The sequence below is a fragment of the Ascaphus truei genome, chromosome 4 (assembly GCF_040206685.1).
Source record: "Ascaphus truei isolate aAscTru1 chromosome 4, aAscTru1.hap1, whole genome shotgun sequence".
NCBI classification, from domain to species: Eukaryota; Metazoa; Chordata; class Amphibia; order Anura; family Ascaphidae; genus Ascaphus; species Ascaphus truei.
The window spans coordinates 7,119,676-7,227,458 of NC_134486.1; the positions used below are offsets into that span (position 1 = coordinate 7,119,676).

The 107,783-nt window shown below is 43.3% G+C and overlaps 1 protein-coding gene and 2 non-coding genes across 3 annotated transcripts; 2 read left to right on the forward strand and 1 right to left on the reverse strand.

Moving 5' to 3' along the window:
- The first annotated feature begins 25,800 nt into the window (after positions 1-25,800).
- Positions 25,801-98,312, forward strand: LOC142491877 (uncharacterized). The gene is made up of 8 exons (XM_075594697.1): positions 25,801-25,915; positions 73,252-73,425; positions 75,358-75,507; positions 91,990-92,130; positions 92,605-92,754; positions 93,202-93,345; positions 95,880-96,019; positions 97,922-98,312. Exons 1-8 carry the CDS (start codon positions 25,831-25,833, stop codon positions 97,931-97,933), a joined length of 996 nt encoding a protein of 331 aa, XP_075450812.1. The 5' UTR covers positions 25,801-25,830; the 3' UTR covers positions 97,934-98,312.
- TRNAL-UAA (transfer RNA leucine (anticodon UAA)) lies at positions 53,556-53,639 on the forward strand. Its single transcript has one exon. It is a non-coding gene; the product is annotated as a tRNA-Leu (tRNA).
- Positions 64,876-64,959, reverse strand: TRNAL-CAA (transfer RNA leucine (anticodon CAA)). Its single transcript has one exon. It is a non-coding gene; the product is annotated as a tRNA-Leu (tRNA).
- Positions 98,313-107,783: the final 9,471 nt, after the last annotated feature.

Consider the following 107,783-nt stretch of genomic DNA (forward strand, 5'->3'; position numbering starts at 1 on the left):
AGGATTTCACCCTACCCTGCTAAGGCTTGCCAGAGATGGAGGCGCTGTACCACTAAGAGATGAAGGCATGTACCCCAGAAACCTGTCCCTGTTGTCCCCCATACCATCGCGGGAGACTCAGGCCCTCCTGTTCCACACAGGTATGCACCACCTAGACACATGTAGCCAGACCTTAGCACACCCTAGTGGGTCCGATCTGCGACCGGGGGGGGGGGGGAGGTATGAGGGTTACACATGAAAAAGTAGCCTATCTTGTCCAAGTATGGAAAGTTGGTAGGTCAGTATACATGGACCGAGTGGAGTATAACCCAAAGAGGGTATTCTATGTAACTGTTACCGATGAGTCAGGAGAATTTGTGCAGAAGCCTGACCCTGAACATTATTATTGAAAGTAAGGTTCTCCCTGTTGGAGGAACTTATGTTTCAGTACAGCAGTTATTGAAATGTGTATTCAATAAAAAAGCAAATGTGTATATTATTGCCATTGTATATGTATTTGGTAATCATATATGATCTGTGCTGTATTCCATGAAACTGTATATCATGAATATTAATGTAATATTCATGTAAAATTTTATTTTGTTCAGGTTACATCAAATAATGTTGCTCGTGTAGAGTTAATAAAAGAATAATAGCTACAGTATATCTCCTCTTATGACCGATTAGTGCTAATATGGAGCTTGTTCGTTAACCTCTGTTTCCTAAGATGAACATTATGGGGACTATGCACTAAGCTCAATGGCTTTGCGATCTGATTTGGCCAAAAAGCAGGTTCGTTAAAAAGTGAAGCCGGGGACGCGATGCACTAAGGCCTTGAGCCCATTTTTTAACGTACGTGCTCAAAATAGCTCAAAACAGCCACAGCGTACGTGTTGCTTTTTTCCCCCTGCTAGCGTTCTGAAACTTCCCGTTCGCTAGCTGATAGAAAAAAAACATTTGCTATCTCCATGCAAGACTGTTACAGGCGATCGTACACTAAATAAATACATTTTAATAATAGTGTACATGAGCAGGGGGTCTCCGGAGCTGAACCGCATTGGTTTCAGGTCCGAGGACCCCCTACTTCAGGAGATACAGGCCCCGTTATGGGGTGCCGGTATCCTCTGCAGTTTATAACTCCCGCGTCACGTGACCGGGTTATTTACATTCTGCAGGGGATACCGGCACCCCATAAAGGGGCCTGTATCTCCTGAAGTAGGTGGTCCTCGGACCTGAAACCAATGCGGTTCAGCTCAGGAGACCCCCTGCACATCTACACTAGTATTAAAACCCACATAACAATAAACAATAATTAATTACCGTAGCGGCTATCCGCTATGGCAATGAAGCTGCTTTAATGTATTTTTATTAATATTGTGCGGGAGCAGGGGGTCCCCTGAGCTGAATCGCATTGATTTCTGCCTCAGAGACCCCCTGCTTCCCGAGTTACAGGCCCCGGTATGGGTCATCGGGTGCATGTGCCGCCGTCATCTTTATAGCGTCCAAGACGCGACGTGGGCTCTATAAAGATAGCGTCCGCATTGGCACCGATGCCCCAAACCGGGGCCTGTAACTCGGGAAGCAGGGGGTATCTGAGGCAGAAATCAATGCGGTTCAGCTCAGGGGACCTCCTGCTCCTGCACACTATTAATAAAAATACATTAATGCAGCTTCATTACCTTAGCGGATAGCCGCTAAGGCAATGAAGGGGTTAAGTCACATTAGCATGTTTATTGGGGACAATTGCCCCCAATAAACAACACACACCCCCCCCGCCCCCTATCACATATAGTACTGTAATGGGCAAAATTACTATTAATTCTGGTTAGATAGTAGCGCACAGTATTTTCTCTGGTTTTTACTTTATTCTTGAGTAGTCTTGTCCTGATATTGCTGTGGAGCCGTTTCTTTTATACCTTGGATCTTATGAAGGAAGTCTGATTGCTGTGTCAGTATCCTGCTATATCGGAGGACACGTACTCTCGCGGGATCTCCATTCAGGGGGAGAACGGGTGCGTGCGCATTCTCCTGGCATCCACGACGGGAGTGCGTTGGACTCCACACGCAGCAAAGTCCACGGAGGCTCGATCAGGTGACTGAAAAGACTTTACTCAATGCTTTTAACCATTTTGCACATTGTAAGTGTCCATGATTCACTTGCATGTTCATTTTAAATATTAAATTACAATATTATGCTATGGGAGCCGCGCTGTCTTCATTTTGTTTTATATATATATATATATATATATGTGTAGCGGTCATGTAAAATGCCTACAGTCATCTCTCCTGCTGGCAGTAAGGCCTGGTAAGTGTGGGCATGCCAGCAGTAATCATGGAGGTTTTCCCTCACACCCTGGTGGGGTGCTCTGTGTATGGCTGGGACTGGTCACATGCTCTGACTCCATGGTTAGTGATGTCAGAGATGTGTCAGCCTCAGAAGCTTACATAAGGCACAGCACTGTGTTCTAAAGTTGGTTGCTAGTTGTTCTGCTGAGAAAGGAGTTCCAGCTCTTGTCAGAGCTGAGGAAGGAGTTCAAGTTCTATCAGAGTGTCAGTTATGTTATAGTAACTCCATGGGAGGCTGTGTCCAGGGACCTGGCACAGGACAGTGATTCCTGCGGGAATAGTGAATTCCTGATCTAGGTGATATACCTATCAAAAGGGAGCACTGGCGAGATGAGCGGCTGAAGATACTCCTTGTGGAGGGCAGTTGCCCTGCCGTGTCAATAAAGATGAGTTCAGCCAGAAACCCTCTCGTGTATCTATCTGGAATGAGTGTACAGAGAGGAGCACCACGGAGGAGTTCCTCGCCAGGATCATCCCCTTGCGGACGCGGGGACCCTGGTGAGGTGGAGGCGCTGCACTGGAACTAGGTGAGACTCAGCACACTACCTCAGCTGCCTGTCTGACGGGTTCTCCCCACACACCATCATGCGGGAGACTCAGGAGTCCTGTAGCCAGCAGGTGCACCATCAGGCATATTCACACTGTAATGGGGTCCGGTTAGACCACAGGGGCCAATGTGAGATTGGGTGGGTCAGGCCGGGCCAGAAAAACCGTTACATATGTATATAGTGTATCTGGAAAGCTCGCACAAATAAAAGCATTTCGTTAGCCACAGAACGGTATCATCTATTTATTTTTTGATTATTGAAGCTCGGCTAACACGGTACTGATACCTCTACATATATATATATATATATAAAACAAGTGATAGTGGCGCCTATCGGTCCCCTAGTTACTAATAAATTGTAATTACTGTGGGGTCCAGATGGTATGTAGGTGCCGTAGGTGCTCCTCCATTTCCCCGCTTCCTGTGAGGTCCCAGCAGCGTGGCAGATGTTTAACCGGGGGCTCCACCATGTATTGCAGGAGCCGGTGCCTGGGCAGATGAACTCCGTGTACTGAGTGCATAATGCATTCCCCCACTCACGTGTCTCTGCTCTCCAGGATCTCACATGAATTGCAGTATCACAAGGAAGTCCCTGAATGGACCGTTACTGCCACCCAGTGGTGGTTCGATGAATAATTTCGGCAAAATTTTTTCAATTCTGTGCTAATGCTAAAAATCTGTGTGATTGATCGTGTAAAAATAAAATATGTTATAATCAGGGGTACTAGCACATGTACTCCAAAAACACACCCTATGCGTTTCATCCTTAAGACTTTGTCAGGGGAGCCCTTGACAAACTCTTAAGGACGAAATGCGTATGGTGTGTTTTTGGAGTACATGTGCTATTACCCCTGATTATTACATATGTTATCCGGTACATGGAAGCTATTCAAGCAGGTACCGGTCCCTATAACATCTGGTGAAGCCCTTGGAGGAGCACCTACATACCATCCGGACCCCACAGTCATCCTGGTTGGCTATTAAGCTGAGACTCATACATGCTTATAATTCTGTGATGTTTGTGAGTGCGCAATTTATATATTTTGACCAGTCCACATACATTTTTGATACATACTACACTAGGAGTGCACCTGTTTTTTTTCCCCATATATATATATACTTTTTGCTTCAAAACCATTTAAAACATGGTTCCCTATAGGCTTAAGCTTGTTGCATGGTCACAGCTTTAAGCACAGCCAGGGTTAAGATGCATAGCCAGTAAACCCACCCACAGACAGCTGTTTCGACCTTAATGGGTCTAATCGGTGTGGGGTGTGTTACACTGGCTATGCAAAGCTGAAGCAATGAGGATGGGGCTTACCATACTTAGTTAAGTTATGGTGAGTAAAAAAAGTGACAAAAACCCTCCACAGCAAAGCATATAGCAAATGGAAATATAACTGTATGCTCATTTGCATGTCTTAGGCAGGTTTGCAACCCCGCCTTTCACCATTATCACCCAGCACACAGCACTTCCACTGCAGCAAGGGATTCTGGGAAATGACATGCAAATGAGCACACAGTCATTTCCCAGAATCCCTTGCTGCAGTGGAAGTGCTGTGTGCTGGGTAATAATTGTGAAAGGCGGGATTGCAGACCTGCCTAAGAAATGCAAATGAGCATTCAGTTATATTTACATTTGCTGTATATATATACCTATTAAATATAACCATTTAATAAAATATACTGGGTCCTGTCTTCTTTGTGCTAAAATGTATGTATATATATATTAATAACCTGTAAATGAACCTTGGGATTTGCAAATCCTGGATTCCAAGAGACCAGATGGCTACCAAGCATGGTGCCTCTGAGTCTGTGCAGAGTCTGGACTTGAAAGCCTCAGAGATGCCAAGGTGTTAGAACAGGAGGGGTACTGCAGTTCTGCTTGAGTACCCGCATCCTGGGCTAACACAGGGCTATCCGGCCGCCATTTGCCAGAACCAAGACTCTGTGGAGCCTGGGCAGCGGGTGGGCTCAGTATGCAAAGAGGCAGAGGTGCCAGGTTGGCGCATGCCCTTTTACAGACTGAAAATGTGCCCTCCCGGCTTTACAATCCCTGTAAATTGGTGATTAGCTGGCAGGAGAATTCCCACGCTCTGATAGGCTGTAAATGTTTGGATGGAAGAATGGAAGTCAGAAACCAATAAGAAAGCTTGCAGCCAATGAGAGAGGAGATTCCAAGCGCCAAACAAACAGCGGAAATTCAAAGATGCTCTGTACTGAATAGACGCGAGCCGGCTTCAAGGATTTTGAACTCAGAAAAGTTTCGAAGTCCCGCTTTTGAGAACGTAGCGGTCGTGTATTTCATTGCATGCCGAAATCAGTTCAAGGACTTTTGTGAGTAACTTCCGGTCAGTGGAAAGTGCTCCTACAGAGAGGTCATCTTGGTGAATTTCGTTCCAATAATGGATTTATTCATTAGGCCCGTTCCCAGTAAGTGTGTTAACTATGCAAATTGTGTTACATTGTGTGTACGTCTTTTCCTGAAATAAATTACAATTTATTTTACTTCCTTGTTTGGCTCAATCATATGATCCCGGTATAAAAAAAGGTGTTTAAAAACCTGGTCTCCCGTGACATTCCATCCTTGTGGCTACTACCCCCTTCACCCAATCCCTCTACCCAATATAATCAAAAATACACAACAACCCTACTACCCACCTCCTCTACCCCAACAACCCCACCCCAACACATACAGTACAGTAATGGGCCCAATTAGTATTATCCAGATATGGATAATCGCTCATTTGCCCATTCATTCAAAACAAAACATTAGCCAGCCATCATAAATAAAGTAAATAAAACATTCTACTTTCCCCTGCCATCGTGAAGGGCATCCTCATCAGCCTACTGCAGGTCCGTGTCCTCCGGTGCCAGCAAAAGTTCATGAAAAAATACAATGTAATGGCCCCTAACCCCTTAACCACCTTAGCGATTAATAAACGCTGTAATTTAGGGGTTAACCATCCCTCCCTTGGTACCCACACAGGAGGCCTAACCACCGACCCCGGACCCAATATACCTACCCTCTACACATTGATTGGCACAGTGGTATATCATACCACTGAAAAACAGAAGAAGGAGAGAGCGCAAAACACATTGTGTACCCAATACCAAATGGTTAAAAACACTTACAGACATCCGCCATAAGTAGACAAGAATAAGTGCGCAACCCAAAATCCACCTTAAACAGTATTTTACACAGTTTTGTGTTATAGTGCAATTAATATTAATTGTGCATATAAAGTGGTATTGGTGTAATAGTTAACAAACCATACATAGGAAGGCGTATGCTGCTATAACTCAAAGAGTGGCTCGGCACTCAAAGCACTAAGAGAAAACAAAAAGAAAAGCGCAAAACGCAAATAGTGATGTATATAAGTACAAAATTGTATTGGTGTAAAATGGTGAGTATTCAGCGTACATTTAAGCAGATAAATTACAGCATGTCTGTGCAAACATCAGCACAATGTTACCAACAGGGACCCTCTGGGTGGGATGGTATAGCCCTCTGGTGCAGCAGCTCTCCTCTGGGAAGTCTCAGTGATGTCTCTCACTTGTCCTGGACCTCTGTTGAAAGGCAGCTGCAGCCCTTGAGCTGATTCAAAGTCCCCCACTGCCTGTGGCATCTGCTGGGCTCATGATGTTATTGCAAAGGTGGAAAGTCTCTGTCCTGTCTTTCTTGAAAGGAGCACTTTAAAACCTTAGAAACACTGCTATTAGAGGAGAATAGGTTATGGCTAGAGAAAAGAACTATTCAAGGTTATATGGAGTCCTGAAAAAACCTACCTTTGGCAAAGATAATCCACACTTTTTACAGGAGTGGAACCGCATCCTAGATGCCTGTTCAATGGACTTAATGAGACTTATTATTTATGAGAGGGGTAGAACTATTGAGAAACTAGAAGAGGTTATATTAGAGGTTATTGTTAAACTTGAGCCTCTTGTCATTGAGAATGACTGTTCAGAATTAGAATATGACCTCAAATGCAAACTAGAGAGTGAAGAAGAAGAACTCTTAAAAGTTAAACATGAAAAGTTTATACGTGATAAAGGGGACTATATCAATAATAAACAAAGAGACTGGGCTAAAAAAGAGGACCGAGGAAGAGTGGTAGGTCAGACTTATGTTCCTAAAAGAGATACAGTAAGTCTAGTACTTCCCACTCGAGACAGAGAGAAGCCCATGATCAGCCCCAGAGACAATATGATCAGTCACGTGGAAACTTTCAGACAAATAGTGGGAATTATAATGGTATGAATGAGTCTGTACAGTATCAGTCTGGGAATCATATCCGCAATCCTAATTATAGGGGTAAAAATGATATCTGGGACTATAAACCACACTTTAGGTCTCAACCCCATCAGTATCACCAACAACAAAAAGGATATAAGGAGTATGTACCCAATAGAACTGAACCAGTTATACATTCACCAAAGGTTATCCCTAAAAATAATATTTATTCCCGTCCATCTAACCGTGCATCCCCATCTTTTTTAGAAATGGTAAAGACACGATTGGCACCGCCTCTATCGAAAGAGAAGAAGGGAATAGAGAGCCCTTTAGATCTTCCCTCGAACAATCAGAAAAAAAGATCTCTGTCAGACGAGGGACCAGAGGTGGTGCCAACATCCAAAAGAAAAGAGAGTCATCCAGAAAGGTCCCCGAATTAGAGAAGGGTATCTTTAATCTAACCAACACAATTTTAACCCAGGATCAAGTTAAAGTTCTAAGTAAGGGTTTGACTTTCGCGCGAACTTGTGGACCTAATTCTTTTCAGTTGTTTAAAGATCTCCACAAGTTCACGCGAAACTTAACCCTGAAAAGACATTTTTTAAAACAAGAGTTAGAGTCTGCACCAATAGAGATACCTAATATTCCTAATATCCCTATTTTACCCGATCCAATTCCTACAATAAGATACACGGCTTTTAAAAACCAATCCAAGTTTTATCCTGCCCAATCAAAGGGACATCACATAGATGCATTTTTTAACACTGTAAATAATGAAATCAGCACTTTAGTAAATAATTTTAAAATATGTGACATTAAACAGAATTTAAACAAAAAGGAAAATCTAGCGCTAAAAATGTTGAGAGACAACCAGGAATTAATTATCAGACAAGCCGATAAGGGAGGAGGGGTGGTTCTACAGAGCCGAGCAGATTATGAGAAAGAGGCGTTCAGGCTCTTGAACGATATGGCCTCATACAAGAAATTAAAAAAGGACCCAACTCCAGAGTTTCAAAGTTTGCTAAAAACCCTCCTAGAAGATGCTTTGTCTCAATCAGTTATCTCTGAAATAGAATTTTCTTTTCTATATCAAAGTCATCCCAGACTACCAATATTTTATCACCTGCCCAAGGTCCACAAGTGCAAGAAAACCCCCCCCTGGAAGACCTATTGTCTCAGGGATCCAATCACTAACCGCGAACATGTCCCAATACGTAGACTTTTTCCTACAGCCCTATGTAGTTACGTTACCGTCTCATATCAAGGACTCTACGGCAGTATTAAATCTGTTTAAGGAATTTGAGTGGAAAAGTAGCTACAAGTGGTTGACGTGCGACATCAAAGCCCTCTATACTAATATTCCCCATACGAAAGGCCTCCATACTATTGAACAATGCCTGAAACAGGACAATCAATTACATTCCTCTAATAGAGTGTTTATATTGAAATTCATAGAATTCATATTACACCACAACTATTTTATGTTCCTCGCGGACTTCTACATACAGGTTTGCGGCACAGCTATGGGCACACGATGTGCCCCTCACAGCTATGGGCACACGATTTGCCCCTAGTTTCGCAAACCTGTATGTGGGACACTGGGAGGAGCATTCTATATGGACAAACAACCCCTTCACGAAGAATATAATTATATGGAAACGTTATATAGATGACGTCCTGGTGGTATGGGACGGGGATGATTCATCAATACAGGAGTTTGTGTCTTTTATTAATATCAATGAGTATAATCTGGAGTTCACGCACCAAACAGACGATACTTCCATTAATTATCTAGATCTTAAATTGACATCTAATCATGGAAGGGTGCACACAGAAACTTACTTTAAAGAGGTGGACACAAACAACCTTTTAATGGCGACAAGTAACCACAAGGACACTTGGATCAAAAATATCCCCGTGGGCCAGTTCATGAGGCTAAAAAGAAACTGTAGCAAAAATGAGACTTTTCTAAAACAAGCGGATATGATGCGTGACAGGTTCATAGAAAGAGGTTTTAACTCTAATCACTTAGATAAAGAATTAGCAAGAGTGAGAGGTATGGACAGAGAGAGTATGTTGTCACAGAAAGTTAAAAAACTGGCGCCTAAAGCTGACAAGAAAATAGATGTGGCCTTTGTGACAAATTATAACTCTGCACATAGACAAATTGAGAGGGTGATTGCAAAACACTGGTGTATCCTGAATAGCGATCCAGTGCTGGGCGACTATTTATCAGAAAAACCCAAATTTATTTATAGAAAGGCCACTAACCTGAAAAATATTTTAGCACCAAGTGATATTGGGAAAAATATGTTTTTAGTCCCTAAAACAAATTGGTTGGGCCACAAACCTGTAGGAAATTTTAGCTGCACCAAATGTTCCGTGTGTAAATACATGAATACCAACAATAAGACTTTTAGTTCAAAAAAGACACAGGAAGTTTTTAAGGTAGAGGATTTTATTACGTGCAATTCAGTGTATATAGTTTATTTATTAGAATGTTCCTGTAAACTACAGTATGTTGGTAGAACTAAACGTAATTTAAAAGTAAGGATACAGGAACATATTCGGAATATTAGGAACGGATTAGAGAAGCACAGTGTCTCCAGACATTTTTTAACCCATCATAATAAGGACCCCTCTAGTTTAACTTTCCTGGGCATAAAACATGTAGTAAGCGATAGGAGAGGAGGTGACAGACTCAAGGCCCTCTCGGCCCAGGAGTCTCTCTGGATACATAAATTAGACTGCATGGTTCCAAAGGGACTGAATGAAGACTTAGATGTTTGGGCTTTTTACTGATTAATCAAGAGAGGATATATATATATAACCATAAATCCTAACAGTAATTTAACAATTAACCACTAGATGTCGCTAGACTCTGAGTCTATTGAACAGTGTACTAGCTATATGCTTAATTTTAAATAATTCAAGTACAAATATTGTTGTAGGTTGTTATTATTATGCCTATATTATTATCTAATTGTGTTTTTTCTTGTTTTATTCCATTTTCCCTTTTTACAGATAAGCCGTTTTTTTAACTAAGTGTTATAATAAAAAGATTTTATTTTTTGCCAAATTTGTTATGCTAAATCCCTTGTCCCTCCCCCACCTCCGAATTGAAGTGCCTGATTGGCCCAGTGCCCAATTGGTTGACCAATAGTGGCAACCGTATGCATATTTATAGATGGAGGTGGGTGCAATGAATTACCCCTGATGAAGAGGCTTTTCTATAGCTTCGAAACGCGTTGGATAGAGATTGGCAAGGTGTAGTTCCCCATCCTAGCCTTTATAACCTATTTTAAGTATTTTCTACATTGCGGTTTTGCACTTGGAGCTGCTCCTTTAATTTCGGCACCTGTGACGTCACGGGAGTGCGCGAGCGCCGGTACTACACACCACGTGAGCTGTGTGGTGTTCCGTGTGCTGAGAGAGACTTCAGGCACATTTGTGCTGCAAGAAAGACAGGACAGAGACTTTCCACCTTTGCAATAACATCGTGAGCCCAGCAGATGCCACAGGCAGTGGGGGACTTTGAATCAGCTCAAGGGCTGCAGCTGCCTTTCAACAGAGGTCCAGGACAAGTGAGAGACATCACTGAGACTTCCCAGAGGAGAGCTGCTGCACCAGAGGGCTATACCATCCCACCCAGAGGGTCCCTGTTGGTAACATTGTGCTGATGTTTGCACAGACATGCTGTAATTTATCTGCTTAAATGTACGCTGAATACTCACCATTTTACACCAATACAATTTTGTACTTATATACTTCACTATCCGCCATAAGTGCACACGATAAAATAAATAAAGTTGTCTGTGTAGTCCCACTCCAGCAAATGCCACAGTCGTGATTCTTTGTCCCGGTCTGCACTGACAGCTCCAATGCTCCTCTCTCCACGGCCGGATCAATCCCACTTCCGCGTCCACGTCACATGGGTAGTGACGTCAGGCCGTTGTGCGTCAGATCACGTCGCTTCGGGATTGGCTAGGAGCTCTGCAATGCTCCTGTCGGCTGAATACGATTGGCAACGAGTGTTGTTGCGAGGGGTAGCAGACTCAATGCCACTAGAGACACTGCTCAGCCCTACGCATTTCCAGGAGTCTTCTCCTCTTCATCAGGGGCCGCGGAAGTGGGATCGATCCGGCCGTGGAGAGAGGAGCCTTGGAGTTGTCAGTGCAGGACGGGAGAAAGACTTTTCTCGGTTGTGCTCCACGATTTTTCCTGCTGCTGCTGGAAGAGCTCACATACTTCTGTATGTTGGATTGCACACCGGTAGCTGCTGCACACGGAGGGGAGTCCCGCGGGTCACGTGACCGCCTCGCATCACACGGCTGACACGCCAGAGGTAGCGGTTCATCACAGAGACCAGAGACCAACAGCCCTGCAGAGCAACGGAGCTTACCGGTCCTCCTCCACTGACACCAGAGAAAAACACCGCCGGTCGCGCGACCGCCCCACGTGACGCCAGTCATGATAGGGTTGGCGGTGCAACTACACGGCGACTGAGGACCTCATTAAACCATCATTACTCCCCAAACCGTGAGTGCTTGCAACACTTGGTGCCCTAAGCAGGGCCAGTTGCTTTTTCTTATGGCTTAAGACTATATACATATCCATTACCTGCAGCAGCTACTATAAAGAGACTCTGATGCACCTGATAGGATAAATCATATTATCCAACTCTACAGGACGGGAGAAAGTATCACAACTGCGGCGTTTGCTGGAGTGGGAATACACAGACAACTTTATTTCTGTTATCGTGCGCACTTATGGCGGATGTCTGTAAGTGTTTTTAACCGTTTGGTATTGTGTCATTAGATTACAGGGTACACTATGTGTTTTGCGCTCTCTCCTTCTTCTGTTTTTCTGTAGTTTTGTTCGGGACACAAGGGTTGGATCCAGTGAAGGGAGCAGCAACACTTACCTGCATTTGGTGATTGACATTGGACTGTTTTTTTAATATTTTTATTTATTGGATATTTCTAATAAGGACTCCTTTTTGATGCAGTATATACAGTATATATATATCTATAAATATATATATATATACACAGTATATGCATTGTTACTACTAGGTATCTGAGCGCTAGCTATTTCACTGTATCTGCATAGGATTATTTATTCTTCTGCAGGTATTTCACTATAGCCATTTTTTGTTGAGATTTTTTCATATCATACCACTATAATATGGGCATGATAAGACACAATAGCACTCAATGGTCAACCTAATACAAATAATTAAAGCACAAAATACATAATAATAAAAGAAATACACAAGCACCTAAACACCCCAACAATAAAAGAATTAAAAAGCCTAATAGTAAACATGAATAAAAATGATCTATCACCAAAACAGCAAAAGAATAAAAATGATGTTATTCCAAAACACAAGAATACAATTAAATAAATCCTATCCAACCAATTCAAGAAAAAAAGGACCAACAACAAATCAATTAAATAAAAGCACTAGCCAACAAATCAATTAAATATATAAAACACCTAGCCAACAAATCAATTACATATATAAAACCACTAGCCAACAAAACTATTATTTAATTTAAACCCCTAACCAACCCTAAAATGTACTAAAAGCAAGTCATCCAAATTCCAAACAATTTAATCCAAGCAATAAACAGAAATATAAATAATTACAATCAATTCAAAACAAGCATTTGCCAAAAAATTCATTGCCAGTCACTGTATTTATCTGCACCCTAAAGGGGCACAGATTAAAACATTAGCAGTCAATAGGCAAAGAAAAACGAACACATAAATAAATATAATCAAAAAACTTGAAAAAAGACATTTAGATACATTCAATATTTGTTTTACCTTTAGAAGTCTTCACCCTCCGAATCTCGGCGTATCTGCAATCTCTCGACCTGCGACGTCATCACCCACAATCCGATTCCATCCTCCTTGATCTTCTTTCTTTGATCTCCTTTCGCCATCTTCTATCTTCATCTGTCATTATTTTCTTCTTTTCTTTAATCTTCTTTCTTCTTTTTTTTCAATCCAAAGTACCCCATGTTAAATCCACAACTGATGTTGTCCCGTCATCTTCTTGAGCTAAAATGAGATGGAATAGGCCTTACATAGAGCCTGTTACGTGATATTTTAGGGTCCATCTAATTACCCACCTCTTTTTTTTTTAAGGATGTGACTGTCACTGGAGACCATGCAGTTTACACCTTTATATCGGGATCATATCACTGAGCAAAACCAAGAAGTAAAACAAATTGCGATTTATTCCTTTGAAACAGACATACACACAATGGATTGCAATTATGCAGAAGAAAAAACACTCACTGGGGATCTGGGGGAAAAAATAGACTTTCCTAGCCCTTTACAGTCATTAAAACAGAGTTTACAGTTGACCGGGACTTGTCCCGAAATGTCCTGAAACTCAAATGGGCATGAACACGCCACTGCTATATAAGCTCCGGACCACTGCTATAAGCTCCGGAGCGTTGAAAAAGTTTGACCCCGAGTAAGTCCCAAACCTCCTGGAACTCAAATAGGCATATAGTTCTAGCCACCACTGCTACGTTCGATTTTTAGAACTTGTCCCCAGAAGTCGTGACTTAGAAAATATTTCAGCTCAATATTCTTGAAGCCGGCTCGCTGCTATTTCTCACAGAGCATCTTTTGGTGATTTCGAATTTGCCGCTGCTGTCTTGGCACTTAGAATCTCCCGAGCTGATTGGCTGCTAGGTTACTTATAGGTTTTCAATCCCATTCACAAAATACCCCAACCAATCAGAACGTGGGAATATTTCCACCAGCCTATCAGCGATTTGCCGGTACCCTGAAGCTGGGCGGGCATATATTTCAATTCTGCAAAGGGGCATGCACCAACCTGGCACTTCTGCCACATATTGAACCCCCCCCTCCCCCCCGCTGGGCCAGGCTCCTCAGAGTCTGTGGTCGGGCAAATGATCGCCTGACCTTATTAATGCCAGGACGTGGGTACTCAAGCCTAACTCCGGTAATCCGCCCACCCTAACACTTTGGCATCTCTGTGGCTTTCAAGTCCAAGACCCGAGCAGATTCAGTGGCACCAAGTCTGGTGGCCATCTTGTCTCTCGGAACCAGGGACTTAGAAATTCCCCAGCTCATATACAGTACATAGAACATATATACCTTTATTTACCATGTTAATAAAAATATCACACAATTCTTCTAAGTCCCTCGTCCCCTAGGATCTACTAAAAGGCTGCACATGTTATTTTAAGAGCTCTAAGACCTTCCTATAAGAAGTTTGCTAAAAGTTGCTTCAAATAATGCTTAGGTTAAGTTTCAGAGTTGCTTCTAATGCACCGAATCGGACTCAGAAATAATTTCACTCTCACAACCTCATGGATGGTTGGAGACACTCCGAACCCCGGGTCTGGGGTTCAGGGCATGTACTGGGGGGGACTCCAACTAAACTGGGACCCCTGACTATATCGGGTATACGCGTATCCCTATGCCCCCTTTTGCCTTTCTTGTCTGTGCTGAAGCAGGGCATCCTGGCGGTGAGCCGAGTAACTGCTTTCCAGGGAGGACTTTGTCCAGAGGTCTGTGTCAACATGTGTCCGGGAATCTGACTCGGTTCCCGGATACATTTTTGGGGTGGCCAGCAACTCTGTTCCCCAACTATCTAGACAAAATCCGACTTTTACCGCAAAGTCCCCCCTGAAACTCATAGCCTGAGAATTTCCACTGGTTAGCACTCCCGGAAAGGTAAAGACACATAAATCTATATTGTCGCATATTTCACAAACAATGCATGGCAGTACATATGCAACAGTCAGGCCCAAGAGCTGACACTCTAGGACCACAAAACATGGATCGGGGCAACCAAGTGGTCTTGACCTTTATTAGTGAACCTGGTTACCCCCTCACCGTCACAGTGACGTCATCTCCAATGGAGGTACGTCACATTCTTAAAACCACATGTATCATATCATATGGTATTACAGCCAATGGGATTGAAGACAATCCCATTGGTACATGTACCATGTTATATGTTACATTAGTTAAAAAGGATGTGACATCACTTTAAGGGACAATGTCACATCCTTCTCGCAGGTGGAGGTCCATTTGTCTCCTAACGGTGTTTGCAGGGTTGCGGCTTTTTGACGAGGCTCCTCTGGGTAGATCTTCAACAGCTTATTGAGGACTTGGGCCTTGCTAGAGTAACCTTCTACGAACCTTAGCTAGTATCTGCAAAACCGCAGAAAGGATCGTATTTCCATCATGTAATCTGGTCTGGGCCAGTTCACTACGGCTTTGACCTTAGCGGGGTTTGTAGCCACTCCTTCTGCGGACACTATGAAGCCCACATAGGTAACCGAAGTGTGGCAGAAGCAACATTTGTCCAGGGATAACTTCAGGCCTCCTTTTCCCAGTTGATCCTGGAATTTCAGAAGGCGTTCTTCACGCTCTTCTAACGTTCTTCCGAACACGATGATATTGTCCAGATAGACATGGGGATTCCCGGGGATTCATATCACCAATGGTCTTTTCTATCAATCTCTGGAACGTTGCAGGTACACAATAAATGCCTTGGGGCATCCAGGTGAATTGGTAAAAGCTGAGGGGGCAGACAAATGCTGTCTTCTCCTGGTCTTCGGGGCTCATGCGTACCTGGTAATATCCAGACCTCGGGTCCAGTATGCTGGACCACTTACTGCCTGAGAATACGTTGAGGATCTCTTCAATTCATGGCAAGGTATATTGGTCGGGGACCGTGCAGCGGTTCAGGGTGCGGTAGTCCATGCATAGGCAAACAGATCCGTTATTTTTCCACACTACCACGATAGGAGAGGCATAAGGGCTATGAGACTCCGTTACTATGCCCACCGTCTACATCTCCTTCAGACTCCCTTAAGTCCTCCACATCTCTGGGAGCTATGTGTCTGGAACACTCCCAAAATAGTGTGGCATCATTCAACCGGATCGTGTGTTGAGCACTCTTGCTGCAGCCCACATCCATATCACTGGTGGAGAACACCTCTTGGCGTTCTGCCAGCTTGTCGCTTAGTTGTTTCTTCCACTCCGCAGGCAAGGTCCATTCAAAGTCAAACTGCAATCCTGTAGGGGATGTTCATACAGTAGCTGTTTACGTGAGCCAAGGTTTCTATCTGAGAAACTGGGTATATCCGAACAAGGGCTTGCCCGATGTCAAATCGTATAGGATGGGGTGAGGTGTTCTGAATGGTCACCTTGAATCTCTGAGGAAGTGAAGACTTCCAGTCCTTCATCTCTGGCACCACCTTGAACCCTCTCTTGGCATCCTCTTCAGCGTGGTCTCGAGGGAGAAGTACCAGTCGGCAACGTCACAGCCTGGTTAGTTATGTACAGCGGCCATGTGCCTCACTCCCCTGGTGGCATTTCTGTCAACCCCTTCTCCAGGTGGAAGAATTGTCCAAATCCTTCTTGGGCCGAGATTCTATGGCATTCATCCTTGAATACTGGGTGAATCTTCAGAGAGGATAGAGGTAATTCGCCGGCTTCATGCAGATAGGCCCGGATCAGGGATCGCAACACATCCCCATTGGTCCCCAATATGATGAGAGAGCTTGGATGTTCCCAGGGCTCAGAACATTTCAAGGCTTCCACTTCCATGGGGTGGGTTTTGTTGGTATTGAGCTGTGGTATATCCAACTGCAGTAGAATCATGCCACCGATGAGGTAGTCTTCAATACTAAGGCCCCATCTTTTCATCTTTTCGGCCGACTGCATAGGCAGATGCTTCAAATGCAGGTCGTAGAATGGCCAGTAAATGATGGTCACTTGTGACCCAGAGTCCAGCAATGCAGAAGAGTTGATCCACTAGTAATTTACTATGGCCGAGGGTCCTACTCGGTTATAGGCATCTGGGTGGGCCTCCTCTTCGGCACAAGGCGCAGAAGGCACTATCCGAGAATGTGAACGGCTGTTCTGCCGAATGCATGGTGGTGGAAGGGTCTGCCTTCGGGCAGTCCCGGGCAAAGTAAACTTCTTGGTAACAGTTAAAGCAACAGTTGCTTCCTGTTGCATTGAAGATAGAGATAGGAGCCAATCTCCTAGCCATCAAGGGAGTCTGTCTTGAAGGACCTTGGGGTCTATTTGTCACGGTAGGCCAGGCCAAATACACCTTTATATTTAAGGGATCAGTCACAAGGCAAAACAGGCAGTAAAATAAATTGTGGTTTATTCGGATAAGACCTCGGAAACACACAGAAATACATGAAACAGAGAATATACACACTTACTGGGGTCTAGGGAAGGAGATCTACCCTTTCCTAGTTGCAAGGCACCTGCTTCAGCAAAGGATTACCTTGATAGGACCCTGGTTCTGGGCTCCTGGACTGAAATCCAGCCTGCTGGCTAGGCCTCCCCATGCTTCCCTGTGTGAATAGCTCTTTCACAGAAGCACCTTTGAGAGCCCCGCCAGCAGCTGCATGTATTCAGACCTCCAACAGGAAAAAGAGAGAGCTGCTTTTACTGCACGCTCTCACATAGGCTTGATTCATATCCAAATAATTGAGGAATCTAATAGCCAATTACAGCAAGGATTGAAATTACACATTCACTGATAGGAGAGATAAATTCAAAACTTGCCAATGGAAAACATGCTCATGAGTTTTGACATACAGGGCCGTGTTTCCCTGGCTCCGCTGTGTCTAGTAAAACAAAGACTTTCTAATCTAAATATTCTGCTCACCAAATGGTTTTCCCACCTCTGGGAATCCTCTCCTCTTTGAACTATGGATTCTATGCAAACTAGCTAGCATCTTAACCACATGCCTGTGCTTTCTGTATACAATCTTCTAGAAAACATTAAAACACGATATAAACTACACTTCCTTACAGAATATACTTTGGGGGATTGAAATGCTAATTCACATGTAATTCACATGCTAATTCACACTGCCTTTTGTCACCAACCTGGGTTTAAATCACAGGATAAACACAATGCCTTGCAGTTTTAAAACACTGAAAACCCATATTTAGACACAAGAGCTTGCACTCCACCATTTGCACCTATCATGTGGGGTTCTAAAACCTTCTCTTCTCTAAGACACCAGCTAAAAATACCTTGTTGACAGGCAATACAGGTTAAACTACCCCCCCTTTTTCCTCATGTGCCAGAAGTCTCTGCCCTGCAGCTATTTCTCATAAGAGGCCACCCATACAAGGCAACCCACTTATAAGCTTGCACAGGCAGATACGGGCCCATGAGGCAAAGGGAATACACAGAGAATGCATAAAATAGCCCACTGGGCTTACACAGTTAACCCCACATACACAGTTCCTAGCTTATACCCCAATAGGGGGACAGTATAAAAGGGGAACAAAATTACAGGCAACACAGTAAGGTACAATATTAGACCCAAGAGCTGACACTCTCAGCCCTTGCCATACGGTTTCAGGGGCAGCCAGCCGGGCTCCACCTTTATTAATGAAGGCCAGCTACCCCGTACCGCCACAATATTGTCCTCAGAATTCTCCTTCGCACTAGGCTTCTTAGATGGAGTGGCTTTTCTCTCCCCTTTGGATGACTCCTGGGCCATCTTGGGATTCTGAAACTGCAAGATGACCTCTTGCTCTTGTATTTAGTCCATTCGGTCCTCAAAGTTAGGAGGATTCTCTGTAGAGAGAGTACAGCAGATCCTGGCCACGAGGGTGTGTGTGAGCGATGCTCCCCGCAGGTACAGTATCGCTTGGATCTATAATCATCCAGCTCAGCCCCGCGGATGACCCTCTTGTTGATCGGGGTCCACAGTGCTAGCTGCAGCCATCACAGAAATTCAGATAGTTCTTCCCCCTCTTTGCTTGAGGGCATGAAACTGGGTCAGCAACGCAACAAGGTTGTCTTTAGTGCCAAAGACTTTGGTTAAGGCCCAAAAAAGATCTTTGGCATTGGCCTCTTAATGGCACTCACGATATAATCATACTATGTTGCTGCAGGGGGCCGCAGACTTTCCACGATTCTCTGTCTCTTGATAGCGTCCTTGCAAGTCCATTCTGGCAGTACTTGCACCGCAAGTTCTCTCCATTCTGCAAACTCTCTTCTCCCAGAGGCTTGCGCCACACGCCAAAGAAGGATTTCAGCTTGTGATAGTGATGACCCTGGGAAGACTGCCCAAATTTGTCTGCTAGTCCCTGTAATATGTCCTCGAAGTTCATGCATCCGGAAAAGCGTTGACTCTGGCAATCCGACCGTCCACTGCAGGCTAGATCTGGATTAACTTCGTTCTGCCTTGGGCTATTCTCAGGGGATTGCTGTGCAGGCCCCACTGTTGCTTGTTGGGGACTGAAATCTTCCATCTGTAAGGGTAGATCGGGGTATATGAGGGGGTAACCCATGGGTAGGGCTTCTGGGAAATGTAGGGCTCGGGGGCACTCATCTTCACTCAACTCGCTGGCGGAAACCCTAGCTGTGCGCCGCGCAAGGGTTTTCACGGAGAGATATTGCCAGGACAATGTGCCTATATGTATCCGGGGATCAAGCTTGATTCCCGGGTACTTTTTTGGGGTATCCAGCAACTCTGGAACCCGTCTACCTAGACACATTCTGACAACACTTTCTCTGCAACCCCCCCCCCCCCCCCTTGAATGTCATACACTAGCACTCCTGGAAAGGCAAAAAACACAAATAATCTTTATTGTTGCACAATTAAAGGTTATGCATACAACATTTAGGCTCAGGAGCTGACATTCTAGAACCCCAATACATTGATCAGAGGTAACCAAGCGGGCTTAGCCTTTATTAGAGAGCCTTGTTAGCCCTTCACCATCACAGTAAGCTCCAGTTGGAGTGTCTCACCTTAATGTCTATGTGGCCTGTGGCCTGGTTCCAGGCCACAGAGCACCGCATGGCTATCTGGTCACCAGTGCAACAGTACTACTACATACTAAAGGGAAAGCGTCTCTAACACTCAGCTTGGGTGACTCAGGGCCTAGCTGTGGCCTAAGGGGCAAGCCTAGGTCTAGTCCAGGAGGCACTGCTCCCTGGGCACTATCTGCTCTCTTGCCGCCCTCCACCTGACTGGCGCGTGTGCTCCCTGCACGCTGAGGATATCCTGTTTCTCCCTGCTGCTCGAGTCCTATTGGCTGGGACTCTCCATGTTGTGTATCCTATCCCCAGAGGATCCTGTTCGTGTAGTCCCACACTGCGTCTTGCAAAGTCAAAGCTAAAAAGACCGCCGCACTCCTGACTGCGCATGCGCGCCTCCCGCTCTGCTCATGCGCGATACCCAAAATGGCCGCCCCCACCTCCGATTGCCCACTGCTCCGGCCAACTAACCGCCAGCTCCCCCACACCGGAGTCAGGGAAGGGAGTACTGTGCTACACACACACACACACACACATATATATATATATATATATGTGTGTGTGTGTAGCAGAGTACTCCCTTGATTTTAGTACTCAGTTGATTTTAACTGGATATGCACAAGAGGCTATGGAATATATATATATATATATATATATATATATATATATATATATATATATATATATATATATATTGTGACAAACGCCCCTCTTTTGTAGTGCTGACGTCTGTCTGGGTTCTTCCCGACACAGTCTTCTAGGGTTATTTAATACAAAAACAGGATCATGCAAAGTATTAAGCTGCTTAACTCAGGCTTCTGCCTGCTTTATTTTCATCCAAGTAAGGTACTGCAGCTTTAACATGTGTAGGTTAGAGTTACTCAGATACTTTCATTCAGCAGTTCACTCATTTCATTGTTACAGTATTTCCCACACTGTTATTTCAAGTAAAAAGAAACCAAATTATATAAACAAAATCCTATCCCTTTCAGGGATCTAACTACACATAGAATCAGTCTCTCTAACAGCTGCTGGCCAACTAACCTGGTTCCCCAGCTTAAAACAATGCTCTCTCATTTAGGGTCACTTAGATACAGCACAGTCTTTTAGCAACAGCAGTAAACATTTGTTTGGTCTTATCTGTTCGTGGTGGGAACTCGGTCCCGTGTCCAGGCAAATCCTCTGGTACTGTGATACTTGGAGGGGCCGTCAACCCCGAAACTGGAAACAGGGGAGCAGCGATACCCCCAGCCTCCAGGCTCTAAGGAGAGAGAGTCAAATGCAAAACCTCTCTGCTCTAAATACCTGTGCATGTGATTAGAAGAGCAGGTGAGGGAGAACTAGAGCCATTGTAATCTGTGGTCTGGATTTTCCATCCAGCTGCCTGAGGTAATGGGAAGCTGTGGAACGGATCATTTTTAGCTATTCCTGCACTTTCTGCTCTAAAATGGGGCAGAAAGCTGCCTAACATCTTTGGACTATGTCACATATCCCCCTCCCCAGCTCACACCTACTGGGGTGAGCGGCCATGGACCTCACTGGGGTGAGCGTCCTACCTGAAATACTTGAGCTAACTGCTCAGTACAACATTAAGTATTTACATGACACGAATATGAACTTCATTATAAATTTACCAACCGAAAAGGGCATTTTTTTTCCCATATTGTAAGCTACCAATATTTTTTCTCTTATACTACAGCCTTGTAATCTTAAGGGCCATCAACCCTGTATATTAATTTGTAGTTTAGCTACATTTTCAACACAGAGAACCAATATAACATTGTAATATTGACAAAATGCTTATTTGCATAGTTAAGTGTCCGTGACATAGTCCACACGTGTAATAAAAAAAATAAATCGGTCAGTTCCCCCAAACATTTTTTTTTTTTTTTTTTTGACTTCCAGTCTATTGCATCCTTTGACTTTATTTCATAGCCCGCTGCAACCTGCAAATGACTGGACTGTTTCTTTAGCTTCTGATGAGACCCTTGGACCAGATTCTCCTTGGCTCCACAGTGTGGTCCAGATTGGTGAGATATGGAACTATTCAGGCGCCGTGTTAACCTTCGTTGTTTTTTCTTTTCAATCTTTGATTTCCCTTTTGTGGCCATTACCACGCCTTTGGGTTTTGGAGACCTAGTTGCCTCTGTACAAACGTAGTCCATATTAACCATGTCATCAGGATCTGTCAACGAGTTTGTTTTTTCAGGAACTGCCACCCACTTGGCTAAAACATCTTCTGTGTTGTCCTGGGTGTGTCCACTAGTTTGATAATCTTCTGGACAACGGAAATGAAATTGAGGATCTGGATTTTTGAATTCCAGATCAGGGAGTATATTCTCAGGAGGGTGCCTATCTGTTTCTGGAATAACAGCAGCACAATCAAAGTCAATTCTTTCTCCTTCCTCTTTGTCATCAGTGAGGGCATTGAGTTTACTTTCCCTGGTCTCCTTTTGTGACCGTGTCTCTTTTAGCCTTGGAATCTCTTTCTCCAACTTCATCTTTATAGCAAATCGTAATATTGCAACAGCATTGAAGATACACGTATAGGAACGTACAGCTTGCTTGGTTAGGAGGTAGGATTGATAGCCCGACTGAACCACTTTAGCCGCTTCTCCCATGTCCGTCATCTGTTTCAGAGCGAGGTTTAACTCTGTTTCATTTTCTCTATTCTTGACCTGCAGCTGCAGGTGCTCCTTCCGGGTCTTGTCCAGCTCCAGCTGCAGCCGGGCCCCCTCATTTGCCGTGTGGTCCAGCTGCTTGTAGATATCGGCCATCTCGCTTTTATAGCGCAGTGTCAGGCAAACCACCTGACGGACGGACACCTCCTCTCTCTTGGCGCAGTGTATCTCGCGCTCAGCCATCTGCTTCTGCAGCTCTTCAACCTGATCGTGCCAGACCTCCGTCAGGGTCTTCACCTCTTTCTGGTGCTTGCTCTGGGTTTGCATCAGCGCCTCCATTTTTTGGAGCTCTGCAGTTTGTGTCGCCTGGATCGCCGCTGATTCTGTATTCTGCAGTGCTTCCTGCATTTCTAACTTTTCCTGGATCAATTGCTTCTCCACTTTTTCTGCTTGGTGAAGCTTCTCATCACCTTCACTGATCTGGTCAGTCAAGTCTGAATTTTTCTGTGTCAGACTTACATTCTCTCTTTTTACAGTCTCTAAATTACTCAGGGTATTCTCATAGGTTTTCTTCAATGTACACAGCTCTGTGCTGCGAGCGTAGACCTCATGGCGTGAGAGTTCCAGCTCTGCTTTAAGCGCGCTAGCCTCTTGCCGAGAAACCCCCAACTCTGTGATGAAGTTTTGCACATCTTTCTGGGACATCTCATAGCATAGTTTCCAGTCAGTTCTTGTTTTCTTTGATTCGCTTGGCTCTCTGCCTATGATGGTAGCAGTAGCCTTTGTCATCTCTAGGCGTGTCGTCATTCCTGGGACGATTGCGCCAGGCCCTATGGGCTGTTGCTCATCTCGGCGCCTTTCTGACGCATGTCCTGACAGTGCAGGTTCAAGTGGCTCGGTCACTTCCCCTGTGACTTGAGGAACAGTTTTCTTTCTTTTTTCTTTATTAGCTCCAGAGATATCAGTGGTCCTGGGCACACACTCACTGTTATCAGCTTCCACATCTTGCTTGCACTCACAGGGCGTTGCTTGCTTTTGCAGCTGTTTGTCTTTGAAAATTTTGGGGCACACATCTTCCATGTGACCTACTTCACGACAGGCCCAGCATACTAAATTCATCTGTGGGTACGGCTCTCCTCCAGGGTCGTGATCATAGTATGGCCTGAAGGGACACTGTTTTGTATGGTTACGTACATTACACAACAAACATTTCACGTCGGCCATTTTAGAAACCCGGCAGGGACAATTTGCTAGCTGCAATTTCACTTACTTCAGCAGCTTACATACAGCACTTGCTAGCTGCAAATTCACTCACTTCAGCAAAAGGCATTAGCTTTACAAACAGCACTTGCTAGATGCAAATTTTTTTTTTTTTTTCCTTCAGCAAAACATTTTGGTTTTCTGTTTGGGTTCAGGGTGCTATTGCATCCACACTTCGCACATTCTCTGTGTATGCTAGAAGCACAACTGATATACACAGTGGGACAGACTTCACTCATAGCATCTGTACTTTAGTTCAGCTGGGCGGCCATTTTAACCCCCCGCATTTATTTGCAAACCCACAGACTTTTTAGTGTCTGCCCGCATTCTCCACCATATGTGACAAACGCCCCTCTTTTGTAGTGCTGACGTCTGTCTGGGTTCTTCCCGACACAGTCTTCTAGGGTTATTTAATACAAAAACAGGATCATGCAAAGTATTAAGCTGCTTAACTCAGGCTTCTGCCTGCTTTATTTTCATCCAAGTAAGGTACTGCAGCTTTAACATGTGTAGGTTAGAGTTACTCAGATACTTTCATTCAGCAGTTCACTCATTTCATTGTTACAGTATTTCCCACACTGTTATTTCAAGTAAAAAGAAACCAAATTATATAAACAAAATCCTATCCCTTTCAGGGATCTAACTACACATAGAATCAGTCTCTCTAACAGCTGCTGGCCAACTAACCTGGTTCCCCAGCTTAAAACAATGCTCTCTCATTTAGGGTCACTTAGATACAGCACAGTCTTTTAGCAACAGCAGTAAACATTTGTTTGGTCTTATCTGTTCGTGGTGGGAACTCGGTCCCGTGTCCAGGCAAATCCTCTGGTACTGTGATACTTGGAGGGGCCGTCAACCCCGAAACTGGAAACAGGGGAGCAGCGATACCCCCAGCCTCCAGGCTCTAAGGAGAGAGAGTCAAATGCAAAACCTCTCTGCTCTAAATACCTGTGCATGTGATTAGAAGAGCAGGTGAGGGAGAACTAGAGCCATTGTAATCTGTGGTCTGGATTTTCCATCCAGCTGCCTGAGGTAATGGGAAGCTGTGGAACGGATCATTTTTAGCTATTCCTGCACTTTCTGCTCTAAAATGGGGCAGAAAGCTGCCTAACATCTTTGGACTATGTCACAATATATATATATATATATATATATATATATATATATATTCCATAGCCTCTTGTGCATATCCAGTTAAAATCAACTGAGTACTAAAATCAATATCCCATAGCCTCTTGTGCATATCCAGTTAAAATCAACCCCACACTGATGAGACCCATCAAGGTCGAAACAGCTGTCTGTGGGTGGTTTTCTGGGTGTGCACCTTAACCCTGGCTGTGCTCAAAGCTGTGACCATGCAGCAAGCTTAAGCCTATAGGGAACCATGTTAAAAATGGTTTTTGAGGCAAAAAGTGACACTGTGTGCTCATTTGCATGTCATTTCCCAGAATCCCTTGCTGCAGTGGAAGTGCTGTATGCTTGGTGATAATGGGGAAAGGCGGGGTTGCAGACCTGCCTAAGACATGCAGATGAGCATACAGATGTATTTGTATATATATATATATATATATATATATATATATATATATATCTATATGATATTAACAAACATAGGTGTCACCGCCTACAATGTCAGCTGTTTATCACAATCATCAAGCAAAACATCCAAATCGTGGGAGCCCTAATGCACCAATGGGCCCTTCCCTGCACCACCCTGGTATTATGCAGGGATAATACATTACTTAGTGCTGCTCTGCATGTCTCTGGTAATGATACGGTTAATACATTTCTCAGTGGTTCTCAGGATTTAACTTTAATTTCTAAATGATGCTCAGCTCTCAGTGACGTGCTGTAATATGCCTAGGTGTCTCCTCCCTTACCTCTCCCTTGTCCTGTCCCCTCCCTTCCCTCTTCCTTGTCCTGTCCTGTCCCTCCCTTCCCTCTTCCTTGTCCTGTCCCTCCCTTCCCTGAGCTCAGGGTATAAATCCCAGTGTGTGACAGCCCTGGGGACTCAGACACAGCTCCAGCGACTAACATGTCTCCAACCGCTGGCTCCCTCCTTCTGGGGCTCGTTCTGTGCTGTGTGGGCATCTTGGCAGACATTACAACAGTTTCTCCAGGTGAGTATCATGTCAGGGAGATATGAGGGAGGTGCGTAACACAACAGGAAGATACACTGGCGACACACTTTATTCGAGCACGGCTAGTCCCGCGAATTCGGGTATACTCGGGTGTATTCAGGTTTCTGATATTTTTCAGCCAGAGTGCATTGCGTTATTTTCCGGCAGGAATTTAAGCTTTTTATTCCGGCTGGTTACAATACTGCAATGCCGTCAAAATACACATGGTGGCGCTTGCGAGCTATTCTCTGTGAAGCCGTCCCCTATAATGAATTGTAATGCAGTATATATATATATATATATATATATATATATATACAGGTATATACTGTATAACAACAACCCCTGTAAGCCCTAACATACAGTACTGTACTGTACTGTATATGCACATACATAAATGATACTACAGTACTGTATGGGCGGCGGGGGCGAGATGTGTTTGCAGCAGAGAGAGATCCGCTGCTCTCTCTCTGCGCAAACATCCACACATTAAAAATTATTTGAAATACATTTTTATTGATAGTGTAGATGTGCAGGGGGTCTCCGGAGCTGAACCGCGGTGGTTTTAGGTCTGGGGACCCCGTGCCCCCCGAGATACAGGCCCCTTTAGGGGGTGCCGGTATCCAGCTCTGCGTTAAAAGCCCCGATCACGTGACCGCGGCCTGTAAACCAAGCAGAGCAGAGGGATACCGGCACCCCCTAAAGGGGCCTGTATCTCGGGGGGCACGGGGTCCCCAGACCTGAAACCTGTGCGCTTCTGCTCTGGAGACCCCCTGCACATGTACACTATCAATAAAACACATACAATATACAGTATAAATAAACACTCGTTCTTTACCTTAGCGTCTATGCGCTATGGTAAAGAAGCATCATTTCTGTATTTTAATAATATTGTACAGTGAGCAGGGGGTTCCCTGAGCCAGAAATTAATGCTCAGGGAACCCCCCTGCTCCTGATCAATATTATTAAAAATACGGAAAATGCTGCGTCATTACCATAGCGGATAGCCGCTAAGGCAATGAAGGGGTTAACCCACCGTGCCCGCTTTATTGTGTGTAGTGGGGATGGGTGAGGGGGGTATTTGGCCCTTGGTGTGAGTTTAGGACTTGCGGGAGGGGGGGGGGGTTGCGGGTGCACTTAACCCCTTCACGATCGTAGCAGTTAATACCGCTACGGTCATGAAGGGGTTAAGCCCTCCCGCTACCCCACCCCCCCCCCCCCGCAAGCCCTCCCCAACCATCGTTGGGGCGAATACCCCATTCACCCACCCTCCCGCTACCCACAATAAAAAAATACACACACACAGCAGCCGCCAAAAAATAAATAAATAAATGACAATAAATACATTGGAAATACATTTTTATTGATAGTGTAGATGTGCAGGGGGTCTCCGGAGCTGAACCGCGGTGGTTTTAGGTCTGGGGACCCCGTGCCCCCCGAGATACAGGCCCCTTTAGGGGGTGCCGGTAGCCCTCTGCTTGGTTTAAAGGTCCCGATCACGTGATCGCGGCCTGTAAACCAAGCAGAGCAGAGGGATACCGGCACCCCCTAAAGGGGCCTGTATCTCGGGGGGCACGGGGTCCCCAGACCTAAAACCACCGCGGTTCAGCTCCGGAGACCCCCTGCACATGTACACTATCAATAAAAATGTATTTCAAATGTATTTATTGTCATTTATTTATTTATTTATTTATATTTATTTATTAATTGTGCTGCTGCTGCTGCAAGTCGTAAACTCACACCAAGGGCCAAACACCCCCCTCAACCCCAATAAAAAAAATTCACGCACAGCAGCCCCACAATTAATAAATAAATCTAAATAAATAAATAAATAAAATCTATGTAAAACCCCCTCCCCCTATTCTCGCTTTTAAAACGCCCTGCCTTCTCTCTAATCTATGTAAAAAAAACCTCCCCCTATCCCCCTATCCCCCTATTGTGTGTGTGCGTAAAGCTTCCCTGCAAGCTATGTAAAAAAAACCTCCCCCTATTGTGTGTGTGTTTAAATCTGTCTGGCCTGTGTTTCTGAGTGCTGAGTGCTCTGCGTTTAAAGGTCCCGATCACGTGATCGCGGCCTGTAAACCAAGCAGAGCAGAGGGATACCGGCACCCCCTAAAGGGGCCTGTATCTCGGGGGGCACGGGGTCCCCAGACCTGAAACCTGTGCGCTTCAGCTCCGGAGACCCCCTGCACATGTACACTATCAATAAAAATGTATTTCAAATGTATTTATTGTCATTTATTTATTTATTTATTTATATTTATTTATTAATTGTGCTGCTGCTGCTGCAAGTCGTAAACTCACACCAAGGGCCAAACACCCCCCTCACCCCCAATAAAAAAAATTCACGCACAGCAGCCCCACAATTAATAAATAAATCTAAATAAATAAATAAATAAAATCTATGTAAAACCCCCTCCCCCTATTCTCGCTTTTAAAACGCCCTGCCTTCTCTCTAATCTATGTAAAAAAAACCTCCCCCTATCCCCCTATCCCCCTATTGTGTGTGTGCGTTAAGCTTCCCTGCAAGCTATGTAAAAAAAACCTCCCCCTATTGTGTGTGTGTTTAAATCTGTCTGGCCTGTGTTTCTGAGTGCTGAGTGCTCTGCGTTTAACCAAGCAGAGCAGAGGGATACCGGCACCCCCTAAAGGGGCCTGTATCTCGGGGGGCACGGGGTCCCCAGACCTAAAACCACCGCGGTTCAGCTCCGGAGACCCCCTGCACATGTACACTATCAATAAAAATGTATTTCAAATGTATTTATTGTCATTTATTTATTTATTTATTTATATTTATTTATTAATTGTGCTGCTGCTGCTGCAAGTCGTAAACTCACACCAAGGGCCAAACACCCCCCTCACCCCCAATAAAAAAAATTCACGCACAGCAGCCCCACAATTAATAAATAAATCTAAATAAATAAATAAATAAAGACATGAAGAGAAATAAATATATACTGTACAGTATATACACTGTATATATATATATATATATATATATATATATATATATATATATATATATATATATACAGTATACATATATACACTGTGTATATATACTGTATATATATATATATATATATATATATATATATATATATATATATATATACATACTGTATGTGAGTGAAAAGAGAAAAAAGTAACCCGTATGGGAGCACTCAGGTATGCAATTGATATATTTGTTTATTTATTTGACACAGTGCAAAAAGGGATGAATAAACAGTACATGATTTAAAAACACTTAAAAAAGAGGCATGGACCCTTAAACACTAATGAACAGCACTAGGGAACGACACACACTGTCAACCCTAAACATGAAAAGGATAGTGACTCAAAAAACACTAGGGAGAATCAAAGTGAATCACAATACAGTAGGTTACTGGGTTTAAAGGCACCTACAGTATACAACGCTAAGGATAATGCACACTACAATACCAAAAAGTATTTTAACCAAGCAAGTAAACCAAAATCAATATATACTGTAAGTAACAACCAGAAAAGACAATTTAAAACCAAACTAACCCTTACAATACCAAGGATTACATCTATCTAATTGTAAAAAACCTTATACAGTACATTATACACAGCATTGTTTAAAAACCCCTTCCCCCCTAATGTTTGTGTTAAGCAGATTACACTGAAGGGAGAGAGATATAAAGGCCTAAAGCCCCTTCCCCCCCTAATGTTTCTGTTAAGTAGATTACACTGAAGGGAGAGAGATATAAAGGCCTAAAGCCCCTTCCCCCCTAATGTTTGTGTTAAGCAGATTACACTGAAGGGAGAGAGATATAAAGGCCTAAAGCCCCTTCCCCCCCTAATGTTTCTGTTAAGTAGATTACACTGAAGGGAGAGAGATATAAAGGCCTAAAGCCTTACCTGCATTGGTAAACCCTCCCTGCATTGGTAAACCCTCCCTGCATTGATGTCGTGTAGTGTACAGTACAGTATGTAAATGTGGGGAGGAGGGGGGCCCAATGTGCATAATGTACTGTGAGGTCTAACCACCCTCACCCCCTACCCACATACTGTACCGTTACCCCCCCCCCCCCCCCCATCCTGGCCATGGCCCCTCACGCACAGCAGCTCCACAATTAATAAATAAATCTAAATAAATACAGTACATGAAGAGAAATAAATATATACTTTATATATAAATGTGAGTTTATAACTAAAATAAAGAATATTATTTCTAGGGGCCCTAGAACAGAAGTTCCCACGCCAATTTCGCGCTCATTGCTCTTTTTTTTGCTCTTTTTTTACAATGTTGCTGGTCTTGCGGCTTTGCAGTATGCAAGCAAAAAGCGCAGTGTATGAAGTCTGGGTGAGCGCTTTCCACATTTGATGCCTACGGCACCTTCCCATTTCTACACACTTCAATACCTGCACAGTTGGTAGCGCTTTCCATCCCAGCTACCATTCTGGATTTTCACCTCTCACAGGCCATTCTTGCCCGAGTCTGTCCTATCAGACAGGGGCATTAACCTGTATCCACACCACCTGGACAATTTCTCTCTGTCAGAGACTTGTGCTATTTATTTTATATATTTTTGTGTAATTATTCATGCAAATTTATGCTCATTTCATATGTGGTTTTCAACATAAAGTGGCTGCTGGGCCTGATCCTAACTCATACAGTATACAGTAGCGCTTCCCTGTTTGTTAGTTTATTGCAAGCAAAAAGCAGTTTGTAGTACTGAGTGTGAGATAAATTACTGTATTTATCAGTGTTGTTCAAAGAGAGTTGATCAGAAGGATTCCCCTTATATACAGTACGTAGAATTAATAAAATTGTATTATTTTCCGATATCCGCAGTGATTCTGGTCAACCTGACAGATTTTTAGTAATACAGTATACTGTACTGCAAGACCATGTGTTGTCTACCTTTTACTACAGTATACTGTACTGTATGAATGACAATAGAGTGCTGTATACTTTATAAGGGGAATCCTTCTGATCAATTCTCTTTGATCAATACTGATAAATACAGTATCATATTTATACCCCTTTAGCACCTGTCGTTCCATCCTATGCACCCATTTACTGTACAATGGTGATTGCGGTCGTATTCACGTACTTTATGTGAGATAAATTAACCAGTTCTTTTATTGCTGAAGTCGCCACAAAATACTTTTATTTACAAATACAGTACAATACAATGGTGAAACATTTCAAGTTAACAGCAATTCAAAACATCAACACACAATAATACATACTTTACAGTACTGTATACTGTACTAGTATATTTGGGCCTTGTCTTTGGGGGTTTATTAATGCAATTATTAGGGTGACCTGGCGTTGGAAATACTGACACAGTACAATCCTACAGTACAGCTACACCACCCACCCCCTCCCTTAGAGTTTTTAATCCCTCCCTGGCCAAGCATCAATCGTCTGGCTAATCCAATCCAAGCCATTGTTTTGTTAAACTGGCCCTGGGCTGTTCAGAACAGCCACTGCTTCAAAATTACTGAAAATATACAGGATAAATATACAGTGATGTGAAATAATCCTTTCTGTGTGTCTGAGAGTGTTGAAAGTCACCAGGTCCTCATCTCGTAGAGTACATTCTCGAATACCTTTAGAATAAAAATACAGTATATATAAATATACAGTATAAATATTGCACAGTATACTGTAATGTTAAATAACCCATCCTGTTCTTTTTCCCTTCATACTGTAACAGTATCCTCATTGTGTCTGCGGTACAGTAGTTCATTGAGAGAGGAGAGGTTTTGTGTACATCATTACTGCTGTTTATATACTGTACATTTGACTGCACAAGCAGATTTGACGAACACAAGGCCCCCCCTCCCCTCTGGTGCACCCTTTTTCCTGGAACGACAAGAAAACAAAAACTTTGTTCAGTTACTGTACTGTACTGTATGTGCGTACTGTATTATGGTAGACCTACTGTACAGTAGGTGGCTGGTGCAGCTTTCTCTGGAAAGAAAAAATGGAGCAGTTAGTAGGCAGTTACTGTAGTATGTCAAACTAGTCTACTGTACTGTATACTGGAACTACTGTAAACTCTGACTATTGGGAAAGCTAAAATCTGTGCCATACTTACCTGTATCATAGTGTACCTACTGTACAATACTACAGCACTGTACTACTTTCCTGATGCTTGTCCATTGCGCGCGATGACAATGGGCAACACAGTGGCAATATGGTCTATATATTTATTGCATCGTTCCTCGGTGAGTACATCGTTCCAAAAACTCATTATGGCTGTATACAACTCGTCCTTCTTGGAGGGTTTCGCCACTTTACGGATGTGGTCCTTCAGCTGATGCCAGACCATTTCGATCGGATTGAAGTCTGGTGATCTGTGATTGGAAAGAAAGGACAATTAGTTTAAGAGATACAGTACACAGTAAAAACAGTGGGGAACATATAAATGGGACACGGTCTACTACACTTACTCCGCTGGCGTCTTCACCCAGTTGATGCCGCGCTCAAGGATATGCGCCGTCGACGCGGTGTGCTTGGGATCATTGTCCTGGTAAAAGCGATGACCATTGGGAAAGTCTTGTGTGATGTATCGCACTATCACGGGCACAATGTTGTCTTGGAAGAAATCTTTATTCATGATTCCTATAGCAAGAAAAGAAAAGTGCTCAATAGTACAGTACAGTGCATACGGTAAGGCAACACTAGTCAAGTACAGTGCATTAGGCGGCATTATATTTGAGAAATTGTACCTTCAAAGACGACAATGCATCCCGGTCCACGCCTAGAGATGGCACCCCACACATGCAGCTTCACAGGGTGTTTTGGCCGTGGCTTCAAAGTTATGCGGCCTTTTTTGTGGAACGCAAATCTTGCAAATCTCTCCAGCGACACAGTAGACTCATCAGTGAAGATGCAATCCTGGAAAGTCTCACCGCTGTCGATCCATGCCTGGGCCTGGAGCACTCTTTTGATTTTGTTTGCGTCCCGTATCATGGGGTACGCTCTGTAATGACAATGAATAAAAAATGTTAGCGTCACAGCGCAGTACAGTTTGCAAAACAACATTTTTACTTTACAGTACAGTACCTCCTGTACTGTCCACTACTAACCTCACACGTCCATATTTCCATCCAATTCTGCGTCTCATCTTCTTTATGCTGCTCTCGGATACAGTCAGATTGTGGTTTTCCTGAAGAGTGTTTTTAACCCTTAATGCGCTCCTCTCATCATTCTCCTCACTTATTCTGTCCACCAGAAGAGTAGTCTCCCTACAATGCAAAGAAATTATATTGTGTTATTAATATGCAGCAATATAAAATGTATACTGTATACTGTACATGTAATGTTGTAATATACAGTAAATATAAATATACAAAAAATGTATACTGCTGTACTATAAATATAAATAGACAAAATATACAGTATACAGTACTGTTGTAATATAAATATACTATATAAATATTCCGTTGTCAGATGAATTGCAATATACCAAAAGTGTATACTGCTGCACAAAAAATATAAATTGACCACACATACAGTACACTACAGTATATACTGTTGTAATATAATAAATATACTATATAAATACGGTATACTGTTGTTATATCATAATAAATACACATCATATACTGTATATTCCGTTGTCAGATGAATTGCAATATACCAAAAGTGTATACTGCTGCACAAAAAATATAAATTGACCACACATACAGTACACTACAGTATATACTGTTGTAATATAATAAATATACTATATAAATACGGTATACTGTTGTTATATCATAATAAATACACATCATATACTGTATATTCCGTTGTCAGATGAATTGCAATATACCAAAAGTGTATACTGCTGCACAAAAAATATAAATTGACCACACATACAGTACACTACAGTATATACTGTTGTAATATAATAAATATACTATATAAATACGGTATACTGTTGTTATATCATAATAAATACACATCATATACTGTATATTCCGTTGTCAGATGAATTGCAATATACCAAAAGTGTATACTGCTGCACAAAAAATATAAATTGACCACACATACAGTACACTACAGTATATACTGTTGTAATATAATAAATATACTATATAAATACGGTATACTGTTGTTATATCATAATAAATACACATCATATACTGTATATTCCGTTGTCAGATGAATTGCAATATACCAAAAGTGTATACTGCTGCACAAAAAATATAAATTGACCACACATACAGTACACTACAGTATATACTGTTGTAATATAATAAATATACTATATAAATACGGTATACTGTAGATGTACACTACAGTTTTCTATATTTTTTTTGGTTAAGTTTTATAAATACAGTATACTTACGCATTTGTTACCCTTGGTGCCTTTTTGCGGTCTCTGTTTTTTCCTTGTGCATGATAGCACACAGTGCTTGATGGCACAACGAGGCCAGAAGCAGTTAACCAGCGCTGGATATCTGCAATTCGTTGTCCGCTCGTGTACATCTCCTTCATTCTCATGCTGAGATCCTTTGAAATCTTCTTAACAGGCATTGCTGCGAGTACTGTAGAAAGAAATACAAACACAAGAATGTGTATTCGATGTTTAGTCGATGTGTATTCAATGTGCAGTGAATCCACAAAATGGATGGTGTATTTATATGTTAATGACTCACATAACAGACCACCCACTTTCAACACCTGTACCTGGCCACCATGCATAAAAGGTTGTACACGTTGCATAGCCCACCACTTGCTGATCTTTATCTGAGGCATTGTCCAGATACTGCATTGTGTCTCCCGCTTACATGGAGCATCCCCGGTTCTATGGACGAAAGAATCATCTCACCTCTGCTGTGCCTGCCACACTGAAAAAAAGAAAGGCAGTTACCGTTCCCAAGCCAAAGGCAAAGCGACAGGCTAAGGCCAACAAAGAAAACCTTCTGCTGACCCCAAAGGCTAAGGCTTTTAAAACACGTCAGCCTTATTATGTGAAGAAGAAATACGGTACTGTGCTCGGTTCGCAAGACGCATGGCAGCCAACTCACCGAATCCGCAGACCACTTGCTCCCATATGCTTCGACGACTCTGCTGTAGCTGTCCCGGAAATCTTCAGCCCGGCTTCTCCACCCCCATCTTCTCCGGTTCCATCTGAAGATGCTGCTGCCTCTGAAATCAACGGGTCACTGTCTCCTTTGCTCTTGGACGACTCTGCTTCTCTCCCGGAAATCCAGCGGTCACCTTCTCCATCCCTCTTCCACCACGCTGCAGCTTCTCCTGTACCGGGCATCCCCAGGTCACCTCTTCCACTCTCCATCGATGCCGCTTCTCTCCAGGGAACCCCCATCTCATCCTCCGTTGCACCCATCCCCCCAGATCTCCAGATGCCATGCACAAGCAGCTCGTTGGACCGGATCCTGAATGGGCTAAGTGTGGATCTCCCCGGGAATTCTAGTGTGCTGGCAAAGCTAGATCTGCTTCTGGAGTCGGTGCTACATATGGAGCAACGGCTGGATCAACGGATGCTACATATGGAGCAACGGATGGATCAACGGATGGACAAGATAGAGGCAGACATAGCGGGCATACATTATTTGCTCGGTGTTAATGCCCCTGTTTCCCCGACGCTGGAGCAGGGGGGTGACATGGATGTGATGCATGGTACCTTCGACCCCCTTCCATCACCAAGCACACACCCTCCACCAGAAGATACAGTGTACTATGCTATTGAGGAGGACATGACAACCCCATCTAGACCACGCCAGGAGACAACCCGGCGACCACTACCGGAGGAAAGCTTCCTCCCAGACACCCTACCATTGCCCATCGCCTCAAGTACACCCGCTCCCAAAAGACTTCCTACACCCGCTCGCATACAAACAGTGCCCGACATCTCCCTGTGCGATCTGACACCGGTGCTGAGGGAGAAGTATAGGGTGAGGAGTGCTGGTATACCACACAAGTATGCCTTGATCATATTTAAACACCATGTTCCCTACACATTGTACTGCGAGTGGGTGTTCAAAGTGAACTATGATGGGAATCGCCAAAAAAATGCCCTTCCTGCCAATTTAAGGAAAAAGATTGTGGAAGAAATGCAGCGCTATTACCCTGTTACAGATCCTGTAATGAGAGGCGTTAGAGACTGCATTAATGGCGTTTTGCGCCATGCAAGGCATCGGCCATGGCTGGAAAATGGGGAGGACTTTCAGTGAGACCATACTGTAATGTTGTGCTGTACTGTACAGTACATGTTTTACCCTATAGTACCTGCTGTACTTAAACAAAGGATACTGAATGTTGTTGTGTGTTGCACGGTTTTTGTACTGTATTTGTAAATAAAAGTTTTTAGTGGCGACTTCAGCAATAAAAGAACTGGTTACTTTATCTCACACACAGTACTACAAACTGCTTTTTGCTGCCAGACTGCAAACCCGCAAGACCAGCAACATTGTAACAAAAGAGCAATGAGCGCGCAATTGGCGTGGGAACTTCTGTTCTAAGGCCCCTATAAATAATATTCTTTATTTTATTTATAAACTCACATTTATAAACCCCGTCACCCACCCCCGCTAAACACAATAAAAAATAATCACACACAGCAGCCGCCAAAAAATAAATAAATAAATGACAATAAATACATTGGAAATACATTTTTATTGATAGTGTAGATGTGCAGGGGGTCTCTGGAGCTGAACCGCACAGGTTTTAGGTCTGGGGACCCCGTGCCCCCCGAGATACAGGCCCCTTTAGGGGGTGCCGGTAGCCCTCTGCTTGGTTTAAAGGTCCGATCACGTGATCGCGGCCTGTAAACCAAGCAGAGCAGAGGGATACCGGCACCCCCTAAAGGGGCCTGTATCTCGGGGGGCACGGGGTCCCCAGACCTGAAACCTGTGCGCTTCAGCTCCGGAGAACATCTACACTGTGAATAAAACACACACATCATTAAAGAATCATTCTTTAGCTTAGCGGCTATGCGCTATGGTAAAGAAGCAGCATTTCTGTCTTTTTAATAATATTGTAGAGTGAGCAGGGGGTTCCCTGAGACAGAAATCTAATCTCAGGGGACCCCCTGCTCCTGCACAATATTATTAAAAGTTCAGAAACGAGGCTTCATTAGCATAGCGTATAGCCGCTAAGGTAATGAAGGGGTTAACGCATAATAACCAATAAATACATTCAATACACTACCCACTACCCATGGCAACCTCCGCTGCTGTACAGTAAAACAGAGAAAAAAAATAACACTTTCAAAGTAATGTCCCCTAACCCCTTAATCACCATAGCGGTTATTAACCGCTACAGTCATGAAGGGGTTAACCCGCCCTCACCCACCACTTGGGACGCCTACTGTACATACCCTCCCACTCTAACCCCCCACCCCGTGAGGCCTAACCACCCTCAACCCTCACCCACTAACTACCCACAAGGGAGGCCTACCCACATACCGTTGGGGAAACACCCCACCCCCACCCCAGTACCCACAATAAAAACAGTACAATCACCCACAATAAACAGCATTCTATTTATTAAATACATTACCCACCCCCTGTGCCCCCCCCCCCCCCATAAATACAAGATTTATTCTTTTACATTCAGGGTCCATAACGCAGCCCCACGCTAGTCCCCGGTGGGCTGGCAGGGCACCTGGACAGACCTACAGTTTACCAGCAGCATTCCACAGGTTCTGGAGGCCTGCTGGTGGATCCTGCCAGCACCATGGCGCCCAGGTGGTCTCCTTGGGTCACCGTGAGCCTCAATTGGGTCCACACGGTAGGCCCAAGGATGTCTGGGAGCCCCGGGTCAAACCCACAGGTGTCTGCGGGGCCTCGGGTGGTTCCCATGGGGGTCTGGGGAACTCACGGGTGCTCACTACGGGTCCGCGGTGCCCCCACAGAAGTGGGACCACACATCATCATCCCCGCACCTACGGCTCGGAGGTGCCCCCACAGAAGTGGGACCACACATCGTCATGCCCGCAGACTACGGGTCCGCGGTGCCCCCACAGAAGTGGGACCACACATCATCATCCCCGCATGTGTCACCCGTGGAACCACCAGCCTGCTACCCTTTAGGATACCCGAGGATTCCCCGCGGGTGGTCTCCAGAGGTCCCACGCAAAACCACGGAAGTAACCCTGAATGTAAAAAAAATAAACCTGGCCAATACATTCAATACATACAGTACACCCTCCCCCCCAACACCTACAGTACAATAATGTGCAAAATAACTATTATCCAGATATGGATAATAGATTAATTGCCCATTATTAAAAACATTAACTAGCATATACAAATAAATAAAGTACTACTGACCTCATCAATACGAAGTGTCCGATGCCAGCGCCTTCCTTCTCTTGCCCACACAAAACATAGCCAAAACCAAGCCAATACATTGCAATTACATTCAGATATCAATTAACCCCTTAAACACCTTATCGGATAATAACCGCAAAGGTAATTAAGGGGTTAAGCCACACAGGCACGATACCCACCCTTCACCCATGAATTTGTACTGTGGCTTCATCATGCAACTATATATATATATACTGTATATATATACATACAGAGAGACAGAGAGAAAGAGAGAGAGAGAGATATATACAGTATATATATATACACACGTTATATACACACCCATGATAAACCAAATATACAGTACAAATAAATGTAGAAGGGTTATCAAAACCATACTGTTCTACAACCAAACACTTCTCCATACAGATACTACATTAAAATCAATTTCCTTTAAAAATCCTAACTGATCTCACAATCTACTGTACTGTATATGATCACAAACCAATGAAAAAAAAGTCACATTCCAAAATGCATAAAATCTATGCACCATACTGTATACATTCTGCAAATTAATCAAACGTAAACAAAAATCAGTTAGCAATCATTATTTACACCCCTAAACATTTCACACTCAATCAAGAACAATGAGACCATTAACAGATTCACGCCTAGAGCAGAACAATTAAGCCTTTGAAAAAATATAAGTACCGACAAAAATACAACCTTTACAGTACAGTACAACCAAGGCTATCTATCCCTGACCTTCCTCAAACACACAATACAATACCAAGGAATAATACATCTATCTAATTTTAAAATACTTTAAACTCACAAAATAATTAAAAACACATCTAATCCAGCTTTTAAAACATCATCATTTCTTACCCTGAATGTATACTGTACTGTATATCTCTCTAGACATATATATTGTACATACATACATACAGTGGCAAGAAATGATATACCACAAAAAAATAAAAATACACAGGTTAAAAAACCTTTTGAAAAAATTAACAAGTTAAATAAAATACATTTCTTTACTGTAGTTCACTTACCATTACTTGCCCCCACCGACTCCCGTTGCCCAGCTTACTCACGAACCAATCCACGATCAGGAACCCATAAAATAATAAACCATTGAAAATAATAAACATTAAACTAAAAATCCAAACCAATCCACGGGTCTTCTACTTGTAATACACCTTCATCTGTATTCTTCTTTCTTCTATCTCCTTCCGGGCGGGGCAGGGCGTGGTCTTCTTTCCATCATCGGCCACGCCCTTGTCTTTTTCCTTCTCCGGAGGTCCTTCCTCCGCGGCGTCTGGCTGCAAAATGAGACGACATAGGCTTTTAAAGGCCTATGACGTCACATTTTGCGTCATGGTTCCCACGGTCCTGATTGGACCGTGAAAACCATGTGTGTTGGCCGATAATAAAAAAATGATGACGTCACTTAAAGGGAATGAAAGCACAGCCAATCAGAATGGCTTTGCTTCAATTGCCTTTAAGATGACGTCATGAAAAGGCACATGGCCGTGCACACATGGTACTAGAGCCAATCAGAGCGTGGGAACTTTATGCCTACTCTGATTGGCTCTGGTATACCATGTGTCAGGGGCTTGGGGGAGAAAGGATGTGACGTCAATGAAAACCTGTCACGTGGTACGGTAGCCAATCAGAGCGTGGGAACTTTATCCCTACTCTGATTGGCTCTGGTATACCATGTGTCAGGGGCTTGGGGGAGAAAGGATGTGACGTCAATGAAAACCTGTCACGTGGTACGGTAGCCAATCAGAGCGTGGGAACTTTATCCCTACTCTGATTGGCTCTGGTATACCATGTGTCAGGGGCTTGGGGGAGAAAGGATGTGACGTCAATGAAAACCTGTCACGTGGTACGGTAGCCAATCAGAGCGTGGGAACTTTATCCCTACTCTGATTGGCTCTGGTATACCATGTGTCAGGGGCTTGGGGGAGAAAGGATGTGACGTCAATGAAAACCTGTCACGTGGTACGGTAGCCAATCAGAGCGTGGGAACTTTATCCTTATTGACGTCACATCCTTTCTCCCCCAAGCCCCTGACACATGGTATACCAGAGCCAATCAGAGTAGGCATAAAGTTCCCACGCTATGATTGGCTCTAGTACCATGTGTGCACGGCCATGTGCCTTTTCATGACGTCATCTTAAAGGCAATTGAAGCAAAGCCATTCTGATTGGCTGTGCTTTCATTCCCTTTAAGTGACGTCATCATTTTTTTATTATCGGCCAACACACATGGTTTTCACGGTCCAATCAGGACCGTGGGAACCATGACGCAAAATGTGACGTCATAGGCCTTTAAAAGCCTATGTCGTCTCATTTTGCAGCCAGACGCCGCGGAGGAAGGACCTCCGGAGAAGGAAAAAGACAAGGGCGTGGCCGATGATGGAAAGAAGACCACGCCCTGCCCCGCCCGGAAGGAGATAGAAGAAAGAAGAATACAGATGAAGGTGTATTACAAGTAGAAGACCCGTGGATTGGTTTGGATTTTTAGTTTAATGTTTATTATTTTCAATGGTTTATTATTTTATGGGTTCCTGATCGTGGATTGGTTCGTGAGTAAGCTGGGCAACGGGAGTCGGTGGGGGCAAGTAATGGTAAGTGAACTACAGTAAAGAAATGTATTTTATTTAACTTGTTAATTTTTTCAAAAGGTTTTTTAACCTGTGTATTTTTATTTTTTTGTGGTATATCATTTCTTGCCACTGTATGTATGTATGTACAATATATATGTCTAGAGAGATATACAGTACAGTATACATTCAGGGTAAGAAATGATGATGTTTTAAAAGCTGGATTAGATGTGTTTTTAATTATTTTGTGAGTTTAAAGTATTTTAAAATTAGATAGATGTATTATTCCTTGGTATTGTATTGTGTGTTTGAGGAAGGTCAGGGATAGATAGCCTTGGTTGTACTGTACTGTAAAGGTTGTATTTTTGTCGGTACTTATATTTTTTCAAAGGCTTAATTGTTCTGCTCTAGGCGTGAATCTGTTAATGGTCTCATTGTTCTTGATTGAGTGTGAAATGTTTAGGGGTGTAAATAATGATTGCTAACTGATTTTTGTTTACGTTTGATTAATTTGCAGAATGTATACAGTATGGTGCATAGATTTTATGCATTTTGGAATGTGACTTTTTTTTCATTGGTTTGTGATCATATACAGTACAGTAGATTGTGAGATCAGTTAGGATTTTTAAAGGAAATTGATTTTAATGTAGTATCTGTATGGAGAAGTGTTTGGTTGTAGAACAGTATGGTTTTGATAACCCTTCTACATTTATTTGTACTGTATATTTGGTTTATCATGGGTGTGTATATAACGTGTGTATATATATATACTGTATATATCTCTCTCTCTCTCTTTCTCTCTGTCTCTCTGTATGTATATATATACAGTATATATATATATATAGTTGCATGATGAAGCCACAGTACAAATTCATGGGTGAAGGGTGGGTATCGTGCCTGTGTGGCTTAACCCCTTAATTACCTTTGCGGTTATTATCCGATAAGGTGTTTAAGGGGTTAATTGATATCTGAATGTAATTGCAATGTATTGGCTTGGTTTTGGCTATGTTTTGTGTGGGCAAGAGAAGGAAGGCGCTGGCATCGGACACTTCGTATTGATGAGGTCAGTAGTACTTTATTTATTTGTATATGCTAGTTAATGTTTTTAATAATGGGCAATTAATCTATTATCCATATCTGGATAATAGTTATTTTGCACATTATTGTACTGTAGGTGTTGGGGGGGAGGGTGTACTGTATGTATTGAATGTATTGGCCAGGTTTATTTTTTTTACATTCAGGGTTACTTCCGTGGTTTTGCGTGGGACCTCTGGAGACCACCCGCGGGGAATCCTCGGGTATCCTAAAGGGTAGCAGGCTGGTGGTTCCACGGGTGACACATGCGGGGATGATGATGTGTGGTCCCACTTCTGTGGGGGCACCGCGGACCCGTAGTCTGCGGGCATGACGATGTGTGGTCCCACTTCTGTGGGGGCACCTCCGAGCCGTAGGTGCGGGGATGATGATGTGTGGTCCCACTTCTGTGGGGGCACCGCGGACCCGTAGTGAGCACCCGTGAGTTCCCCAGACCCCCATGGGAACCACCCGAGGCCCCGCAGACACCTGTGGGTTTGACCCGGGGCTCCCAGACATCCTTGGGCCTACCGTGTGGACCCAATTGAGGCTCACGGTGACCCAAGGAGACCACCTGGGCGCCATGGTGCTGGCAGGATCCACCAGCAGGCCTCCAGAACCTGTGGAATGCTGCTGGTAAACTGTAGGTCTGTCCAGGTGCCCTGCCAGCCCACCGGGGACTAGCGTGGGGCTGCGTTATGGACCCTGAATGTAAAAGAATAAATCTTGTATTTATGGGGGGGGGGGGGGCACAGGGGGTGGGTAATGTATTTAATAAATAGAATGCTGTTTATTGTGGGTGATTGTACTGTTTTTATTGTGGGTACTGGGGTGGGGGTGGGGTGTTTCCCCAACGGTATGTGGGTAGGCCTCCCTTGTGGGAACTGATTGGGTGGTTAGGCCTCACGGGTGGGGGGGGGGTTAGTGTGGGAGGGTATGTAGGCATCCCGAGTGGTGGGTGGGTGAGGGTGGGTTAACCCCTTCATGACTGTAGCGGTTAATAACCGCTATGGTGATTAAGGGGTTAGGGGACATTACTTTGTATGTTTTAATTTTTGTGTCTGTTTTGCAGAAGCGGAGGGGCCATGGCCAGGATGGGGGGGGGGGTTAACGGTATGTGGGTAGGGGGTGAGGGTGGTTAGCAATGCAGGGAGGGAGATTTACTGGTAACAGAAACATCTCTCTCCCTTCAATGTACTGTAATCTGTTTAAAGCCCCCTCCCCCCTAATGTGTGTTTCTGTAAAATCTCTCTCCCTTCAATGTACTGTAATCTGTTTAACAGAAACATTAGGGGGGAAGGGGCTTTAGGCCTTTATATCTCTCTCCCTTCAGTGTAATCTATTTAACAGAAACATTAGGGGGGGAAGGGGCTTTAGGCCTTTATATCTCTCTCCCTTCAGTGTAATCTGCTTAACACAAACATTAGGGGGGAAGGGGTTTTTAAACAATGCTGTGTATAATGTACTGTATAAGGTTTTTTACAATTAGATAGATGTAATCCTTGGTATTGTAAGGGTTAGTTTGGTTTTAAATTGTCTTTTCTGGTTGTTACTTACAGTATATATTGATTTTGGTTTACTTGCTTGGTTAAAATACTTTTTGGTATTGTAGTGTGCATTATCCTTAGCGTTGTATACTGTAGGTGCCTTTAAACCCAGTAACCTACTGTATTGTGATTCACTTTGATTCTCCCTAGTGTTTTTTGAGTCACTATCCTTTTCATGTTTAGGGTTGACAGTGTGTGTCGTTCCCTAGTGCTGTTCATTAGTGTTTAAGGGTCCATGCCTCTTTTTTAAGTGTTTTTAAATCATGTACTGTTTATTCATCCCTTTTTGCACTGTGTCAAATAAATAAACAAATATATCAATTGCATACCTGAGTGCTCCCATACGGGTTACTTTTTTCTCTTTTCACTCACATACAGTATGTATATATATATATATATATATATATATATATATATATATATATATACAGTATATATACACAGTGTATATATGTATACTGTATATATATATATATATATATATATATATATATATATATATATATACAGTGTATATACTGTACAGTATATATTTATTTCTCTTCATGTCTTTATTTATTTATTTATTTATTTAGATTTATTTATTAATTGTGGGGCTGCTGTGCGTGAATTTTTTTTATTGGGGGTGAGGGGGGTGTTTGGCCCTTGGTGTGAGTTTACGACTTGCAGCAGCAGCAGCACAATTAATAAATAAATATAAATAAATAAATAAATAAATGACAATAAATACATTTGAAATACATTTTTATTGATAGTGTACATGTGCAGGGGGTCTCCGGAGCTGAAGCGCACAGGTTTCAGGTCTGGGGACCCCGTGCCCCCCGAGATACAGGCCCCTTTAGGGGGTGCCGGTATCCCTCTGCTCTGCTTGGTTAAACGCAGAGCACTCAGCACTCAGAAACACAGGCCAGCCAGATTTAAACACACACACAATAGGGGGAGGTTTTTTTTACATAGCTTGCAGGGAAGCTTAACGCACACACACAATAGGGGGATAGGGGGATAGGGGGAGGTTTTTTTTACATAGATTAGAGAGAAGGCAGGGCGTTTTAAAAGCGAGAATAGGGGGAGGGGGTTTTACATAGATTTTATTTATTTATTTATTTAGATTTATTTATTAATTGTGGGGCTGCTGTGCGTGAATTTTTTTTATTGGGGGTGAGGGGGGTGTTTGGCCCTTGGTGTGAGTTTACGACTTGCAGCAGCAGCAGCACAATTAATAAATAAATATAAATAAATAAATAAATAAATGACAATAAATACATTTGAAATACATTTTTATTGATAGTGTACATGTGCAGGGGGTCTCCGGAGCTGAACCGCGGTGGTTTTAGGTCTGGGGACCCCGTGCCCCCCGAGATACAGGCCCCTTTAGGGGGTGCCGGTATCCCTCTGCTCTGCTTGGTTTACAGGCCGCGATCACGTGATCGGGACCTTTAAACCAAGCAGAGGGCTACCGGCACCCCCTAAAGGGGCCTGTATCTCGGGGGGCACGGGGTCCCCAGACCTAAAACCACCGCGGTTCAGCTCCGGAGACCCCCTGCACATCTACACTATCAATAAAAATGTATTTCCAATGTATTTATTGTCATTTATTTATTTATTTTTTGGCGGCTGCTGTGTGTGTGTATTTTTTTATTGTGGGTAGCGGGAGGGTGGGTGAATGGGGTATTCGCCCCAACGATGGTTGGGGAGGGCTTGCGGGGGGGGGGGGGGGGGGGGGGGTAGCGGGAGGGCTTAACCCCTTCATGACCGTAGCGGTATTAACTGCTACGATCGTGAAGGGGTTAAGTGCACCCGCAACCCCCCCCCCCTCCCGCAAGTCCTAAACTCACACCAAGGGCCAAATACCCCCCTCACCCATCCCCACTACACACAATAAAGCGGGCACGGTGGGTTAACCCCTTCATTGCCTTAGCGGCTATCCGCTATGGTAATGACGCAGCATTTTCCGTATTTTTAATAATATTGATCAGGAGCAGGGGGGTTCCCTGAGCATTAATTTCTGGCTCAGGGAACCCCCTGCTCACTGTACAATATTATTAAATCTCTCTCTGCTGCAAACACATCTCGCCCCCAGTATGTGCAGTAATTTACTGAACATGTACTGTAGAATAAATGCATACAGTAGTTTTATTTATTCGGGTTTATTACACAGTATACTGTATGGCCGGAAAACATCAGCATACAGTACAATATAATCCATCGAAATCCCCCCATTAGCCGTTTTCTTTTCTGAGGAAAAACAAAATGAAAAGTTTTAATGTACAGTAATGGTCAGCCCCCTAAAGAAGTTCCCAGCCAGCCCCACCAAAATAATACGGCAAAAATACAGTACTCACCATACTGTACAGTACAGTATTACTAAATTTCCCATTCAGCTTGCGCTGGCGCCGGCCCACTTCCAGTCCAGCTTTCATCATTTTGCAGAGGGACTAGCCCACCTGTAGTCAGCGGGAAATCGCTTAGGTACATGCAAGCTTCATCAAAACTGGCTGCGAAATCCATCTCAGATTTGTCACCGACGGCAGGACCATGATGATAAGCTGGTGCTGCTGCTGGTTCTGGTTCTGGTTCTGGCGCATTGCTTGGCAGGGACTGTCGCTTCTTATTTCGTTTTAACACGACCCTTCGCCTTTTGCCGCCTCCATTATCATAGATACGGGAAAAACCCTGTGACACACACCAATACCCTCCAACAAATTGGGGCTCAATACGGTGAAAACAGGGGTCACTACATAACCTTTTCCTTATTGCATGCTTCCACAAATGAGGAGTTGGCGAAAATCTGTAAAAGTCATAATTTTCGATAAAATACTGATAAATTTGAACAACTGTTGCCATCTTATCCTCTGTTGCATTTATAGCGGCCCATATCAAATAAGCATAACTTCTGTCAGGTTTTTGGAACACGGGCTCCACTTGTTCACTCATGTCTCTGTAGAATAGTGTAAGTGAAAATGATCTTTGTCTTTATTTAATACATTACTGTATGTAAAGCCTAAATTGATACATTTTTTGCAACTATTCCTTCAGTCTCAAGGACAAGTTACACAATAGCATACTGTACTGGGATAAAGTAACTTTTTTTGGAAACGAAACAACTTGCAAAGGCCACACATTACTTAAGTCATGAGTTTATGCCATCTGGTGGACAATCGAAACATCGCAGCCTAGTAAATCATTCTCATTATCATTTAACAAGATCAGGCCCCCGTCAGCCAGGCATGAACCGTGGCTGGGAAGGCAAGCGCAACGAAGCATGCAAGAGGTGAGCAGTGGCGGATTCCAGGTTTCTGCCAGGTACAAACCAGGCATTTGCTCGAATAAAGTGTGTCGGTGCAGTAAAGGTGCAACTGCCTGTTGTGAACCGTTGTCTGAGGCAGGTGTCTGAGGAGTGGGTTCCTGCATCCGTAGAATCGGGGTTGCTCCATGGAAGCAGGTGGCACAATGCAGTATCTGGACAAGGGCAAGTTCAGATAAACATCATCGAGTGGTTGGCTATGCAAAGTGTGTAAACGTTTATGCATGGCAGCGAGGTACAGGTGTTGAAAGTGGGCGTACTCTAATGGGAGGGAGGTGAGTGACCCGACAGGGAGATAAAGGTGCAACTGCCTGTTGTGAACCATTGTCTGAGGAAAATCCATGACCATCTTGCGGACACTCTGCTAGAGAGTCTACAGCAGGCTGTATTGTACAATCGGATTAACACAGCGGGTTCCACTGTTTTAATGGGACTCGCTGTGTGAATCCTATCTGTAAGAGACGTTCAGTGAGAGAGACTGAATCAGTAACTCTACCTGCGTGCCTCTAACAGGTGATCGTGGGACTTTTTAATTTTATTTAAATAACATATTATTGTAGCAGGGTTCTCAGGAGCTGAACCACACTGATACCATGTGTGGGGGTCCTAGAGTATCAGCTCTTGCACACAGATGTCAAAAATGCATTGCTGAGACTGTGTGCCCTTTTGCGACATTAATGATTTATCTGACTTTGCCTTTCCTGGGGTGCTGGGATCAGGAGATTTCTGTGCTGTAAGTTTCAGGGTGGGTTTGTCAGAGAAAGTCTTCACAGAATGTGTCTATGTATCGTGGGTTCCAGAGTTATGGGATACCCCAAAAGTTGTATCCAGGAATTTAGTGTGATTCTCGGATACAGCCAAACACATTACTCCGCCAAACTCTGTCTCTGAAAGCGTTCTTGCAGCTCACCGCCAGGATTCCTGCTGCAGCATCATCCAGACCAGGTAAATGGGTATGAAGAGGTTAAACAATATCTGCAGCTATACACAGAGTCCCTAGTGTAGCAGGGGTTCCCCAGTATAGCAGAGGTACCCAGATACATGCCCAGGTACCCTGAACCTAGTGTAGGGGTTCAGGGGATGCTCCAGCTAAGTTATAAAGCTGAGCAGGTTTGCAGTGTGTTGAATCTTTAAAAGTTATTTTTCTAATGTGTGCCCAGAATGAGACTCGTGACTGTAGGGAATATACACTCTCTCCATCCCTGACACCAGAATAGGAACTTATATATGTGTATCACACAGAAGACAGGACACAGTATATTTTATTAAATGGTTATTTTTTAATAGGTATATATATATATATATATATATATATATATATATATATATATATATATATATATATATATTGATAACCTGTAAATTAACTGTGGGATTTGCAAGTCCAGGAGGTGTACTGCAGTTCTGCTTGAGTGCCCACATCCCGGGCTAACACAGGGCTATCCGGCCACCATTTGCCAGAGCCCTGACTCTGTGGAGCCTGGGCAGCGTTTGGGCACAGTGTGCAAAGAGGCAGAGGTGCCAGGTTGGCGCATGCCCCTTTACAACCTGAGAAAAGGTGCCCTCCCAGCTTTACAATACCGGCAAATCAGTGATTGGCTGGCAGGAGAATTCCCACGCTCTGATAGGCTGCAGAGGTGAATGGGACACTGAAACCCATAAGAAACCTTGCAGCCAATCAGGAGCGCAGATTCCAAGCGCCAAACCAACAGCGGCAAATTTCAAAGATTCAAAGTAAACTCTGACGCGTTTCGTACCTGTTGGTACTTTGTCAAAGAGTGACTGAAGGTAGATGTAGGGGTCCCTTTAGTAGCTGCTTCCTTGTGTAGCCATGTCGTCTTTATGGCTACTAATCTGCCCTGCCTAACACATAAGCCCTGGTACCAGTGCAGGCAGTGTTAGGATTAATCTGAGTTTTCCCCTGCACCAGTGAGAGAGAACAAACCATCACCCCAAAAGCCTGTCCTGTCTTCCCCACTACCAACGGCGGAAACTCAGCGCTTCTGTGAGCCATCAGGTAACCATCACAACACACCCAGTAATAGCGTGATCTCCCAGAGGGTGGGGAAAACCTGTTACACATCAAAAGGTGTGTGTTACTTTAGGTGTATTTCGTGCATGTGTATGGGAGCCTGTACAATAAAGGGGAGAATCACTGCCAGTTACAGCAAGATTACGTGTTATTCAACAACAGACATTGGCTCTTTGCGTCCGTTCCTCTCATTATAAACTTGTCTTTCTCTCCCACATGACACAGTTCTCTCTTTCCCACTCGCCCCATCTCTCTTCTCCCCATATACACTTATACTTACTGCCCCAACAAACGGGGAAACCACAGAATAGCAGCGTGGCTTTTATTCTACCCCAAATATTGTGTCTCTTTTTAGCTATTTTGTTTTGGAGATATCGTAATCATTAATTAAATAAAGAGTCCGATGGGGTTTCACAAACATATCCCTTTCCATGGCGATCTTTAGAAGTATAAAGGGTGAGGCCGCTGGTGTCACGTGTGGTGAACCCCGACTTAACGAGAGAAAACAGTAATGTTCCCATCCTGGGGAAATTATCCTTTATCTCTAATTTACAAAACACCCCCACCCCAATATAATATGCCAGGAAGTTATCTCCCCCTCTGCTTAACCCCAATATAATATGCCAGGAAGTTATCTCCCCCTCTGCTTAACCCCAATATAATATGCCAAGAAGTTATCTCCCCCTTTGCTTGACCCCAATATAATATGCCTGGCAGTTATCTCCCCCTCTGCTTGATCCCAATATAATATGCCTGGAAGTTATCTCCCCCTCTGCTTGACCCCAATATAATATGCCAGGAAGTTATCTCCCCCTCTGCTTAACCCCAATATAATATGCCAAGAAGTTATCTCCCCCTCTGCTTGACCCCAATATAATATGCCTGGCAGTTATCTCCCCCTCTGCTTGACCCCAATATAATATGCCTGGCAGTTATCTCCCCCTCTGCTTGACCCCAATATAATATGCCAGGAAGTTATCTCCCCCTCTGCTTGACCCCAATATAATATGCCTGGCAGTTATCTCCCCCTCTGCTTGACCCCAATATAATATGCCTGGAAGTTATCTCCCCCTCTGCTTGACCCAAATATAATATGCCTGGAATTTGTTGCCCCCTCTGCTTGACCCCAATATAATATGCCTGGAAGTTGTTGCCCCCTCTGCTTGACCCCAATATAATATGCCTGGCAGTTATCTCCCCCTCTGCTTGACCCCAATATAATATGCCTGGAAGTTAACTCCCCCTCTGCTTGACCCCAATATAATATGCCTGTCAGTTATCTCCCCCTCTGCTTGTCCCCAATATAATATGCCTGGCAGTTATCTCCCCCTCTGCTTGTCCCCAATATAATATGCCTGGCAGTTATCTCCCCCTCTGCTTGACCCCAATATAATATGCCTGTCAGTTATCTCCCCCTCTGCTTGTCCCCAATATAATATGCCTGGCAGTTATCTCCCCCTCTGCTTGTCCCCAATATAATATGCCTGGCAGTTATCTCCCCCTCTGCTTGACCCCAATATAATATGCCTGTCAGTTATCTCCCCCTCTGCTTGTCCCCAATATAATATGCCTGGCAGTTATCTCCCCCTCTGCTTGACCCCAATATAATATGCCTGGCAGTTATCTCCCCCTCTGCTTGAATGGAGCATAACAATTGCTCAGAATTGCTCCACTTTTCGCTCGGTATATAAACGCTGACACTTTAACTTGGTGAATAAATTGCCACAAAGGAGCTGATTCTGGGCGTGGACCAGTTTATCTTTTAGGTGCTTATCTGATATGGTCAAAAATTGCCGTTCTGGATATTTTTTTACCACAAACACCCATTGACGTGAAACAAACCCTTACTGTATTTTTCCTTCTGCCCCATGTTACCATTCTGCTTTTTTGCCACTTGCTCTGCAGCGGGAATACCTGCTCTACCAGTTTTAAAGCTTTCCTAAAGGGCTGGGGAAAAGCCACATTCTTAGAAGTTATAAGACATGTGTAAGGTTGGTAATTACAGCATTCGCAGCACAGGTAATTATAGGTGTGACGTCTATAGTTTGTGCAATAATACCTCTCATACAATACACCATTGCACATCCATCCTCTGCCAAACATCAGTAGGAAATTAATGTCTGCACAAATTACACAACAATTACAGATTGTATAGCCCATGGCTGTGAACATGTTGGCATCATATACTGTAACATGACGATGTCTAACCCTTTGTGGGAAATATGGACAAGGGCCCAGATGCCGCTTAGGCACTGAATAGTTTTGGATTTTGAAGGATTAGACGTTGAAAAGCACTGTCACGGGAGAACAGGTCTTTTAAAACATTTATATTTTTGGGATCATTTAATTGGCAAAACAAGGCAGTGAAATAAAATGAGGCTTATTTGGATAAAACTTCTGAAATCCAACAAAACACAAAACAATTTTTTAATAATTAAGGGGCTTATGCAGAGAGGTACGTTAAGGTAAATTTCGCCAGGTTAGAGGCAAAAATGTCCGCATTTAGGCAGTTAGTGGCGAGAACTTGGCGGGCCAATTCAAATTCGCCAGACTTGTGGCGAGAAGCGTGATTTCGCCAATGCTAAAACACGCATGATTCCAGTAGCTCCGATGCGCATGTACGCGCCAATCGGAGCCACTAAATGGCGCATCTAGAGGAAATTTTGCCCGCCAACAAAAGTTGGCTGTATTGTGGGCAAATACCGCGCGCCTCTGAATGGCGAGTTTCACGCCAAGTGAAACTCGGCTAATTAGCAATTTCATGCACACCGCGCTACCGGAGTACCCTGCATAGCACAACATTAAATGCCAATCCTGCGGCGAAATTTAAGCCTTTCTTGTACCGTACCTCTCTGCATAAGCCCCTAAGTGTTTGTTTTCTATAGCCCTGCTAGTTTTACGTAGAGCTTTGCAGAGACTATTTGCGGCACAGGTTCCTGCCCTGTGGAGCTTACGATCTAAGTTTTTGATGCCTGGGGCAGAGGAAGATAAAGTGACTTGCCCAAGGTCACAAGAAGCCGACACCGAGAATTGAATCAGGTTCCCCTGCTTTAAACTCAGTGCCAGTCAGTGTCTTTACTCCCTGAGCCGCTCCTTCTAAATATACACACTTACTGGGGTCGGGGGTACGATATCTAGCCTTTCCTAGGTGAGATTCAGCAGAAACTCCTGACAGCAACTGCTACATTCTAAAATTAGAACTTGGCCCTCACGTCTGACTCAGTCTCTGCCGGGCAGACTTTCCTAGCTTCACAACGAAGCCGGTTTCTCTGCTATTTGGAACAGAGCAACTTTGAAAAACCCGCCCTAGCTCATCGACTCAAGCCACAAAATTGTCTGGTTCTCTTACTGGGGCTTCTCTTTACCCTCCCCTGAGCTATGTTCAGCATGGAGGGAGCGACCAATCAGCATTGGAATTCCTCCCCACCAGCCAATAGAAACAGGGGCTCGCCTCTGGGCTGACGTTAGAGGAGGAGGCGTGCCAAGCCTGCTAACAATACCCAAATGGATCTCCTGCCTAGGGTATAGTAAGGGGGTGGTGATATGAAATAGTGTAAAAATGTAACTTACACGGCCTTGTGCAAGTGCTAGTGCATCAAGGTATCTTTTGCTCCTCCTTCTTCCTTCCGATGTGGATCTCCTTCTGTTCTTCTTGCGGTCGTCCCTCTTTGGTTTAAGTGGTATCTGCGGAGCCTGAGGAAGCCCAACAAAGGGTGAAATGCTTTGCTCGACTTTACAAGATTTTTGGACCATTCAAGCCATTCAAGCAGTTAGACGGCGAAGTTGTAGGACTGCACCCGGACACAGAAGCAGAGAGCAACACACAACGAGTCACTAACAACGGCTTAAGGACAGGCTGCTACCCCTTTTTTTGTTTTTGTTTTTACTGTGTTTTGATGACAGTAGTAGGGAGGCATACATTACTGCTGCGGCACAGTTTATTCGAGCATTTGCCCGTTCTGTGCCGCAGCAGTAGCCTGGCGCGCGCCCGAGAGTGACGGGCGCGCGCCGAAGCAGCGGAAGAGCGCCCTCCGATCGGGGCGCTCTCCCTACCGCTGCCGGGTCCGCCGGGTCCCCCGGAACCCCCTGCCGCTGTCCCGCGATCGCGGGACACCAGGGCTCCCTCGGGGAGCCCCTGGACGCGCGTGCAGGGGGCGCACGCTCCCGAAGACGTGTGACCGCGCGTCTATGACGCGCGGCACGCCGAGGGGCGGCCACTAGCAAGCCGGGAAATCTCCCGGCTTGCGGATCTGGCCGCAGTGTAATAAACTGTGTCGCCAGTGTATGTCAAACTTTTTTTGACAGGTACCACGCCCCCTTTTCCCCCAAGCCACGCCCCTTTTGGCCTTAAACCCGCCCTATGTCCCGCCCCTTCCGTATCCGGTCCCGCCCCATCCGTATCCGGCCCCGCCCCCTGCGCATATTTTTTAGGTTGCCGCCCCCAGCGCCAAAAAACCGCGGTTGACGCCCCCTACGCCAAAAAAACGCAGTTGACGCCCCCTAAGCCAAAAAACCGCGGTTGACATCCCCCTGACTCCATTTTTTATTATGATGTGCATTTTTTATTCTTTTTTGTGATTGGTGCGTACTGTTGACGTAGATTGGAGGGGGCGTATACATACGCGGGGCATGTCCGGGCATGTTTATAGGCGTTTGGGGCATGCCCGAGCATGTTTTTTTCATACTGGGGCATGTCTGGACATGTTTATTCTGAAATAACGCAGTGCGCATGTCAGAAAAGTTCAAAAGACGTTGAAAAGAGGGCGTAGCATTTTTTTAAAATTCAGACAGAATGCGGCTTTAAGAGGATAAACCCCTCAAGGGTCTGGGTGGCCGAGTGGTTTAAGGCGTTGGACTTAAGATCCAATGGACGTATGTCCGCGTGGGTTCGAATCCCACCCCTGACATAATATTTTTATATATTTTTTTATTTGTATATATTTTTTATTTGTATAGAGACGGTACAAGGGTTAGACGCAACAGTCGGGGGTTACATATAAATAAAAAGCACAATTGTATGAGTCAAAAATTGCTTATTTTATTTTTAAAAGATAACACAGTTTTCAACCAGGAAATAATTACAAGACGTATTTACAAGTAAAAAAGTAAAACGGCTGTTAAGGCCTTAATAGACTAAAATCATCTAGAGTCGTTGAGTTAGTACGATACATAGTATAGAGGGACAGCAATACATTGTCTTTAAAAAAAAGTACAAGTGTATAATCAAAATTGATTATTTTATTTTTAAAAGCTACAACAGTTTCAAGCCGGAAACAATTACAATTCGTATTTACAAGTAAAAAAGTAAGTAAGTCATTTCAAAAGTCTTTCAAATGCTTTGAAAAGCGTTTCATAGCAATTGAAGCAATAACCTCATTAGCAGATGGTGTGGGGACATAATGACAAGAAGCTAGACAAACACCATGGTTGTTAATTGAGAGCAGAGGTGTCGTGGGAACAGCCTCATTAACAGCGGTAAATAAGGCATTTCAAAAGACTTGGAAGAGCTTTGAACGGCGGGAGATAGCATTTGAAGTAAAGGATGTATATCCGTTGTGATGCCTTATGTGAGTTTCAACAGGCTATCAGCACAGTTTTAAACAGAGGCTGAAAACACCATAGAAGCATTATATTGATTTATGAAACACTATTAAAGAATGCATAGCCATACAAGCTCAAAAAAAACGGATGCGCAATTACGAAAAATATATTACACGCCGAAAATGCCTGGTTCCTTTGGCGGCATACAGAGTTTAAATAATGCAGCACAAAAATACGGTATTTCAAACGCAACGGTCAAAAATTATCTTTCAGAGCAAGATGTCTATTCGTTATACAAACCGGCGCGAAAAAATTTCAAAAGGAATATGATTTTAGTTTCCAATATCGATTCGCAGTGGCAAGCCGATCTCGTATCAATGATTGATTTTGCCAATTGTAATGACGGAAATCGTTATATTTTGACGGTTATCGATATTTTGTCAAAATACGCCTGGGCAAAATTGTTGCAAAATAAAAAAGGGTTAAGCGTCGCTAATGCGTTACAGGAGATTTTTTTAGAGGGACGGGTGCCTCAAAAGTTACTAACTGACGGGGGTAAAGAATTCTTGAATAAGAATGTTAATTTACTGCTCCAAAAATATGGCGTTAACAGGTTCATCGCCGGCAACGCCGTTAAGGCAGCCATTATTGAGCGCTTTAATAGGACATTAAAAACGAAAATGTGGCGTTTTTTCACAGCACATAATACGCACAGGTACAGCGATGTGTTATCAGACTTAATATACAGCTATAACCACACGCCACATCGCACCATTAAGTGTGCGCCAAAGGATGTAACACAAGCGAATTCTCTCACCGTTTGGAATACTATTTATAGGTCACATGTGTGTTCTAAGAAACTTAAGCCACTTTTAAAAATTGGAGACCACGTTCGGATATCAAAATATAAAGGAGTTTTTACAAAGGGTTATGAACAGTGCTTTACAGACGAAATATTTATTATTGCTGATGTACGCACGAAAGGCGTAAAACCTCTGTATAAGATTACAGATAGCGCTGGTGAGGCCATAGAAGGCTCATTCTACGCTGAAGAGATACAAAAAATACCAAAGAATTTAAATCGCGTTTACAGAATTGAGAAGATATTAAAACAAAAAAGCGTAAGGCGTAAAATCGTCTACTACGTTAAATGGTGTGGATACCCTACAAAATTCAACAGCTGGATAGAAAAAGCACAACTAACTCGTTTGTAAAAAGACGTCACCATGGAGGATATTGCCTTTTATGTAACGCTGCCTAGTAATGCGTCATACGAAACGTTCCCCCAAAATGACATTTCTAATTATACGACAAAACTAGCCAAGCCCATTATTTTAAAAGGTGAATGGGAGGTTGCTTTAACAGAAATACAGTATCCGCATACTTGGAATACATTTGAAAATGTGGACGGTAACGTATCTGTAACACAACTAAGGCCGCCGTTACGGAACGCTGCGCCAGACAGCACATTACATGTATCAACGCTAAACGCCATTAAATCAAACTTCATGGTAAAAGCGGGGTATTATAGTGATATTAATGAATTGGTTAGGTCTATTAACGAGGCGATGGCCATCAGTAAAGTGAAATTGAAATATGACGACTTTGAAAGAACAGTATCTGTTCCGGGTTCACATAGCTTTACAGCCTCAGAGCGTATGATGAACATTCTAGGCATGGATTCTAATAATATCGATAAAATTGAAAAATGTGATAAAATATGTGCAGATATAAAAAACGGCTTTTATACAATATTTGTTTATACCGACATCATTATGCATCAACGCGTAGGTCACAGTTTTGTCCCCCTACTGCGGACTGTTGAAATCACCGGCAATAATAATGATATCATTACGCAGCGCTACATAAAGCCTGATTACATACCCGTCAGTAAATATCACATCGATTGCATTACAATTGAGATAAAGAACGACCAAAATAAGAACGTCTCATTCAAGTACGGGAAGGCCATTGTAAAACTGCACTTTCGGCCGCGCAAAAGCTCTCTGTATTGAGGGGCCGGCAACATGGTGGCTGTTAAAAACTATGGAGAACCACAGGTTTACAGTATGTACTATAGAGCACAAGCGGGAAATGGCTTACAGGGCTTTCATGGGAGCCCTTATATGTACGGCCGTGGATTAGCAGGCGTTTTCCGCAGTCTCTTTAGACGGGCGGTGCCTTTATTCAGGCGTGGCTTTGATATTGTAAAACCTCATGTAAAAACTGCAGCACTAAATATCGCTAGAGACGTTGTGGGTCGTGTTTCAACCGCTGTGACGAATAAAATGGGTGGTGCAGCACAAGACGGATCAGGTCTCGTGTACATCAGTAGAAGCAGTGCTAAAGGCAAACGCAAGCGCAGCGTTGCATTCCCACCCAGCACAACCCGTTATCAAAACAAAAAGAGCAGTCGCAACGTCAGAAAGAAGAAAAAAACCTCGCGACAGAACTTAAACGACATCTTTTGATTCATTTGACAAGACAAAAAAATAAATAAAAGTTATTTCAGCATGGCGTTTATTCACACCAACTCCATAGAACGCGCTAAATCAGAAATGGATATCTTTGAAATACAGCCTACACAGACGAGCATAGAAAAAAGTCTGCATATGGAAATACAACCGTTGGCCGCCCTTTCAGAAAACGCGCCTATGGAGTTTTATAGCGCCGAAAGCGGGGAAGACTATTGCGCCTTCAATAACGCATTGAATTACATTACCTGTAAGATGGCTGCATTGACATTGTAAACCAGCATGTGAAAACGACGGAGCGAAATATCGCTTTCAACCTTAGTGTTGAATAAAATAGGCGGTACAACGCCAACATGCTCCGGACACAGGTACATAAGTAAAGCAATTCTAAAGACAAACGCATACAACGCGTAGCGTTTCAGCCTTGCACAAATCGGTGTCAAAACAAACAGAGCGGACGCAAAAGACAGAAAGAAGAGAAAACCGGTACTTAAAAGCCCGCAGTTGATTCGCTTGACAAGACAAAAAAAGTTATTTCAGCATGGCGTTTATTCACACCAACTCCATAGAATGCGCTAAATCTGAACTGGACATCTTTGAAATACAGCCTACACAGACGAGCATAGAAAAAAGTCTGTATGTGGAAATACAACCGTTGGCCGCCCTTTCAGAAACGGCACCGTTGGAGTTTTATATCGCTGGCAACGGGGAACATTATTTCGACCTCAATAATACTTTGATTTACATTACGTGTAAAATCGTCAAACAGGACAATACACCGATTGCTGATGGAGCACGCGTGAGTCTAATCAATAATCCGATAGCAACGCTTTTCAATCAGTTAGATGTAACTTTGGGGGACAGACTCATATCGCAATCCAATAATCTGTACGCATATCGGGCGTATATTGAAACAATTCTGAACTATAGCGCTGATGCATTATCCACGCAGTTTACCACCGGTTTATTTTACAAGGATACAGCAGGGCAACACCAAACCCGCACAGTGGGTGGTGATAACCAGGGTTTTACAAAGCGTTCCCAAATGACAGAGCGTGGTAAAGCCGTAGAATTACTGGGACATCTACATAGCGATATATTTTTTCAAGAGAGACTTATACTGAACGGTCTGGACTTAAAAATTAAACTCACTAGAAATAAAGATACATTTTGTTTAATGTCTGCTGAGGCTGAGCCGTTTAAGATTCAAATTCTAAACGCGTCGCTGTTTGTCAAAAGGGTGCAAATTGCGCCGGCAGTGCGCATAGGTCATGCGCAGGGGCTTTTAAGCGGCAACGCAAAATACACTATCGACCGTGTGGGGATGAAAATTTATAGCATTGCGGTCGGAAGTCGCGTATGCAATCTAGAAAACCTGTTTTTGGGGCAATTACCCAAACTGGTCATTATAGGATTCGTTGATAATGACGCTTTTTCTGGTGCTTACGATAAAAAACCCCTTTGTTTCAAACACAACCATGTGAATTTTGCAGCGCTGTATTTAGACAGCGAACAAATACCGACAAAACCGTTTCAACCAGACTTTGAGAATGCTAATTCTATTAGAGAATACATGGCCCTGGTACAAATTGCCGGTAAACAAAATGCAGACGCTGGATTTCTCATTAATCGTGAAGAGTATGTTGAGGGGTACACGCTATTTGCGTTTGATTTGTCACCCGATCAGGAACGCGGTGGTCACTTCTCACTAATTCGCAATGGAAACCTGAGGGCTGAAATACGCTTTTCAAGGGCTCTGGATAGAACCGTTAATATTATTGTGTACGGCGTTTTTGATAACGTTATTGAGATAAATCACAGAAGAGAAGTGTTATATGACTTTCTCTGAATAAAAAAAAAAGAATGAATACCGTGCAAATAACACAGTTTTTAAGCGCCGATCGATTCACCCGTGGATTGTTTCAAGGAGTTTACCCCTGCGATTTATTACCTCGTCGTGTGCTGACAAATGCACCCGCAGGTTTCATCATAAATACACATCCTCATAACGGTCCTGGTGAGCACTGGTTGGCGATTTTTTTTTATACAGATGGTTCTGGACATTTTTTCGACTCATACGGATTATCACCAAAAAGTGAACTCTTTCCTAAAGAAATTTTACAGTTTTTAAATACGAACGTGAAACGTATAACGTTTCAGAACGCACAGTTGCAAGATACTTTGTCGTCCAATTACTAACCAATTCATGACCAAATACCACTGATAATACAGCCCCCTAATGATGCGGTGGATCAGTCTGTATTTTTGGAACGTGTAGCGCAGTACCAAAGAGTACGACAAAATTTTAATGCTGTGGAACATTTTGAACATTTTCAATTTGTAAATCTTGATCGTATAACATCCTTTTCAGTGGCATTACAGGCGGTACATGATGCTATACAGTGTACATTGAATAGACTACTGCCCGACATAGGACCCCATGACATGGTGCAATTACGTCTAGACGGTGACACGTTAAATAGAGCTTTATACTCTATTAAACGCTCTAAGGACGCCTTAAGCGCTGAGACGTTTTTGGAACATGTGGCAAACATGTTACAAAGCAACGCGGAGGTTCTTGGTGACGGTACTTTAAGACTATTGGTCATAACTGTTAAGAACAGAGTTGGTGGTGTGTTGCACCGTAGACGCATTAATTCAACGCCTTACAGTCGCATCGTAAACAAAAAAAGACAATTACTCTTTGACTTAAATAACGACAGCCATAACTTGTGTCTAGCAGCCAGTCTTTGTGCCCTGTTAGAAAAGAGAGATACGGCTGACGCGGTGTTACTGGAGAAAGCACGTTTGATACATCGCACCCTGGGTATTCCTGATGATCGTCTAGTCAGTTTTAGCGACATACCCGACTTTGAAAAGCACTTGAATGTAACCATTAAAGTGTTCTACCACAATCGGGGAGAATGGCAGTTTTTTAATACAAGTGAGCCCTGCAAAGAGAGGGTTTTATTTATATACCATGAAGACACACATTACTTTGGCGTAAAAAAAATAAACGCTTTCATCGGTGCCAATTACTTTTGCGATTTTTGTCATACTCCATTCGCTCACAAAAATAACCATTCATGCCGCTATTTTTGCCGATCGTGCCAGAGACGGAATTGTGTTGAGGTCATAGCAGACATGCCTAGGTGTCCTATGTGTCGGGCATTTTGTCGTTCACAGGATTGTTTGAGTGAACACAAGAAACTAGCCCAGGCTGCTAAAATAGATTGTAAACGCAAGAAATACTGCGACCGTTGCGGTCGCTACACAGATGACGATCATGAGGAATGCAGAGGTTTGCAGTGTAGAGTCTGTTATGCTTACATCGCCAGTTTTGACAATCACCTGTGCTACATGCGCCCATACAAACCACCGGTCCTCACTGACAACTACATTTTTTATGACTTTGAGTGCATGCAGGAGACGGGCGTACACATACCAAATTATGTCTACGCCATGCCTTTAAGGGATGATGAAGAAAAAGGTTGTGCCCAGTCTTTAGACGGCACTGTGGGTTGGGAGTTCCAGGGTCCAGAGTGTTTGGCTGATTTTGTAACAAAATTCATAGACAGGCCCTTTAGGGAGTACACTTTCATCGCACATAATGCCGGCCGTTACGATTCCTATTTTGTGGTGCAACAGCTGCTTAAAGAGAAGATAAAAATAGAATTACTAGCACAAGGCGGTAAATTATTATGTGTAACAATACCTGATCTGAATATCAGATTTATCGACTCTTTAAATTTCCTCCCCATGAAGCTCAGTAAGTTGCCACAGGCCCTGGGTTTACAGGCAGTAAAGGATATTTCCCACACTTTTTTAACACTGTACAGAATCAAAATTACAGCGGTTCTATGCCCTCTATAGAGCATTACGGCCCCCAGTACATGATGGCCGACGAGAAAACGGGGTTCATGACATGGTATGAAGCGAACAAACATTGTGATTTCAACTTTCAGGCTGAGCTTAAAAGCTATTGCATTGAGGATGTAAAAATTTTGAAGAAAGCCTGTATCTGCTTTAGAAACAGTGTCATAGAAATGACAGAGCATACGGTAATGAGCGACCGTGAGTCTCAGATTGGTGAGGACGATGTCTATAATGTGGACCCCTTTCAGCTGACAACCCTCGCCTCTGTGTGCATGGCTATGTTTCGGCTCAAATTTTTACCAAGTAACACCATCGCCATTGTGCCCCCTGACAATTACAACACCACAAAAAAACGCTTCTCTACGCCCGCCAAACAGTGGCTACTGTATGTGGCCTACAAGGAGAATATAGTCATACAACATGCTTTAAGGGGCGGTGAAAAGATGGTGGGTAACTATTTTCTGGATGGTTATGCGGTGATTAATGGTGTTCAAACAGCCTTTGAATTCAACGGCTGCTTTTACCACGGCTGTCCCATGTGTTACAATGAAAAAGATACAAACACTGTTACATCTCTCACATATGGTCAATTGTACCACAAAACAGCCATCAAAACACATTTTCTAAAAACCAAATGTGGCTATGTGGTGCGTGAGCTGTGGGAGCACGAGTGGAAACACATGTTAGAGACCGATACGGATCTAAAGGCGTTTCTACTTAAAAGTGATTTTCCACAGCCCATGAACCCCCGTGATGCACTTTACGGCGGCCGCACAAACGCTATTAAGCTGTACCACAAAGCGGCGCCTGGTGAGAGTATACATTACTATGATTTTACCAGCTTGTATCCTTTTATCAACAAAACCAAAATGTACCCCACCGGTCACCCTAAGATCATCTATGAGAATTTTCTCTCTTTTGACAGTACTTTGGGGTTGCTAAAGTAAAAGTCTATCCGCCTAGAGGCTTATTTTTCCCCATCCTTCCTGTTAAAATGAATGGCAAGCTCATGTTTCCACTATGCAGCACATGCGCCGTCACCAACCAGACGACGCCTTGCTGTCATACGGATGAGGAGCGCTCATTGACCGGTACGTGGTGTACCGTTGAAATTCAGGCAGCGTTGAAGAAAGGGTACCGGCTGTGTAAATTTTTTGAAATTTGGCACTTTGAATGTTGTACAAAAAAATTGTTTGCTAAATACATTAAGGTGCACCTCAGGGACAAACAGGAGGCATCTGGATACCCCAGCTGGTGTACAGACGAGGTCAAAAAACAAAAATACATCAGCGATTATTTTTCCAAAGAGGGTATACGTTTACGCGCTGATAAAATAGACATTAACCCGGCAAAAAGACAAATTTCTAAACTGTTTCTAAATTCTTTGTGGGGTAAATTCGGTCAAAAGACTAATTTACAAAATACAAGCATTGTAACAAGCCCTGATGAACTTTTTGGTTACGCCTTTTCAACGCAATACGATGTGTCATCTTTAGACTTCCTAGATGATGACACGGCCATGGTTAGCTGGAAGTATACAAAGGAGGGCTACACTGTAGGTCGTAATGTCAATATTTTATTGCCTGTTTTACGACGGCCTATGCCCGTCTTGAACTGTACAATGTTTTGGACAAGCTACAAGAGCGGTGTCTCTACCATGACACTGACTCTGTCATTTTTGTTAGCAAAACAGGTGACTGGAATCCGCCTCTGGGTGACTACTTAGGGGAGCTGACTAGTGAACTACCGAATGGTACACACATTACAGAATTTGTTTCCGCCGGTCCCAAGACTTACGGTTACAAGCTTTCTACTGGTAAAACGTGTCTAAAAGTTAAAGGTATAACACTGAACGCTGCAAACGCTGAATTGATTAACTTTGACACTTTAAAAGATATTGTCCTGGACTACTGCTTACACTCTGATCCTGAAGATCAGGAAAAGATTGTGGTACAACAGGCGGGGATTGTCCGAAATAAACGTTACTGGCAGATTAAGACGCGTCCTCTACAGAAAACACAAAAGTGTGTGTACACGAAACGACAGCTGACCAACGACTTCACAACCCTACCCTTTGGTTACTAATTATAAATCTGTAATGGATATCAGGCTTCAACATCCTTTCTCGTGTATTTTAGCCGGACCGTCAAATTCAGGGAAAAGCTATTTTGTTAAACAGATTTTGCAACATTCTAGCACTCACGTGTCACACCGGCCTGATAATATCGTATGGTTTTATGCTTGCTGGCAAAATCTTTATGATGAACTGTTAAGCACTATGCCCCACATTAGATTTATTGAGGGTATACCCGCTACATTTAATGACGATGCTCTTTTTCCCCCTGGTAAAGTGAATTTGACAATCGTTGATGACTTGATGGAAGCCGCCAGTGAGAGCTCTGAAATTGAAAAGCATTCACCAAGTATGTGCATCACAGAAACCTCAGTATCATGTACCTCGTACAAAATGTTTTTTGCCAGGGTAAAAAAAGCAGAACCATAAATTTAAACACTAAATATATGGTTCTTTTTAAAAATCCAAGGGATAAATTACAAATTAACACCTTAGCTCGTCAAATGTACCCTGGTAAATCACACTTCTTTTTAGAGGCTTTTGAAGATGCCACACGGGTCCCCTATGGTTTTTTGTTAGTAGATTTAAGAGCCACGACCCCTGATGAGTACCGCTTAAGAACCGGTATCTTTCCGCCTGACAACCCCACAGTTTATGTTTTAAAAAAAAAAAACTGTTCTAAAAAGAGATAACTATCTGTAAATTGTCATTACTTGTAGTCGCTCCGCCGTTGTAAACATGTCTAACCGACTACGCCGCAATTGGCATACTTTAAAAGCATTAATAAGGGCTTCACCAAAGCAAAGAAAAGTTATTCTGTGTTCAGCGTCTAATGATTTAGTCACCGCCATATGCGAGATAGCCCTCAATGCTCTAAAAGGTAAAATACCTTTATCAAAGCGGCAAATTGGCATACTTAAAAAGTGGCGTAAAATTATAAAAAAGCTGAGCGATAAAAAATTTACAATTGTAAAAAAGAAACGCCTGGTGAAGCAGTCCGGCGGCTTTATTGGCTCTCTTTTGGGTTTTGCTATACCGCTGCTGACTGGCCTTCTCACTAACCGCTAATGGAATATGCTGAGAAAATGTACCTGGTCCCCAAACAAGATATGGATCGTTTACAGCGCCCCCCACAACGAGTGGGCGACATACGTGAAGTTGCCATGCAGCGCCTAGACACAGAAATTAATGCGATCTTAAATAGCAATAATTTATCAGAGGATGAAAAGATAAAAAGATACACTACTGTACTGCAGAAATACTTGGTGCATGCTAAACAGAGCGAAGGGGAGAAGAACCGCATAACCCTTTTAATGCCTACTGATGAAACAGCCTCTCACCCTTTACATTTCCAGGATATTGCATCATCAGATACGCCTGACAATTTGATTCGTGAGGTTGTTACTAATGTGAATGTCCGCTTCAAGAAAAATGCAGAGTTATTGCTCAGTAAAATGTTTCAGGCTAAACATATTACAAGCTGGAATGACAAAGGGGAGTTTATTTATAAAAAACAGGTTATACCTGGCTCTAATTTACTGGATTTGGTACGTGGTGTTACACAAAGTCACACTGTTACAAAACGTAAAATACCACAGGGTTGGAGCCCTTTTCTGTCTGCGATGGCTGAACTGAATATCCCCTCATCGGTTGTGGGTAATGCAACAAATAGAGAAAGCCTGGATCGCTTAAAAATACTGGCCCCCGATACAACGCCCCCTCCTTCATCATCCCTTTTACCCCCTCAGAAAAGAACCTCTGATTTGCGTTACAGTTCTTTAAGTGCCCCTGGCTTAACATCCCCGCCGGGGTATTTACTAAACAAGAGGAGGGGTAGTCTATTATTGCCGTCGGCTCACTGGTTGAAACTGTAAATAAGCTGTTTAATTTTTTTTTTTCCCTCTGTAAAATAAGACATTGTATTGCTGTCCCTCTATACTATGTATCGTACTAACTCAACGCCTCTAGATGATTTTAGTCTATTAAGGCCTTAACAGCCGTTTTACTTTTTTACTTGTAAATACATCTTGTAATTATTTCCTGCTTGAAACTGTTGTAGCTTTTAAAAATAAAAAATATTTTTGACTCTTATACACTTGTACTTTCTTTTTATGTAGCCCCTGTTGCGGCTAATCCCTGTACCGTCTCTATACAAATAAAAAATATATAAAAATATTATGTCAGGGGTGGGATTCGAACCCACACGGACATACGTCCATTGGATCTTGAGTCCAACGCCTTAAACCACTCGGCCACCCAGACCCTTGAGGGGTTTAGCCTCTTAAAGTCGTATTCTGTCTGAATTTTAAAAAAATGCTACGCCCTCTTTTCAACGTCATTTGAACTTTTCTGACATGCGCACTGCGTTATTTCAGAATAAACATGTCCAGACATGCCCCAGTATGAAAAAAACATGCTCGGGCATGCCCCAAACGCCTATAAACATGCCCGGACATGCCCCGCGTATGTATACGCCCCCTCCAATCTACGTCAACATTACGCACCAATCACAAAAAAGAATAAAAAATGCACATCATAATAAAAAATGGAGTCAGGGGGATTTCAACCGCGGTTTTTTGGCTTAGGGGGCGTCAACTGCGGTTTTTTTTGGCGTAGGGGCGTCAACCGCGTTTTTTTGGCGCTGGGGGCGGCAACCTAAAAACCTGCGCAGGGGGCGGGGCCGGATACGGATGGGGCGGGACATAGGGCGGGTTTAAGGCCAAAAGGGGGCGTGGCTTGGGGGGGAAGGGGGCGTGGTACCTGTCAAAAAAGTTTGACATAATGTATGCCTCCCTACTACTGATGACCACCTCGACCCAGAGCAAGAAGAGACCAAAGTAAGAACAAGGAGGATACCCCTTAAACCAAAGAGGGACGACCGCAAGAAGAACAGAAGGAGATCCACACCGGAAGGAAGGAGGAACAAAAGATACCTTGATGCACTAGCACAAGGCCGTGTAAGTGACATTTTTTACACTATTTCATATCACCACCCCCTTACAATACCCAAGGCAGGAGATCCATTTGAGTATTGTTATACCCCATTGGACACCTGGCAGAGATCACTAATATCTTTAATTACCCTCAACCTGTGCTCCCCCTTTCTTTTCTGTGTTCCAGTTACTATCACGGGTCCTGGGTAGGTCCTGTTGGTGTCAGAGTCACAGGAGGGCACCACGAAGCTAAGGGGAAATTAACTCCAAAAGGTTGTAATAGATCTATATTTTATCCACATTTCACATTGAGGTAGCGCCCAGGCTTTTTTCCACTATAAATACTAAGGGAACAAGTAACTGGGTATTACCTTGTTACCAGAAACGGGTATCTACCATTATTATACATTGGAAGGAAAGAACATTAATCCATAGGGAGAAAGGAAAGAATAAATGATACATTTTCCATCTAAAGAAGTGTGCCCAGAACGTACGTATTTTCGACTAATTTAATTAATTTAATGGTTCTGAGCTTTTGGTGAGATCCATTAGCCAGAATTCATCAAAGCCCAACATTGGATATTATGCCCGATTTGGCTTGAATCGAAGTTACCAGCACTGGAGTTGAGCATTTCTGGCAGTGTGATAGTACAGAATGGTGACCAGTACCACTGCTGTTTTCTACTTATAAAATTCACAGTAATTCCCAGTTTCAGTGGCTGTTCTGGGCCGTGAGAAATATACATTAGTTGCAAATTGTAAAATATAAAGGACCGACATGAGAGTTCTTCATAGATTTAATTGCTTTGAAACCTCAGAGTTTTCTTCAGTACTCTTGAAGAAGAGACCTGTGAGGTTTGGAAAGTTCTGTTGTCTACAAGCTTATGAAATGTCAACATTATTATCCCTTTGAAGCTCGGTGAAATGTTTCCCAGGGAATTCAATTTACGGAAAAAAAACGCTTACAATTTTGAGAAGACGCGTTGTACAGTTTTGCGGATCTCTTCTCTGTACAATAACATTTTATCTATGCAGAACGAATGTTGGTCCCTTAAAATGTGTCACAACCTACAACACAGTTTTTTGTTGAAAATAGATATTGTGGTGCCATCACTGTCCTCTAGGGGCAGAATGGGGCAGTTGTGGGACTTTGCAGCTCTCATAGAGTTAATCCTCCTGGAAATGGCTGTACAGCTGCTAGTTAATAAAGCTAATTAGCATGCTCTGAATTGTCAGGAAGTGCTTTAAAAGGATGGAAGCTGCAAGGCACAGTGAGACTGTTTTCCCCAGAGAAGGGGGGGAGACAGAGGAGCTCCCCAGCTAATGGAAGCTAGTTAAAAAGAAGCTTGTAAAGAGTGAGAGACACTGCTGAGAGAGAGATGTGCTAATGCAGGGTCGTCTGCACCAACACCTGGATTTACAAATAATCCAACCCTTTTATATGCTGTATACAGAGACGTTCTATGCTCAGCAATAATCATATCTGTTTGGGGTGGAATGAGCTTAGCTATCCACCTGGGTTAGTAAGAGTTGGAGCTGAATGTGTAGTTAGCTTTCCTAATGGAATTGGATTTGATTTTATTGTTTGGTTTTTCTGAAAGGGACGGTGGGCCCGTTGTTTATTTAATCCCTGTAAATTAACCCCTGCTTAGAAGATGTGCACAAACAATATTAAAGTCCCCAGCGCTAAAGTCCAAGATACCGTGATCTTCAGATAGTCTCTGATATTAAAGATGGTAACTGGGCTCTGTTGAAAATGTTCCAGATGGGATGTGTCCTAGGAATGGACGGATGCACGTCTGAAATACAGATGAGAAGCACACCTGATTGCGCAGCGTTTTCTAGCAATCAGATCCCTATCTAAGACAGTGATGATTCCTACTCACATGATGAACGCCAATGTAGTCAGTGGAGAGAATCTGTGCTTGTTCCTCTTCTTTCAGCTCCTCTCACGACCCCACGTGCAGGCAGCTTTCTGGAGGAGACCTCAATCCACAATGGCGTCGGGGGTGGCTCCGTTGCGAAACCCCCACCGAGGGAAGGAATGGGCACAATATGGTGTAGTTTGAAACACTTTAATTAGCTAATACACTAAAAAACACATTAAAATACACTCACATGGTGCAATACCGAATTGTATTGCTCAAATTGCCGTCCGCAGCTTGCAAATCCTGCCCGCAAGATACAGAGATTCCCTGCACGCAGACACGCTGGTGGTACTGAGCGTGTGACGTCACCGCTGCCGGGAACTCTCCTTGCAGAGGCTACGGTGGCTGGGTTGGCTCAAGTGACTAGACTCCTCCTCCCTACGCGTTTCGTGACACGTGGTCACTTCGTCAGGGGATAGTGGAGTCTGGTCAGTGTTACCTTTTATATTATACCAAATGGAGAGAGCCTCCTACTTGGGGTGGAGCCTAGCTGTTGGAAAGTGGAGTATCAGCTTTAATATCAACAGCGTAATAGGAATTGGTACATTGGCTTAAATAAGCACATGCACCCACATAATATAAAGATAAGGACTCAAAAATCTTAATAATAATGGCAATACTCGTAATAGAAAATAAAAATATAAATATATGTCCCAATCGCACTGGGCAATAACCCTAACCCTGCTTAGAAGATACAGTGTTTCCAGCCTTAACTTGGGACAAAAGAGACTGGAACGTGGTGTGGGCATCACAATATGTTTAGACTTCTGGTGACATCATGGGGAATTGAAGCCTAGAGAGGGAGCCCCATGGACCCTCCTGAGAATAACCCATAGAAAATACATTTCCAAGATAGGATTAGTCTCAAAAACTACCCACAGTTGCAGAACTGAGTCAGGACGTCGGTAAAGTTTAGAACGCCGTGGTCCAAGAAGTTTTGCACTTCTTTGGAGGCTCCCAGGGTGCAGACTACCAGGAGTGAGGGGAGCAGGCCGGGAGTGAAGCACGTGCGCGGGGAGAGCGGGCGGCGGAGGAGGAAAACAGAGGCGATGTGACTAGAACGTACCTTGAGGAACTATTCGGCAAGATGATGCAATCGTTCCAGTCAGATCTCCGATCAGCGGTCAAGGAACTCAAAGGAGAGATTACAACCCTAAACCGAAGGACTACAGACCTAGAGACAAAGATGGAGGAAGCCCTCCAGATGCAAGCGAGCACCAATTAAGAAACAAAATCCTCAAACTAAACTTTGAAATCAAACTATTGAAAGAGGGTTAGGAGGATCATGAAAACAGGGAGAGGAGGCAGAATGAGAAACAATTAGTACGAGGAAGCACTATAAACAACACTCCCTATTTGGTGCACCACAGTATCAATGATTTATGACTTGTAATTTAAAAGATAACATTTAATGTTGTTTAAAAAAAAGGAATTGGTCGCATAGGTAAGTAAAATTAAAAAAAACCTGTTCTAGGTATTAAATATATAAACCTGTCTGGTTGTATCATGAACAAACGGTAAGCTATTCAGATCACACTATGATCCCAAACTTCCTAACCTGCATATTTCAACCCCCCACCCCTTTACAACTTATTTCACTGCAACCTCTCCCAAAACTGAGTGCAAAATACACTGAAACCCTGAATTGACTCTAGCATTGCAATGCACCATAACATTTGACAAGGAACAGGCACACCCCTGATGTTTAGTCTGCACACACTCACTTTGTTCACAGCAGCTCCTTGCAGCACTGCCTACCTCTGGCATAATGAACCTGCTATGTATAGAAACTTTTTTCTTTCTCCTGGCCTCATGGAGATGTTACTCCCTCTATACACTACAAACTCCTCCATCCTAGCCCACACCCAACATCACCATACACCCTGGACTACTCAACAGCCTTGCACTATCTACTGAATGTTGGTGGAGAACTCTAAAAAGCACCACACCAACCACTGCTCACTCTAATAGCAAACACCACAAATTTACAACCTACAAACGACCCAAATTCCTACTTGTACTGTTACTCTCTTTAGCAGGTGATATTGAACCTAACCCAGGTCCTCCCATTTCAGCTCTGTGCCATGCCCCTGAGAATTCCACCTTTAAATTCAAAAAGGGCTATCTGTCGCCCATATAAATATCCGGAGCCTGCTGCCCAAACTGGACGAACTAAGGGCATGGTGCCTTATGCATAAACCCAAAGCCATCATTCTTACAGAAACATGGCTATCCCCTAAAACCCCTGATGCAAATATCGCCATTCAGGGATACTCCATTTTTAGGAGAGATAGGTCAAAGAGAGGAGGAGGGGTGTTATTTTATATTGCAGACACCATACAATTTACACTATTAAATTGCCCACCAAGCCCATCCTCTTTTGAAATTCTAGTTGGCAAAATCTGCCTCCCCTTTTCTAAGCCCATCTTGCTTGCTGGCATCCACCGCCCCCCTAAAGCCCCTCTACAATCCCTGACTGATATCACATAATTTCTTGGCTCCATTTCCTCTCTGAATGAGAAGAGTGAGCTGCTAGTTCTTGGAGATTTCAACTTCAATTGGCTTGACCCTAAAAACCACAAAATCCAGATAAAACTCAAGTCACTTAACCTATCGCAACTCATTTCCCAACCCACACGGATAAACCATTCCTTGCTAGACTGGATTCTCTCCTCAAACCCCAGCAGAATCCAATCCTCTGGCATCCTTCTTGACATTTTCAGTGACCATGCAATAGTGTACTGTGTAAAGAAAATTAAAACTCCCAAATCAAGCCCTAAAGTTCTCCTCACTAGAACATTTAAAAACTTTAACCCACAACAGTTTCTGGATGACCTTACCAACTGCCCATGGCACAGAATCGATTTAAATCCCGACCCTGATTCTGCGCTTGACTATTTCCAATCAGAGTTCTTAAAACTCTGCGATACCCATGCTCCACTACGCAAAATAAGGGTACGGGGGGCCCACCTTCCATGGGTTACAACTGACCTTATTGCACTCTACCAGCTCAGGGATACCTTGTGGAAAAGCTACAAAGTAACTGGCACTACCAAGGATCTCAATCACTACAGATGCACGCGGAACATGTGCACAAGGCAAACAAGGCATGCAAAAGCACAATATTACTCTGACAATCTCTACCAAAATACAACAAACCCAGCTAACTTCTTGAAGGTTATCAACAACATATTCCAGCCTCCTAACCATCAACAACCAAGTAATATCACTAAGGGGGATATTACTCTGACAGACCCCACTGCCATTGCAAATGCATTCAATGATTACTTTGTGGGGTGCGCCACTAACTTATTAGCAAAACGCAGCCCAAACCACAAACCTGAATCTCATCCTGGGAGTACCCCTATAGTCCCACCCCCTCCCAACACTGCCCACAATTTTCAATTTGGCCCAGTATCTGAAGAGGAGATTATACAAGCGCTCCTCAAACTAAAACTAAGCAGCCAATGTGGACCCGACTTACTACAATCTAGGTTCCTACGACTTGGTGCCCCAGCCATTGCCAAACCAATTGCGTCCATAGTCAACTCTATCCTGTCTGCAGGTCATATCCCTAAGACCTGGAAAACTGCCAGAGTTGTCCCAATCTTCAAAAGTGGGGACAAAAACACTGTCTCAAACTACAGGCCAATCTCACTTCTCCCAATTCTATCCAAAGTCATGGAAAAATGTGCCCACTCTCAATTAAGCAATTTCTATACCAAGACAAATTTCCCTAGCCAATTCCAATCTGGGTTTTGTCCCAAACACTCCACCGTAACTACCCTGCTAAAAGTTTGCAATGAAATCCTGTGTGGAATGGAACGGGGTCTACTCACTGGTGCAGTATTCCTAGATTTTGCAAAGGCTTTTGACACAGTTGATCATGCTATCCTGCTCAACAAACTCCAGAGCTCTGGAATAGGGAAGCTTGCTTTAAACTGGTTTCAGTCCTACCTATCAGGAAGATCCCAACATGTGTACATCTCAGGCTCTAACTCCAACCCCCTGGACATCACATGTGGTGTCCCGCAAGGCTCTGTTCTGGGGCCCCTACTCTTCTCAGTGTTCATTAATGAGCTTCCCACAGCTTGTTAGGAAACCTCAATACACATGTATGCAGACGACACAATCCTATATGCACACAGCCATAGCCTCTCTAACCTTCAACACATACTTCAGTCTGAATTTTTGAGACTCGAAAACTGGATTTCCCAAAACAAACTGTTTTAAACACTGACAAGACTGTAACAATGGTATACGGGACCAAGACTAAATTTTTAAAGCTTCCAGTGACTGAGCTCCTGATTTGAACCAATGCTAACACCACCCTAACCCCTGTCACTAGTTTTAAATACCTGGGCTTATGGTTTGACTCCCACTTAACATTCGGGATGCACATTGATATCCTGACAACCAAGACCTACAGTATGCCAAACTAGGGGCACTTTACAAGAACAAATCCTCCCTAAGTCTCCTGGTCAGAAAGCGTATCGCACAGCAGATGCTAATGCCAATTATTGACTATGGAGACATAGTATATGGCTCGGCACCTCAAACCCACCTTAGCAAACTTGACACCCTCTACAATTCAATTTGTCGTTTTGTTCTCCAATGCAACTACAACACACATCACTGCGATATGCTCAAAGAACTAGATTGGTCATCACTAGAGTCTAGGCGCAAAGTTCACCTTTCCTGTCTTGCCTTTAAATTCTTCATGGGCAAGCTACCCAGCTATCTGAACAAGCTCCTCACCCCTACCACATGCAGCACTTATCACCTGAGATCAGACTCCAAAAGACTGTTCATGGTCCCAAGGCTCAACAAAGTATCCGGACGTTCCTCCTTCTCCTACCGTGCACCCCAAAACTGGAACAACCTACCAGAGACTCTCACATCCACCAACAGTTTAAGTTCTTTCAAATCTAAGGCTGTCTCACATTTTAATCTGGTCTGTAACTGTTTCATACGCCCATAATATATATTTTCTTTAACTGTGCACGCAATGTCTTGTATAATGTATACCCTGTTCATTTATGTAACTGTATTTGTAACCATGTAGTATTTGTTTTTCTCTGTGCCCAGGACATACTTGAAAACGAGAGGTAACTCTCAATGTATTACTTCCTGGTAAAATATTTTATAAATAAATAAATAAATAAAAGATAACCTCTTATTCCAGATAAATGATTTGATTAATCCATAAATATATATTCCAAAATGTAAATCAGATTGGTCTTGGATTAATATTTCCTTAGATATATACACAGTTTGGATACCGGACAAATACAGTATTTTGTTACTAAATAGATCCTGAATTCGTTTACAGTGAAAACTCAAACACATTAATTTTACAGCCCATACAGACAAGAGTGGAAACAGATGTCTCAGCACCAGATCAAAATGTCATTTGTTTAATTTGGTTTAGTGACTCATTTGCGCCAATTACACTTTTAGTAACTTCTTACTGCATACATTATGTCTGTATCACTTAAATGTTTCTCCCACCAAGTCATTGCAGAATAGCGTGACGCCTTTCCTCCTCTGCTATTCCTATATATTTATCCTAATTATTTCTCTCCCTGATATTTAAAGAGCTTTGTGACAATGTTAAGAAAAGTCCAGGTCACTTTTCTGTTTATTAACTAACTCATTAATCTCAACTGATTGTCTTATGTGTCACTTTTCAGAGCCTGATCTTCTCGAAGTGAGAGAAAAGCCTGGCACGTGTCCCCAAGACGTGTATGAGCCCAGATGTGAACTGGTGAAAATAGCTTCAGAATGTGAGAGGGACGGGGACTGCCAAGGGAAGAGAAAGTGCTGTTACTCCGGCTGCAGGTCACGCTGCCTTCTGCCACTGGCAGGTATGGAGGACAGAGCTAAAGGGGAGAGAATTACAGAGAGCAAGAGAGAGATAGACAAAGACGAAAATACCTGAAGTGTGTCAGGTGTGTTTGCAGGTACCTTTGCCTCATGCCATGGCAGGTAAATTAATTTACTTAGTGTATCGCATACCTGGGAGACATGAGACTTCTGGCTGTGACTTTCCGTCCACCTGCAAACTCTCATCCACTGTAAATGGATAGTGAGCAAACATGTAATTTTGGGAGTTTCCATCACTTGCATGTAGAATTTGTATAGCATTGCACAGCCGGAACTAAATTGTGTAAAAAAAAACCCTGTCGTTTTTGCATTTTTTGGAAATGCAATAAAGGTTTAATGATTAGTGAGACACACATCTGTTGAAATGCAGCTACTGTATGTTAATGCCCTTATGGTAGTTTAATAAATAGTCCGGAAAGACAATTATTTTTAACCCCTCTCAGCGGTGAAAGGTGAATATTTATTTAAATGTCTATATAACACAGAGCTCTCAGATTAAGTTATACAGATCATTTGAAATCTCGCAGGTCTCTTCTTCATGTGTGCAGTACATGTAATACATTTTGGGACATTAAAAGATTATAACAGTGTTGAAACCTTTTTAACTTGTAATATGGTAAGAGAGCAATATTCTAACAGTATTATTATAACAAAGTAATATGAGAAGGTAATAACAGTGGCATAGTAATAAAGTAGCATCGTGTCATAGTGTAATATGCCTGTTTACGACAGCTAGATCTATTGGGTGTCAGCTAGGTAATGGTTAATCACTGTCTGCAGGAAGGTGGATACTAATGATCCTAGCTGAGTCTAAAAGGTGGTATGAAAGGCAGGAAAGGGAAGTGTTTCTCTGCGTCTCCCTGGTCTGTGTACCGACCACCTGTGCGTTTCCCGGACCCCAGGGCATGCAGGCCATATCCCCGTGTCCTTAATGCTCAGGGACACCAGCTATCTATAAAGGCGTTTACAGAAGTATATAGACATTCATATGCTGGGTGACCTGAACGTTGGCCTAGGAAAACCCTATCCTTTATACTGCTGACCTGTCTATTGCTGCACCCTGTCTGAGGAAAAGCCTGTATTATTTCCCCCATAACTAGGCTTCTGTCTGCAGCTCTGCATGCATCGCCTACAAATAGCAATAAAGTAGTATAAATATAAGGTAACATTGTAGTACTAATAGCCAAATAGCATTATACTACAATAACATAGTAATAGTGCAATAGTGGCATAGTAACATACTGCACAGCAACAAACTGAAATAGTCATAGTAACATAGTAACATATAATATGGCATCGAAATATAGTAACGTACTGTAGCATGTCAAAATAATAAAATGGTACATTGTTTCACAATGTTATTGTTAGAATTACATGGTAATAGGGTTACATAATAATATTCTTATATGACAACCTAGTAACCCAGTGGTATAGTTTCATAATGGTTTGATAGCTTAGTAACTTGATAAGTCCATCAAGTCAGACTCCATTAAATTCTACCTGGTGGAAACACCTACATTATATTTATACTGATACAGAGGCACAGCTATAGGTTGTAAAATCAAGTACAGTATGGTACAGTAATTATGTCTCAGAAATTAAATGTAAATCTTTCCTGACTTGAATAAAGTGCAATCAAATCTCTCCCAGTTTTCAATAATATTAACAATTCCAATATTTTCTTAAATGTAACTACTGTATCTGCCAGCACAATGCCCGAGGGTACTAAGGTGGCCTTTTTAAAATTTCCCTTACTGTAAAGTACTGCTAACAATGGTTGCTGATAAATATGAAAGTGTGAACATAAATAAAACAATAATAATAGATCTTAAAACAAATGTTCTCCGGCTCTGCACGGGCTGAGCTGTTCTCCTAGGCACCTTCTCTAATGTCACAGTGTCCTCTCCCGGCAGATAAGAAGGATTCCTGCCCCTACTTTGATTCCGCGGTCTGTAGGCATCTCCGTCCCGTGCCTGATGAGTGCCACAGTGATGACCAATGTCCCGGATCAGACAGGTGCTGCTGCATGAACTGCGGACACCAGTGCGTCCCCACTGAGCGAGGTAAGGGACCATTATCCTCTCCTCACTTGTGATTGATGGAACATTCAGTGACCCAACATACACCTACCTCCTGTGACGTTTGTACTGTACACATTTTCGTGTGGAGGAGGCGCTCTGTACAGATTCCGGGTGCATATATAGTAACTACAGTCACAATTGCTTGAGACTAGCAGGAAAACAATTCAAGATCTGTTTTGTGTAGAGTTTGTTTTTACTGGTGAGTGTCCCCTTCCTGGGTGGATTTATGAATTAATCTCCATTAAGCCAATCAAAAATGATTTCACTATATCCGTCATTCAGGAAATAATTGACAGAAACAAAGAATTATCTGTTGTCAACTTCTATTGTTTCATGTTTTATTATCTTCTGATTTGATGGATCAGTGTGTATAAATGGCTTACAGCACCCCATGCTTATCTGTACCAATCAGCAGCTGCCTGAAAAGGAAAAATATCTGACCAATTGTATAAATATAAAAGTACTGCAGAAACATAAAAAAAAATCTATTGAATATCCCTTATGAGAGCTATAGCACTTAACACATGTATATAACAATAAACAAAGAAACAGTCAATATTAAAATAGATACAGTGCTCAATTGTAATAAAGGTTAAAGTCCAGAAAATTATTCTAAAAACTAGATAGATAGATAGATAGATAGATAGATAGATAGATAGATAGATAGATAGATAGATAGATAGATAGATAGATAGATAGATAGATGGATAGTAATATCACTAAGGGGGATATTACTCTGACAAACCACACCGACATTGCAAATGCATTCAATGATTATATTTGTAGATACTAGGATACAGCGTTCCCAGTGTACCGTGCTCAGCTGCAGGAAATCTTTAAATGTCCATTTAGAATAATGCCTCTAATTGAGGAAAGCAGGGAAACACCACTCTCTGCAAACATATGTGTAAAGGTGTCTCTGATTGTATCTCCTAAGATGTGGGGGAACTGTGTTATATTGGTGAGTGTCAGTAAAAAATCTCTGACCTCCCAGTAACACAATATGTAGTATCCCCCTGGAGAAAGGACAACAATGAATGAATACCAAGACCGTAATAAACGGATGGGTGTACTCACAGTAGAGAGAAGTCCTGTGTAGTGAGTCCCACGGCGTGCATCACGTTGGCAAAGGCAGCAACAAGATATCCTCACGGAAAGAACGGAGCACAGCAATTGCAATAAGAAGGGGGCTAGATACCGCTATTAAAAATCCTTTATTCCATGGTAGACATCATGGCATGGGATATGTTAAAAGTCTCTAACGCGTTTCGGGCCGTCGCCCTTTGTCAACGAGAATATTGAACAGACTGCGGCTGCCGCAGCTTATAAAGGAGTTCCCCTGCCTCCAGCTGATTGATGACGTCACCTGCCATTGGCGCGGGATCAAAATATCGTCAAAATATGATCTGGTTGGTCCACACCCTGGACCAATGAGCTCCTTAGGTTGCGAATGCATCGCTGGTGCCGGGGAGGAAAAGGGGAGTGACACCTATATCAGGCGCGTAGCTACTGCATGTTGGAAACTCAACATGCACTAATAACAAATTACAGGGTTAAAAACAATAGTATAAACATATATAAAAACAATCTTCTACTCTGAAATGGAGAAAATGGAGGGCATGGTTATATCCAATGTATGGTTGTGTACATTATTATCCATTATAGCTAATATATGGCTATATACAATATTATCCACAGTCCTTAATGTATATATATACATAGGACAAAATACATCTCTGCAGGTATAATTATATAATGAAAAAGGTATACTATTTACCAAGCATCTGTTTAGACAATCAGGGATATATATAATTAATTGTTAGGAGTTTAGTCTCTCTTGTGACATGAATAGACAATTACACAGTGGTATACAGATTTCTGTGTCAGAGACATCCAAAATATATATATATAAGCTAGTAAATATATAGTTGGAGATAAGTAGGGAAGGGGAAAGAGAACAGGGGGTGGGGGGGAGGGGGGAAGGGGGGAAGGGGGGAAGGATAAGTGGGAGTGGGGAGGAGAGGGGGAGGGGGGGGAAGGGCAAAGCAAGGAGAAAGGAGGGGGGGGAGGGGAAAGGAGGGGGGAAAGGGGGGGAGGGGAGAAGGGAAAGGGGGGGAGAAGGGGAAGGAAGAGACAGGGAAAGGGGGGGAGGGAAGGGGGGGGGAATGGGTAGGGGAAGGGTAGGAAAAAAGGGGGGGGGGAAGGAGGGGGAAGGGAAACGGGAGGGGGGGAGGGGTGAGGTAGAGGGCGAAAAGAACAAGAATATGTACAGACATCAGGTAACATTATTTAAGGAACTGTTTGAGTTCCCAGTCGGTATTCATACCCTTGGGCATCAAAGTCCCAAGGGTATAAATCCAATGCATCTCCCGACAGTTGAGAAGAGATTCTCTATCTCCACCTCTTGGATGTATTGCAATATGTTCAATGGCGCTAAATGTGAGTTGATCTACTGAGCCCATTGAGCATTGATTGAAATGTCTAGCGACTGGGAATTTCTCATCTTTTTTCCTGATGGTTCTGATGTGTTCACTGATTCTTATTTTTAAAGGTCTGATCGTTCTACCTATATAGCTGCAGCCACATGCACATCTCAAAATGTATATCACATACTTTGTATTGCATGTTAAGAAAGAATTGATTCTATGTTTTTGACCTGTGTATATATTCTTGATGGATTTAATAGGTAGGGCGTATTTGCAAAAATTACAGGATCCACATTTGTAGAACCCATTGGGGATGGTGCTTTTAGTGGGTTTTTTTGTTCTATACATACTCGGTGAAAGATGAGTCCCCAGCGTCTTAGCTTTCCTGTACACTATTCTGGGGTTGGATTTAGTGTATTTTTTCAGATCTTGGTCCAATCTGAGTACCTCCCAGTGTTTGTTCAGAATAGACCGAATGATGCCAGCTTGTCTGGAATAGGTAGTAATAAAGAGAGGTGCCTCTCTATCATAATTCTCTTGTTTTTGTTCAACTGGCCTATTCTTTTTGGATCTGTGTAAGAGATCTGTCCTCTTGAGTTTTTTCACATTATTAAGTGCATTCCCGATGGCACCGTCAGAGTATCCACGAGCTAGAAACCTTAGTCTGAGATTTTCAGCTTGAGCATCGAAGGATTCCTCCGTGGAGCAAATCCTTCTTAGTCGTAAGAACTGACTTTTGGGGATACCGTTGAGCAGTGGTCTCGGGTATGCACTATTAGCTCTTAACAGTGAGTTGCGAGCGTTCTCCTTTCTGTATATATCTGTTTGTATCAACAAATTTGTATCTACATAAAGATGCAGATCCAAGTAATCAATATGATGATCATGTATGGTATGAGTAAACTTCAAGTTACAGTCATTGGCATTAATATAATCTAAAAAAGATAAAAGTGTCTGTGTATCCCCACACCAAATCAAAAGTAAGTCATCGATGTAGCGACGATAGAATTTTATATATTGTCTATAAGGATTATTGTCACCGAAAATGTGATAAGTCTCCCAAAAGCCCATGAACAAGTTGGCGTATGAAGGTGCAAATGATGTGCCCATAGCGGTCCCCTGTGTCTGTAAAAAATACCGATCACCAAAAGTGAAGTAATTATGTTGCAATAAAAATAGAATGCAATCCATAATGAAAGTGATTTGTGCCAGGTGAAGATTAGATAAATTAAGAAAGTGACTAACTGCTTTTAAACCCTGTGAGTGCTCAATGATGGTGAAGAGTGATGTCACATCTAGTGTGACCCATGTATAAGAGTGACACCATGTGATTTGTCCAATGTCTGTAAGTAAGTCGAAAGAGTCTCTAAAGAAAGAGGGTAATTTTTGAACCAATGGTTGCAAGAATTGGTCCACGTACCTGGATACACCATCTCCCAAAGATCCAATGCTGGAAATAATTGGTCTGCCTGGAGGGCATACAAGTGACTTATGAATCTTTGGGAGATGGTGAAAGACAGGTACAATGGGAAAAGGATTGAAAAGGAACTCTGCTTCTTGTTTGGTCAAGACCCGCAACTCCCTACCTAGATCTATAAGTTTCTCAACTTCTTTAAGATACATTTGTGTGGGGTCTGTGGTGAGTTTGCAATAAGCTTCAGTATTATTGAGCAGTCTTAGTGCTTCAGTATGGTACATTTCAGAACTCATAACCACTACAGCTCCCCCCTTGTCTGCATTCTTTATGATTATATCACTCCTTTTCTTTAGAGTGGATAGATGCTGATGTTCCTCTTTAGACAGATTATTGTATTCTGAAGTTGAGAATGTATAGCCTTTTGCTAAAAGCTGCAGATCTCTTTCCACCAGGCTCTCATAAGTCTCCAAGTGTGGACCTTTAGAGAATTCTGGACAAAATAAAGATTTGTTCTTAAGGGATGTGTGTTTCGTGTTTGTCAGAAATAAAAATTGTTCATCTTCCCCTACACTCTGCATATCAGTATAATCCTGCTCATTGTATAGATCCTCCATATCCTGTATGGCAGTGTACTCTCTAAAGGACAGCTTGCCATCGGGGAGGTCGTCCGCAGGAGGACCCAGATCTATGACATCTGGGGCATCAAGCGGAAGAGCGCCATCCACAACAGGCTGCCTAGAGTGGAAAAACTTCTTTAAAGATAGCTTACGGATGTATTTCTGTAGGTCTATTATTGTATTGAACAAATCAAAATTGTCCTGAATGGCAAAATTGAGACGTTTGTTGAGAATGTTCAATTCCCCCTCTGTCAAGTCCATCCCTGAAATATTCACAACGTTATTCTCCATATTCAAGGATCCATTTTCCTCTTTTTTATTGGCCCTTCTTTTGGGCGAGCGCCGCGTACTTTTAGGGAGTTTTTTGACTCCTTAAGATCCCGTAGATCATATGAGGTTGACGCTGCTCCTTGATAACGTGGAGGATCTTTTCTCTGTCTGTCTTCTGAATCTGTACGATCACTGTGTCTGTCAGTTTCTTCATCTGTGGTGAAAGAGACCGCTGAGGTGCGGTTCTCCAAATCTGAGACATCAGACATACTTGAGGTACCTGAAGTTGTTTTCTTCAAAATAGATTTTTTGGGGGTTGACTTCCTAGGATATGGTTGTCTTCTATATGTGTCTTTTTTCTGTGTATGGTCTTGTTGGTAACTTCTCCTCAAAGGGGGTGGTTTCTGCCATGCATATATTTGATTTTTTTCATAGTCTATCCTATCTCTGTCAAATTTTGTCTGTTTCTTTGTCATTATGGTTTCCTCAATCTCATTAACAGTTTTGGAGAGATTTTTATCTAAGGTGTCAAAATTGTCCATATCTCTATATGTTTTTAAATTAGATTGTAGATCTTTTATTGTTTTCTTTACTATATTTCTTTCTTGGATTTTGGTTTTAATAATGAGCTCAATAAGCTTTTCTGAGCATTCATTCAGGATATTAAAGCATTCATTTTCAAATTCTTTAGAGGGAAAGCCAAACGATGGTGTTTTTTTGATGCGTAACCCTCTTGGTATTCTTTTCACTACTAAGTAGTTATCCAAGGTCGTTATGTCCCACCACAGGCGAACATTTAGGGACAAGGCTTTTTCTAATTTCAAAAAGTATAGATTTAAATCAGTTTCATCCTCACAGATGTTAGAAAAAGTGTTCTCAAATACATGTGCAGCTCTTCTCTTACGCCCTGTATTGTCTGCGCAGTTTTGTACAAATGTATTGTTTGTAACCGTATTTTCCGCTGTTGTATCTTCCTCTATTGCTTCATCCATCTCAGAGTAAAGCCAGATGTTCCCAATTCAATGTAAAAAATTAACACGGTAATTTCTAGCCCCCAAGTACAATAATAACACAGTTCATGGAATAAATGATTATCGCAAACAGCAATCAGACGGATATAATGAATAAATTTGTAGATACTAAGATACAGCGTTCCCAGTGTACCGTGCTCAGCTGCAGGAAATCTTTAAATGTCCATTTAGAATAATGCCTCTAATTGAGGAAAGCAGGGAAACACCACTCTCTGCAAACATATGTGTAAAGGTGTCTCTGATTGTATCTCCTAAGATGTGGGGGAACTGTGTTATATTGGTGAGTGTCAGTAAAAAATCTCTGACCTCCCAGTAACACAATATGTAGTATCCCCCTGGAGAAAGGACAACAATGAATGAATACCAAGACCGTAATAAACGGATGGGTGTACTCACAGTAGAGAGAAGTCCTGTGTAGTGAGTCCCACGGCGTGCATCACGTTGGCAAAGGCAGCAACAAGATATCCTCACGGAAAGAACGGAGCACAGCAATTGCAATAAGAAGGGGGCTAGATACCGCTATTAAAAATCCTTTATTCCATGGTAGACATCATGGCATGGGATATGTTAAAAGTCTCGAACGCGTTTCGGGCCGTCGCCCTTTGTCAACGAGAATATTGAACAGACTGCGGCTGCCGCAGCTGATAAAGGAGTTCCCCTGCCTCCAGCTGGAGGACTGTGGATAATATTGTATATAGCCATATATTAGATATAATGGATAATAATGTACACAACCATACATTGGATATAACCATGCCCTCCATTTTCTCCATTTCAGAGTAGAAGATTGCTTTTATATATGTTTATACTATTGTTTTTAACCCTGTAATTTGTTATTAGTGCATGTTGAGTTTCCAACATGCAGTAGCTACGCGCCTGATATAGGTGTCACTCCCCTTTTCCTCCCCGGCACCAGCGATGCATTCGCAACCTAAGGAGCTCATTGGTCCAGGGTGTGGACCAACCAGATCATATTTTGACGATCCCGCGCCAATGGCAGGTGATGTCATCAATCAGCTGGAGGCAGGGGAACTCCTTTATCAGCTGCGGCAGCCGCAGTCTGTTCAATATTCTCGTTGACAAAGGGCGACGGCCCGAAACGCGTTAGAGACTTTTAACATATCCCATGCCATGATGTCTACCATGGAATAAAGGATTTTTAATAGCGGTATCTAGCCCCCTTCTTATTGCAATTGCTGTGCTCCGTTCTTTCCGTGAGGATATCTTGTTGCTGCCTTTGCCAACGTGATGCACGCCGTGGGACTCACTACACAGGACTTCTCTCTACTGTGAGTACACCCATCCGTTTATTACGGTCTTGGTATTCATTCATTGTTGTCCTTTCTCCAGGGGGATACTACATATTGTGTTACTGGGAGGTCAGAGATTTTTTACTGACACTCACCAATATAACACAGTTCCCCCACATCTTAGGAGATACAATCAGAGACACCTTTACACATATGTTTGCAGAGAGTGGTGTTTCCCTGCTTTCCTCAATTAGAGGCATTATTCTAAATGGACATTTAAAGATTTCCTGCAGCTTAGCACGGTACACTGGGAACGCTGTATCCTAGTATCTACAAATATATTCATTATATCCGTCTGCTTGCTGTTTTGGATAATCATTTATTCCATGAACTGTGTTATTATTGTACTTGGGGGCTAGAAATTACCGTGTTAATTTTTTACATTGAATTGGGAACATCTGGCTTTACTCTGAGATGGATGAAGCAATAGAGGAAGATACAACAGCGGAAAATACGGTTACAAACAATACATTTGTACAAAACTGCGCAGACAATACAGGGCGTAAGAGAAGAGCTGCACATGTATTTGAGAACACTTTTTCTAACATCTGTGAGGATGAAACTGATTTAAATCTATACTTTTTGAAATTAGAAAAAGCCTTGTCCCTAAATGTTCGCCTGTGGTGGGACATAACGACCTTGGATAACTACTTAGTAGTGAAAAGAATACCAAGAGGGTTACGCATCAAAAAAACACCATCGTTTGGCTTTCCCTCTAAAGAATTTGAAAATGAATGGGTTAATATCCTGAATGAATGCTCAGAAAAGCTTATTGAGCTCATTATTAAAACCAAAATCCAAGAAAGAAATATAGTAAAGAAAACAATAAAAGATCTACAATCTAATTTAAAAACATATAGAGATATTGACAATTTTGACACCTTAGATAAAAATCTCTCCAAAACTGTTAATGAGATTGAGGAAACCATAATGACAAAGAAACAGACAAAATTTGACAGAGATAGGATAGACTATGAAAAAAATCAAATATATGCATGGCAGAAACCACCCCCTTTGAGGAGAAGTTACCAACAAGACCATACACAGAAAAAAGACACATATAGAAGACAACCATATCCTAGGAAGTCAACCCCCAAAAAATCTATTTTGAAGAAAACAACTTCAGGTACCTCAAGTATGTCTGATGTCTCAGATTTGGAGAACCGCACCTCAGCGGTCTCTTTCACCACAGATGAAGAAACTGACAGACACAGTGATCGTACAGATTCAGAAGACAGACAGAGAAAAGATCCTCCACGTTATCAAGGAGCAGCGTCAACCTCATATGATCTACGGGATCTTAAGGAGTCAAAAAACTCCCTAAAAGGACGCGGCGCTCGCCCAAAAGAAGGGCCAATAAAAAAGAGGAAAATGGATCCTTGAATATGGAGAATAACGTTGTGAATATTTCAGGGATGGACTTGACAGAGGGGGAATTGAACATTCTCAACAAACGTCTCAATTTTGCCATTCAGGACAATTTTGATTTGTTCAATACAATAATAGACCTACAGAAATACATCCGTAAGCTATCTTTAAAGAAGTTTTTCCACTCTAGGCAGCCTGTTGTGGATGGCGCTCTTCCGCTTGATGCCCCAGATGTCATAGATCTGGGTCCTCCTGCGGACGACCTCCCCGACGGCAAGCTGTCCTTTAGAGAGTACACTGCCATACAGGATATGGAGGATCTATACAATGAGCAGGATTATACTGATATGCAGAGTGTAGGGGAAGATGAACAATTTTTATTTCTGACAAACACGAAACACACATCCCTTAAGAACAAATCTTTATTTTGTCCAGAATTCTCTAAAGGTCCACACTTGGAGACTTATGAGAGCCTGGTGGAAAGAGATCTGCAGCTTTTAGCAAAAGGCTATACATTCTCAACTTCAGAATACAATAATCTGTCTAAAGAGGAACATCAGCATCTATCCACTCTAAAGAAAAGGAGTGATATAATCATAAAGAATGCAGACAAGGGGGGAGCTGTAGTGGTTATGAGTTCTGAAATGTACCATACTGAAGCACTAAGACAGCTCAATAATACTGAAGCTTATTGCAAACTCACCACAGACCCCACACAAATGTATCTTAAAGAAGTTGAGAAACTTATAGATCTAGGTAGGGAGTTGCGGGTCTTGACCAAACAAGAAGCAGAGTTCCTTTTCAATCCTTTTCCCATTGTACCTGTCTTTCACCATCTCCCAAAGATTCATAAGTCACTTGTATGCCCTCCAGGCAGACCAATTATTTCCAGCATTGGATCTTTGGGAGATGGTGTATCCAGGTACGTGGACCAATTCTTGCAACCATTGGTTCAAAAATTACCCTCTTTCTTAAGAGACTCTTTCGACTTACTTACAGACATTGGACAAATCACATGGTGTCACTCTTATACATGGGTCACACTAGATGTGACATCACTCTTCACCATCATTGAGCACTCACAGGGTTTAAAAGCAGTTAGTCACTTTCTTAATTTATCTAATCTTCACCTGGCACAAATCACTTTCATTATGGATTGCATTCTATTTTTATTGCAACATAATTACTTCACTTTTGGTGATCGGTATTTTTTACAGACACAGGGGACCGCTATGGGCACATCATTTGCACCTTCATACGCCAACTTGTTCATGGGCTTTTGGGAGACTTATCACATTTTCGGTGACAATAATCCTTATAGACAATATATAAAATTCTATCGTCGCTACATCGATGACTTACTTTTGATTTGGTGTGGGGATACACAGACACTTTTATCTTTTTTAGATTATATTAATGCCAATGACTGTAACTTGAAGTTTACTCATACCATACATGATCATCATATTGATTACTTGGATCTGCATCTTTATGTAGATACAAATTTGTTGATACAAACAGATATATACAGAAAGGAGAACGCTCGCAACTCACTGTTAAGAGCTAATAGTGCACACCCGAGACCACTGCTCAACGGTATCCCCAAAAGTCAGTTCTTACGACTAAGAAGGATTTGCTCCACGGAGGAATCCTTCGATGCTCAAGCTGAAAATCTCAGACTAAGGTTTCTAGCTCGTGGATACTCTGACTGTGCCATCGGGAATGCACTTAATAATGTGAAAAAACTCAAGAGGACAGATCTCTTAAACAGATCCAAAAAGAATAGGCCAGTTGAACAAAAACAAGAGAATTATGATAGAGAGGCACCTCTCTTTATTACTACCTATTCCAGACAAGCTGGCATCATTCGGTCTATTCTGAACAAACACTGGGAGGTACTCAGATTGGACCAAGATCTGAAAAAATACACTAAATCCAACCCCAGAATAGTGTACAGGAAAGCTAAGACGCTGGGGACTCATCTTTCACCGAGTATGTATAGAACAAAAAAAACCACTAAAAGCACCATCCCCAATGGGTTCTACAAATGTGGATCCTGTAATTTTTGCAAATACGCCCTACCTATTAAATCCATCAAGAATATATACACAGGTCAAAAACATAGAATCAATTCTTTCTTAACATGCAATACAAAGTATGTGATATACATTTTGAGATGTGCATGTGGCTGCAGCTATATAGGTAGAACGATCAGACCTTTAAAAATAAGAATCAGTGAACACATCAGAACCATCAGGAAAAAAGATGAGAAATTCCCAGTCGCTAGACATTTCAATCAATGCTCAATGGGCTCAGTAGATCAACTCACATTTAGCGCCATTGAACATATTGCAATACATCCAAGAGGTGGAGATAGAGAATCTCTTCTCAACTGTCGGGAGATGCATTGGATTTATACCCTTGGGACTTTGATGCCCAAGGGTATGAATACCGACTGGGAACTCAAACATTTCCTTAAATAATGTTACCTGATGTCTGTACATATTCTTGTTCTTTTCGCCCTCTACCTCACCCCTCCCCCCCCCCCTCCCATTTCCCTTCCCCCTCCTTCCCCCCCCCCCCTTTTTTCCTACCCTTCCCCTACCCATTCCCCCCCCCCTTCCCTCCCCCCCTTTCCCTGCCTCTTCCTTCCCCTTCTCCCCCCCTTTCCCTTCTCCCCTCCCCCCCTTTCCCCCCTCCTTTCCCCTCCCCCCCCTCCTTTCTCCTTGCTTTGCCCTTCCCCCCCCCACCCCCTCTCCTCCCCACTCCCACTTATCCTTCCCCCCTTCCCCCCTCCCCCCCACCCCCTGTTCTCTTTCCCCTTCCCTACTTATCTCCAACTATATATTTACTAGCTTATATATATATATATTTTGGATGTCTCTGACACAGAAATCTGTATACCACTGTGTAATTGTCTATTCATGTCACAAGAGAGACTAAACTCCTAACAATTAATTATATATATCCCTGATTGTCTAAACAGATGCTTGGTAAATTGTATACCTTTTTCATTATATAATTATACCTGCAGAGATGTATTTTGCCCTATGTATATATATACATTAAGGACTGTGGATAATATTGTATGTAACGGGTATTCCACCCCACCCAATCTCATATATAGTGTGGGTGAGTAGAACATGCGGTGTTACCGGTGTGGTGCGTATACCTGCAGGCTCACAGGAGGTCTGAGCCTCCGCTAATGAGAGCCTGGGGTGAATCCTCTGGAACGAATCTTCTTTTACAGCGCCTCCACCTATGTAGGATTCTATGGACGTGTAGAATGACCCTACATAGGAACCCAATTAGAAACCACACACACAGTCAGTGATTATATAATAACTAAGGAATTTACTTCGAACATAGAACATATCATCGCCTTTGCATATCCTCATAACCTGTGTCCCTCTCACGAGGAGACACTACCTGTGACGTCTCGCAGGACGTTTCCCCAACACTAGGTGATCCCACCCAGTGTCCAGTGAAACCCCCACACCCAAGGTCCCGTACTCCTACGGAGATAGTCAATGGGTGACTGCGCAGTCACTAAAACCTCTAGGCCTGTTGGTGCACATATAATATTGATACCTTCCGAGCACTCCGATGCTCGGGCCTGCAACACTCTTCTCAAAGGGTCAGACGTCCGTCTGATCCTTTCCAGGTACTCTGCCGGTGGACCCCAACGAGGGTCCCACCGCTCCACGGGAACTGCAACCGATCACGGCAACACCAACCGCATGGGAACAGCAACCGCCGCTATCAGCTTTCTGCCTAACTACTTCTAGAGTGACAGCAACCCTAACCTGGGGCCTGTCCCTGAGGAACCGCAACCTGGGATGGCTTGGGGAAAACTCCTAGGGCCTGTGGAACATTAACCTGCCCCCCTTCCCCTAGCTACCCAGTCTCAACTGTAACTGCTAATCCTAACAGCCTAACGCACCTGCAGCCAACACTCAGCTCATACTGTCAGCCTGCAGGGATCCACACACACTTCACACACACTGCACGCACTGCGCCCAGCACATGCAGCGACACACACACAGACAGCTGCAATCACACACAGCCACCTGGATCCCGCAGCAAATCATCCACTGCACACACGCTGTGCCTATTTGCCAGTGCGCACAGCACTACCCGCTGTGGCACTGCCAAACCTGCACCTTACACACACTAAGGGCGACCTCCCTATCTAGGGCCGTCCCTTATCAGTTACCCACTAACCTGGTGGGGAGTTGGGGCCTACCTGGAGGGTGTGGGTACCTATCAGGATGCAGGAGCTGCACTCACTCCCTGCATCCTTCCTTCCCCTTCAGCTCCGCTGCTCCAACTGACGTGACTCATGCAAAGCCCAGGAAATGTATCTATTTTCCCTCCAGGGCAGTCCTACAGCCCTATTGGCTCCTATCAAGCACCTGGTGCCTGCCTCGCTATGCCTCATGGGAATTGTAGTCCCGAGGCCCCTACAATAACATTGGGGCCGCGTGCGCTCCTCCCCTCTGCCTACACTAACTCCTAATGGCCGCCGCAAGCTCTCCCTATGCTTCCCTACCCTCGCGCGACCACCTAAGAGCTGCCTTAGCTCCCTACCCCTATCTGCGCATGCGCGACCTATCTGGGGCTCTCCTGCCCTCGCGCGATCACTGCGCATGCGCGACTTGAAGCGCAATGGCGGCGCCCTGCTCTGCGGCCGCCGGGACCTTAGAGACGCGATCGCGGCCTTAGCAACGGCCCGATCGCGTCCCCGGCAACCGGCCGCAGGCAGGAGAAGCCGCGCTGCTCCCTGCTCCAGCCCCCACCCTTGGAAGCAGCCGTCGGGTTGTTCAGTACCCGCGATCGAGCTGCGCCAGGGGAGGGGGGTCTCCAGGAGCTGCTGGGGACCAGGGTTACATGTATATAGCCATATATTAGATATAATGGATAATAATGTACACAACCATACATTGGATATAACCATGCCCTCCATTTTCTCCATTTCAGAGTAGAAGATTGCTTTTATATATGTTTATACTATTGTTTTTAACCCTGTAATTTGTTATTAGTGCATGTTGAGTTTCCAACATGCAGTAGCTACGCGCCTGATATAGGTGTCACTCCCCTTTTCCTCCCCGGCACCAGCGATGCATTCGCAACCTAAGGAGCTCATTGGTCCAGGGTGTGGACCAACCAGATCATATTTTGACGATGCCGCGCCAATGGCAGGTGACGTCATCAATCAGCTGGAGGCAGGGGAACTCCTTTATCAGCTGCGGCAGCCGCAGTCTGTTCAATATTCTCGTTGACAAAGGGCGACGGCCCGAAACGCATTCGAGACTTTTAACATATCCCATGCCATGATGTCTACCATGGAATAAAGGATTTTTAATAGCGGTATCTAGCCCCCTTCTTATTGCAATTGCTGTGCTCCGTTCTTTCCGTGAGGATATCTTGTTGCTGCATTCAATGATTAGGCTAAGGCCCCGGTCACGGCGCTCTAATGCGCGCCCGCGCTTTCGGCTGCGCGTTCCGGCGATTCCCCGGTCTGCAGCTCACTGCAGGAGCAGAGACCGGGGGGGGGCGTGCCGGAGGAGTGACGGGGGCGCGGCCATGACGTCACCCGGCAGGTTCGCCCTCATTGGCTGAACCGCCGGAGGGCGTGCCTAGCCGCTCGACGCGAGTTCCTGCTCTCAATTCTATTGAGAGCAGGAGTAGCTCTCGCGCGAGCGCTGCACCCCCCCCTCGCAGCGGGCCCGGCGCCATTGCGGGGAGGGCTCTGGTGAGCGCAGCGTCCGCCACAGCGGACGCTGCAGCATGCAGCGGGGGCAAGGCCTTAGTTTGTGGGGTGTGCTACTAACTTATTAGCGAAACGCAGCCCAAACCACATACCTGAATCTCATCCTGGGAGTACCCCTATAGCCCCACCCCCTCCCAACACTGCCCACAATTTCCAAATTGGCCCAGTATCCGAAGAGGAGATTACACAAGCGCTCCTCAAATTAAAACTAAGCAGCCAATGTGGACCAGACTTACTACTATCTAGGTTCCTAAGACTTGGTGCCCCAGCAATTGCCAAATCAATTGCTTCCATAGTCAACTCTATCCTGTCTGCAGGCCATATCCCTAAGACCTGGAAAACTGCCAGAGTTGTCCCAATCTTCAAAAGTGGGGACAAAAACACTGTCTCAAACTACAGGCCAATATCCCTTCTCCCAATCCTATCCAAAGTCATGGGAAAATGTGTCCACTTCCAATTAAGCGATTACTATACCAAGACAATTTTCCCTAGCCAATTCCAATCTGGCTTTCACCCCAAACACTCCACCATTACTACCCTGCTAAAAGTTTGCAATGAAATCCAGTGTGGAATGGAACGGGGACAACTCACTGGTGCAATATTCCTAGATTTTGCAAAGGCTTTTGATACAGTTGATCATGCTATCCTGCTTAACAAACTCCAGAGCTCTGGAATAGGGAAGCATGCTTTAAACTGGTTTCAGTCTTACCTATCAGGTAGATCCCAACATATGTCCATCTCAGGCTCTAACTCCAACCCCTTGGATATCACCTGTGGCGTCCAACAAGGCTCTGTTCTGGGGCCCCTACTCTTCTCAGTGTTCATCAATGATCTTCCCACAGCTTGTAAGGAAGCCTCAATACACAAGTATGCAGATGACACAATGCTATATGCACACAGCCATAGCCTCTCTGACCTTGAACACATACTTCAGTCTGAGTTTTTGAGACTCGAAAACTGGATTTCCCATAACAAACTGTTTTTAAACAATGACAAGACTGTAACAATGGTATTTGGGATCAAGACTACATTTTTAAAGCTTCCAGTGACCGAGCTCCAGATCAGAACCATCGCTAACACCACCCTAAATCCTGTTACTAGTTTTAAAAACCTGGGTATATGGTTTGACTCCCACTTAACATTCGGAATGCACATTGATACTCTGACATCCAAAACCTATGCCAAACTAGTTGTACTCTACAGGAACAAATCCTCCCTAAGCTTGCTGGTCAGAAAGCGTATTGCACAGCAGATGCTATTGCCAATTATAGACTATGGAGATATAGTATATGGCTCTGCGCCTCAAACCCACCTTAGCAAACTTGACACCCTCTATAATTCAATTTGTCGTTTTGTAATCCAATGCAACTACAACACACATCACTGCGAAATGCTCAAAGAACTAGACTGGTCATCACTCGAGTCTAGGCGCAAGTTCACCTTTTCTGTCTTGCCTTCAAATACTTTCTGGGCCAGCTACCCATCTATCTGAACAAGCTCTTCACCCCTACCACATGCAACACTTATCATCTGAGATCAAATTCCAAAAGACTTTCATTGGTCCCAATGCTCAACAAAGTATCCGGACGTTCCTCCTTCTCTTACCGTGCACCCCAAAACTGGAACAACCTACCGGAGACTCTCACATCCACCACCAGTTTAAGTTCTTTCAAAACTAAGGCTGTCTCACATTTTAATCTGGTCTGTAACTGTTACATACGCCTATAATATACATCTTCTCTAACTGTACACGCAATGTCTTGTATATAATGTATACCCTGTTCATGTATGTAACTGTATTTTTAACCATGTATTATTTGTCATATTAACTATGTCCAGGACATACTTGAAAACAAGAGGTAACTCTCAATGTATTATATTACTTCCTGGTAAAACATTTTATAAAAAAAAATATATATATATATATATATATTTATATATATATATATATATATATATATATATATATATATATATATATATATATATATATATATATATATATATATATATACTGTATATATATATATATATATATATATATATATACATATATATATATTTTCTCCAACCCAATTCCCCAAATTTAAGTGACTGATTAGTGATTTTTGGCAACTCTTCAGGTATCACTACTGGGTCAATCAGCGTTTCTCCATAGAATGTGCACCGCTGTGACATTAATGAATTGAAAGTACGCTGTTGTCGTCTGAAATGCATTTTCTTGACCAGAACACCATGTCTCTCTGTTACAGTGAAACCAGGGCAGTGCCCAGCTGTAAAGGGAAAGTGTCCTGCACAGCCGCCTAAACCAATGTGCCAGAAGGACAGTGATTGTACTTTGAAGAAAAAGTGCTGTGATTCCTGTGGGAACAAGTGTGTGGAGCCAGTGCCAGGTAACACAACAATGTCTGTTGGTGTTTGAAGTGGGATTAACAATCCAAAAAAATGTTTTGTATACTCTTACTGTAGGTTAGTTTATTGACAGTAAAGGTGTTTGCAATAATATTATATTGCTGCCATACAGTATTGTAGGGTTACATATTTTAATCTGTTTCTCTCAAAATAAAAGCAGAAGTTGCTGATGACCTAAAACGAATTAAATAGTTTTATGTAGTAAACATATCTCTGCTCTTTGTTCACTTTGGTGCTGCACCTTAATCCTCTTCTGTTCTAACTTTAGAAGTTACTTGACCCTGGATCCAGAATATCCGCTGCACTGTGATACCACACACATTCTGGCATGGAAATTTAACAACAGCTTTCACCATGTTTCCAGATCAGTACAAGGAATTTTGAGTGTCAGAATGTCTGTCAGGATAATACAGTCTGGAATATTCACTTGAGATATTGTCTGTCCCTCTCTGCAGAGCGCGCTGGGTTCTGCCCTGTTATTAAGGAGCAGTTACCCTGTGACACAGTCCTTGGCGCCCCCCTCTGCAGCACGGATTCTCAGTGTCCGCGCAACCAGAAGTGCTGTGTGTCTGCTAACAAGATGCAGTGTGTGCCGGCTTTGGAAGGTAACACTTGTAAAGAATGTAAAGCCTGTGAGTGAGGATGTCTGTCTGAGGATGTACTGTAGGGTGTTTTAATATTTGCAGTATCTCTCACAAATACACAAGGCTCTCAGTACCTGTGTTGTTCTTGTTTATTGCTCTTGCAGGATCATCCATATAAATGTGAAAGATTGACAAAATATAGTACACAGTCCTACAGTATTTCTGTCTCTCTGCCAGTCCCATATGTGAGCGTTACAATAAGGCACCCAAACATGTAACATTATCTCTAGCATTTGTAGCCCCATCATTTTAATTATATATATATATAGATATATCATTATGTACTGTATATTATTGATTTACTGTAGGAGACTTTGTTAAAGAATTCTAAAATAAAAGTGCTGGCTTTGGTTCCATACTGTAGCTCTTCAGACAGATGTTGTAGTCTTATCTGCTTCTGTGTTGCAGCGAAACCTGGAGATTGCCTCGTGACAGTAGCAAGATGCTCATACCCCCTTCCCACGCCAAAGTGTCAAAGTGACAGCCAGTGCCCCGGTACAAAGAAGTGCTGCAAACACTTCTGTAATCTGGAATGTACAGACGTCAGCATAGGTAAGTGATGTATGTATGGGGACTTGTATTGTTTCTCAATATCGTTGTAAATATCTCTGTAAGTTCCAATAGCCGGGAAGCGTACATTTATTGTAGGTTGTGATAACGAGAGAATTCTTCACAGACGCTATCGTGTGTACTGATCTCTTCTTCGTGTGATCAAAAAGTCTCAAAGAACTGCATGGAATTACTGTGCCAATGACTTTATTATGTTCTGCGCTTCATTCGCTTCCTGTATAGAGAAGGACACAGGTTTGTGGAACGGCCGGTTCCTTGGGTCCGCTGATTTCAATGCGGATTTCAGAAGATCAATCTCAAAAATGTCGCTTCACCATTTGCAGTTTTTTTTTTTTTAACATGACAAAACACAGATGGATTTTAAAAATCTGCCAGCGGGTTGAATCCAATGGCGGTTTTGTATTAATGCACGCCGATTGAAACTGTAACAATCTGTCAGTGAATTTATACATACAGTACATACATACATAAAACAAAACAAAAGAAGTGCATGCTCCGTAGTATAATTCTGTTTAATAAAACACATAAAATAGGGGAAAGCTGAGTATAAATGCACACATCACAAACAGAGATATAACATTCACATAGAGAGACCAGAAGGTCACAGATGTCTGACGCCAAGGAAAGGTGAGGCATCAATTTGCAGTGAAATGATATAATCACGGGTGTATGGGATTATGCAGCAAACCAGCGCCTTTTAGGAGGGATGACAGATGGTAGATTCTGGTAAAGTCACAAGAAGAGCCCAAATACCTCTGGTGAGCAAGCCCGACTTTCTCGGCATTTGTAGCAGTCGAAGGCAAAAGGTCTCACTTGGCTCCGTGGCCGGAGGCGAGGTGTTCAGAAAACAGTTACAGGCATCCTAATGGCTCAATGTTTTGAACCATGAAACAGTATATAAATAAAGATATACATACATACTGTACATGATCTGTGTCATGGATCTTACCAGGAAAGGCTAAAAGATTTCCACATGAGCAGCCTAGACAAAAGGAGGAGGATGAGATACTGTCTGAAAACAATGTCTTACAGCAATCTCAACTGCACATAAAGCCCCATGAGAACACCTGCTCCAATACAAGAAGAAAAACACAACACGCATACCACGAGTGGCTACATACAACTCTGCCCTAGAGGGAAAGCGAAAGATAATACAAAATCTGCAACCCCATGCTGACAGAGGAGGAAACATTAAAATATATTTTCCCCAAACCTCCCATCCTCGCATTCCGGCAATCGCCAAACCTCAGGCAGGAGTTATTCAATAGAAAACTTCATAATGAACTGAAGTACGCTGTTAATGGCACAAGACCATGCAACAACACACGCTGCAAACTTTGCAAAGATATACAGTAGAACATTCAATGTCAAAGGAACATTTTGCTGCACATCAAGGAATGTGGTATATATGATTCAATGAAGTACATGTGACCATGGATGTTACATTGATGAAACCAACCAAAAACTTCAAACCAGAATGAACCTGCACAGACCCACAGTTACACACCATGAAGAAGGCAGATACTGCCCAGACACACAATAACACACCATGAAGAAGGAAGATATAGGACTACAGTGTCTTCTTCAAGTGTAGTTACAGTTTTAAAACTCTGTTCACTTTAATATCCTATATCCAAGACTCTAATGTTGGGTCCTTAGCAGGTGTCATAAGCAACAACAATTAAACATTGTGTAATTCAACCAATTGATCTGTCCTTCATACTGTAGATGTAATAGTGTGGTCAGAGGTCTGGAAACGTCACATATATCCTTATTAAGGATCCTGTGCTGTGTGTGGACATATAAGCTGAGACCTGTGAGAATGTGATAGTTCTGTACACATTATGAAGAAGAAACCAGTGAAAATGTGATATATCTGTACTCATCAAGGGGACCCGAGCACCGCGTTATAACGGGTTCATCTGTAGTCCTGTACACATTATGAAGAAGAGACCAGTGAAAATGTGATATATCTGTACTCATCAAGGGGACCCGAGCACTGTGTTATAACGGGTTCAGCTGTAGTTCTGTACACATTATGAAGAATTCTTTTGTTGGATCAATAACTATTGCAACTAATGACAACACTATTCTTCTTCAGATCCTCTTTACACATTACATAACAGCACATGCGTTAGTAAAAGCTAGTTTAAGGAAACTTTGTTGCATGGCACAACATTTATTATAGCACTAACCGTACTGTAGCACTCGCTTACATATGCATATCAGAGAAATATGCTAAATGTTGTTATTAGATTATTTGTTTTCTTACATAACACTGCTAATGCCTCTCATTGCCTGGTGTTACATGTGCCTGGACCTTAATGTTTTACACGGTTTTGACCTTTTTTGATCCGTACTATAGTTATCTTGCTCTTCAAATGCTCTTATTATCACCCATTGCCATAATCGGCCTGATCCTGATGCCCATTGAGTTGAGTGAGGTAGGGGGAGCTTAGGCCTTATCCTGCCATACTTCCGTGCTGATTAATATCTCACTTATTTTTGTGTTGCAGAGAAACGCGGGAAGTGCCCGATGGTGATGACACTTGTAGCATGTTCTGAACCATTGCCTCCTGCATTGTGCCAAAGTGACAACCAGTGTCCTGCCAATCAGAAATGCTGTGACGATGGCTGTCAGCGGATGTGTGTGGAGGTGAGAAGCAGTCACGGCATTAATAACACACGGATAACACCTATACAAAGGGTTAATAAGTCATCAAGAACATTTCTCTTTAACTTTGTGTATTAATATGTCTCATGCTGTAATACAAAGAGGCCAAACATGAACATGTCTTTATTTGTCTTTTGTGTTATTGCATTTCTTATATACAGTATGTTACTAAGAGAGGTGGCAACTTCTTAGGATATATATATATATTTACAGTATAGCTATATTATTATGTAATCTCAGCCAGAGAAGGATTGCTGCTGTTGTTGTTTGTCCTTCTGCCACTGGTGTAAAGCACTGGATATATTATCTCTGACTGCCATTGCCAAATACTGTCAGAGTTCCAATTATAACTGCTGCTATATATATATTCCAGTTAATAATATACCCCAATCACAATCGCAGTAGTAACGTGCCCCACATGAAGGCCCTGAGCCCCCTTCACAGAGAGAAAGTCAAGCCAAATATAGCTGCTTAATAATAATGCAAAACTATCATTAAGTAAGTATTATTTTTCTTTTTAACTTAAGATATAATAGTACAGCAGCAACGCAGCTAATCCCTGGAAGAAATGTCTTCAACTTCAAGCTGTTCCTCTATTTTATTTATAAAATGTTTTGCCAGGAAGTAATACATTGAGAGTTGCCTCTTGTTTTCAAGTATATCCTGGGCATAGTTAAGATGACAAATAATACATGGTTACAAATACATGGTTACATAAGTGAACAGGGTATTTATTCTCCTCCTCGGCTCCTTCTCCTCATCCGCAGATCAGGGATTCTTGTTTTTAAATTCAAATTAAGGAACAAAATAGGGGTTTCCCGCACTCACTGACTATCATAAATACCAAACGTAGGGATATGCCAAACAGAAAATGTGATTATAGAAGCACAAGATATAACAATTGGGACAATGTCCTACACGTGAGCAGCCAGATAGCACAAAAAATGACCCTAAATACAAAGGTGCAGAGGAAGGGAGAAAGACGAGGGGAATGTGGGAAGTGAGGGGGGGGAAGAGGGACATTAGGGGGCAACGTTTCGGAGTAACCACACTTTCCTCAGGCCCATTCCCTGAGGTCCAATAGGACCAAAGGTACTTCCCTAAACCGTGCGTCCCCAACAAACTATGCAGACCCCAATTGGAGGAACTGGTTATACTGATATCACAGCAAACAAGCATAAAGCTAATGCACAAAGTCCAGATGCAACTAGGGGATGTATACTGAGGATGTATACTGCACTTGATTTGGGTGAATTCACCGTCACGATCCTCAGAAAGTTCCTCTCCTTCTCTCTCTCTCCTGCTGCTCAGAGTGAGGTTGCTCAAATTATTAATCTGTCCCGCGGATTGTCAGTGATAGAAAAACAAAATCTGGAAAAGGCGAATTACACTTTATAAAACTGATCCCTGGAAATCCGTGGTCCAAAGGAACCGGCCAATCAGAATACAGAAGGTCCTCATTACCTGGTTTGCACTTATTTGATATGTCATTCTGTGTTTGTAATAGAGGTCACTCCTCCACCACTGTACTGCCCTGCGGTATATGTTGGCACTTTATAAATAAACAATAATTATAATGTTGTTTGCCATGTTTGGAGCACAATTTATGTAAAATGTATTGAATTGAAATTTGCTGGGTCTCATTTCGCGTAAACATTTCTGAGTAATGATTTGCATCATTTACTGTAGGAAACGCTCTTGCATTTGCCTTAACCTGAAGCAATAAATAAAGCAATTCAGTGTGTCAGAGCAGACGTGTGCAGAATTCATACTTTACTTTGATACATCATCATTTGTACTTGTCCCCAAGGTTAACTGTATATAATTGGATCATAACGATCAATTTAATTACACAGAATAACACAATCTTTTCTACCTTTCTAGCAACCTGTATAAAACCTGACGGAGATGCCGCCAGCGAGAAGTGAGGAACATCCTACACAACCCAGCCCGTTCCCATGGAAGTGACGTAATTAGCGGAAGCCTCTGAAGGTCGGAGTCCCTGATGGGATCTGATAGCGGCGTGGGAAACCCCAGCAGGGAATACAAGTAACCCCCTTTCCCTGTCAGAGAGGCCTGTGACACAGTGTAACGCAGCGCATTGCAGGCCCCTCGTGCAGGAAATGGGAGTATCCTTGTGTTACATTACTTCCTGGATATTATTTTGGTTTGTTTCTCAGCCTGTGGGGTCATTGCTTGGGGATTGGTATCTGTTCTGCGCATATTACTCTGTCTGTAGATGCGGCTGCATTTAATAAAGACACTTTGTAATCACTCAGATCTGTCTCCTGATGGAATTTGTCCCCTCAGACCTACAGGAGCTTTTTTTTTTTTGACGCAGAATAATAGAGAAATATATGACCTAAAAAACTGAATAAATAAAACAGTACAGTATGTTGGCTTCACAATATTCTGCCATTGATGGCTGTTTCTCACACGAGTATCAGCTTGTGCTTTGGGGAGGGTCAGTAGCCTTGTTACTTTTGAATTGCCCAAAATCAGTTATAATCCCAGTCTCCGCTTCTTGTGACCTTGGGGAAGACACATCGGGCTGTTTTTTACTAAGCGTTGCTTGGCCATAAGACACGTCAGGTCTATTCACGTAAATAGGCTATAAATTATATCCTTATGTTGCTGAACCAAAGATTATGGAATAACACCACTTATTAAATATGGGTGTAGCCAGGTCCCCCAGGTTCACCCTTATCTCCGTTGCAATAGGGAGAGTCATGGAAGGTTGCAGAGTGTGCAGGGAGCGCTCCGGTGCACCGGAGGATCTGCGGCGGCCCGAGCATTCAGGGCGCCGCCATTTTGGTACTCGCGCATGCGCAGCGAGTCTTGGAGGCGATGGCGTCAGGAGAGAGTGGCTGCGGTATCGCGCAAAGCACGGACCAACCAGAGGGAGCATAGCATTGGAAACTACAAGTTCCATGAGACCAGGTGATGCCAGGGAGCCAATAGGGAGACAGGAGCTCAACAGGAAGAGATTAGGAGGTTGCGCGGGGGAGCACGTTGGGAAGAGAAGATTGGGAGGGGGACGAGGAAGGAGCTCAGTGTGTAGAGAGGCAAGTAGCCTCTAAACTAGGCCCGTATACCCCCAGGCCCAGATAGACCCTGAGTCACAGTCAGTTAGAGTTAATGTAGGGACAGGCCCTAGCATAGGAACCTGTCATGTTAGTGAGTGAAACTGCTAAAGACACAGAGACTGTTACAGCCCTATCCCAGAGGTTTGGGACCAGACCTCTTCAGGCAGATCATCAGCCATCCGGGTGGGATCGCCCCGGAAGGTATCACAGGCAGCTCCGCGTCGTCGGATCCTTTGTGAAGTCTGTTTGCGGGCCCGAGCGCAGGAGCGCTTGGCAGGTAACATTCATAAGTGCACCAACTATAACAATTCTCCTATTAGTGGCTGCGCAGTCACACACCTACACACTTATCTTTGGGGTTCGTGGTACGGGGTGTTGGACACAGGCTGGGAACACGGTGGAAGGTCGCGTCCTGCGAGACCCGTTAGCTAATGTGTCTCCTTAGGGAGATATGCTGATAGGGTATGATACATGCATGGTTATGGTTACCGCTAGTAAAGCTACTGTTTCTTTTACATGCCGTGTGCGTGGTATTGTGTTATTGTCCTGCGAGGAACAACTCCCGCTCTGCTGGGAGCCATCGCAGGTGGAGGCGCTGCATTTGGTAAGATATAATCCTACATATACATCGCCCCAGGCTCTCCCTGGCAGAGGCTTAGGCCCTGCGAGCCAACAGGTTATAAAGCATTGGTAGCTACACTGAGGTCAGTAGGAATCAGGGCTACATGGGTATTTACCTTATGTTAAAAGATTCCAATAATTAGAGTGTTAGCTCTTTGGGGTAAAGGTTCATTGTGGGTGTATTAATTCCAGGTACCTTCCTGTGTACACCGTCAGTGAGGTCTCAGAAAAAGCGACTCGCCATGTATCAAACTTTTGGGAGGAGTTACATGGTGCACAGATTATAATGAGATGTATCACATTATACATCTCTGCCCAGGCTTGCACCTTGGGGAGAGTCAGTAGGAGGAGTTGGAAGGGGGGGTGGGGGGTTTACATGGTACACAGATTATAATTAGATGTATCTGTCACGGCAGACCTGGTTTTACCAACACATTAATACCGGGATTCTGGACTGAGCACACAAGATGGGCAAAATAAATTTTAATTTATTTCCTTTTAAGACAAACACACAATATTCACAATTACAGTCAATAAAACATTTACTGCGATGGGGAAACGAAATCAAATGTCCACAGAATGAAACAAAGTCTCTTTGCACCCCTGCACGCATGCAAGAGGGTGTGCGATAGGAGTCATGCGACAGTCCTTGGCTATGTTCGCAACTTGCCACCCCTATATCTCCGCCGAAGGGAAAGATTTCGTAATGTCCTTACCGGATTCGTTCGGGAATCCTTAGCTCAAAAAGTAAAAGTGCAAATCTTTTTACGATGTGGTTAACCCTTCACACTCCGGAACCGCTGACGCTAAACCTTGGACGTTTCTTGGTTGCTCTTAGGTGAATCTGACTAGGACTGGGCTGCAGGCATGTTTATAGGGTTAAGAACCCTATCCCTAACATGCACAACCAATCCTCCCGTGGGAACAACTTCTCCCACAGACTATTAGTACAAATAAAATGAGAGCAGCTTCAAAACCGGCACAGCATCAGCCGGGAGCGCTCACTCTTACAGCAGTGTCCTCGGTTTGAGGTGTCGTCACTCCTTCGCAGTGCGTTGCGCTATGACATCACAGAGGTGGTCTGCACGGTCAATTCACAGGAATGGAAATAGTTCTAATAAAACCAGTATATACAGAGAATATGCAAAAAACCTGCTAGGCATAAGAAAATGATTAATCCTACGCTGTGCCGGTTTCAGAGCACACTCAGGGTGTTGGGGTCTCCTTCACTGTTTAGTCAGAGGACTGCTGCCGTGCTAATCTTTGAAAACGAACTTTGGATGCCCCTGAGACCACCCGATCGAGGGAGGGTTCCTACTGTGATGGGTCTACTACGACTGGCTACTCATGTAGAGGAGGAATCACACAGACACCATCTGAGACGCCTACCAGAGGGACCTGTTCCTGATTCCTGAACTCCTACCTGCCGATTGGTAACTTGTGTGCTTTGCACACTCAATGCTCATGTTCTATTCTTTTGATGTACGCAGAATATTTATCCCTACATTTTATGAAATAACATCTTGATTTACTTCACTATTTGCGTTTTGCGCTGTTTTTCTGTTTCCAAAACCCCATAACAGGGCCTGTATTTCGGGAAGTAGGGCATCCCCAAGGCTGAAATCAATGCAGTTCAGCTCAGTTCAGGACACACCCTGTACCTGCACACTAGTATTAAAATTAATAATGGAACTGCACGATCACCTTTAAGAGCCGTGCATGGAGACGCAGAGTCTCCGTGCAACTCTTCCAGGCTGCAGTTTCAACTATCAGTTGCCGATCGTTAGGATTTATAGCACGATAACACATAGAAAAAAAAACAAGTTGTTCGATGGTGCATTTTTTTATCGAACTTTAAAAAACTTTTTTCTTAGTGAATACCATGTTTACCCTCGTGTTTTATTGTGCGATAAATCAATGCAACGTCGTTCAGCAATGCACTGATTTTATCACACTTTAGTGAATAAGCTCCATTGACTCATCACACTGGCCCTTTACATCCACAAGAATGCGATATAATCGTTTTTTCAACGATATTTTCTAGACCATATCAGTCTTTTTAAAGGCGCGTGTATCCATGTCCATGTTGCCAGTTTGGGGCAGAACAGTGGCCCCCTTATCCCCTTCTTTAAACTGTTACCCATAGTTGCTGGGGGCTCTGATATGAAAGTCAGCACACCGAATTCACCCCCAACCTCCCTTATACCTCCGTCTGGGACTCTACGGCCCTCCAGCATAGCTTAGACCCATCTCGCCATCTTCCCTCAGCGTAGCTACCGGCACCCCCATGTCCTGGTCTCCTCTAGCCAAGACCCGTGTCTCCAGCACCACAGGTCCGCCCCAGCCAAAACCTCTCCCATCACTTCTCTCTTCAGGGGCTCCGGTCCACCCCTCCGTGAGCCTCGCAGGAGAGGATGCAGAGGACATCTTCCCACCATTGCACAGAGACATCCTGCCGATTCAGACGGGTGGCGAGGTGTCCACAACCTGGCAAAACTGAAACTTAAAAAACTTGCTAGTATAAATGCTTTGCTTTATTTTTAGCTTCGGTATCTTTCAATCTTTTTGCTAGCTGCAACTCGGACACTTTCTCTTTACTTCTTCGGTTTCTTTCTTCAGCCCCCATTTCCTTTTGGCCACGTGGGGTTCTTTTCCCAGGACAGTCCGAGCGCTGACTCCTCTCCCGCTGGAAGGCGAGTTTGCTCAGGATTTAACCCCCGTTTAGGAGAAAAGCTTCTCCTTCAGATACCACTTTCATTGTGATTGCACGGCCAGTTTTTTAACACCAGCAATTCAAAGGGAAAATTCCAACGGGACCTCACTCCCTTTTCCCGCAACACTTTTGTCACCGGTTGCGGCCTTCTACTTTTAGCTAGAGTAATCATTGACAAGTCCTGGAAAATTTGCATTTTATATTTTCAAAGGTGATGTTCTTTGTGTTCCTCGTTATGAGGAACAATGCTTCTTTTATTTTCAAATTCTGGAGTCGGATTATAGCCTCCCTCAGTAGTTCTTCAGGCTCAGCCTGGTACGTAAGGTCCTATGGCATCTATCTAACTCCAGTGTTGCCTCCAATTTGTCAGGTATCATGGCCGTCAGCCATTTTGAATCAAAATCTTCAGCCTCAGTGACAGACTCTGGGATCCCTCCAATTCTGACATTGTTTCTTCAGTCTCGATTCTCAGAATCTTCTTGACGGTCAGCTATTTCAGCCATCTGGGATTTCAGGTAAGCCTTTGTTTTTTTATTTAGAGCCAAGATGGTTGCATCCAGGTTTTTCTCTAATTCATCCGTCCTTTCGCCGATGCTAGCAATTGCCTTTCAGATGCCTTTCATCTCTGACTGCAGCCATGTTTGGAAGTCACAGAAAAGCTTTTTGATATCGTATTTTGTCGCCGTATCCTTCCATCCCCCTCTCCGCTCCAAGTCATGCTCCGATTCAGAGCCTCCACTGGAATTGGGGTCGGCGGACCATGGGGCTCACGTTGTTCCTTTTTGTTGAAAATATAATGCCAATTCGGCAAGGTTTCCTTTTTCCCCGGGCCCTAGTCGACATCCTGGGGTATTGAGGCAAGTTTTCCCACTTGTTTGGGAGCTTCCAAGTTTATTATTTCTCTCAATTTTTTATTAATTGATAGCGGGGTTTGGCGGAGCCTTCAACTTAGGCAGCCATACCCATTGCCGTCGTGCACGCACTTCCGAAAGCCTTCAACCTTAATGATTGATATATGAATTGTTCATCTGCACTATTGTGTGTTTCTTTTCCTGAGATCACCTGGACCACTTGACATCCTACCTACAATTTGGATATCATTTTCCACTGATTGGGACTTGCTTATTTTCTTCACTCCTTTGTGAGTAGAAATTTGGAAGAATATTTATGGTTTAAATTTATGTTCAAACATCATTGCACTATGTAGATTTCTTCTTCTTTTCACATGGTGACGGGACGCGGGAGATTTAAACGCACAGGGGATACCGGCACCTCATATTGGGGCCTGTATCTCAGGAAGCAGGGGGTACCCCATCAGGATTTAAATCCCCCGGTCACGTGACACGGAGGATTTAAACATGGCGAGGATACCGGCACCCCCATAACGGGGCCTGCATCTCGTGAAGCAGGGGGTCCCCGAGGCTGAAATCAATGCGCTTCAGCTCAGGAGCCCCCTGCTCCCGCACACCAGTATTCAAATTAATATTGGAACTGCACGATCGCATGTAAGAGCCGTGCATGGAGACGCAGCATCTCCATGCAGCTCTTCCAGGCTGCAGTTTCAACTATCATGAAGAAAAGGGGAAGTCCTCCAGCGCATATGCTCAGTTCACCATCCCAAGCAGGTATATGTGGGAGAAAACAGACAGACACACAAAACAGCACAAAACAGAGAGTATAGTATCAGTATGTACTACCAAAATACTGCGGCACCTCAATAAATAAATAGCAAACTCACACTTATATTGCAGCTCCACACTAGAGTTGAGGATGCAGCATTCCACAGAAAAGTTCTTAAAAAAAGTAGAGACAAATGGACATAGCATAATACGTTTTAATAACAATAAGTAGATAAAAGTGGATGCACTCACTCTCTGTTTAAAAGGCATTGGTGAATAGCGTTCCAGCCTTGTGTTCCTCCACTCCAGTCCAGCTCTCCCACATCTGTCCCTCAGCCTTGTGGCTAGTGGGTTGCTGTGTGGTCCTTGGCTCAGCTGCTCCCGAGTGCCTCTGTGTCCCTGCTTCACGGTGGCCCTCTCAGGCTTCTGGTCTGGTTTTTGCCCTTCGATTCGGTTCCTACCAGGGTCTGGTTTGCTCAGCTTCTCAGAGGTTTGTCATAGTTTATCTGATTCGTCACTTGCCAGTTTCAAGGAGTATGGTGGCTTACACTGGCCAGATTTCATCAAACTAGTTTCGCAAGTGATGATACTTGGTAGGGCTAGTATCATCCTCAATGATGATACTTGGTAGGGCTATTCACCATATAAATAGTCTTCTCAATCAATCCTTTAATTGGGTGCAGTTGCCAGATAAAAATGAGTCTGACAGCCAGCACAACACTTTGTATATGGTCCTGGATTGCTATCACAGACCGTTCAAAACTGCTCAATGAGCAAAATACCAGATCTGCTCATAATGGAGAGACGAGCTCTCTATGTGGAGTGCAACATTGTAATAATGCCAGTAATCTAATCTAATCACAAAGGTTAAAGGGGATTACTTTACATAAATTACTTGTTTAAACTAAAAAGATAAATCCAGCGTCTCCATGCAGCTCTTCCAGGCCGCAGTTTCAACTATCATTTGCCGATTGATAGGATTTATAGCGTGATAGCACTTTAAAAGACTTTTCTTAGTGAATACCGTTTTTACCCACGTGTTTTATTGCGCGATAAAACAATGCAAAGTCGATCGGCAATGCACTTATTTTATCTCTGTTTAGTGAATAGGTCCCATAATATCCATCTCCAGGATCAGACCCCAGAGCTGCTGACAAGCTCTCCCTAAACTGGATACGCCTAACTCACTGGATGAGACCAATATACAGATGTAACAAGACTTACTGTCACCGGAGCCACAGCTGGAAAGTAGAGAGCCGTGGCTCCGGAGACACTCTTCCACAGTTGCACTGGGGGAGGTTCGTGCTTCCAGATTGGACACCCACAGCATGAGATCTCTGGAACCCGGGCAGCCAAGGTCCCGAGGCCGCAGCTTGTACTGGGGACAGAGGCTGACTCTCTTGCTACATCTCTATGTAAGATGGACACACATTGGTATACACACCCTCATAAGAATTTAATCTCAGCTGATTATATCACAATAAACAAGGTAAACTTCCCATCTGCGGGAGACCTAATGCACATTGCTTAGTGATGGTCTGCAGGTCTATTGACATGATGGCGTTAATACACATCTTCATAATTCTCAGGTCACTGGCAGTAACAGGGTTAATACATTTCTAAATGATGCTCAGGTTTCAATAAAGCACTTTCAGATGCTGATTGTTACATCTTGTATTAGTGCTACACGTAAAGAGAACCCGCACTGCTGTAAATTAACCTGTGAGGTGCTGACTGGATGGAGACGTGATAGTATCAATTGGAGAAAAAGAACCCAGTCTTATAGCACTCATTCACAACAAAGTGTATAGTGATAAATTTAAAATACTTTATTAATAACTATGAATAAAAAATAGGGTGTTAAAACGTAATTAAATACTGTAAGCACGTGACTGTATCCTTAAGTAACCCACCCTGGTATAGGTGGGTGGATATGGTATGATCCCTGATTGGTACTAGAGATCAGATGCTATGAATTATAGCCTCCTAAAATATAGGAACGGAGCCAAAGAGAGCCCACCGGATTGACTGTCTCTAATAGAGTGTATCTAGACGTATAGTGCACTCTAAAAAGATACACTCATAGTGATATGGCATGTACTGCGCTTAGTTAGACCTATAAATGTCTCCCCCCCCCCCCCCCCCCCAATTAGAGATTGCACTGGTTTCTGTGTAAATTCACCAGCACTATAAGAGCTAGATCTCTATTGGGGATAAAGATGCTTGTTCTCTTAGGTGCAGACTATTAGGCAAGAACTGAGATCGATAGTATAGTGTTAATGAGCTTAAAGCAGCTATAGAAAATCACCAAAACACCTATAGTACTGAAAGTGGGGTGATGGTGATATCTGCTGTACTCTAAATGTTGGTGCAGTACCCCTTACAGTCTAGGCACAATATATGCTAAGCTGCCACACAAAACTGCTTTGCACTCAGAAGTAATCACCCTTAGCATAACAGGGTCAGATAGAGCGCAGTAGGTGGAGGCTAATGTATGAGCAACCTCCACAGTGTAGCGTGGGTAACTGTAATAGTAGCGCTGACTGTATGGGTTAATGTAGGCACATAGACAGCTCAGAAGCTACTCAGCAAAATAAAAATACAGGTACTTGCCTGCACCAACGGCTAGTACTGAGGTGGGGTACACAGGGGGTTAATGATAAAGTGAGGTCAGAGCCCCAGAATCACCCCATCCCCCCTCACTAGGAGTTAGAGCAATCGTGTGCACAGAGTGTAAAGTGGGGAGCCGGTCTAGCTGATGATTGCAGTGTCCCCTACATCAGCACTAATCCTGATTATATCAGTACCGATGTGTTCGAGGACCTGCCTGTCTATCAGGTGAGTGGTGCAGAGACTCCTAGGAGCATGGAGGGTCCCGCAATAGTAATGTATAGCGCGATCGCTAGATGAAAGAACATGCACATCGGGGGAAGCCTAAATGCATTGACGCGGATCAATATCCAGAGGCTGTACTGTTTGAATAAACAAACTTCCCGCGTGTGCAGGGAAGGTCCTCGAACACATCGGTACTGATATAATCAGGATCAGTGCTGATGTAGGGGACACTGCGATCATCAGCTAGACCGGCTCCCCACTTTACACTCTGTGCACACGATTGCTCTAACTCCTAGTGAGGGGGGATGGGGTGATTCTGGGGCTCTGACCTCACTTTATCATTAACCCCCTGTGTACCCCACCTCAGTACTAGCCGTTGGTGCAGGCAAGTACCTGTATTTTTATTTTGCTGAGTAGCTTCTCAGCTGTCTATGTGCCTACATTAACCCATACAGTCAGCGCTACTATTACAGTTACCCATGCTACACTGTGGAGGTTGCTCATACATTAGCCTCCACCTACTGCGCTCTATCTGACCCTGTTATGCTAAGGGTGATTACTTCTGAGTGCAAAGCAGTTTTGTGTGGCAGCTTAGCATATATTGTGCCTAGACTGTAAGGGATACTGCACCAACATTTAGAGTACAGCAGATATCACCATCACCCCACTTTCAGTACTATAGGTGTTTTGGTGATTTTCTATAGCTGCTTTAAGCTCATTAACACTATACTATCGATCTCAGTTCTAGCCTAATAGTCTGCACCTAAGAGAACAGGCAATTTTTGTCCCCAATAGAGATCTAGCTCTTATAGTGCTGGTGAATTTACACAGAAACCAGTGCAATCTCTAATTGGGGGGGGGGGAGACATTTA

Excerpts from the sequence above, each read along its gene's own strand:
- LOC142491877 (XM_075594697.1), top strand. The coding sequence starts at position 25,831 with ATGTCTCCAACCGCTGGCTCCCTCCTTCTGGGGCTCGTTCTGTGCTGT. Across the intron at positions 75,508-91,989 it reads GTGCGTCCCCACTGAGCGAG|TGAAACCAGGGCAGTGCCCA; the intron begins GTAAGGGACCAT and ends TCTCTGTTACAG. Across the intron at positions 93,346-95,879 it reads ATGTACAGACGTCAGCATAG|AGAAACGCGGGAAGTGCCCG; the intron begins GTAAGTGATGTA and ends TTTGTGTTGCAG.